Source organism: Choloepus didactylus, chromosome 11 (assembly GCF_015220235.1).
Source record: "Choloepus didactylus isolate mChoDid1 chromosome 11, mChoDid1.pri, whole genome shotgun sequence".
Lineage (NCBI taxonomy): Eukaryota > Metazoa > Chordata > Mammalia > Pilosa > Megalonychidae > Choloepus > Choloepus didactylus.
Window position 1 is genome coordinate 80537643 of NC_051317.1, and position 109127 is coordinate 80646769.

Below are 109127 nucleotides of genomic sequence, written 5' to 3' on the forward strand. Positions count from 1 at the left end.
CGGAATGCAAAACACCAGAGATGGATTGGCTTTTATAAAAAGGGGGTTTATTTGGCTATACAGTTACAGTCTTAAGGCCATAAAGTATCCAAAGTAACACATCAGTAATCGGGTACCTTCACTGGAGGATGGCAAATAGCGTCCGGAAAACCTCTGTTAGCTGGGAAGGCACATGGCTGGCGTCTGCTCCAAAGTTCTGGTTTCAAAATGGCTTCTCCCAGGACATTCCTCTCTAGCAAGCTTGCTCCTCTTCAAATAACATCACTCACAGCTGCACTGCGTCCAGTCTCTTTGAGTCAGCATGTTTTATATGGCTCCACTGATCAAGGCCCACCCTGAATGGGTGGGGTCACACCTCCATGGGAGTATCCCACCAAAGTCACCACCCACAGCTGGGTGGGGCACATCTCCATGCAAACAACCTAATTCAAATGTTCCAACTTAATCCCCACTATTCTGTCTGCCCCACAAGACTGCATCAAAGAATATGGCTTTTTCTGGGGGACATAATACATTCAAACTGGCACATTCCACCCCCTGGACCCCAGAAAAACATATTCTTTCCAAATACAAAATACATTCATCCCACAATACCACAGAAACTTAAATCATTTCAGTAACAACAGTTAAGTACAAAATCCCATCAAAATCAAATATAGGCGTGGTCAGTCCTAAGGCATACTTTTCCTTTAGCTTGGATCTGTGGACTTAGAACAAGTTATATGCTTCCAATATACAAAGGAGGGACATTCATAGGATAAACATTTCCATTCCCATAAGGAGAAAGAGTAAGGAAAACAGGGTTAACAGGACCAGAACAGTTCTTAAAACCTGCAGGACAAACTCCATTAGATTTCAAAGTCTGAGAGTCATTAACAGAAAAACGTGGCATCCTTGGGGCTTGAGAGAGTGGGAGTCTAACCCTTCCTAAGGGCTTTTGTGGCAGCCCTTTCCTCTCCAAACGCTTAGGTGAGTGCTCCAACATACCCACACACTGGGGAGACCACCTTCTCGGCCCCACCCTCCTCAAACATTGGGGCAGCACCCGGATTCCCTTCCATCTCCGGGGCACACGCTCAACCCCTTCAGAACAGTGTGGTGGCAGCCAGGCTCTCCCCAATTCCCTGGGAATGTGCTCCACCCTCTTTGGGACCTCGGGTGGCAAAACTCTTCCAGAGCATCCAGGCGGAAAGCCCGCCCTCGACCTCCAGGGCAAACTCACCCTTTCCATGCATGTGGGCTGCTCCGCTCTCCCAGCCTGAGACCTCTTGACTCCAGACCTCAACCTCCGTGGCTCTGCCTTTGAATAAATTTTTCCTTCAGTTTGTTCCTTGTCTGTCTCCTCCAGTCCAGACTGGCAATGGCTCCGTCTATAAAGATCTCGCAAAAATTCTGTTGGCTTTGCATGAAGCATGCAGAGGTCAAAGCCATCAGACAATAGGACTTTCCACAAATCCTTTCTGGATAATTCCATCTCCAATCTTGGCTTGTACTGAAATGGCGGCTGGGTTCCATGTTTGGTTACATCCTCATGTTGGGCTGTAGCTTCTGGGATTCCACCCCCTGGAAGCCTGTAATTTTCCAAGCCATCAACTTCTGGTTTCTTTGAACCCAAGAGTTCAGTTCTAAGTTTATCTCTCTCCGCTCGCATTTTACTATAAGCTGCAAGGAGAAGCCAGGGTATATCCTCCACAGGTAGTCTGGAGATCTCCTCAGCTAAGTATTTCAGTTTGTCACTTTTAAATTCTTCCTTCCATCTGACACCAGGACTCAATTTTGCCAAATTCTCTGCCACTTTAAAACAAGGTTCGCCTTTCTTCCAGTTTACAACAACATATTCATCATTTCTGCTCAAGTCCTCATCAGAAGTATCTTTACAGTCCATATTTCCACAAACAGTCTCTTTAAAGCAGTTTTGGCCTTTTCTATCAAGCTCCTCACAACTCTTCCAGAAACTCCCCATTATCCATTTAAAAAGCCGTTCCAACATGTTTGGTATTTGCAAACTCAGCAGCAAAAGCACCCCACTTCTCTGGTACCAAAATCTGTTCTAGTTTGCTAATGCTGCGGAATGCAAAACACCAGAGATGGATTGGCTTTTATAAAAAGGGGGTTTATTTGGCTATACAGTTACAGTCTTAAGGCCATAAAGTATCCAAAGTAACACATCAGTAATCGGGTACCTTCACTGGAGGATGGCAAATAGCGTCCGGAAAACCTCTGTTAGCTGGGAAGGCACATGGCTGGCGTCTGCTCCAAAGTTCTGGTTTCAAAATGGCTTCTCCCAGGACATTCCTCTCTAGCAAGCTTGCTCCTCTTCAAATAACATCACTCACAGCTGCACTGCGTCCAGTCTCTTTGAGTCAGCATGTTTTATATGGCTCCACTGATCAAGGCCCACCCTGAATGGGTGGGGTCACACCTCCATGGGAGGATCCCACCAAAGTCACCACCCACAGCTGGGTGGGGCACATCTCCATGCAAACAACCTAATTCAAATGTTCCAACTTAATCCCCACTATTCTGTCTGCCCCACAAGACTGCATCAAAGAATATGGCTTTTTCTGGGGGACATAATACATTCAAACTGGCACATTCACTTTCATCATTAAATGGGCAAAAACATTTCAAATCATTTTTCCATGTGTTAAAACATTCAATACGTCATTGAAAATTCTTTAGAAGATTTTAAAGACAAGAAAGACAACTAGGAGTAAAGAGATTAAGCCCAGAAGAGCTCTCAAGGTTCTATCTAGCTTTTGATTCCTGTATCTGCTAACTGAGCAAAAGTCTTTGAAGTCATAAAGATTCAGGGGCTACCAAGCACAGAAGGACAACTTTTCCACATAATAGGACTTCAGTTTTAAGAGGGACTAACACAAGCATCCAGACATGTAATGCAGAATTTTTACAATTTACCTAACTTTTACAAACTGTTTCTGTTAACAAAACTCTTGAAACGGTTTCCATCAATAAAGGTAAGTAAATTCAAAAGGCGCTGAGCTGCATATTAAGGTTGGTAGAGATGAATGACATAACATCTGAGAATTGCGTTAAAAATACTTCAGTGGAAAAGGAAAAGAAAAAAGAGATGAAGCAAATGTGACAAAATCCTATAATTACTGAACGTAAGCGATGCGTACATGGGGCTTCATCTATTATTCTATGTTTGCATATGCTTGAGAATTTTCACAATGACACTTTTTAAAAAGGGCTTTAAGAAATACAGTTCATCATCAAAACAGGTGTATGGGTCTATGACTGGACAGAAAGCTTTCCTGAAAGAAATTACGGCTGGTCTAGAATCTGGAGCTTTGTACTAGGTGAAAAGGTAATAACAAAAACAACATTTCACCTGTCTTTGTCAAAGGAAGGATATAAAACAAATTTACACACTACCCTGGGATGTCAGATCTATAAAGGCAACATATATTTTGACTTTAGCCCAGAGTTAGAGAAATCACAGTTTTTCAGAAAATAAACATTCACTCTGTAGTCCTGGGCTGAACACAGAGGCTGTATTACATGGAAGACATGAATTTGGATTTTGGTTTAACATTTTAGTTTGGAAGAAAAGGAGGAGAGTGTTAATTCCAAAGGTACAGATTCCCTAACCCTATTCTCAGATCCAAGAAGTTTTCCTTATGGGGATTTAAACTCTATCCTGACAGTTACAGAAGTAAGGAGGTGGTGGTCTCCTTTTAGAGGTCAGACCTCAAACAGAATAAATCCTTTACTATGATAAAGAAACTACAATTGCCCCAGAGAATACACTGGGTAGGAGGCCTCATCCATCCTGGCCCTTCAAGTATTCTCCTTTTCCCTCTAAGGCCTCAAATGTACTCTACTCCCCATTTCCCATTGGTCCTGTCATGACATCTTATGCAACGCTCAGGGATCCAAAGAGCAAAAGGGTCCCCCTGAGGCTATGGGGACAATCATTCTCGTCACTATGCAAAACCTGGCTCAGGGAACTATAATTTTGACTTAAGTCACCAGTACTGGATTAGAAACAAAAAAGGAGTTGGTCAGTAATGAACCCTTCTAGTTTGCTTCTTTTGCATAAGTCCCATAGTCATGGAGACTGTACTGATACTATTAACATTTTTTTTTAAAAAAATAGAGATTAAGGATTCAGTTAAGAATTCACCCTATTAACACTGATGCCATGGCAACTTCTTTTTTAAAATGAGGTATTTGGTTTATTGTCCCAAACTATAGAGGTTTGGGCAAATGGCAGAAAAGGTCTAGCAGGTAATACAAGGAAAGTAAATACACTAAAACATAAAACAGAAACAGGATCTGGTAATATGTTCCTGTGATAACCTGAGAATCTTTACTGCAGCCAAATAAACCCACCTATCATATATCTCCAAAACCCAGCATGATTTTTCCTAGGGCACACATTTCTACTCAGAAAAGAAAATGAGAATTAAGAGGTAAGTGAATATGAGACAGGTAAAGAGACTAAGATCATTTTGCCCCCTTTCCCACTCTAATCAAAAATATTTACTTATGGACAACTTTTCCCCTGGCTTTCAAATTATTTTAGGAAAAAACATTTAGAATTACAGCAACAATAGCATTTACAAGTGAATTTATGTGTAACTGTTCTCAAAGCTCAAAATACCATGAAAGATCTTGAGAAAAGAGTTGAATATTTCACATAAAAAACTGAACAATCAGGTTAGCCAGGCCCAAAATGATGATGAAAATGTGAAAGATTAATTTAGGCCACGTTAGACGCTCTTCTTGGTAGAGGGAAATTATATAGATGAGAGATGGATATATGAATACAAAGGCCAGTCCACACGCTGCTCCTGAATATCTGCAAAATAAAAGCTTTTTGTGTTAATATTGCTCTTGCATTTTGCTTTCTTTAAATCTAAACCCTCCTGAGTCTGTTTTTTGCAATACAATTATTTTGGCTCATTTGTTGTTGACATAAGCATTTGGGTTTAAAACTTATTTTACTTGCTATCTAAGTTACTATAAAATATTATTTCCTGTTCATCTTTACAGAGTCTGCTTGCAAAAGAGCTTTTTATTCATTCCTCAAATCTCCACAGTTTCCTCTGTGTCTCAGTGATACAGATCCTATATCCTACTTCCTCAGAAACATCTGGAGATAGGTTTCCTATCTTTGATCTTTTTTAAACTTTAAGCATTCTGGTTTCTGAGGGACTGTTAGCAGTGTTTAAAAATAAGAACAGATGCGTGCCATAGTGCCATTCAGCATAATATCAACGACAATAATAAGAATACTTAAACATGGGATGTGACAGAGAAACATGAAATTTCTTCTCCCTGTCCCTATACTCAGGAATGGCTTACTAAATCTATTGTATGCAATAAGCATCAGGGTAATGATCTCCCTTCTTGTTTCTTGCTACTTTTTAATTTTAGGGTCTTCAAAAATGTGACTCAGCCCAGCTGTCTAAAGGTTAAGGAAGAGAAATCAGATCATTCTAAACCCCAGTTTCCCATGAGAATTTGAAGTCATAATTTTTTAAGGGAAAAGATATTAAGAAGAGAGCCATCTGGATCTATCCTCTTACCTAAACTCTTACTTTCTGACTATAACTGACATTGAAATATGTTCTTGAGTAGAAATGGATTAGGGAAGTTAGGACACAGCCTTGAAATATATAAAGGTCTTTGCAGGTGTCCCCAGGAAGTTATATATTACATATTTAAAAACAACTATTTTGGATAAAGAGAAAAGGAAATACAGTGAGTAATGATTGGAAAAAGAAAAAGAAAAAGGGAAAGGTGCCCAAAGCTATGGAAGGGTCAGTTCACCAGGGATAAACAAAATGGAAAGTAATGAGCACCTTACATAAGGCAACTACATTTGAATGTTCCCAGTTTTAAATACTCACAGGAATTTCATAGAATTAAGTTAAAATAATAACATCAACAATAGGAAAGCCTAAAAATAAAGACCAATATACAAAGGGGCATACATAGTTCCTTTAGAGATGGTACCTTATGATCCCTCCTATGTTTGGGTAGAAACAGGCCATGGTCACTCCAGCTCCCACAATAATTAGATTAAGAATCAGCACATGGAAAATGCTAGAGGATGAGAAGAGAGTTTAAAGGAAAAAAAAAAAGGCAAATTATAACCCTTAATATGAGAATAAAATTCATCATTAATATCTTTAAACAGGAATGTCTTATAAGCTTGAATAAAATCACAGAAAACATAGAAGGCAATAATAGCATTCAATGCTGGCAATGAGCAGTGAAACTGGCCCTTTTGTGCAATAATATAAATAGGTTAAAGTTTGTAGGAGCAAACTGGCACTGTGTACCAAAGTTCACATTCTTTGATCCAGAATCCATTTGGAATATCTTAAGGAAATAATCAAAACCATGAAAAAAGCTATTAACAGAGATATTTACTTAGTATCCTAGATATACAGCAAAGCAATAATTTACTTGAAAGAATATGTTAAAAATTATCAAAAATAATAACTTATCATTATTACTTAGATGGTAAAAAATCATGTAGGCAATTTGAAAAAAAAGCTAGCTACATTACTATACATACAAAGAGATTTTTACTATATAAGAAAATCTGAAAACATTTGAAATATCAAATGTTAAGCCTGTTATCAGGTTAATTAATCTCAGTCAGATTAAAAATAAGGAAAATTATTTTCACAAATAGGTGGTTAGTCATACAACCTGATGAACTACAAAGATATTTAGGCTTCCAGATGTTAATGTTTATCCAGAAACTCTAAGCTTAAAATTGCTTCATAGCTTTGAGACATTGAACCTTTGTTATTTTTGTATCATACAAGGAAACAACTCTATTTTCCACAGGAGTGGTTCTCAAAGTATGACCATGAATTCCAGGGGGGTCCCCAATACCTTTCCAGGGAGTCCCTGAGACAAAAACTAATTTCATAATAATACAAGACACTATTTGTTTTGCAAAAGCAATGGTAGGTAAAACTGAAGCTGCACTTATATATAAGAGAAGATACCATATTCTTTACCACTATACACTTGCAAAAAAATTTCATTAAAAAAGTCCCTGATAAAGGAGAAGTTATTAATTTTATTAAATCTCATGGGAAGACATCTTTTTAATATTCTGTGTGAAATGGAAAGTACATAATCAAGTACTTCTGCTATATGCTGAAATACAATGGTTGGCTTGAGGATAAGTACTTTGTGACTGAGTTGGAGGGTAATCTAACTGTTTTTTCAAGGAACACTATTTTTACTTGAAAGACAAACTATGGTTATTCAGACTTGGGCATTTGACAGACATTTTCTTAAAAATGAATGATCTGAATCTGTCACTTCCAGAAAAAACTGACTGTATTTGTTGCTAATGATAACATTTTTAAGTAAATATTTGGAAAACTTGTCTTTGTCTCCCTGAACTTGACAGTTTCCCAGTATTTAAAGACTTTTATGATGAAATTGTTGGAGATATTAACGAATGTGGGTTTTGATATTGTATAATGAAGTATGTCAACATTTGGAAGATCTACAGAACTAAGTGAACCAATATTTTCCAAATGACCAAACATGATGTTACAAATTATGACTCGGTAAAAGATCCAAAGTACAAGATAGACCAATGGGTTTTAATGTAACTGAATTTCAGATTCACACTGGAACTAACCTTTAAGAAACTACTGCATGTCAAGTTTTGGCATAGATCAAAGAATAATACCAACAATTATCAGAAAATGCTACTAAAAATACCCCTTCTTTTCCAACTATATGCTTGATTTTCTTCCTATATTTCAATGAAAACAACATATCACAACAGATGAAATGCAGAAGCAGATACGAAAATCCAATTGTGCACTAGTAAATCAGACATTAAAGACGTGCAGAAATGTAATACAAATTTCCATTATTGTTTTGTTTTGCAAAGTAATTTTTCAAAAAAATATTATTTATGTTAATAAGTAATGGTTTTATTATTGATATTTCTAAAGAAACTAATAAATGTTTTTAAAATTCTGCTTTAACTTTTATTTTTTTAAATGGTATATTTTATTTTAAAATGACATGTTAATACAAACTGATCACATATCTATTCACAAAATAAACCTTAGCATATTTCCCAAAGCAGAAATTTTATAATAACACCATCTAAACATGCTGTGGTAAAACTATAAATTACTAATGACAATTTAACTAAAACAAACTTCACCTCATAAAATTCAGAAAAAGTCTCAGGTAAATAGCTTTTGTACTTAAAAGGGAAAAAACCTATAACTCCAAATTACTTTGGAATTATTGATGAGAATGCTGCAGATAAAAACCTACAGGATTTTGCCTCAGCTACCCTCAGGGGTAATTGCACGGTCCTAAAAACTTTCATTATTAACAAGGGGGATGAATATAAAATTATTAAGTATTCAACTACGATACTTGAGAAAGAACAGCAAAATAAACCTTTGGAAAGCAGAAAGAAGAAAATAATGAAGAGTAAAGCAGAAATTAATCAGTTAGGAAAGAGGAAAACATTAAAATTTATTTTATAAATCTCTGATTTAACTTTCAATTTTTCATATGTTAAGTATTAAAAGATACAACCCGCATAGACTAATGCTCTGGGGACTCTCAAACTTTAAGAGTATAAAGGGGTCCTGTGACCACAAAGTGTGCTCTAAAGTATGCAGAGTTTGTAGAGTACCTGTAACTGCAAGATGAATGATAGTGTGTTCTTGGTGACAGGGGAAGAAATGTAATGTGCACATGAAAGGGAAACCCCAGACTTTTTCCAAGAAGAAATCACATTCTAATAGTCCTCATTCTACAAAATAATGGCAGGAAACAGGAATAATGCATTTGCCTAAATTTTTTTTCATCTATTGCTTCACTGTATTTATTTTATTTTGGTCAATGTAAACACAGCATAGGGTATAAACACAAGACTTATATTTACTAAAATCCAGTCTTCCAGATGAGCAATGTTATGAATTGTAGCTGCTGCTGTTATCAATACTAGAGACCTGGTAACTCTCAACTTTTGCATTTTGCTTTGTTTTTAAACAAAAAATATGTGTAACTAAAATTATTTATTTAATGAGGAGACAGAACACATCAGTTCATTTCAAACAAAAACTGATTAAGCCCTCTTGTTCAGTTGATTACTATAAACGCAATTGTTTTCAAATTTTATTCAAAAGCTTTCTCATTTAAGATAATTTATTCCCAATAAAATAGGTTAGGACTATGTACTTTATGTACTTAACTAGGATGAAACCATAAAATTGTAAGGGCAGGAGCTAATGAGGGGTTGACAAGGAAGCTTCAGGGAGGCCCTGAAATGGTAAATTTCTCTTGCATGCGGTGAATAGCTTTGAATAAATTTTTAAAAGGGACTCAAAATCCCTCCATTCCCAAGAAGATATTAAAAATCAAAGGAGTACCTATGAGGCAGATAAGAATTTAAACTCAGTTATGTATCTCACTTTGAATTCTAAACAGTGACATTTTATGTAAAAATCCATGCATGTTAACAAATATACAAGTAAATATCAGTAACCAAAAGAGTTGCTTCTCAAAAGCCACACCTTGCCAACACAGATACTACATACTTGAAATAAACGTCTTGCAAACCTACAGATTAACAGCAACTAAATCATAAGATAAATATAACTGCTATTGAAGGTAATATAACTCCACCAGAAGGAATGTACTTTAAATATCATTCTGGACAAAGGAGTGGCTTTTCTATTTTTAAAGATCTTCAGGGAAAAGATCTATTCTTAAGTAACCATTTTCATTGAGTAAATTTTTATGGCAAAAGGATCAGTCACACTGTAAACTGACCTGTTTGCACAGTCATTTGTTGCTTGGCATATCTTGCTGGTCAAGAGAAGAGCCCTTACCTAGGATAAATGTCACCGAAGATATGGCCCAATAGCTGGACACGAGCCAAATAGCCTAGGAGTGGGTATACAGTCATCATCTGGAACAGCAGGAATATCCTTGCAATGAAGGACAGGATATCACTGCTAGGGAAGTTGTCTAAAAAATTCTAATCCAAGAAAGATAACGAGGTAGTGTTAAAAATCAAATTCAGGATACATGAATTTGTAAAACAGAATGCTTTTTGCTTATTTTCTACATAGGTGCTACTCAAATGGTGGTTTGTGGACTGGTACTAGTCCAGAACATTTATTACCATTCTGCAGTGGGATAAGCACAGAAATTGAAAGTAGCCACTTTTATAGAAATTTGACATTGCTATGTTTTTATTCTATTTTACAAAAGTATCAGTCTGCAATGGATTTGACATATAAACAGTCAACAACAAAAAGTTTGTCCTTCACCATAAACAGTTTGAGAAGGACTGTTCTATAAGGTTCAAGCATCTCACTCAAATTTAATACACTTAAATGGCTAATTTAATTCAATGCTATTTCATTCTTACTAGCTCTCTTGATTTTCCTCCTCTAAAGCATTGAGCACTTTCAAAGCAGAGATTACAGAGTAAGGTGAGAGTATATATATCCTCTAGTGTTATCAGTTTATATTCTTTTACTAAATGGGATAATATTTCTACTTTCTTTCATGATCCTTTTCTCCATTTTAATTTGGTATCTAAAAAAAGTTAATCACTCAGATTTTTTTAAAAATTTATTCCTTGCAGATACAAATACCACAGATATCCCTATTCCCAAAGGAATAGGCTTTATATGAGATTGTTAACATAAGGAAAATTTCCAGCAAACAGTTGGCTCCCTAAGAACTTCTGGCGTTAAGGAAATAAAAAATAGAAAAACATTCCAAGCTAGCATAAGAGTAGCAACTCAAACCTATTTGTCTTAAAAAGATGAGAATATTAACATTATTCTGTTGAAGTAACCTCTATAATTCATCTGTAATAAATCACATTGTATATTCCACTACACTCTAATGGAGGAATTTCTTCTGACTAGAAAGTTACCTGTGAAATGCTGTTTGCCAAGAGAAATTCTTCAGTCATATAAACTAGAGACATTTTATGACAGGGTCAAATCAAAGAAAATATTTCTTAAGATAACCTTTTAGAAGAATTTTTCTTTTATTATTTCCCTTTTTCTGTCTCTCCCTCCCTCTCTCTCTTTTTTATTTTCTAAGAGCCAAATAATCTTTCTTTGCTTTGCTGCCTGCCACTCAATCCCAAAATTACAGTCAAGGCCTTTAATTAGGTCCTGATGTACAAAGATACCAGTTTATCCAGGGCATTTCCATATCTGAGCTATTGGATAATAAGGGAATTGAATGTATTCTCTGCGGAGGTTCTGTACATTCACGAGAATACTAGCAACAGTGCTCCATACAAAGAGAAAAAATATACACATAATAGTAATCGTTTATTTGAGCCCCATGATGTGCCTAGCCTGGGGCATATTATCTGAGAGAGTCCATCCAACAATTTGATGGAGTAAGCATTACACCATTTATGGAAGAGGAAACTGAGGCTCAGAAAAAATAGAGAAAGCACCAACATTCTCAGTACTATCTGATATTATATTCTTGTTACTGTATCACTCGGCCTGCTATACATATATGAAGGTATAAACAATCACACAGAGAAGGTACATACCTGCTCAATACAATCTTTGGATAATGGTGGTGAAGGAAATGAAGCAAACACCAGGACTCCAATATAGATATAAGTTAATGTCACTAGCATATAAGCAATGGACAGATCTCTTACCTGTAAAAAGACAACAAAATTCCCATAAAATGGAATACATTTGCATAACATAAGTCTCCTGAATAGGCTAAATAAGAAGACTGACAAATAAATACAAGATTTATCTTTTTACTTTCTTTGTGTGTGTGTGTATCTTTAAGGTATCTAATCTGCTCACAGAAAGAAGTTAAAACAAAATTCACATTCTTTACAGTTAGTCTGTCAATATTTTTTTGCTAGGCTTGAATATGTAGGCTAAGCTACCTGTCAGCAGACATTGGGAGTTACCATAAAATGTAGTTTAATACAACTGAAGATCTGAGTTAATTTTAAAAGGTATTTTATTTAACAAATTATAAACTATTTAACTGTAACAAGAAAGTAAGCATAAGCCACCTTCAGTATGACCTTGAAAATTAAAAAAAATCTCTCTTGGTAAATTAACTTATTAAATCATCAAAGCATGCCTAAACCAAAAGATACTAGAACACAGTAAAATATATTTAATAAAGAGGGAAGCCAGTTAAAGAGCAGACAATAAGCTGGTATTAAAGACAAGTTTAATAAACTTAAACAGTAAAAAAAAGGAAATCCAAAAGGAGCTGTTAAAACAGCTGTACAATGTTATAACTGGAAACAATAAACAAATACAGGACATTAAATAAATGAATTGTTTCTCCCACTGCTGTTCCCACCCTCTCAGTCCCTCATCTCTATGCAAAGTAAAAAACTCCAAGATATTTAATGCAGCCAACTTTCAGATCCAAACAGAACAGATTCCACAGCTGAACAATCTGGTCTCTATCACCTTTACAGTTACAAGCAAACAACTCTGCACAACTAAATTATGGCAATAAGCCTACTCATTTTGCATTTTAAACACAAATTACTTTTAAAACTAAGAACACATTACATACATTTTATTTTGGTTTTATGTTATGTTTGATAACATAAAAAGAAAACTAGACATTTGGTATTAGGGAACATTTCTGAATTTTTCAACGTTTTCCCCTTAAATGGGCTAAATTTAGCAAAGCAAACAGTTATAAACTTGAATGCTGATAAATACACTTAAATGGCAGGTAAAAGCTATGAGAAATCCTATAATCAGGTCTAAGCTGATTATCAGCTTGAAAACAAGACAGTGATACCTAACGTTAGATGGGGGTAGGCCTATGGAATCTGGATTGTGCAGATTGGTCCCAGACACCTTAAAGAGCTTCTAAGTCTTTAAGGTTGGAGGAGAGGCTGACCAAACCACCAGGGACAATCTCAAAGTCTTCCTTCTTTCATTCATGAACCTCTAAGGCCTATCTTAGACTTCAGCCACCCCTAGGTTTGCTCCATGATCTTGTGTGGGATGAACAGAAACAAACCAGGCAACTCCTGTTTTCATATCAAAAGCTAGTATTCTCCTATTATGATGTCTGAAAGTCATTCTACTCTTAACCTATTTAATGCCACTCAAGAGCAAGGTACCCCTGGAAAAAAAAAATCTTGGGGACCCAAAAAGTTGTTAAGCGTGCCAGAGAGAACTATGGTACAAAGAGGGATGGTAGTCATTCTGTGGACACTCTTTAGCCTATAATCATCTGACTACCACATTATTATTATTATTATTTTTTACAAAAAGGAATTTAAAGTTTATTAAAGAACAAAGAAAACATATCATATGGAGAAAGAACCATAGAAATAAAACGTAAATACCATAAATTATTAGATAAAATAATATAGCTTTGAAATTAGACATTTAAAAAATGACTGGGGTAACCCATATTAAAGGAAAAACGATTTTCAATTTATCTCACACACTCAACTCTATGCTATATATAAGATGTAGAACAAAGTCATTCCAAAAAGCATTACATGTGATAAAGAGGACAATTTATATTGCTAAAAACAATTTAGAATGAAGGCATAGTAGTTACAAATATCTATGCAACTAATGACACAAGAACCAACTTTATAAACTGGACAGTTACTAGAGAATATGGGAACACCCCTATTACAATTTTAACACATCACTATCCAAACAAAATAGATCACATCAATTGTCTATTACTACATAAAAAATATGCAAAAACTTAATGACATAAAACAATAATTTATTAATTCTCATGATTTTGTACATTATTTTTAACTGACTTCCTGAAAATATGCAGATGTTAGCACATTAGGAAGAAATCTGAATGAAGATGTGAGGGCCAAGAAGACCCCCTTCCCGATAGGATAATTTTCCCTTTCTGCTTCCCTATTCTCATGGCACTGCATTATACTAGTGTAACTACCAACAATTTTATTGTAAAAATCCATGTTCATGGTATGAATGATCTCAAGTGGAAAGAAAATGTCTCTCAATACCCAAAAAGTAGCCAAGATCAGTAGCTTTTGTATTATGTTAGTATTTTACTATGTTAGTATTTTATTATGTTAGTATTTTATTGTTAGTATTTTACTATGTTAGTATTTTATTATGTTAGTAAAATACTAACATAATACAAAAGCTATTGATCTTGGCTACTCGATCCATGTCTAGACTATGAGATCCTTAAGGACAGGGACAGTCTTTTTCATATTTATATCCTCAATACCTATAATAGGACTGGCACATAATAGAACATAATAACAGGCACTTAATAGGACTTCAGTAAATAAGAGATAAATAATAATAACCACATTGGCTATGCTTTTTAAGTTTTTTAAGTGCTTATGAGATGTGAGGCTCTGTGTTAAGCACATTACATGTATTATCTCATTTACTCCTCATAATAACTTTATAATATAGGTACAATCATTTTCTCTATTTTATAGATGAGCAAACTAAGAGCAACAAGGCTAAAACTCATTCATGGCTACTAAGTAAGAAGTTGGTGAAGTCAATATTCAAAGAGTCTTTTTGGCTTCAAATTATATGCCCTTATCTATTACAGTGAAGAGCTGACAAGTTTCTAATGCACTTCTGTCATGGTTAAATAAACAATGATAATGAAAGCAATGAAGGAGAGGTAACAAGTAACAAAAGATACAACAGAGCACATATATAGATGTAAGAGAAATACTAAAATCAGAAAAGTTCTATTTTACAATACTCTTACATTCAGGAGAACTGAATAAGGAATTGCACTCTGCTTTCATCTGAAAATACTCTAATCAAAAGAAATGACACAGATGAGGTTCAGCATGATCCTGGGAAACACACCACCTATGAACAGCATGTACATATGTGGGTTATGCTACTCTCTGGCTCAAACCCAAGCCATCACTGTACCAGGCCTAGAGATGTAGCCTCTTGCAAGCTCATTTAATGGAAAAGGGCAAGGAAAAGTATCTTTTAGAAAACGGGCTTAAAGTAAACTATATATTCAAGAAGAGGCACAAGTGACAACATGAAAGGGCAATATGTCCAAAAGCCTATACAATAATAAGAAATCCTACTCTACCTCATGGTAAGCAAAGGTCTTCAGAGTTGATGGTAGGGAACTAATGACAGGAAGAACATCAATTCATAACGCAGCTTGTGTTTACAATGAGGCCAAAAATGACTCTGGCAGCACATTCTGTTTGTCAAAACATGGTTTATTGTTTCTTTCATAACATTCATAGTGAAAATACAATCCAGTGGAGGATTTACTAACAAAAATGATAGAAATTAACCATAGAGACCTACCTCAAATACAGACATAAAATCTTCTGCAGATGTATAGCTAAATAAATCACACAGATTCGTATGAAGAAGCAAAAGGTAAACAACAAATTAAGATATAAAGCATTGCAAAACTAAATAAAGACAGACAAAACAAAATAAAAAAGCACTGCATGGTTCTGATCCAAACATGATGAGGAAATACCAAGAGCTTAGTCTACATACTCATACTCAGGATGGTTGTAGGGAATCCAAATGCAGATGATAAGAAATGAGTTGGATGATTTTCAACCCTACAACTTTTTGGTAGTGTATGCCTTATTAAGGAATAGAAATGATCTCACAGTTAAACATATTAAAAATTGCCTTTAGTGAAAAAAAAATTTCCAAACTTGGAAAACCCTGAGACTTTGATTATTACACCTATTTAGGGGCCTCAGTTCTTCACAAACATTTTTAGATTCAAGTCCAACTACAGTTTATACAGAAGAGAAGGGGGCTTTTCTGTTCTTTTGTTTTCCTTCCTACTTTCAAACTTTTGTTTACCAAGCTTGGAATAACTAACTCAACATCAACCCTATGAATTTAGAGTCCCTGGAAAGTTTCACATTTTCTGACTTTATTTCAAGAAAATATTACATCATGATATTAAGAAGACTTCTATAAGTCAAATTACTTATTGAAACCTGCTGAAAGGACGAATCATTAAATAAACCAAATGACAAAGTATTTCTCAGAATATACTACCCATTTAAGCTTAATTTATGCTAATGTATAAACTAACTTAAACATAACCAAAAGTAGAATATACATTTACATGTATTTAAAAAAAGTGTTTAGAATGTGGCCAGCACATTGTAAGTGCTTCATACATGCTATCTTGATCATTAGTAATTATTAATATTTTAGGAAATTAACATGAAGTATAACTGATTTTTTGAAAACCAGACTATCATTTCATACCCTAGTTTCAGTTAAGACAATAAGAAAGCATTATTCATTTAAACCTTTGTTTAAAAATATTTTTCACAAGTGACAAAAGTTTAGTCAAATTTTATTAGCTGCCTCTACGAACATATTAGCTCTACAAAGCCTTAGTCCTAAACCTCAGTGGAAAGTACTCATTTTATGGTACTTACATATAAAATACAGATTTCAAGGCCCATTAAGTGTTCTAATAAGAAAGGCAGAGACTCTCCCTCACCCTTGAGGACCCATGAATTAAAACAACTATCTCTCTGTTTTCCTGAGCTTCTCCCATACTGAAGCATGTCCATCTCCGGGTAAACACAGTGACTTTCCAGAGAAGCATTCTACTTAAGATTTTGGAGGAGCAAAAAGTAAGTACAGAGAGCCCCCACTTTCCATGGTAGAGTGATATTGTAAAATAATTGTGCAACCTGAAACTGTGCAAAGTAATCGGAATAATCAATGGGAAAAATTATAATTGTTCTGTGACCTTTAACAATTTTTGTCAAAGTATTGAAATCTCTCTTCCTGTTGGCTACAAATGTATAGGGAAATGAAAAAATAATATAACTAATATTTATTCAGTACAAAATAACTTAAAACATCAGAAACTTTGAGAATTAAATATTTTATTTCTTTGTAAGAATTTATCAAGGGTAGTTTGAACAGCATTTGCTTTCTTCTCCGTGTATAACTTATGGAGTGAGCATCTTTTCTATGCCTTGGTGAATTGTCATACTTCTTTTTAAGTTTGCATCAGCTTCTAACATTTTATCCTAGCACTTCCAATGTCAGTATCTCTGAGAATTCTTTAAATATGAAGTTTTTTTGCCAGTGTCATTTCCACTGGGACATCTTCATTGTTTTCATCATAACCTCTGGTTGCACGTCCAGAGTCTCTCTAATGCCACAGTGTCAGCATTTCCACATCTCCATATATGTTCAACACAAACTTCATTTCCAGAGCTACTGCTTTTAATTTCTTTGTTGCATTTTCACCTTTGTTTGCCAACTCCCTCTTTCAATTATCCATATTTGTAAAATATCACATGGGTTTATTCCTGGCAAAAAAGGAGGCAATACATCTACCCATTTTGCAGTCTATTTGTGAACTAACAGATGTGCAGTGACCAATCAATGACAGACTCTGAAAGAAGCAATGTGATTGGTCATTGATCATGATGCACACTTGTTATTTATGTAACCTGTGGACTGAAGAGCTAGCTGCAAAGTTTATACTTAATTACTCACAGTTCATTTACTGTGGTAACTGAAATTTGAATCATGTTGTTTGGTGGAACTGATGTAATTTAACTGAACTATAGCAATGGAAATTTGTGCATATAGGAACTGGGCAAAGAGAACTGCCTATAATTTGATTGGTTAATAATTTTAAGACTATTTCTAGTAAAACAAATTAGTTATGAGCACAATAAAAATATGCATGGGTTTTTAAGATTAAACATGAGACTTCACTGAAATTATGTTTTTCAACCCCAGATTCCCAGGAATTTCCTCTGTCATTTAGGAGACTGTGGTGGTAAAGTTTGAGGAGCAAGGTCTTATGGAGAGAGTGGGCCAATATATGAAAATCTTTCTTCACAAAATGATTTCTGGAATACGTGGTCTAAGCTGACATATGATAACCCTTGATAGGGATAGACAGAGGACTTAGTTGGCACAAAGTATATAATATATACATGACTAATGTCATATACAACATTTTCTTTTCTTTTTTTTTTTTAATTAGTGAAGCTGTGGGTTAAAGAACAACCAAGAGCAAAACACAGGATTTCCATATATCACCCTATTATTAACACCTTATATTGGTGTGGAACACTTGTTATAAGTGATAAAAGCACATTTTTATAATCATACAATTAGAGTCCATGGTTTAATTTAGGGGTCACTGTGTTGTGCAGCTCCATGGATTTTTTTAAAGAATTTTATTCTAATACCATATATACAATCCCAAATTTCCTTTTAACCACATTCAAATACATAATTCAGTGCAGTAAAAAGAAGACAAACTACCGAATTAAAAAAGAGGCAAAAGTCTTGAATATATTTTTGTCTAAAGAAGGTATACAAATGGCCAAAAAAAAAAAAAATGCACATGAAAAGGTGCTCAACATCACTGGCCATTAGGGTAATGCAATTCAAAACCACCAAGCAATACCATTTCACACACATTGGAATGGTTATTATAAAAAAACAAAAATAGAAAGTCATTCATTGCTAGTGGGAATATAAATTGGTATAGCTGCCATGGCAGTTCCTCAGAAAGTTAAATATAAAATTACCATATATTCTAGGTATATATGCAAAAGAATTGAAAGCAAGGACTGAAAAAGATGTTTGCATACCAGTGTTCATAGTGGCATTATTCCTTTTTTGTTCCTGATCTTGGAGGGAAAGCTTTCAGTCTCTCACCATTGAGTACAATGTTAGCCGTGGATTTTTCATATATTCCCTTTAACATGTTGAAGAAGTTTTCTTCGATTCCTACCTTTCAAAGTGTTTTTATCAAGAAAGGATGCTGAATTCTGTCAAAGCCTTTTTTTGTGTGTCAATCGAGATGATCATGAGGTTTTTCCCTTTCGATTTGTTTATGTGGTGATATTACATTAATTGATTTTCTTGTCTTCAACCACCCCTGCATACCTGGAATAAAACCCACTTGGTTATAGTGTATAATTCTTTTAATGTGCTTTTGGATTCAATTTGCAAGTATTTCGTTGAGGAGTTTTGCATCTCTATTCATTAGATAGATTGGTCTGTAGTTTTCTTGTAGTGTCTTTTATCAGGCTTTGGTATTAGGGTGATGTTGACTTCACATAATGAGTTAGGTAGTGTTCCCTCTTCTTTAATTTTTTGGAAGAGTTTGAGCAGGATTGGTGTTAATTTTTCTTGGAATGCTTTGTAGGAATCACCTGTGAAGCCATCTGGTCGAAGGCTTTTATTTGTAGGGAAGCTTTTGATGACTGATTCAATCTCTTGTGATTGTTTTGTTGAGGTCTATTTCTTTTTGTGTCAGTATAGTTTGTGTTTTTAGGAAATTGTCCGTTTCATCAAAGTTGTCTAGTTTGTTGGCGTACAATTGTTGATAGCATCTTCTTTTTTATTTCTTTTGGGTCTGTGGTAATGACCCCCCTCTCATTTCTGATTTTATTTATTTGCATCTTCTCTCTTTTTGGGTTAGACAGTCTAGCTAAGGGTTTGTCAATTTTGCTAATATTCTCAAAGAACCAACTTCTGGTTGTATTGAGTCTATTGTGGGTTTTTTTTTAATTATTATTATTTTTTTATTCTCAATTTCATTTATTTTTGCTCTCATCTTTGTTATTTCTTTCCTTCTGCTTGCTTTGGGATTAGTTTGCTATTATTTCTCTAGTTTCTCCAGGTTTTCAGTTAGGGCTTCAGTTTTAGCTCTTCCTTCCTTTATAACATAGGTGTTTAAAACGGCTCTAAATTTCCCCCTCAACACTGCCTTAGCAGTGCCTTAAGTTTTGATATGTTGTGTTCTGATTTTCATTCATCTCAGGATACTTACTGATTTCTCTTGCAATTTCTTCTTTGATCCACTGATTGTTTAAGAGTGTGGTTGTTTAACCTCCATATATTTGTGAAATTTCCAGTTCTCTGGCTGTTATTGATATCCAGCTTCATTCCATTATGATCAGAGAAAGTGCTTTGTATAATTTCAATCTTTTAAAATTTATTAAGACTTGTTTTGTGCCCCTGCTGTTATGGGATGCAATGTTCTATTATGTCTGTTAGGTCTAGTTCATTTTCATATTATTTAGGTTCTCTGTTTCCTTATCGATCCTCTGTTCAGATGTTCTATCTATTGAAAAGAGTGGTGTGTTTAAGTCTCCCTCTATTATTGTAGAGATGTCTCGTACTCCCTTCAGTTTTGCCAGTGTTTGCCTCATGTATTTTGGGGCACCTTAACTGGCTGCATAAACATTTATGATTGTTATTTATTCTTGGTGGATTGCCCTTTTCAGTAGTATATAGTGTCCTTTGTTTCTTATAACATTTTTGCATTTAGAATCTTTTGTCTGGTATTAGTACAGCTACCCCAGCTTTTTTTATTTTTTATTTTTTGGTGGCTGCTTTCATGAATATTTTTTTCCATCCTTTCAGTTTAAACCTATTTGTATCTTTGGGTCTAAAATGAACTCTTGTAGAGAGCATATAGATGGATCATTTTTTTTAATTTATTTTGTCTTTTGATGAAGAGTTTAATCCATTAACATTCAGTGTATTACTGTAAAGGCAGTATTTTCTTCAACCACATTATCCTTTGGCTTTTATTTGTCAGCTCTATTTTCTCTCTCTCTCTTTTTATCCTTTTAGTTACCCTTACTAATAGTTGCCATTTCTATACTCTCCTCCAAGCCTCTCACTGTTTGTCTTTTCTTTTCAGTCTGCAGAACTTCCTTTAGTATTTCTTGTAAGGCAAATCTCTTGTTAATGAACTTTCTTAGCATGTAGGGCTACAAATTTCCCTGTCATCACTGCCTTTGCTGCAGCTCATAAATTTGGGTATGCTGTATTTTCATTTTCATTTGCCTCAAGATATTTCCTATTTCCCTAGTGGTTTCCCCTTTAATTCATTGGTTGTTTAAGAATACATTGCTTAATTTACACATACTTGTAAATTTTCCATTTCTCTCGATTATTGATTTCTAGCATCATTCCACTGTGGTCAAAGATACACTGTATTATTTAATTAGTTTTGAATTATTGAGACTTGTTTTGTGATTTAACACATGGTCTGTCCTGGAGAATGATCCATGTACACTCAAGAAGAATTTGTATTTTGTTGTTGGGTTAGAGTGTTCTACACAGGTCTGTTAGATCTAGTTGGTTTAGAGTACCAATCAAGTCTTGTATTTCTTTAATGATCTTTTGACTAGATAGTCCATCCATTACTGAAAGTGGTGTATTAAAGTCTCCTATCATTAATTTAGAACCATCAATTTCTCCTTTCAACTCTATTAGTATTTGTTTAATATATTTTGGAGCTCTGCTATTAGTGCATATATATTTATAATTGCTATGTATTCTTGTTGAGTTGAACCCTTTATCAGTATATGGAGACCGTTTTTGCCCTTCAGAACACTTTGACTTTCGGTGTATTTCATCTGATATTAGTTCACCTATCCCAGCTCTCTTTAGGTTACTTTTTCCACTCTTTCACTTTCAACCTACTTATGTCTTTGAATGTAAGGTGAGTCTCTTGTAAACAGCATATAGTTGGGTCAAGCTTTTTTATCCATTTTGTGAATCTCTGCCTTTTGACTGTACAGTTTAATCCATTTAAAATTAATGTCACTACTGATAATGCAGGACTTTCCTCTGCTATTTTGCTATTTAGTTTTTGTAAGTCTTACACTTTTTTTTTTTTGTTCCTCACTTCTTCTGTTGATGCCTAATCTCATATTTATTTTATTTTTTGCATTGAACCATATTGAGTTTCTCATTTCTATCTGGATATATTTTTCATATATTTTCATTGTGATACACCCCAGAAAAGATCATGTTCTTTTAATCCATTCCTGTGGGTGTATACCTATTATGGGTAGGACCTTTTGTTTAGGTAGTCTCAGTGGAGGCAAGTTTCAAGTGGGTTTTAAACCTCTTCCTGGAGTCCTTTATAAGAGGATAAAATAAAGAGAAGACACAGAAAAAAGATCCAGAGAAGCTGAGAGAGGAAACCACTGAAGCCAGAAGCTGGAAGCAACAAAATCCAGGAGAGAAGGGAGAGACCAGCAGACATCGCCATATGCCTGGCCATGTGACAGAGGAGCTGAGGATCACTGGTAGCCAGTTTTCGGGGAGAAAGTATCGCCTATTGATGCCTTGATTTGCATATTTTCACAGCGTAAGAATTGTAAGCTTGTAAGTTGATAAATCTCCATTGTAAAAGCCAACCCATTTCTGGTATACTATATTTCATCAGCTTCAGCAAACTAAAATAGTCACCATGGGTTTAAAACTTACCATCCTAAATATATAGCTATCATATTTGATTTGATTCCAGCTTGACTTCGATAGCATACATATACACTGTTCCTACACCCCTCTGTCCCCCTACCTTTTTTTTTTGGCCTCACAATTTATTTTATTCACCTATTTCCAACATTTATAATGACTTTTCACATCAGTACCCAATCAGCACACAGTGAACAAATATGCTAAGCTTTTTTCTAGTAAAAATTAATATCTTAGAAATCCTTGAGGTAGGAAAAAACATGAGTGAGCCAAGACTAGAAATTTCATTCTAGATACTAGTTAATAGTTATTTTAAACTTAACAGTTACAATCAAACAAGTGTCACTAACATAGTTTCAAAACATGTCTTCAAATTATGTAACACTTCTCCTATCAAGAGGTGGAATCTATCTCTACCCTTTGACTCTTGGAAGAGGGTTTATGACTGTTCAAAAAATAAAGTACAGTAGAAGTGATGCTACGTGACTTCCAAGGATAGGTCATAAAAGGCCATGCAGCTAACCCCTTGTTCACAGAGAACATTTGTTTTTGAAACCCTGAGACCATCAGGCCGGACAGGCTACATGTGGGAAGTCCACATTAACAGTCCAATTGAACCTGTCCTTCAGCCATCTCAGTTTCAACTGATCCAGCTCCAGCTGTTTGGAGTCATCTGTAAGTCTTTCGAGTTACCCTCAGCCACGTCATCCTAGTTAAGGCACCAAACATCATGGAGCAGAGCAGAATAGACCACCTGTGCACTTTATGAATTCCTAAATCACAGAATCTGTGAGTATAAATATGTTATAATTCATACCAGTGAATTGTGGGGTGGTTTGTTGTCTATCAATAGATAACTGGAACAGGTATGCATCATGCTGCAGGTGATAGCCACAGGTACACAACAGTCAAGAAGTCAATGTGTTATTAAGTCATCCAAATAGAGTTGGGAAAGTGTGAGAAAAGTTGAGAAAATGAATGAAGAATTTTAATCTGGCAATCAATTTTAGGGGGTGAAATTTTACACAAACTTTTGGATTTCTGATATTTCTCAGAACAACAACAAAAAAGGAATATTTGCATCCCTGGGCCTGAATTGCCTCATGACAAACACTGGCAAGAGGTAAGTAGGTGCCATTCCATTTTGATAGGGCATGTGTGCTCCAGTTCAACCACATTCCATCCTGTCTTCACTCACTTATGTGTTACCTGTGGCCACGTGTGTTGTAAACCCTGAACTAACAGGGCCTACCAGGTGCTAAGACCCTGCTAGGTGCTATAACTGTCAAACACTCTTGTATTCATTACAACACTCTTGTCTGCCTTTTTTTTTTTTTTTTTTTACATTTCTTTTTTTTTTTATCTTCATTTTATAGAGATATATTCACATACCACGCAGTCATACAAAACAAATCGTACTTTCGATTGTTTACAGTACTATTACATAGTTGTACATTCATCACCTAAATCAATCCCTGACACCTTCATTAGCACACACACAAAAATAACAAGAATAATAATTAGAGTGAAAAAGAGCAATTGAAGTAAAAAAAGAACACTGGGTACCTTTGTCTGTTTGTTTCCTTCCCCTATTTTTCTACTCATCCATCCATAAACTAGACACAGTGGAGTGTGGTCCTTATGGCTTTCCCAATCCCATTGTCACCCCTCATAAGCTACATTTTTATACAACTGTCTTCGAGATTCATGGGTTCTGGGTTGTAGTTTGATAGTTTCAGGTATCCACCACCAGCTACCCCAATTCTTTGGAACCTAAAAAGGGTTGTCTAAAGTGTGCGTAAGAGTGCCCTCCAGAGTGACCTCTCGGCTCCTTTTGGAATCTCTCTGCCACTGAAGCTTATTTCATTTCCTTTCACATCCCCCTTTTGGTCAAGAAGATGTTCTCCGTCCCACGATGCTGGGTCTACATTCCTCCCCGGGAGTCATATTCCACGTTGCCAGGGAGATTCACTCCCCTGGGTGTCTGATCCCACGTAGGGGGGAGGGCAGTGATTTCACCTTTCAAGTTGGCTTAGCCAGATAGAGAGGGCCACATCTGAGTAACAAAGAGGCATTCGGGAGGAGGCTCTTAGGCACAACCATAGGGAGGCCTAGCCTCTCCTTTGCAGCAACCGTCTTCCCAAGGGTAAAACTTATGGCAGAGGGCTCAACCCATCAAACCACCAGCCCCCTATGTCTGTGGTCATGTTAGCAACCATGGAGGTGGGGTAGGCCAATACCCCTGCATTCTCCACAGGCTCCTCAAGGGGGCACTACATCTTTTTATTTCCTTGTTTTTCTTTTTTTTTTTTTTAACTTTCCCTTCTTTTTTAAATCAACTGTATGAAAAAAAAGTTAAAAAGTAAACAAACATACAATAAAAGAACATTTCAAAGAGACCATACCAAGGGAGTAAGAAAAAGACAACTAACCTAAGATAACTGCTTAACTTCCAACATGTTCCTATTTACCCCAAGAAAGTTACCTAATATAGCAACATTTCTGTGAACTTGTTCCTACTCCCCTACCTTTTTTATTACTTGTTATAAATGGTATCTTTGTACACTATAGTCCAAAACCATAGATTTATCATTACTTTTTATGTATTTTTCATTTTAGCACCTATAGGAAGTAGGAAGTAGAGTTATAAACAAACAAACAAACAAAAAACAATACAATAGTGCTGGCATTTATAATTACCCAAATGGTTAACTTTACTGGAGATCTTTATTTTTTTATGCTGCTTTGAACCACTGCTTAGGACATTTTTTTTTTTTTTTTTTAAACGTTCAATCCATTATATGTTTTTTTTAAAGTACAATGTTCTAGGTAAACATTTATGAATGTGAAACACAACAGAGGACACAGTTAGGAATCTGACTAGATGATAAACTTTGACTAAGCAGAAACTATGGCACAAGGCCTGGAGGTATGCTTTGAATCTTATGCTGACTGTAGAACTAAGACTCAAATAAATGACAGTGTGATTGTAGAACAGAATGTGAATGTTATGAACTCTGACAATATATATATTTTTCGAATTTTTAGAACATTTTCATTACTCCAGAAAAGAAATAAGGACCAAAAAAAAAAAAAAAAAAGGAAACTTAAATCCTCCCATACCCCTAACTACCCCCCCTCTATTATTGACTCATAGTATTGGTATAGTACACCTGTTACTGTTGATGAAAGAATGTTAAAATACTACTAACTGTAGAATATAGTTTGCAATAGGTATACTTTTCTCCCTATAAGCCCCTCTATTATTAGCTTCTAGTTATAGTGTCATATATTTGTTCTAGTTCATGAAAGAGATTTCTAATATTTGTACAGTTAATCACGGACATTGCCTACTACGATTCACTGTTTTATACATTCCCATCTTTTAACCTTTAACTTTCCTTCTGGTGACATACATGACTCTTGAGCTCCCCCTTTTCACCACATTCACACACCATTCAGCACTGTTAGTTATTCTCACAACGTGTTACTGTCACCTCTGTCCATTTTCAAACACTTAAGTTCACCCTAGTTGAACATTCTGCTCATAATAAGCAACCACTCCCCTATCTTTAGCCTCATTCTGTATCCTGGTAACTTATATTTCATGTCTAGAGGTTTGCATATTATAATTAGTTCATATCAGTAAGACCCTGCAATACTTGTCCTTATGTGTCTGACTTATTTCACTCAATATAGTGTCCTCAAGGTTTCTTCATCAACCCATTTTTTTTAAGACGGTTTTGTTCACATACCATACATTCTGTCCTAAGTAAACAATCGATGGTTCCCTGTATAGTCACATATTTATGTATTCACCACCCTCACCACTATCTATATAAAGATATCTCCATTTCTTCCACAAAGAAGGAGGAAGAGTCAAAGAAGGTAGAGAGACAAATGAAAAAGAAAAAGAAAGAAAAAAAAAATCAGCTAAAAAGCAAAAGGAAAGAAAGAATTAAAGTACAAGAGTCAGACAACATCACCAATGCCAAGTGTCCCATATCCCTCCCTTATGTCCCCCTCTTACAGGCATTTAGCTTTGGTATACTGCCTTTGTTACACTAAAGGATGCATAATACAATGTTTCTGTTAATTCTAGTCTCTAGTTTGCATTGATTGTATTTTCCTCCCAATACCACCTTATTTTTAACACCTTGCAAGGTTGACATTCATTTGTTCTCCCTCATGTAAAAACATATTTGTACATTTTATCATAATTGTTGAGCACTCTAGGTTTCACTGAATTATACAGTCCCAGTCTTTATCTTTCCTCTCTCCTTCTGGTGTCCCACATGCTCCTAATCTTCCTCTTTCAATCATACTCACAGTCATCTTTGTTCAGTGTACTTATATTGCTGTCCTACCATCACCCAAGATTGTGTTCCAAACCTCTCACTCCTGTCTTTTCCTATCTGTCTGTAGTGTTCCCTTTTTGTATTTCCTGTAGTGCAGGTATCTTGTTCACAAACTCTCTCATTGTATGTTTGTCAGAAAATATTTTAAGCTCTCCCTCATATTTGAAGGATAGTTTTGTCGGATATAGGATTCTTGGTTGGTGGTTTTTCTCTTTCAGTATCTTAAATGTATCACACCACCTCCTTCTTGCCTCCATGGTTTCTACTGAGAAATCCGCACATAGTCTTATCAAGCTTCCTTTGCATGTGATGGATCGCTTTTCTCTTGCTGCCTTCAGGATTCTTTCTTTTCCTTTGACGTTTGATAATCTGATTATTAAGTGTCTTGGCATAGGCCTATTCAGATCTATTCTGTCTGGGGTATGCTGCACTTCTTGGATCTGTAATTTTATGTCTTTCCTAAGAGATGGGAAATTTCCATTGATTATTTCCTCTATTATTGCTTCTGCCCCTTTTCTGTTCTCTTCTCTTTCTGGGACACCCATGACACCTACATTCACGCATTTCATGTTGCCATTCAATTCCCTGAGACACTGCTCATATTTTTCCATTGTTTCCCTAACTGTTCTTTTGTGTGCAGGATTTCAGGTGCCTTGTTCTCCAGTTCCTGAGTGTGTTCTTCTGACTCTTGAGATCTGCTGTTGTATGTCTCCACTGTGTCTTTCATCTCTTGTGTTGTGCCTTTCATTTCCATAGATTCTGCCAGTTGTTTTTTCAAACTTTCAATTTCTACCTTCTATTCTCCCAGTGTTTTCATTATATACTTCATCTCTTTTGCCATATCTTCCCTAAACTTTTTGAATTGATTTAGCATTAGTTGTTTAAATTCCTGTATCTCAGTTGAAGTGTAAGTTCGTTCCTTTGACTGGGCCACAACTTCACTTTTCTTAATGTATGTTGTAGTTTTCTGTTGTCTAGGCATCTGGTTTCCTTGGTTACCTAATCAGGTATTCCCAGACCAGAACAGGCTCAGATCTCAGAAGGGGGCAATATCCAGTATCAGGTCTCCCTGAGGGTGTGTCTTAGATTGACACATCCTGTGAGGCCTCAAGCCACTCTGCTTTTCCTAACCTGCCCAGCAGGTGGCACCTGTCAGCCTGTAGCTCCTGACTGGTGTAAGTAGGTGTGGCCCCCTTAGTCCTTAGTTTCTGTTTTGACTGTTTTCCCCCAGGCTCTGGGGTCTGGTTCTGAATTGGAGGCCAGGAGTAGGGCTCGGCACCACCTCCTTCCTCTTAGGGAAGATACACCCCCTAGGGAGTTTTCATTTGCATTTAAATAGGCTCTTTGTCTTTTTGACTCTGCTATCTCCACCCTTGTCTAAGTCAAAGAGCTGCGAACTAAAAATGGTTGTGGCTTTTTCCACTGAGCCGTCCAGGTTGAGAGAGAGAAAAAGGGACAGAAAGCCCCCCTTCAGGGCTAGTCCACGGTCCCCCCAGCTTCACCTGCTGGCCAGAGATAGCACCCAGTCCTCTGGGCTTCCCCTCCCAGCACAGAGAAGTCTGCCGGCTCTTTAAGGTCAGTTGTCACTAAAAGCCTCCATCTGCTTGTTGGGGATTTGTAGGTTGTATTGAGCAGTCCACGTTTGTTAATCAAAACCCCAGTTGGAGCTGAACTGTGGTATATTCACTTGTTCAGAAAGTGCTGCTCTCTATCACAGTGCAGTTTTGCAGGTCGGGCTGCCATAGGGGAGGGGTACCGGCACAGGGCCGCAGTCTTTACTTACAGCTTTTATGCTGTGATCTCAGGCATTCCTCCCAATCCAGGTTGGTGCATGATGTGTGGACAGTCAAGTTTATCCCCCAGCAGTTATCCCACATTATTTATGAGTTGTTCCTCATTGTTTATTAGTTGTTCTGGGGGACTAACTAACTTCCACTTCTCTCTATACTGCCATCTTCTTTCTTCTCTGACAATATATTTTTAAAAACATCGTTTTCATTTATAATAAATTCAAGTAAACCTCATTAGAGTTGTTAGGCAACAATTCACAAACCTTATAAAAGTATCTCATTTAGCTCATTTAGCTTGCCAGACTGCACTTTCCCAGTCTTCCCAGAAGATGGTGTGCTTGGGCCACTCTTCCCCACAACCCCACCTCTCCCTGTCTGTGGCAGCCCCTGGGCAGGGTCTAGACCAGGTGAAAATCCAGTCAAGGCTGCAGGCCCCCAGACCTGTTGGTAGCCACTGGCTCCAGGGCTGGGGGATGGACACTGTGCACCATGGCGAAGGCTCCAGCTTGTATGTGCAATGGGTCTGATGATTCACAGACTCCTGTGCAGAAAGACTCTGGGCTGCAGTACTGAGAGGTTCAGCTTCACCAGCAGCAGCTGTCCAAGGGGTGCTCTGCTTTTTACCGGTCAGCAAGCCCTCTTTGGGGATGGGGGAAGGGTGCCTTGTGTTGCAATGCAGCTCCTTTACCCCCACCTCTCTGCTCATGTAGGCAGTGTCTTGAGTCCCTGTGTCAACAGGATCGAGGCAGCAGGATCCAGAGTGTCTCTCTTGCCAGCCAATTGTTAGATTGGCTCTGCTCTGTGACCCCCTCTCCTCCCAAGGGGAGCACTTCCCAAACTCCAAGTCCAGGCACCCACAGCGGCCTGCTTCAGGGATGGAGGTTAGACACTGGGTACCACAGCAGGGTCTCTGTATGTGGATAAAATGAGTCTACTGGCTTCTGGGCTCCCTCATTTGAATTCCAGGCTGTGGGACTGAGAGCACTGCCTCCCCCACCTCTCTGAAGCAGAGGTTTGCTGCTTTTTGGCTGCCTGATCCTGCTGATGCAGAGCAGTGGACTTCAGGGATGGTCGCAACTGAGTATACTCACCCCAATTTCTCAGTCATAGTTTCTCTGCTTTTCCATTCAGGTCTTCCTTATAAAATGCAGAGGTCTTTCTCTGGTCACCTGGAATCTGGAACTGCTGCCTTGGTCCTTTTCTGCCTGTTCTCTATTTGTTTTATGGTGGAGGAGTGAGTTCTGCCTATGTTATTCCACAATCTTCCTGGAAGTCTACACGGCCAAAGTGATTTTAACCTTAACTCATTTTTTCTTTATATCAGGCACTCTGTTGGGTGCTGGAGATACAAAGATGACTTGAAATACTTCCCTGTCTTCAAGAAATTGGGCAGACAGAAAAGTAAAAACTGGATCCTGACTACTGAGAGTGACTGGTCTACACTGTACATTTTAATATTCAAAATGTTAACTCTAGGCTTTATTCCCTGAGATGTCTGTTTCTTGAGCTTGTAACCAGCTGGTGATATGGCAGAAATTTTCTTGAATTTCAACCCCCTCCCCCCCATCTGGAAAGTCCACCCAAGACAAGCCAAAGTGCAGCCTCCCTGTCTTTTCTGGGCCTGTGTCTTGTCCTGGGCTTGTGCTTGCTAGTGGCCTTAGGACTACCCATGTTTGCAGGAGTTTGAATGCCTCCTCTACTTCCCAGGAGATAAACCTTCTTCCTCTCCTCAGTGTTCCACTGATGGACTTAAAGCAGGTAGGCCTTTGGACCAGGCTGTCTGCCTCAACTGTTTCTTACACTGCTTTCATTGTGTTAAGCTGCTTTTGCCTGGAGGGCAAATCCTGGGAGGGAAGCATGCCAGAGAAGAATTTCCCAAGTGAGACCTTCCCTACTACAAAGCCAAGGGCTCACAAAGGGAGTGTCAGCCACTTCCAAACTGCCTAGGAGAGGGGTTAAACGAGGGGCCAGGAAGGATACTAGGAGCTTCTTCCATGGCTCCCCAAAGCTGTGCTTTCTTAACCTGCCCAGGAAATACAGCCCTTCAGCTGTCTTCAGCTGTCCTCCGCAGCTCCGAGGAAACATATGTCATTAACTCTCCTCTGCTGCCTTTGTCCAGGGCAGGTTGGAACAATGGTGGCCCTTTAAGCAGAGCCCCTAGTGATCTGAAGTTGCTAATCAAAAGCTGTGATCAGTGATCAGCACGTTCTCACCTTGTATCTGAGGAAAGTGGATTTTTATATCTCTATCTGGCACCAGAAAGCTACATCATGGGCTGGACACCTTTGTGGCCTGCTGTAAGAATGAGGGATGGGTACTAGTAAACACTGCTGGAGAGAGCAATTTACTGGTATTTACCATAATTTACCAGCCTCTTCTTCCTTCTCTCTCCTAGAATGTTGTACAGTTTCTACTGGACTGGAGTTTCAAAATGGTTGATTCAGACAGTTCCTTCCTATTTAACAGTTGTTCTGGTGGAGGGACTGATTCCTGGAGCATCCTATTAAGCCATCTTCCCACAATCCCAGTATCATTCTAAACTTCCTAGAACTTAGGATGGGCAACTTAGCTCAGGTAGCAATGAGTCAGGGAATTTTTGAAGGAAGAGAGAGGGATTTAAAAGTAACAACAATAAGTATATCTTCGATTTTCTCTCTATATCCTAAAGTTGTGAATGTTCACTTAGGACAAGTAAATTTTTCTTCCTATTTCCTCAAAAGATTTATAGCTGTTTATGACAAAAATATAAGTATAATAAGACCTAAAATTTCCAAGATGAAAACCAAGTCTAAAGCGGAAGGGGAGATAAAAATTCTAAAAATAAATTTTGCCAAAGAAAAGCTATAACAAATGAATAAGAAAACGTATTCCTTAGGTTTTCTAGAAGTTAAGGCAAAAATAGACACAAGAAGAGCTATATGAGCCACACTATCTAATATTAAAAATCATACTTCATTAAAGAGAAATTTTTTCCTAGAATAGAGAAAAATTTCTCTCCAAGGTGTTTGTATAGAGGATGGTGAGCAATGTAATGAATTATATTCTATTTGTGGTTCTTCTAAAACAATGAAGCAATGTTACATACATGTCTTGCTTATATTACCATGAGCCCTTGGTAAAAGCCATTTACAGCATTAAAACCTAATATAGTAATGAGAAAAGTGACAGGGGGAATTGATGTGGTTCAGTTATGAACTTTTCTGGAGATCTAATTTAATATCATGTGAAGAAATCTTGGAGAAGAGTTATTATGTTCTTATTGTAAAGTAGTTGTCTCAGAGTAGCTTTTGGCAGCAGCAGATGAATGGCAAGTAATTCAAGATTAAAGGCACTAGAAAGAGCCCTTGAAGAGGAAGATATTCTCTTCTGTCAACTTAAAGATCCATGGGCTGTAAATATCAGGAGAGGAAAGATAAGAGGGACAGAGAAATAAAAGTATACAACTATTATATATCAGATCATGTAAAATACTTTTCCTATTTTATATTTATTTCTCATTCAACTCCAAAAGGTAGGTATCACTAATGGCATTTTTATATATGAAGAAAATGAAATTTGGTGGAGTAAGTTCACCAAGTTAGGAAGTGTGGAAAACCCAGATTTACTCAACTCAAAAGCCCATGTTCTTTTCACAGGTAAGATGCCATATGCACAATCAGTAAGACTATGGAAGACCTGCCTTACATGCTTGACCCAATTTAAAGGCTTATTTTCCTCTACTTAGAAAGCTTTTTGCCACCATAATGATTCTATTAAACCTTACCCCCTACTTGAAGCCTTCTCAGAACCCCCAGGCACAGTGAACTCTTTCTATTTATTTCAGTAATAATTTGTATAGATCTCTATTAGAGCTTAATCATGATATTTGTGGTTAGAAGCTGTAAACCTGGGCTCAAAATTGCAGACAAGGCAACAAGTAACTGGTTCACTTATGCTTGCTTTGGGTTTAGTTTATTCTTGTTTTCCTAATGTCTTATGGTAGGACATTGTTGTTGATTTGAGATTTTCTTTTTTAATGCAGGCAATTACAGCTATAAATTTCTCTCTAAGACTGCTTTAGCTAAATGCCAAATGTTCTGGTATGCTGTATCTTCATTTTAAGTAATCTCAAAGTATTTTCTACTTTCTAATTTCTTTCGTGAATTCTTCTCTGACCTACTGGTTATTTAGGAGTGTGTTGTTTAATTTCCACGAATTTGTGAATTTCCCAAATTTCTTTTTGCTACTGATTTCTAACTTCACGTCATTGTGGTAGGAGAACATACTTTGTATCAATGCAGGCCTTTTAAATTTGTTGAGACTTATTTTATGGCCCAGCATACCTCTATCTTGGTAAATGTTCCATCTGTACTTGAAAAGAATGTTTTTTCTGCTGTTGTTGATAGAAGACGTCTATAAATGTCAATTATATCAAGTAAGTTGATAGTGTTTTTCATGTTTTCTATATCCTTATGTATTTTCTGTATATTTGTTTGGTGCATTACTGAGGGTGGGTGATGAAATCTCCAATTATAATTGTGGATTTGTCCATTTCTCTTTTCATTTTGGCAGTTTTGATACATTTATTTTCAAGCTCTCTCATTGGGTATATACACATTTAGGATTATTATGTCTTCTTGATGAATTGATTTCCAAGGATCATTATGCAGTGTTCCTATGCAATGTTCCTCTTACTTCCTGGCAATACTCTTTATTCTGAAGTCAACTTTGTTACTTGCAGTTGCTGCACCATTCTTATGTTTAGTATTTGTATAGCATATCATTATATTGAAAGTAAGTTTCTTCTCGACAGCATACAGTTAGGGGTTGCTTTTTTATTTTTAACCTGATTGACATCCCTATCTTTTAACTGGAGTGTTTAGACCAGTCTCCAATATACAGGTGTTTAAATCTACTATCTTGCTATTTGTTTTCTATGTGTCCCATCTCTCTTTTTTTCCCCCTTTATTCCTGACTTCCTTTGGATCACTTGGATATTTTTTTATTATTTTACTTTACCAATACTATTGACTTATTTGCTATACCTTTATTTTTTTCATGGCTGTTCTAATGGTAGAGGTTGGCAAACTATTGGGGCCAAATATTTACCATACGAACCTTTATGAAGAAAGTTTCCTATGGTTTAAATTTAAAAGTAAGATCCAGTAACAAAACTGTATAACTGTACTCCAAATATAAAGCGCCTCAAATACTGGCTTTAAAAAGTCTGCCTTCAGGAGGTACAAAAATCAATTCCTCAGATAATTACTCACATTTTTTTCTTGGTTCTTGTTATTCTTTAAGAGTGTGATAATACAATTATGAATAAAGAAAGCAAGGGTAAGCACTCCAGTCAGTTGTGGAAACTGAAATCTTATCTCTAGGAGAAAAAGAGAAAAAACAAAACAAAACAAAAACATTAAAACTGTCAACTAGAAAATGAGTATCAGTAGTCAAAAGTTGATTACTAAAAATCAGTTGTCTGTTTTGTCCAGGGTGTAAGAATATTAAAATGTCTTTACAAAGTTCCTCAAAGCCAGCAATAAACTTGGGCAAAGAACAAGGGAAAGAAAAGGAATAAGAAAGGACTACTTTGTGCAGGTACTTTTATCAGTTATTCCTGTTTGAGGTCATACTAGTATGTGGCAGAGCAGGGATTAAGGGTCTGTGTATAAAGTCTTCCTCTTTCCAGTACCTGCATTTGCCAGAAAAACACCTCTAGAAAAGGAATCAAAGAGGCGAACGTTGGTCATTTAACATTGTTCAATGACTAATCTAAAAAGCATTGTTTCAAAATATTGGGAAAAAAGTGTCCACTAAGAGGGGACTGATTAAAATATGATACAATTGCACAGTGGCACACAGTGTTTAAAAATTATGTTGTAGAGGAAGATTTTATGCCATGGCAAAATGTTCACCATTCAGCATGTATGGTGTGATTTTATTTTCAATTTTCAAATTGTGTGTAAATGTATGCGTGTGTGTAAAGAAAAAAGACTGGACAGATACCCACAAAAATGTCAATAGTGGTTGTCTCTGGCAGATGGGATTTATTTTAAATTAACCACTCACCTATATTTTATAAACTTTCTACAATGAATGCAAAATTACTTTGAAATAAAAAAATCAGTAATTTACTACATATTTTAAAAAAGCATTGCCTATTTCTGTCTTCGAAGTCTGCTAACAGAAAAGTGAAAATGATTTTATGTAGAAGATCATGATTTACTTAAAAATAGTGCTGGAGCTAGGTAAGGGTAGAATAAACCATCTCAGGGGATTCCTTAGTGTTAAAAATAGTAATGCAGAAAAGGCCCACTGACTTTTTGCTGTATTATTTTAGGAAAGGAAGCACAAACTACTAAGAATCAAGCACTAGCTCTAAAAAAAAATCAGGAGTTTTAGTCCAAAAAACTATACACTGTTTTCCATCATATTTTTTGTCTGTTAACTTTCATCAGAATTTCTGTATGTAGAAGCAATTCAAGATACATTTTTCTTAGGCAAATTCTCTCCTTGTCTAGAATCTTTTTAATATTTTACTCTTTAGCAATGACCACAAAATTTAGGAGCAACTACCACTTCTGTTTTTTTTTTTTTTTTTTTTTTTCAGACCAACAGTCAGCATTATACTAATACAGTTATAACAGAGGCACCATTTTTGGAGGGAAGATAAAATTATTATTTGCAGATAAACATAAACTTGCAGATATTTCTGTAGAAAAACAATTGAAGAACTCTTTAGTAAGAATTCAAAGTAAGGGAGCTACATAGAAAATATATTGAAAAATCACTATCTTCTTATATACCTGAAATAACTGGTTAGAAGATACTAAAAGATCCATTCATAATCCAAAACAGAGATAAATACACCCTAGGAATTAACTTTAATATTAATATGCTGAATTTACATGAAAAAATTATAAAACTTTATTGTGGCAACCAAGGAGCTGTACCACACAAACCTACTTTCAAGTGAGAACATGCCATAAGGAGTACAATTAGCTGACAGCCTCCAGCTACAACCTCTTCAGAGCTGCCCTGTTCAAATGGAAGTCATACCCTTTCTGGGCAGCTCCTAGCCAGTGACTAAGTCTAGTAGGGTTCTAGAGTCTGGCCACTTCTTCCCAGGTGGGATTCCTCTACAGACGGTCTGCATCAGAGCTCCGCATTGAGTTGGCTGAGATTCAGTCTATTCCTATCCAGTCCTCCTTCTTCCCTTCTCCTTTCACAGGTTTCTGAGCTACACTGTGGTCTGATAAAGCTGCCTACTTCTGCTCTCTTTCCCTTTATCTTCCATAAGTGTACTCCTGTAACTCTCTTGCACTTCAAATTCCATTTTGGTGTCTGCTTACTAAAAGACCTGCACTGACACAGTTGTACTGAAATGGTCTAAGAAAGCAGGCAGTGAGATGGGATTGGTGTTGGATCACTCATCATCCAGCTTTGAATTATCATCTAAGCAGTGTTTTAAGTATATCCCAAAGCTCTGACAGTGTTTTCATTATTGCTACTTTTCTAGATATTCAGTTGGTTCAGAAAGAGTGAATAAAGAAGGCCGTAACACTGCTGATCTCAAACGTTCTTCCCCTTCCTCCCTCCCTCCCTTTTTCTTTCTGTATTTGACTGTTGCATCTCCACTATGAATCTTACTTTAGGTAGGGAATTATAGGACTATTTATCTTCTACTCCCCCAAATAAGGGGGAGACAGAGTCTCATAGCTAGCTTTCAAAGTTATTTTTCATTTAAAGTAGAAGGCTTTTGAAAATCTGTCCACTGCCTCTTTATCCCTATCTTCACCACTTCCCCAGTAAGTATTTTTCCACTCCAGTCATCCAAATTCTTTTAATTTCCTAAATGGGTCATGCTATTTAGGCCCTAGCTGTTAAACATGTTGTTCCCTTGACCTGAGATACCTCTTCCTGTAATTTTTCATCTAGGGAAATCCTCTTGGCCCTTAGAACATCCCCTTTTAAGATACTTTCTCTGATTCCTAATTTTTATTTATATGCAACTCCTCTATACTACTATATCTCTTGTATATCTTTGGATTATGATAGTTAAATCTCAAATTGGTCTTACTACACAACTAAGCTCCTGGAAGGCAGCAGGCTATAATTTATTTGAAAATATGTGGCACATAACAGGGGCATTCATTTATTTTTAGAACATTAAACTGTTCTTTAAAATGATTTTGCCTATTATTTTTCAATAAACTCTCTTAAATCTAGCTTATCTTTCCTGTCTCTCAGAGCAAGCAACTTCTGTTACCTCTAAGATGTCTTCTGAAGCTGACCCCTTTCTATCTTTTCTAATTAAGGCAGGTGATAGCACTACATTTCTAAATTTAAAATTGTCTTTTTGAGTAAATTTCTTGAAAAGCTGACATTTTTAACAGCTTTATGAAGATACAATTCACATACTATACATCTCACCCATTTCAAGTGTACAATTAAATGGTTTTTAGTATATTCAGAGTTGTGCAACCATCACAACCTAATTTTAGAACATTTTTATTGCCCCCAAAAGACCCCATACCCATTAGTAGTCATTCTTCATCCCCATGTGCCTACCTCTGCCAAATGCTCCCCCGCCCACCCCTGATTCTACTACTACTTTCTCTACAGATTTGCCTATCTTGGACATCTCATATAAATGGAATCATAAAATATGTGGCTTTTTGTAAGTAGCTTTTTTACTTAGCAGAACATTTTCAATATTCATCCAGGTTGTAGGATGTACCAGTACTTCATTACTTTTTATTGCTTAATAATATTCCATTGTGTGGATAAACCGCATTTTATCCATCCATCCATTAATGATGGGCATTTGGGTTGATTCCATTTTTCGCTTATTATGAATAATGCTGCTATGTACATTCATGTACAAGTTTTTGTGTGAAAAATATGCCTTATTAAAGAAACCAGACATTTATACCATAATCACTAAATAGTAAATTAAAGAAGGGAAATAGATACCTTCACAAAGGGTTTTAAAGACGGCCCAAACTTCAGATCATTTTCAGATTGCTTACTTTATTCCTTTGAAAAATGTATGACCTCTCTCCTCTTCAATTTTTTCGAAGGGTTTGAACAAGATTGCTGTTAATTCTTATAATGTTTGGTAAAACTCACCAGTGAAGCCACCTGGACCTGGGCTTTTTTTTGTTGGGAGGCTTTTGATTACTGATTTAACCTCTTTACTTTTTACTGGTTGGTATTTTTCTTTTTGGTCTCCTAAATAACTACTTATCATTTCCCTTTCCCTTATACATATTCTCTTATGTCATATCATTAGCAGAAATTTTTAGCATTAAGACATTTTATCTAAATCATAGTGGATCTAATTTTAGAAAATAATATCCTGGATTATTTATAGTCACTTGATGTTGCCATTTTCCTCAGTGTCCAGTTTAAAATACAATATGGGGGAAAAGAGTGCTTTTCAAGCACCAGTATTTCCCTTATCCTGAATTTACACTGACCTTTGAGTCCTGTTTGAACAATATAATAAAAAAAAAAATTTAGCATAAAAAAATACCAATACTTATTTTAGAATAGCATATAACAATGTTGACTTAATGATCACATTATTGTAATTTATTATTTGTTTATTTGGCTATTTAGCTCACCTGGGACAAAAAATTGTGTTGAGGTAAACCAATGAAATTCCAAATGAAATCCCAAGCGAAAAGCCTTCCAGGTAACAAGGAAAATTAAATAGAGAACAGCTACTGTGCCTGTGAGAAAAAATTCAGAAACCATTTATCACCTTTTTGTGTTTTATAGATTATCTTGAAATCAAGTTCTTTTTTCACATTCTCATCCACATGTGGAAAATAATCATCTTCTGAGTTCACTGATTATCCCCCATAAAACCCAGATGAGATCTAAAGAGCAACAAACTAACTAAATGATTTATGAGAAAACAAAACAACACAGAAAAACTATGTAGCAGGCCTTAAAAGAACCAGATGAAGGTTCCTCATATATGGCTAAATGCAAATCTGCTTATTTTACTTATGAGCTGAGTTTAGTGGAGGATGCAAGCAGACAGTCCATTACAAAATTATAAGGTAATATAGGAGAAAAAACAAAATGAAACTGACTTTTATTCTTTGTATTTGAAGTGTTAGAGATAGCCAACAGGCTGGAAAAAGTCTGACTCAATATTTAGTGTAAGATGATAAGAAAGTAAAATAAGAAAAATAGTGAATGTGTACAATAAACATATTTGTGAAAACCAATAAGCTGAAACATCCATAAACAATCTGATCTGGTGTCTAGATGAGGTTTTGATTGGTAGTACTATTTGCTAGATGGATAGATGCCAGGTTCCATTCCCAGGTATCATATACAGGGTAAACTGGGCATTCAGATTTTTTAGTGGTCTAAAAGTTAGAGGATTACTCTTCTTAAGGAATGATGGAGTAGAGGTGGAAAACCCAGGAAACCTGTTAGGTGCTAATTCCTCTAAAGAAACTCTAGTTTTAAAGAAAGGAAAAGTACTGAGAAAAATGCAAAAGCAGGATATCCTTAAGGAGTTAGAGAAGAATTAACTTGCTTGGAATTCTGGTGATTGTTTTGCATAATGAGAAAATCCTTCTGTAAATTTATATGCTAACTTTTAAAAGATATGTTCCATAGGAAAGTCAGCAAACCAGCAAACCACAAATGAGCTGTATAAGCACTAGTGTGGGTTTGGAGATTAGCTAATTCAAAAAAGGTAGAAACAGGAGGCCATAGCTCATATAATCACGTCTCCTCATTTTCTGTGTGTCTATGGCAGTCCTATAATGTCCCCTGTTTTGAGGCAGAATGGTATAGAGAAACATCTTTAACGTTTCCTTTGGTCTTCTGGAAACCAAAGTCATCTTCTGGTTCTCTGATGTGGTGGGTAATCTAATTATTTTAAACTGTAGGCTGCCTACTAGGAGATCAGATTACACGGAGGAACTGAAATCTTATGGTCTATTTGGGTTTATCAATTCTTGTTGACTGCTATCCTTCGTATTTAGTTAGCCAGATATGAGCTTTCATCAGAACTCTTGGGGATTCCCTCTGCCATCTTAAGACATTCCTTTAGTGATCTCTGAAAATCAGGACTTATACAAAGAGTTCTGTTCCTTTAAGGAGGCAATAGTGTTCCAAGAAAGAAAAAGCACTTAGAAAGAACAAAAGCAGAATAAATCTAAGGAACTTGAGCCAGCGAATGATCTCCCAGGTTGAAAGTTAGGCAACAATTCTGTATTAGACTCTTAAACAGAGACTGTAGGAAAAAGAATTCCATAACCTCTCTTAAGTTAAGTTTTAATATTTCCAATCCTTAGAGTTGAGAATTTCATGACAATATTCAATTTTGGGTCTCTCCTCCTGAAATTTTAGTCGATTTCCTCTGGTGTAACCCTCAGAGAAAATGAAGAAGAGTTGTTCACTAAGGATATAATGGGAAACCCAAATCACTCATATCTTAAAAAAAAAAAAAAAAAAAAGGAACTGGAAGTAGTCATCTTCATTTTTCTTTGTGCCAAATTGCAAAAAGAAAACCAAAAAGCAAGGTAACATATGAGTGAACAAATTAAACACAGATGAACAGGTCTGGAAGATAAGTCTCTCCCCAGCCAGATTATAATTCCACAGATTTCAGCATGTATTTTACTAAATAGAAGTTCTACAATTTAGTGCCTTGGCTTACCTAGGATATTAAATTTTGAAAAAAATGAAGGTGATTTAAAATTGAGCAGTGGTAGGAGGAGCCCTATGAGGTAGAAGGGCACTGTCTTGGACTTGTTCCACCACTTTTCAAACTGTTGGACTCCTGTGTCATTGGTGTAGAATATTATTACAGAGCGATTGTCAGGATGGCCACCACTCCCGGCACTTGGACAAATCACTGCAATAGGAAAGCACCATATTAGAGAAGATCATGAAGAACAGAAAATGACTGCCCCTAGAGGCTGAAGCTTGCTCAACTTTGACCATAAGCACTAAACTTCTCCTTTCTGGAGAAAAAAGAGGGTTATATTTAGGTATATTAGGAATCCTTTACCTATAAATAAAAATTAAGGGTAGGGGATCTTAGAAATTTTTGAGTTATATCCTTAATCTCCACTGGAAACTATAAAAATATCCTACCAAATATCCCTTGGTTTTATGCCACGGAGAAAATATTGGTCTGGATGGTATTTGGAATATCATTTGGAATGATATGAAATATTCATGGCAACTATAGTGATAACCTATACAAAGGCCAAAGAGCAGTTTATTTAACAATAAACAAAATCTATGGGTTTGGAATAAAAAGCAGGCATCATTGAAACAGCTGCCATTGTGCTTCCAAAACCTAAGCATTGAGTAAAGCTTAAAGACACTGAATTCCAGCAATCCACAGTAATTATCCTGGTAGTTTATTATACTTGACAGCAGTCTAAGAATCCAGTTGATATCCTGAGAAATGGAAAGTCAGTAAAATGTATTTTTCCCAACATTGATCCGTAAGTGGCAATTTCTTCTGTTATCAGAGAGGACACAAACCATTCTTACTGCATTTCTAACTTCATAATAGAACATTTGCTAATGTGTAGCTCTTTGTAAAGAATTTCTAATGCTGGTGAAAAAGACTCATGCTAGGCAGCCAAGAAAGTCATTTATACTCATCACTTGTCAAAGAAAAAGTGATATATTCATTTTTAAAGTTCTATTTTTAACTTTATTTTCTATCCATTATTTGGCACATCACAGAACCAAGTATTCAATGTGGTTTTTTTTTTTTTTCTTTCTTTCTTAGTCAGGATTTTGACATGACATGTGCTAATAATTATAGAAGAGCACAGGCTATGACAGTAAATTGACTAAAAATGAATCCCAACTTTGCTACTTAGTAACTCTGTGATTGTAGACAAGTCACTAAATTTTCTTTGCCTTAGTTTTTTCATATAGAGAGTGGAGATAGCAGTATCTACCTTAGAGGGCTGTTGTAAAACTTCTACACCAATGCTTACACACATTAAGTCTTCAATAAATATTAGCTGTAATTTTTTATTTTAACTGAAACATATTGTTCAATACTGTCACTCTTTCTCACACTGTTCAAAATAAATATTAGAGGAAAAATCAAGAAGAGCTGGTATCAACGTAAGACCACTATGCAAAGTAAATGGACTTTGCTGATTGTGTTCTCTAAACCATTAGTGTAACTGTGATCTTCATGAACTTAATGATGAACTGACTCCCTATGGAGAAGAAATCCTTTTAGGTATTAATAAACTAGCTTCATTAATTAATATCAGAATAGCAAAAGGAAAATAATTTTCTAAGTCAAGGTTATAATTTGCTTCTTCAAAAATTCTGAGGTAAGGGACACAGCACAAGAGATTTTAGTATAATTATTCAAAGGTGTGTATGTATGTGTTTATGTTCAAAGGAATAAAAGTTCATACTTCACTCATTCATTTTTTAGTTTTAACAAAAGATTAATTAGGTCTAATTAGGGGGAAAAGTAAGATACCATACAGCCAATATTGGAATGTATGCTTTATGAAGAGACTTTTGTCTGTTTGTTCATTACTATATCCCCAGAGCCTAGAACAGTTACTGATACATAGTAGGCTTAATAAATATTTGTTGAATGAATTTTCCTCTCAATAATCAATATGAATCTCCAGCAATATGACATTAATTTAATATCTCTGAAACCTAAATACATAAAAGCTTTAGGTAATTTCAAGGATAGTAGTATGCTAACAAGGTTACATTAGCTTTTATACTGATTTTGCCTTTGACTGCCATAGTGGATTAAAATCATCGGCCTCAAGGGTTTATTTTTTAAGGAAAATAACCTTCAAGGGTTATTTTTTAAAGGAAACCTTTCTAAGAAATTAATTTTTATTTGGGGTAAAGTTTCAATTTATTTGTCAAGATTTATTAACTTCTGTTCACTATTAATAGAATAATTTAATAATTTCCATTCTATAGAATGTTATGAATGACATTTTTGCATATACATTAATGACTAAAATAATAAATATTTAAAACAAAGTTAACAAATGGAGAACTATGCTTCTAGAGAGAAAATGATCATTATCCAAGGTGATCAGCAGTAATATAGATTCTTGAAAATATTTCTTGATTATTCACTGGCAAATATGGATATTACAGATGTGAGCTAAAATTGTGAGCTGCATAATGCAAATTAAATATTGGCTAGCTCACATTAGCATAATGTTTTGTCTTTATTTTTGTTTTTATTGATTTATTTTTAATACAATGACTGCCAACAATTCTGCATGGGATCAGTCAGGATGATTGTGAGGACCCAGGGCCTGGGGCCCCACCCCCCTCCTCCATTATTGAGATACACATAGCTGCCACATGACCACAGGCATCTCCACCCAGCAGGGAAAGCATTAAAACTCCCCTCCCCTAATCACTGTTAGTAACCAAATCTCAGACCTTGTAACCAAATATCGTGAGAAACTCCGTTGTCATAAACCTTCATAGGCCCCCCCCTCCCTTGACACTCCTCTGTCTCTCTGTGGAATGGTGGAAAGCTGACTTCACTCTTCTGACCCGCCACCATTAGAAAAAAATCATGTCCTGTTTTGTAAGCCCCTAATTAAACTCATGGGTAACTCCATGCCAGGTGCGTTCTTTGGTCTTGGGGCTAATCTGGGTTGAAACAATGATGATACAGATTTTTCACTATTTGACTAAAATAAAGTCATAGGTTCTACCTTAAATCCTTTTTGGAGCAAGGTAGGGAATAAAAAAATAAACTCTAAATTCCAAACTACTTACCAGGGTTGCTATCGTTGGTACTCAGTATAGTGTCTGTGTCATTAATGTGATGGATAAAATCTAAAAATTAAGGAGAAAAAAAACAGTTTAACACTGAATGAAGATGCTAAAATGTATCACACTCTAAAGATAAAATAAAGATTTTTATTTAAAAAACCTTTTAAGATTTACTGTGTGATAATACTGTCTAATACATGGAACCAAGACTACTTCATTGTCAACATAGCTTACTTGATTGAGGATTTTTTAAAAATCCACTCATAAGGCTCAATTAATACTGATTAAAAAACCCTGGAATAAAGATAATCTGCACAATTTTTTTACCTATACTCACAGTAATGTATATAAGCATAGTTAACTCTTACACAAAGTAAAGCTTTAAAATCAGTACAAAAGTAGAAAACCAATGCTTATCCATAGCCAAACTTGCTTGGACAATACTTTTTTTTTTTTTTTTCCCCCCCACAAAGTACAGTACATGGTTTATAGTCTCAAGGCTGCATAGTAATTGTTATGCTCACAAAAACTTTTGAGTTAAACTAAAGCAAAGAAAAAAAGCACATGCAAATACCTAGGAATTGATATCATTCTCTCAGTAAAACAAGCGAATGTTTAGAGACTGCATTTTCTTGCTAGCCTGAGGGTGTTTACTTTATTCTGTCTGGTGTTAATCTTTGTACAACCTTAGTAAGCATTAATATAAGTGTTTGTTGCTGTGAGGCTTAAATGACATGATAAAAGATGCTGAGTTAGGTTCTAAGTCATAGGTAAGTTAGGTATGCAAATTATTTACCACCATTATTTGCTTCCCAAGATAGAATAAAGAAGGCAGTTTAATGCTGTGGATTTTTATAATTTCTCCACGGGTAATTAGTGATTTAAGATCAAAAGTTTGGAATCTTTCTGTAATTTCTTGATGCCAAAGACTTACATAAGGCTAGTAAAACCTTGATACCAAGGCTCAACAAGATCAACGTGAAAAAGAAAAACTATCGACCAATATTTCTTTGAATAAATGCAAAAATTCTAAATAAAATATTAGCTCTCTACTCTCCAGAAAAGCAAACTGAATCCAGTAAGGAATTAAAAAATATACATCATGTCTAATTTAAGTTTACTTCATGTGATGGTTAAGTTCATTTGTCAACTTGGCCAGGTTTTAGTGTCCAGTTGTTTGGTCAAGCAAGCACTGGCCTGATGGTGAGGACATTTCATGAACTTAAATCATTAGTAGGTTGATTGCCATCTATGGCTGATTACATCTACAATCAACTAAGGAGACGGACTTCAACAATGTGAGGAGTCTCCAGACGAACATACCCCAGAATATAAGAATGGTTTAAATGTTAGAATGTTAGAAAATGTATTCATTTAATTCACCACACTAAGAATTTAAAGGGGAAAAATTTCATGATCATCTCAAGAGATGCAGATTAAATATCTGAAAATATTCAACACATATTAAAAAAATGCTTAAGAAAACACCAGTAGTTGAGAACTTATTTAACTTAAGGGTACAACCAACATCCCACAACAAATATATATAATGGTGAAATATTAGAAAGATTTCCTCAGGAAAATATATCTACTAGGCCTGCTTCTATACAATGTTATATTTTAAAAAAATACATATGTATGTATATATGTGTCTGTGTATGTGTGTATATATAAAATATGTATGTGAATATATAAAAATATGTATGTATATATATAAAACGTGTATGTATATAAATTTGCGTGCATACGTATATAAATGTGTGTGAACATATAATATAAATTAGAAAGGATGAAGCTTTCATTATTAGAGATAATGTAAATTTTCTACCTAAACAGAAAATCCAAAGTGAATCTAAAAAATTATTAGAATCAAAAAGTATTGGAATCTAGCAAGTTTCCTAGGTTCAAGGTAAATATTCAAAAATTAATTTGGTTTTTTATTATAGCAACAAATAATTTGATTATGTAATTAAAAGACAAATCATTACTTTCTGGGTAGATGGAAATGTTCTACTTCATAAAGAGGGTGAGAATTACATGGCTGTATCCATTTGTCAAAAGTTCATGGCTAAAATTTGTATATTTCAATGACTGTATATTCTATCTAAAAAAGAAGAACCATACATATAATAGTGGGTGGGGAGTAGGTACAGATGAGTCTTTCTTAATGGATGCGATGTTGTTCCCAAGGGGGAAGAAATCTGTTCTTAGGGGAGGTTAAAAAAATCTTACTCTTTTTATGTACAAAGCATAGATATACATGCAGTTCATAAACAGATATACACTATATCTGTGGTGTTAAAATTTCATGGCAAGTGCAATTAGGAAAAAAAATGTTTAAGAAAGTTCCTTGAGGAAGTGATAATGAAAAAAAGTTTGAGAAATACTGGTATAGATGATTTGAGAATGGCAGAATGTGGATAATGGTTGAAGCTAGGTGAAGGAAACATGAGTTCCTCATACTATTTTGTTTACTTTGTATATGTTTGAAATTTTTGATAATAAAAAGTACGTGTGTGTAAAATTAAAACTACATTTACAATAAAAATTTTAAGATTTTGAAAAGTCTAAAAAAGATATCAAGACTTTTATCAAAAAAAATTTAAGACATTAAAAAAGACTAATTAAAATGCCATGATCACAGAAAGCAAGATTCGGTATCTTAATGAGGAGATCAATTCTGTCCATATCTATAAATCCAGTGCAATTCCAATCGAATTCTAAACTCAGAACCCTAATGACATCAATTCTCTCCACAATGACTGATAAATTCAATGCCATTTCAATCAAATTCTAATTGACATTTTGTAGAACATGACAAATTGATTCTAAAGTAAACGTGGAAGAGCAAAGGACCATAATGGAAAAAGGCTGATTAATTTGAAGTAAAAGTAAAAACCTCTGAATAGTAGAGCCACCATATGAAAAGTGAAGACAAAACATTAACTAAAAGATATTTGCAACACAATAATGGACAAAAGATTAGTATTCAAATTTTTAAAAAGAGCTCCTAAAAACAAAAAAGAAAAAGACCAAGTCCAATAGAAAAATGGGAAAAGGATATGAACAAGCAATTTAATGGCTAAAATAATTAAGAGAAGATGTCTTACATCATTCCTCATGAGGAAGAAAGCAAATTAAAACTCTACCTTGAGTGGCAAAATTTTAGAAGTATGATAATAACAAGTGTGGGTGAAGATGAGGAACAAGGCAAACTTTATATGTTGGCAGGAATATAAGTGGTACTAGCATGCTAGAGAACAATTCGGCAATTTCTAATAAAGTTGAAAATGTAAATATTCCAAATTCCAGCAATTTGTCTTATTGGTACATAGCCTGAAGAAACTCCCCCAGGTGTACACAAGGAAACAGAAACAAGGATGTTTACTGAAGCTTTGTTTGTAATAGCAAAATAACTGAAAACAAACATCCATCAACAAAAAAAAGGATAAAGTTGTGGTTTACTACTCTAAAATGTTTAGAAATTAGACAAATATATGGACAGAGAGACAGAAAGATAGATGAAAGAAAGAAAAGATGGAAGAAAGCAAGAAAGAAGGGGTGGGGAGAGGGAGAGAGAGAGAGAGAGAGATAGACAACAAAAGTGGCAAGATGTTAAAATTTGGTAAATCTGGGTGTCTGGGTAGGGGGTATACTATAGTTTTCTGAATAGATTTTGTATTATTTTTGCAACTGTAAGATTGAAATGATTTTCAAATAAAAAGCAAAAAAAAAGTGGTATATTCATATAATAGAATACTATAAAGCAGTTAAAATGAACTAGAACAAGGTATATTAAAGATGATTGATAGACTTCTGGGAAGATGGTGGAATAGGATAAGGATAGATCACTCTTCTACCCTGGAACAACTAGAGAAAAGGCAGAAAAAGTTCAGGACGGCAGTTCCAGGGTATGGGTGATCAGAGAGGGACTTCTATATTACACAAGGAGGACCTGGATGAAAAAGTGGAGAAATTACAACAGAGACAGTGGTGAGTTTATTCAATTGCAATCACACCTGTGGCCGGCTGCTACAAGTTGGCCGCATTAGGTGCCAGAGGAGAGGTGCATTCACACTTCTGCTGACAGCTGGGGAGATCACCCCTCTTGGTCCCACAGCCAGGAGTTCCTGTGTGGGAATCCAGGAGCCAGCAGACTCATTTTATCCATACACAGAGACCCTGCTGTGATGCCCACTGACTCCACCCCATCTCGGAGGCAGGCCGCTATGGGCACCTGATTTGGGGGGAGACTGGGAGGCCCTCCCCTTGGGAGGAGGGAGGAACACAGAGCAGAGCTGATCTGACAATAAGGGGGCCAGAGAAACACTCTGGGTCCCACTGCCTCTGCCTTTTCTCCATGGAGGCCCAGAGCACTCACAGTGTGCATGGGTGGAGAGGCAGGGGCAAGCCACACTGCAGTACCAGGAGCTCTTACCCCACCCCAGAGGCACATGGGTACACATTGGCCTGGGTTGTGTGGGCTGGCGAAAAGCAGGGCACTCCTGGGTTGGTTGCAGACTGAGGAAGCTGAACCACTTAGTACCACAGCCTATGGTCATTCATATGGAAGCCTGGGAATTACCGAACCCATTATGCTCACAAGCAGATTCTCTGAGGTGCACAACGCCCATCCCACACTCCCAGGGCTGGCGGCTTCCAGCACACACGGAGACCTGTGACACTGACCAAATTGTTGCCTGGTTGGGACCCCACCCAGTGGACTGCCACAGTTGGGAACTGGAGGGCTTGTGGGTAAGAGGTGGGCAAAGAGTGCCATCTGCTGAGAAGACAGGGAGAGTGCACTCTGGCAAACTGCTTTTCTGCCCAGCCTTTAACAGACTTCCAAATAGAGTTGCACTTCCTGCATGAGGCCCTGGCCCTGGTTTGGCTGGGAATTACTGACAAGCCAAGAGCCAAAGGAGACCTTCAATGCAAACCCAAGCAACTATAAAATATTAGGCGAGTGAGGGAAATCAACTTTCAAAATAACCTTATCAAGATAATCACATGCCTAGAAACCAAAAAAAAAAAAAAAAAAAAACAAAAAACCCACAAAGTATATAAGATGGAAGATATGGCCAAGCCAAATGACCAAACCAAAAAGCTGGAGGAGACACAGAATTTGGCACAACCCCTAAATAAATTCAGTGGGTTGGCTGACCACATAAAGGATATCAAGAAGACACTAGAAGAACATGAAGAAGAATTTGAATAAAAATAGAAAAATAACAGATCTTACAGAAATGAAAGATACTGTAGATCAAATAAAAATATATTAGAGACACATAACAGCAGATTCAAAGAGGCAGAAGAAAGAATGTGCAAGCTAGAAGACAGGGCAACTGAATTCGAAGGCACAAAAGAACAAATGGTGAAAAAGATGGAAAAATTTGAATTGGGTGGCAGGGAAACAACGGATAACATTAAGTGCACAAATGTAAGAATCACTGGTGTCCGAGAAGGAGAAGAGACAAATAAAAGGCTAGGAAGAATATTAAAGGAGATAATAGCGGAAAACTTCCCAACCCTTATGAAAGACATAAATATGAAAATCAAAGAAGCCCAACAAACTCAAAATAGAATAAATCCAAAAAGACCCACCAAGCCACACAGTAATCATCTGACTAATGCTGAAGAGGAGAGAGTCCTGAAAGTAGCACAAGAAAAGCAATCCACCGCATACAAGGGAAGCCATGTAACACCAAGAGCTGACTAACCAACAGGCACCATGGAGGCAAGAAGACAGTGGTATGATATATTTAAGATTCTGAAAGAGTAAAATTGCCAGCCAAGAATTCTTCATCTAGCAAAGCTGTCCTTCAAAAGTGAGGGAGAGTTTAAAATTTTCACAGACAAACAAATATTGAGAGAATTTGTTAACAAGAGATCTGCCCTGCAAGAAATACTAAAGGGAGTACTGTTGGCTGAAAAAAAACAAAAGGAGAGAGAGGCTTGCGGGAGGGGACAAGGGCACAGAACTGAAGAGTATTAGTAAGGGTTACTTAAAGGATAAAAAGAGAGAGGAAAAACAGATCTGACAAATTAAAAACAAAGGATAAGATGGCTGAATCAAAAACTGCATTTACAGTAATAATTTTCAATGTTAATAAATTAAACTCCCCAATTAAAAGATACAGAAAGGAAGAACAGATTAAAATATATGATCCATCTATATGCTGTTACAAGACACATCTTAGATCCAAGGATACAAATAGATTGAAAGTGAAAGGATGGAAAACATATTCCACGCAAGTTGTAATCAAAAGAAAGCAGGGGTAGCCATAATAATATCAGACAAAATAGACTTTAAGTGCAAAGATATCATAAGAGACAAGGAAAGACACTATATATTAATAAAAGGGGCAATTCACCAAGAAGAAATAACGATCATAAATGTTTATGCACCCAATCAAGGAGCTCCAAAGTACATAAGGCAAACATTGGCAAAACTGAAGGGAGCAATAGACATTGCTCAATAATAGTGGGAGACTTCAAAACACCACTCTTTTCTATAGATTGAACAATCAGACAAAGGATCTATAAGGAAATAGAGGACCTAAGCAATATGATAAATGAATTAGACTTAATAGACATATATAGATTGCTGCACTCCAAAACTGAGGATATACATTCTTCTCCAGTGTTCATGGAACATTCTCCAAGGTAGATCATATGCTGGGGCAAAAAACCAGTCTTAATAATTTTAAGAAGACTAAATTTATTCAAAGCACTTTCTCTGACCATAATAGAATGAAGCTAGAAATCAATAACTACCAAAGATCCAGAACTTCACAAATATATGGAGGTTAAACAACACATTCCTAAATAATCAGTGGGTCAAAGAAGAAACTGCATAATTTCAAGAGAAATCCGTAAGTAACTGGAGATGAATGAAAATGATAATACAACATATCAAAACTTATGGGATGCAGTGAAGGTGGTACTGAGATGGAAATTTATAGCCCTAAATGTTTACATTAAAAAGGAAGAAAGAGCTAAAACCAAAGACTTAATGGAACAACTGAAGAAACTAGAGAAAGATGAGCAAACTAACCCTAAAGCTAGCAGAAGGAAAGAAATAGCAAAGATTAAAGCAGAAATAACAGAATTGGAGACCAAATATCAGTACAATCAATAAAACCAAAAGTTGGTTCTTTGAGAAGATCAGGAAGATTGACAAACCCTTAGCTAGACTGACAAGGTGAAAATGAGAAGATGCAAATAAACAAAATCAGAAACAGGAGGGGGTCATTACCATGGACCCCAAAGAAATTAAAAAAATCAAAAGAGGATATTATGAACAACCATATGCCAACAAACTAGACAACTTAGACGAAATGGACAATTTCCTAGAAACACACAAACAACCTATACTGACTCAAAAAGAAATAGAAGACCTCAACAAACCAATCACAAATAAAGAGATTCAATCAGTCATCAAAAACCTTCCTACAAAGAAAAGCCCAGCGCCAGATGATTTCACAGGGGAATTTTACCAAATATTCCAAAAAGAACTAACACCAATCCTGCTCAAACTCTTCCAAAAAAAATGAAGAAAAAGGAACACTACCTAACTCACTCTATGAAGCTAATATCACCCTAATACCAAAACCTGATAAAGATACTACAAGAAAGGAAAACTCTAGGCCAATCTCCCTAATGAATATATGTGCAAAAATTTACAACAAAATACTTGCAAATCGAATTCAACGGTACATTAAAAGAATAATACACCATAATCAAGTGGGGTTTATTCTAGGCATGCAAGGGTGGTTCAACATAAGAAAATCAATTAATGCAATACAACACATTAAGAAATCAAAAGGGAAAAATCACATGTTCATCTTGATTAATGCTGAAAAGGCATTTGACAAAATTCAGCACCCTTTCCTGATAAAAACACTTCAAAAGGTAGGAATCAAAGGAAACTTCCTCAATATGATAAGGGGAATACATGAAAAGCCTACAGTTAGCATTGTACTTAATGGTGAGAAGCTGAAAGTCTTCCCTCTGAGATCAGAAATGAGACAAGGATGCCCAGTGTCACCAATGTTATTCAATATTTTGCTAGACGTTCTAGCTAGAGCAATCAGGCAAGAAAAAGAAATAAAAGGCATCCACCTCAGAAAGGAAGAAGTAAAACTCTCATTATTTGCAGATGACATGATCCTATACTTGGAAAATCCAGAGAAATCTGCAATAAGGCTACTTGAGCTAATAAACAAATTCAGCAAAGTGGCAGGACACAAGATAAACACGCAAGAATCAGTAGTGTTTCTATACACTAAGAATGAGCTAACCAAGGAGGAAATTAAGAAAAAAATTCCACTCACAACAGCAACTAAAAGAATCAAGTATCTATGAATAAATTTAACCAAGGAAGTAAAGGACCTGTACACAGAAAAATACAAAACATTGCTAAAAGAAATCAAAGAATTAAATAGGTGGAAAGACATTCTGAGGTCATGGATAGGAAGGCTAATGTTGTTAAGATGTCAATTCACCCAAAACTGATCTACAGATTCAATGCAATACCAATCAAAATTCCAATAACCTATTTTTCAGAATTGGAAAAGTTTTCAAATTTATTTGGAAGGGAAAGAGGTCTCGAAAAGCCAAAACATCCAAGAAAAAGAAAAACGAAGTGGGCAGACTTACACTTCCTGACTTTAAAGTTTATTAGAAAGCCACAAGGGTCAAAACAGCATGGTATTGGCACAAAAACAGACATACTGATCAGTGCAATTGAACTGAGAGTTCGGAAATAGACCCTCAAATCTATGGTCAATTGATTTTTGACAAGGGGGCTAATCATCTCAACTGGGACAGAATAGTCTCTTCAATAAAAGGGATGGGAGAAATGGATATCTATATCCAAACAAATGAAAGAGGATACCCAGCTCACACTCTATACAAAAATTAACTCCAAGTGGATCAAAGACCTAAATATAAGAGCCAGTACCATAAAGCTCCTGAAAAAAAATATAGGGAAACATCTTCAAGACTTAGTTAAAGGAGGTAGCTTCTTAGATCTGATATCCAAAACACAAGCAACAAAAGAAAAAATAGACAAATAAGAACCCCTCAAGATTGAACACTTCTGTGCTTCAAAGGAGTTTGTTAAAAAGGTGAAGAGGTAGCCAAATCAATGGGAAAGAATATTTGGAAACCATATAATCTGTTAAGGGTTTGATATCCAAAATACATAAAGAAATCCTAAAACTCAACAACAAAGGGACAGTTAACCTAATTATAAAATGGGCAAAAGATATGAATAGACATTTCCAAAGAGGAAATACAAATGGCTAAGAAGTACATGAAAAGATGTTCATCTTCATTAGTTATTAGGGAGATGCAAATCAAAACCACAATGAAATATCATCTCACACCTATAAGAATGGCTGATATTAAACAAATAGGAAACTACAAGTGTTGGAGAGGATGTGAAGAAATAGGAACACTTATTCATTACTGGTAGGAATGTAAAATGGTACAGTCACTGTGGAAGACAGTTTGGCAGTTCCTCAGAAAACTAAATATTGAGTTGCCCTAAGATCTGGCAATTCTGCTACTTGGTATATACTCAGACGATCCAAAAGCAGTGACACAAACAGACATTTGTACACCAATGTTCATAGTGTCATTATTCACAACTGCCAAAAGATGGAAACAATCTAAGTGTCCATCAACAGATGAGTGGATAAACAAAATGTTATATAGACATACAATGGAATATTATGCAGCAGTTAGAAAAAATGAGGTCCTGAAGCATGCAACAACATGGATGAACCTTGAGGGAAATAAGCCCAGACACAAAAGGACAGATATGGTATGATTTCACTAATAAGAACCACCTAGAAAATGTAAACTCAGAGTTTTAAAATGTAGAATATTGGGGACCTAGAGTAGAAGCTAGAGAAGGGGAAGCAGTTACCTAATATGTACAGAATTGTTAAGCAGGTTGAACTTAAATATTTGGGAATGGATAGAGGTGATGGTAGTTTGTTATTGGGATTATAAGTAATAACGCTGTATTGTAGGTGAATTTGATTTTAAAATTTCATATATCACTACAAATATATATAAGTCCTTGCATGAACTACTACAAATATATGACACTTGTACAAAGAGTTAATAATAGAGTGGTATATGGGGGAAAATTACCTATTGCATGCTATGGAGTATACTTAACAGTAATACTTTAATATTCTTTCATCAACAGTAATGTTTAACACACCAATATTAGAAATTAAATTATTGGGGGGGGTAAGGGATATGGAGTGTTCTGGGTTTTCTTGTGTGTGTGTGTGTGTGTGTGTGTGTGTCTGTTATTTTTCTCTTTGGAACAGTGAAAACTGTCCAAAATTGAGAGTGATGATGAATACACAACTAAGTGAGGATCCTGTGAGACACAAACTGTATACTTTGGATAGAATATATGGAATGTGAACATATCTCAATAAAATCTTCAGATTCAAAAATAATAATAATAAATAAAGATAAAAAAAGCATTGATAAGCTTCTTCTCTTCCTCTAAGACTCTATTAAGAAGGTGAAAAGCTACAGACTAGGAGAAAATACTTACAAAAACATATATATGATAAAGGACTAGTGTTTATAACATAGAAAGAATTGTTATTACTGAATTACAAGAAGGCAAACAACTGAATTTTAAAATATTTCATCAAGGAAGATATATGACTAACCATACAAAAAAATGTTGAACATCTTTAGTCATTAGGGAAATTTGAATTATAACCACTGTAGGATACCAGTACACATGCATTCAATGGCTAAAATTAGAAACCCTGACAATGATGATGTGGAGTAACTGGGACTCTCATATTACTGGTGGGAGTACAAAATGGTACAATCACTGGAAGATAGTCTGAAATTTATCATAATATTAAACATATACTTGGCATGACAGCAATTCCACTCTTTGATATTTACCTAAGCTAATGGAAAACATATGTCCACACAAAAATTAGTATGTGAATAGTCATAGAAGCTTTATTCATGTTCTTAAACTGGAAGTAACCCAAATGTCCATCAGCTGGTGAATGCATAAATAAATTAAGATATATCCATTCGATGGGATACTACTCAACAATAAAAAGGGATCTGAAGAGAATTATGTTAATTGAGAGAAGCCAGACAAAACTACATGCTCTATCATTAATTTTAAGTGAATATGGGGGCACAAAACAGATCAGTGGATGCCATAGGTTGGGGTGGGAGGACAGGATATACTACAAAGAAGCATGAGGGATGTAAATGTTCTGTATCTTGATTATGATTTGCAGAAGACATTGAACTTTATACTTAAATGGGGTAATTTTTACTGTATGTACATTATATCTCAAAAAGAGAAGATACTACAGATGGAATAAATTGTTGAGAAATGTGAAAAAAGATGATTGAGACAAAAAAGCAAGTTGCAAGAGTATTTACATAGATTAAAAACATGCAAAATAATATTATATTCTGCTCATATAATGTATGTAGTAAAAGTACAAAAAGATGCATGGGAATGATAAACACCAAATTTATGGAAGAAAGAAAATGAGACTGTGAAGGTGTACACAACTCTATCTATACTATTTTATTTCTATAAGAATAGAGAATTAATATAAGTATGGCAAAATGTTAAGACATTAAAGCTTACTAGTAGGTACACTTGTATGTATATTAGCTTCTGCATTTTTTGGTGGCTTGGAAAATTATGAATTATTTCATAATTTTTAATAAAATAAAAATGCTTGGTAATAAAAATTAATTAAAATGCTAATTTTACTGTTTAAAAAAAAAAATAAAAATAGCATTTACCCACTCCCCATCAGTCTCACCAAAAAAAAAAAAAAAAAAAAAACTCCTGGGAACTGGCTGTAGTCATCGTTAGAACTTATTTTGAAATTTGGTTTCTATATAAATCTAGATTTTAAATATATAGGATTTATGGGATTTGTATTGTTTTTGCAACTGTTCCTATAACTTTGAATTTATTTCAAAATGAAATGTAAATATATATATAGGATTTATTTAAAGCCACCTATACATATACCAAATTTTCAGTCATCAGGAAAGAAATTAGCATCTTATTAAATACGAAATGAACACTTTCTGTCAAACTCAAAATTATTATAAAAAGTATTTGGTCTGAATTTCTAAGACCTTCTTCAGAATTCAAGTTACTCATTTAAGGAGACTAAAATTTTTAATATGTAAACAATTTATTTACCACATATCTTTCGTTAGTCTACTGTTTCCAAATTTTACATCCTAATGTTTTGAAAATAAGTGACTGAATTTTTTTTTCTCTAAAGTCTACTCATCAAATTTAGCAACAAAAACCAATAAACTTGTTATTGGGATTGTAAGTAATAATGTTGTTTTGTTCATAAACTTTTACACTAAAATTTCATGGTAAAGATTTAAACAATGTTTAAAATATCTGCTGGGGCTTAGAATATTTTATATTTAGAGATTTTGAAGGACTGTTATTTATTCAAAAACTAATTTTTGAAAATGAACATAAACATTACATTTGAGATTATAACTGCAGAAAACAAACTGAACAAAGTATAATTTCCAAAATTACAAAATTACTTCCTACTTTATCACAAGTTCTGACATTTAAGGCTGGAACTAAAACATTACATACATTTATAATTGTATATGAAAGTATCTTAAAATTTATGATATGGATACTTACTAAAAATAAACTTTCCTGTGTTAAAAAGAAAATTAGACATAAGCACCCAATAAACTATCATTGCTCCAATGAGAGACACCAAGGAGAAAAGGAGACTCGACCACTGCCCAAATGAACCAAAATAATATCTGCAGACATCTGGATATTCCCAGGTAGTGGTATCCAATGAAGCTAGATAAAAATAAAAGAGAAATAATAAAAGTATATATTGATCACATATTCCATACTCATGATTTGTTTTCACCAAATTAACTTAAAATATTTAGCAAAAGATTTTAGCTATTCCCACCAACAGATATTCGAACATATTACCAAGTAACAGCAATTAAAACACTAGAGTAGCTTTATTGCATATTATAGTATCTGGAAAAACTGATTCTCCCTAATCTTTTTTTTTTTCTCTTAAATTTTTGGCTCTTCATGGGTATTTATTATTCCATGTTAACTTTAGGGTTATTTTTATCTAAGTCCAAATTAAACTTTTATCAAAATGTCACTGAATTTATATATTTGACATTTTTATACTAAATCTTCCTATCTAAGAACATAGTACACTTTTCCTACTTGTTCAGCTCTTATTCTTTGTCTTTAGATATTTTATATTTTTCTTCATATAGATGTGTTCCTGTTTTGCTAAATTTATTTCTAAGTCCTTTTCAGTTTACTGCTATTGTGAAATAGAATGATTTTTTCTGCTTTCTAGCTCTAGTTATTGATTACTGATCTTATATACACCAATTTTTCAAATTCTCTTATTAATTCTAAAAGTACTAGCAACTCTTAGGATTTCTGATATTAGAATTAGATCAACAGCAAAACGATAATTCTAAGTCTTCCAGTTTATTATTTAGTTTTCTTTTCTTGCTGCATTTGATAATACACCCCCCCCCCAAAAAAAAAAAAACCTCTGAATAATTATGAGGATTACAACCATTCCTGTGTTGTTCTTGACTTTAATGGAAATGGCTTTAGCATTTCACCACTTTAGAATGACGCTGGCACTGGTTTGGGGACAAATAGGCTTTACTGTTTTTAAGTGGCATCTTTCAGTACCACACTTACTTAGTTTTCATCAAGAAATGACTGAATAGTAACAAATGCCCTTTTGGTATCTATTCTATCACTATGGTTTTTCTCCTTTAATTTGATGATGTAATGAATTATGTTGGATTTCTTAATAATGAAACATCATGGTATCCCTAAAATAAACTCTATTTACACATAGACAAAAAAATGTATTCTTTTGATACATTGGTGGATTGTGATAATGTTTTACATAGAAGTTTTACATCTATAGCTTTTTTCTCCCCCCCCTTTTTTTGGTACTATCAGGTTTGCACTAGGATTGTGTTGACTTTGTAAAATGCACTGATGAAAGTTCATCTTTTAAATGGCATAGAATAGTTGAATTAGCATTGGAACTACCTGTTCTTTAACAATGATAAAGAGAACTCAGCAAATGCATTTTAAAAGAGATCCCAAATTAGAGATGCACAAATCAAACAGAAAACCTTGCACTTACTGCATATGTTTAAAGAGGTCTTCCAAGTTCAGTCAAAATATTCTTTAGAAATGAAGAGCCAAAAATAGTTTCTCTACCCATTTAGCAACTAGAACAAATCTCCTCTCAAGACTTTTAAACAATACTCTAGAACAGTGATTCTAAGACTAGATTTGGTTTACGTAAAGAAGGAAGCTGCTTAGTAGAGATAGACAAACTGGAGGCAAAGCCTGGTCTGCTGATTCATACTTGCTAAGCTTCAAAGAGATAATGCATGCCTATTTGTAAAAATATATATTTACACAGCTTGTATACATATAAAAATATAGAGTAACATATAAACTATTTAAAAGCAACCTAAAAAAGATATTTTACTGATACAGATAAGTTGAGGTAATGTGCTGGTGCAACTTTAAGAATTTACACAAAAGACATTATTGCTTACATTTTCATCTTTTTCTATTTAAAATGTTTACTTTTAGGAGATTCCAACATTTAGGTATTTTGGTTATGTATAGGTTAAAACAAGTCACTGTTAAGTATTAAGAACCAGAATTCTTAATTTAATTCTGGCAAAGACCTTATTTTTAAAAATAGAATTTTAAATTATTCTCTTGAGGAAACTAGCACCAAAGTGAATGCAAAGAATTCCCAGTCTGTCTGAATTTCAAAGGCAGCCATTAATGTATTACACCATAACAGCTCAGGCAAATGCTATGAATTAGAGAAGTAAATCTCTAGGCATAAAGTAGACAGTTAACATACACTTGTGGAATATACATTATTAATGATCTATTACAAAAGGAATATTTATTAATACCCACATTACTAATCTATTTTTATGTGTCAAATTCTTACATATCTTAGTCCGTGATTTCACTACTCTGTAGCAGCAATAAAGTGTTAAAAGGCCCATCAACATGATGACACACATTCCAGTAGTAAATCCAGCCTGTATAAACATAAAAATATAGAGTAACATATATCATCACATAAGAATAAATTCATTTGTGACTGTATTATCCTACCCTAGACACTCATGATAAAAAGGTAGGAACCAATGGAAAATTAAATGTAACCATCTATTTTCCTTAATTTTATATAGGTTTATTAGAACTTCCATTGACAAAAGGTGTGTTGTAAAATTATATTACCTGTTTTATGCCCCATGGAATACTTAGTATAGATGTTCCCATCATGGTATTCCAAATCATAAAACTGAAAACAGAGTAATAACAGTAAAAATATGGAATTTAACTCTTCAAACACTGCAATTAGGCCTAAAATAAAAATAACCAGTAATTTTCATTCATAAATAATTTAAATTATGATTCAAAAAAGTAGTTGTACTCACATGGTTACTAAACTAGTGTTTTTACCGTATCCTTCACTGTAACTTTCAAGTTTATAAGCAGAACCCAATGGACTATATACATAGCATTCTCCTGGAGCTGGAACTACATGATCTGGAGCAATCTGGTAAAAAGAAAAATAGAGGAATGTGCTGCAATGTCAGAACCAGTAAATGTGAAAAAGAGAATATTTTCTATGTACAGAGTACCTGATTCTAGACAGATTATTAAATATCACAATCAAATAAATAATATGTACCCCTGTTAATTTACAAAAATTCTTTTTCAAATGTAGAGGAAGACCTGAAGGAGCAAAAGTTTAGAAACTACAAACACAATAAATTCTCCATCTGAAATGGGATGAATTCCTAGAATATGCAGCTGTCAAAATATTTTTTCTCTTCATTTTCAGGACAAAGGAGGAAGAAGAGCCAGCAAGACTGAGATAAAAGGAATCCTGGATGGAGGAGACTTGGGACTTAAGTGAGGGGAGTTATAAGAACTAAGTGGTCACTGAACACCTATGGGAGAGTGGTTTTAGCAAAGTGGGGAACTCAGACTATAAGAAATCAAGAAGTCAACAGAAGACAAAGAAAGGAATAGTAAATATAGACTATTCTTTTAAATGCTTTGATAGAATAAAAAAGTGAGCTAAGTCAATGGGCTTAAGAAAAAGGTAAGAGATTTAAGCATGTAAGCAAAAGAGAAGGTGTCATCAGAGAGAGGCTGAAGACATAATAGAGATTGATTGAACAGATCTATGTTTCTTACACACATAGCTCCCACCCTACGCCTTTACATTTCTTCCTAGTCCTGCTCCTGTATTTTGAAAGGGAAAAAAAATACTGTTTCCTGATGAAATTCTGCCCACCTCCCTGAGAACAGTCAGTTCCTTGAGAATACATAGTCTTTATTACATATAGTAGCTAAAGGCATAGGAGATGACTGGTACAAATCAGCAATCTTTAATTTAACATCTACTATGTAAATCTACAACTTTGGGCTAGATACAGCATTCAAGAGAAAAATAATATACAGCTCTAACCTCAAGAAGTTTAAATTCCAGTTGGAATCTCCAATTGAAGACACATAAAGCTATAAGACAAGGACATAAGACAGAATAAAAATTAAGTGTCATATTCTGTGAAACCTATCACAAGAATGACAAAAAAATTAATGGAGGCTAGAAATACTTGGGGAAGACTTTGATAAAGAGAACAGTAGGCTTTAGTAGGTAGAGAGGATACAGATTGGTACAAAAAGAAAAGGTGTCAAGTCCATTTCCCTTCATGTATATGACTGGTAGCATGTTGTGGGCAAAGAATGTCTTGGATGCTGTTTGGTGTGGCTTTGTAAACTACTTTCTAGAGATACAAAGGCATATATAGATATGGGTCTGCTTCTATCTCTTTACCCACGATCCTCTTAAGTCTGGGTTTTGTTGTCTTCTGTCATGGGGAGGAAATTAAAAAGGGGCAGGACCATGTCTGCGGCAGACAGAAGATAAGCGATCAGAGCAGGCAAAGCAAGTTCAGAAAACATATGTAGGGCATATATTTTGGAAATATATGTAGGGCAGGATTAGAAGCTAAAGGATAAGAAGTCGCAAATTCTCAGGAGATACAGGAAAATTGAAAGGTTGGATTCCACACTCTGGCAGGAGTCTAATATGAATCACAAGGGATCATCTTAAATTGCAGATTTTAATTTAGTAGGTCTGGAATGAGGCCTGAGATTCTGCATTTTAACAAGCGCCAAGCAAATAATGTACATTCAGGCCTAAAATGGCCCAGTCAGTATCTCTGAAGTTTGCTCCCATGAATAGAGCTGCTAGGAGCTCTGCATTAGACCCGGAGATACTGGATTACTTCTACTCTCCAGAGAGCTCAGATTACTTTATTATGAAACCAAGACTTTACCACAATTACTGATGGAAATAAGCCAAAAACAGGGGAACAAATTACCCTACCCAGAACAATCTGGAAGTCCCTACTTTGGCTATGCAAAAGGGGATCTTAATACTTTCCATGGCTATTGTGAGGATTAACTGAAAGATCTATGTTCAAATGACTAGCACAATCATTGCCTTACAGTAAACTCTAATGAATGTTGGTTTCCTTCTCCCTTTTTCTTACTAGTACCTATTAAAAGAAATCAGATTTTTCCTCCCAAAACATGTCTATCTTTCTTTAAGCTTTCAAGTTTCTAAGTATCTCATATATGATATTTTTATTATCAACTAATTTACTTATAATACATATTTTTGATCCCAAAATAATAATATAAATTTTAGAAGATCAGAGGTCAACAGTGGGCCAAATCTGGTCTTCAACCTATTATATTACAGCCCCTGAGCTAAGAATGGTTTTATTTATTTAAATGATTGTAAAATAAAAGCAAAGAAGAGTATGTGAAGTATGTGGCCTGCAAGGCCTAAAATATTTAGCATATTCCCGTTGACCTCTGTGCTTTATCTATAAAAGGATACTGGTAAATAGAAAAAATATTACATATACATAATATTTCCCACTTCTGTACAATATATCTAAAACATTTTTACCGTGTACCTTCAAACTTAAAAACTGAACAGGAGAGAGGATTGTGGGAAGATGGAGGAATAGGAGGCTCCAGAAATGAGCCCCTTCACCAAAACAACTATTGAACTGGCAGGAACAGTTTGAATCAACTATTTTGAGTCTCTGGAGTATAGTGGAACACTGCACAGCATACAGGGAGGAAGAGGCTAGCAACTTGCAGCAAATAACGGTGAGTTCCACCCTCCCTGCAGCAGTTAAGATCTCTACTCATCCAGCCTATGGTGTGTAGCAGTTGGGACTGAAGCTTGGGCTCCTGGTGCAGCTTGCTGGTGCTAGAATGGGATATAAAGACTTAGTCATCCAAATTCTGAGGTGTGTGGTCTGATCACTGACCACTGCTTTTTATTAGCTACATGAGATCCCTTGGGGCTAGGATCCAAACTCCCTCATGCAAAGGTGCCAGAGAATTCTTAAAGACAGTAAGTAACCTTCCTGAAAACTCTGGGAAACAGTTGAAAGGATGCATTAACTGGGCAAATGCTGAAACAAGAAAATGCAGCTTCAAAAGCCATGGAAAAAACTTCTAGTGTCTTTTCTGGTCCCTCCCGCACCCCCTGCATAATGTCAGATGGAGCCAGCTTGCACTCCCATTGTGGGTCCCTGGCCCTGTTCCACAGGGAGCAGAGTGGCCCTTGTGTGAATACTGGTGTGCAGGTATATCAGTGCCAAAATATCCAGTGGAAGTCTGGGGGATTGGGTTGGAGAACTTGTCTCAGACTCCCCCTCCCAGAGTTTGTCCTGAGGATGGAGAAGCAGCTTGCAAACAGTTGGGACAGCTTAAGAAACAATTAAACTGAAGTGGCCTGGGGCAGAGGCAAACAAAGGAGCATCCAGGAGGGAGTGAGAGTCTATTTCAAAGGAAATAGAGGGGGCATTCATTCAGCTCCTGTAAACTGTAATTCCTAAGGCCAGGAGGAAGCACAAGTCCAGGAAAAGAAATAGGCTCTTCAGCTCCTTACAGGCTCAGATAAGACAGAGGTCTCTGCACTTTGCATTTGCCTCAGGCTTATGTATTTAACTCAGGCTCCCAATGTTAATACTTTAAAATATTTAAGTGCACAGTGTGCAAAAACAAACAAAAAAAAGATTATAAGACAAATGAAGAAATAGGAAATGATGGTCCACCCAAAGGAACAAGATAAAAAAATCCAGAAACCATTAATGAAGAGGACCATAGTTTGGACATAATGGGCAGAGACTTTAAAAAAATCATCTTCAATATGCTTGAAAATATAAATGAAAACACAGAGGAAGAACTAAAGGAGATGAAGAAAACAATGAATGGACATTGAGATTCCCAAAAAGAAATACTGGAGTTGAAGAACACAATAATTGAAATGAAAAATTCCCTAGAGGGTTCTAACAGCAGATTGGAGGTGGCAGAAGAAAGAATCAGTAACCCTGGAGACAAGACAATTGAAATGATTCAGGCTGAAAAGCAGAAAGGAAAAAGAATAAAAAAGAGTCTCCTAAGAGACCTGTGGGACATCATCAAGTATACCAATGTATACATTATGGGAGTTCCAGAAGGAGATGAAAGAAAGGGCAGAAGGAATAGCCAAAGCAATACTGGCAGAAAACTCCTCAATTTTAACAAAAGACATGGATATGTACCTTCAAGAAGTCCAACTAACCCCATATAGGATAAATTCAAAGAGAATCACACCCACACATATAGTAATCAAACTGCCTAATGCCAAGGACAAGGAGAGAGCTCTGAGAGCAGCAAGAGAAAAGCAACATGCTATGTACAAGGGAATCCCAATAAGATAAAGTGCCAATTTCTCATCAGAAACTATGAAGGCAAGAAGGCAGTAATAGGAAATATTTAAAGTGCTGAAAGAAAACAATTGCCAACCAGGAATTTTCTATTTGGCAAGAATTTCTTTCAAAAATGAGAGAAAGATTGGACATTCCCAGGTAAACAAAAGCTGAGGGAGTTCAGCTTTGAATTCAGCAAAGTGGTGGGGTACAAGATAAACACACAAAAATCAGCAGTGTTTTTGTATGCCAGTAATGAACCAATCTGAAGAAAAAAAGGCAAGAAAAAATTCTGTTTACAGGAGGCGGGGCAAGATAGCGGCACTGGAAGGTGTGGTATTAAGTTAGACCCCTAGAGCAACTAGTAAATAGACAGGAATAGCAAATAACTAGAAAATAGTCTGGAACAACTGATAGGGAAAACATCTGTGACTGAACATACACCAGTCTGGAATGGGTGGAATGGCTGAGATCGCAGTATAGAACTGTAAGTAAAGCTCCCCAAACTGTGGCGCTGGCACCTCTCCCTCAACTGGCCCTGCAGGCTGAGTTGGAAAACTTCACTGTGGGAAAAAGAAGCAGTCCCTGCCAGGAGCAAGGGAATGTAGCTCAACCAAGCTCCAAATGAGGTTTTAATGGACAAATCTGGACTACTGAATACCAGCTACAAGCACAGATAAACCTGGAGCAAGCAGGAAAGGAACCAAGAGCTTTCTCCTGGCAGAGAGCAGGCAGGGCTGATGGGGGGAAAAAAGCATAAATACATAAAAACAGAGGCTTTTGGAGTCCACTGAGCTCAGAATACTGGAAAAAGGCTGTGTCCCAAGAAAAGGGGCACACAGAACTGGGTACCAACTCTGATTCTTGCCTGGTGAACTGGAGGGCTGGAGACTGGCTCTGAAAAGGGGACTTCTTTTTTCCTTTTTCCTTCTCTTATTCTAAGTAGGTCGTTAGAGAAAGTCTCAGGCATTTTCAATGGTCAGCACCGACCCAAGCAAGGGTGGAGTTAAGATAGTCAGAGAGTCAAAAGGAAAACTCAAGTGTAGAAGATAATTCCCTAAAAGGCTTATCTTCCCTAAGAAAAGGGGGTGGGGTGGGGCCCAGCTCAAGTGGCAGCTCTCCCTCAGAGATCTCAGACCTCAGGGCCTGGGATTAAAAACAAACAAACAAACAAACAAAAAACAGAAACAGCTTAAGCTTGGCTTCTGATACCTTCAGTCAATGGCCAGGACAGGGTCCACTGAGAATTAAATACACTGCACCTCTTTATGCCAGTGGGGAGCTGAGGACTGACAAGTGCCAACTGCTGGGCAGGATACGAAAAGCACAGTCTAGAGGCCTCACAGGAAAGTCTCACAATCTGCTGGGTCTCACCCTCAGGGAAACCTGATACTGAATACAGCCTCCTCCTGAGACCTGGGTCTGTCCGGTCTGGGAAAATCTGATTGGGGTAATCAAGGAAACTAGATGCCTAGACAACATAAAATTATGAATTACACCAGAAAATGAAGATATGGCCCAGTCAAAGGAACAAACTTACACATCAAATGAGATACAGAAGTTGAAACAACTAATTAAAGATCTTCAAACAAATATGCTAAATCAATTCAAAAATCAAATCAACTGGTTGAGGAAAGATATGGCAAAAGAGATGAAGGATATAAAGAAGACATTGGGCAAACATAAGGGAAGAACGTGAAAGTTTGAAAAAACAGTTGGCAGAACTCAAGGGATGAAAGGCACAATAGAAGAGATGGAAAACACAATGGAGACATACAACAGCAGATTTGAAGAGGCAGAAGAAAGGATTCAGGAACTAGAGGAGAGGACATCTGAAATCCTACACACAAAAGAACAGATAGGGAAAAGAATGGAAAAATATGAGCAGAGTCTCAGGGAATTGAATAACAACATGAAGTGCACAAATATATGTGTCACGGGTGTCCCAGAAGGAGATGAGAAGGGAAAAGGGGCAGAAAGAATGGAGAAATAATCACTGAAAATTTCCTATCTCTTATGAAAGCTATAACATTACAGATCCAAGAAGCGCAACTTACCCCAAACAGAATAGATCTGAGTAGACCAACTCCAAGACACTTAATAATCATATTATCAAATGTCAAAGACAGGGAGAATTGTGAAATCAGCATGAGAAAAGCAATCCATTAGATACAAAGGAAGCTCAATAAGACTATGTGCGGATTTCTCAGTAGAAATCACGGAGGCGAGAAGGAAGTGGTATATTTAAGATACTGAAAGAGAAAAACTGCCAACCAAGAATTCTATATCCAGCAAAACTGTCCTTCAAAAAATGAGAGAGAGTTTAAAATATTTTCAAACAGACACTGAGAGTTTGTGAACAAAATAACTGCTCTACAAGAAATACTAAAGGGAGCACTATAGGCAGATAGGAAAAGACAGGAGAGAGTAGTTTGGAGAAGAGTATAGAAATGAAGACTATCAGTAAGGATACTGTATGGTCTCACTAATATGGACTAACATTGATGAGCATAATTTGAGAGATGAGAACACAGGTTATCAAGAGATAGAAAGAGGTTAGAGATCGGGCATTTGATGCTGAAGGAGTACAGAAGGTTCAACAGAATTGATTGTACAGATCCAGAAATGGAATGGATAGCATAATAGTAGTGATGGTAACACAGTAGTGTAAATTCTCTGAACAAAGAGGAGTGTGAGTATGGCTGCAAGATGAAGGCTAAGAGCATGTATGACACCAGAAGGAAAGATAGAAGATAAAGACTGGGATTGTATAACTTAGTGAAACCTGGAGTGGTCAGTGATGGTGATTACATGTACAAATATAAGAATGTTTTTAAATGAGGGAGAACAAATAAATATCAACATTGCAAGGTGTTGAAAATTGGATGGTATAGGGAAAAAAATACAATCAATCCAAACTAGAGTCTCTAGTTAACGGTAACACTGTAATACACTTTCACTAATTGTAACAAAGGCAATATACCAAAGCTAAATGTCTGTAAGAGGGGGATATAAAGGAGTGACATGGGATTCTTGGTGGTGGTATTGTTGTCTGACCTTTTCACTGTATTTTATTTTTATTTTCTTCTATCTTTTGTATTTTTATTCTTCATTTTTTTTTCTCCTTTTTCTCTTTCTTTGGAGAAGAAATGGAAATGTCCTCACATAGACTGTGGTGGTAAATGCATAATTATGTGATTATACTGGGAATAATCAATTGTTTACTTAGGGGGGGATTGTATGGTGTGTGAATAAAACTGTTTAAAACATAAACAGAGGGATACAAGTGCTGGAGAAAATGTGAAGAGAGGGATGTACCTATTCCCTGTTGATAGGGAGGTAGAATGGCACAGCCCAGCTGGAGGACAGTGTGGTGGTTCCACAGGAAGCTAAATATGGGGTTGCCATATGGGCTTGCAACCCCATTATTGGGTATATACTTGGAAGAACTGAGAGCAGGCACATGAGTGGACAATGCACACTAGTGTTTATGGCAGCAGAATTCATAATGAGTGGAGGTGGCCTAAGGGAACATCAACTGATGAAAAGAATGGTGACCTGTGGTGTATACATACAATGGTATACTGAGCAGTGGCAAGAAGAAACGAAGTTGTGAGCTATGCAACTAGATGAATGGACCTCAAGGACAGTATGTTGAGTGAAATAAGCCAGAAATGAAAAGACAAACATTGTAACACCTCACTAATATGGACTAACTATAATGTGCAAACTCTGAGAATTGAATCTGAGAGCATCAATTATCAGGGGAAGGCTTATGGTAAAGGTTCCTAGATTGTAAGCTGTTACAGCAGTAATATCTTTTCATGAGTTGTAATGGTTGTCTCTAAATTCTGAGATGCTGAGCTGTTTGTGTATAACCTGGTTGGGCCCTGGAACTTCGGGTATCTGTGTGACACCTGAGACTCAGAGCCAGAGTTCAGCAGCTATGAATGTCAGCATTACCCCATAGAGCAAATGTTAAAGAGGCTGAAAAAGAGATCAGACTTCAATCAGAGATATGAATGAAATGGACTTGATTAGAACTAAGGTAAACCAGACTAAAAGGAAAAGGATGATATTGACTATGTTTTAATACCTCCATTTCTGTGTGGGACCAAAGGAAGAGATGTTTATTCGATGCAAAATCTATATTTTCTGTAGCACACTATATAAGTTAACTTGTATGATCAGTTCATTCAAACACCATAATTACATAGAAACCTGAATGGAGGTGAGACCTGGTTTGTTTGTACAGGTTAGCATGAAATCCTGATACATCCCAGAGTAATTTGGACAGAGAATAAAAAGTCCCCTTGACAGCCTGGTAGAAAATGTGGAAACACTGAACTTCCCTACCTAGGGAATTTCTGATATTCTTGCAAGCATTGGGGACTACCACTATTGTAGGCCAAGTCCTTGATCTTGGGACTTGTCCTTATGAAGCTGATTACTGCAAAGGAGAGTCTAAGCCTACTTATAATTGTGCCTAACAGTCACCCCCCAGATAACCTCTTTTGTTGCTCAGATGTGGCCTGTCTCTTTCTAAACCAACTCAGCAGGTAAACTCACTGTCCTCCCCTCTACATGGGTCATGACTCCCAGGGATATAAATCTCCCTGGCAACGTGGGACATGACTCCCAGGGATGAGCCTGGACCTGGCATAGTGGGATTGACCAAAAGGGGGAAGAGAAATTATACAAAATAAAGTTTCATTGGCTGAGAGATCTCAAATGGAGTCAAGAGGTCATTCTGGAGGTTATTCTTATGCATTATATAGATATCCCTTTTTAGCTTTTAGTGTATTAGAATAGCTAGAAGGAAATACCTGAAACCATTGAACTGCAATCTGGTATCCTGGATTCTTGAAGATGATCGTATAACTACATAGCTTATATGGTGTTACTGTGTGATTGTGAAAACCTTGTGGCTCACACTCCCTTTATCCAGTGTATGACAGATAAGTAGAAAAAAGAGAGATAAAAAGTAAATGAATAATAGGGAGGAAAAAGGAGTATGAGATGGTTTGGGTGTTCTTTTTTACTTTTATTTTTAGTTTTAGTCTTATTTTTAGTTTAATTTTTTGGAGTAATGAAAATGTCCAAAAAATTGTGGTAATGAATACACAACTATATGATGATACTGTGAACAACTGATTGGATGACTGTATGGTATGTGAATATATCTGAATAAAATTGCACTAAAAAAGAGTTAAAAATTATATTTACAATAGGAACAAAAGAATCAAATACTAGGAATAAATCAAACCAAGAATATAAAGGACTTGTACAGAGAAAACTACAAAACACTGCTAAAAGAAATCAAAGAAGACCTAAATAAATGGAAGAATAGTCATTTGTGTTCATGGACTGAAAGACTAAAAATTGATAAGATATCAATTAACCTGAAGCTATTTACAGATTCAATGCAGTCTCAAGCAAAATTTCAACAGCCCTGTTTGCAGATATGGAAAAGTCAATCATCAAAATTATATGAAAGTGTAAAAAGTCCTGAATAGCCAAAGCCATCTTGAAAAAAAAAGAACATAGTTGGAGGACTCACACTACCTGATCTTAAAAGTTATTAGAAAGCAACAGCAATCAAAGCAGCATGGTACTGGCATAAGGACATACATATAGATCAACAGAATCGAATTTCAAGTTCAGAAATCAACCCTCACATTTATGGCCAAATGATTTTTGACAGGGGTCCCAAGACCACTCAGTTGCAAAGAATAATCTTCTAAAAAAAATGGTGCTGGAAAAACTGGATGTCCATACGCAAAAGAATGAAGATGGACCTCTACTTCACATCATATACAAAATCAACTCAAAATGGAACAAAGACCTAAACAGAAGAACTAGAACTATTAAACTCCCCTTAGAAGAAGACATAGGGACTTATCTTCAGGATCTTGTGTTAAGCAATGGTTTCTCAGACTTTACAACCAAAGCATAAGCAACAAAAGAAAAAAAATAGATAAATGGGACCTTATAAAAATCACAAACTTTCATGCATCAAAGGACTTTACCATCAAAGTACAATGACAACCTACACAATGGGAGAAAAAATTTGAAAACCACATATCCAATAAGGGTTTAATATCCAGAATATACAAAGAAATCCTACAACTCAAAAACAAAAAAGAGAAGAAAAAAAAAAACTATTTAAAATTGGGCAGAAGACTTGAACAGACATTTCTCTAAAGAAGACATAGAACTTACCAAAAGCACATGAAACGATGCTCAACATCATTAGCCATCAGGGAAATGCAAATCAAAACCACAATGATATACCATTTCATACTCAATGGAGTGGCTACTATTTAGAAAATGGAAAATTAGAAGTGTTGGAGAGGATGTAAAGAAATAGGAACACTTATTCATTGTTGATGGGAATCTAAAATGATACAGTCACTGTGGAAGACATTTTGGAAGCTTCTCAGAAAGTTAAGCATAGAAATACCATATTACATGTCAATCCCACTTCTAGGTATATGTGTATAAGAATTGTAAGCAGGGAGTCGAACAAATATTTGCAAGCTGATGTTAATGGCAGCATTATTCACAATTGCCAAAAGATGAAAGCAACCCAAGTGTCTACAAAATATGGTATCTACATAGAATGGAATATTATGCAGTCATATACAGGAAGTTCTGATATATGTGACAACATGAATAAATCTTTAGACACCATGTTGAGTGAAATAGCCCAGACACAAAAGGACAAATACTGTATGATATCAATGACATGAAATAATTAGAATAAGCAATAACTACAATACCAGGGGTTGGGCTGAGGGTATGGAATGTGGCGTTATAGCTTAAATTGTATAGAATTTTTATTTTGAATGATGGAAAAGTTTTGGTAATGGATGGTGGTGATGGTAGCACAACATTGTTAACATAGTTAACAGCACTGAATTCTATATCTGTATTTGGTATTAAGGGGAAAATTTTAGGCTGTATATGTTAATAGAAAAAAAATTAGAACCAAACCAAACCAAACCACAGGGTTGTACAACACAGTGAACTCTAATGTAAACCATGGACTACAGTTAATAATACAATTATAAAAACATTCTTTCATCAACTGTAACAAATACACCACACCAATACAAGGTGTTAATAGAGCGGTATATGGAAACTCCGCATTTTATGCATGGTTTTTCTATAAACCTAACACTTCTGTAATAAAAAACAAAAAATTTGAACAGACTTACCAGAACCTATTACTGTCTATGTTATTAATTAAGACCTAAACTGCCATTTCAAAAGTTATATATTCTCCTCAGAGAGGGATTGTGGATTTTACCAGAATTTAATCTAAAATATCTTTGGGCCAACAAAGAGATTATTTCAAATATCTCTCTGCCAAACCAGGTTAAGAATGAACTGACCTGCAATGGCCTTGGAATATGGCCAGCAAAAAGCTCAACCATTGGGAGTTGCCCTGGCTTATATTGTTCGCTGATCATGTCAATTTACTATTAGACTATTAGTAATGCTTTGCCCCTTACCAGTGCCTTGTCTGCTGGAGCGGTAAGCCGGCTGTAGTAATGAATCCTCTTGTTCATGGCAGAGGCATGGTCACTAACCCTCTGAATGACATCATTCACATTGACGATGTTTGTGGGCTCTATATAGAAAGGCCTAGAGAAGGGAATATATGCTTGACAAAGCGCATTCAGCCAGAATTCTGGAAGGCAGCCATTGAAGAAAATAACATCTTGTCCTCCATTAGAAATGGGATGTACCAAGGCAAGGCATTCACGTCTCACTTTTGATGAGGAAAAAAAAATTCCACAAAAGAAGTATTATCCAATCCACAGAATAAAGCTTTTGTGTAATAATACTTTTACTTTATACCATGTTTATTATTTTTTTTAATCTGTAGGAATTTCACAATAGGAAAGACATAACAGAAAGAGCTTAAACGAGTTATTAAAAAGAAATATAGCAGCTGTCAGTTGTCAACAATGAAACTTAGACACAGCTTTGAATATTCTCTGAAAAAGCTTTTGGCAATAAATCAAAGAAATTACAGACAAAACTGTCCTTCTACTGAAAAGCCTCGGCTCCTTCCCTATGGGCCAAAATTATTTCCTATGATAAACAGGATTCCTATTTCCTGGTTCAAGTACTAAGGATTAGTGATCTCACCCATTTCCCTTGGGAGACTTTTTCAAAGTAGTATCAAATGGGACATCAGGACACTAAAGATATTTGGTTCTTCTTTTTCTTACTAGTTTCAGCAACATTCTATTAGACTTTTCTTTGTATGTATGCTTCCTTCCTATAACTGTGTCCCAGACAGCTGAAGATTCTGGTTTTCAATCATCATTTTTAGTGATAAAGCCCTTCAGTTGTTTACTAAAATTCCCTCCATTTGATTTCTAAGCTTCCAGTAATATTCTGTTCAAAAAGGAAAGACCAGTCAGAGTTGCCATGAAAGGACTGCATTCCTCTGCTGACTCCCAGATCCCTGCAAGTTACAAATGACACTGTGTTTCAATCTCTATTTAATTTGCCATTTAAGATTAAACACAGATTCAAATAATGATGAAAAACCAGAGATTTATCATTGATTCCATTTAACCTGTCTAACTTATGGTTATAAAAGAGCTTAAAATATATTAACATAACTGTTAAAAGGATTTAGTGGTATCAATCAGTCTCATGGGGATATAATGAAAAAGAATGGGTCAGATCAAAGAAGCTAAATAAGCAATCCCTAATTATAAGTTGGGTAGCCTGAGATAACTCAATCCTCCCAAGGCATTTGTGTATATCATATAATTTACATCTGTACAATGACAACTCACTAGTACTAAAATGTATTTATAACCAGAGATAGTTTAATCATATCTGGAGTTACAAGACAGGGTATTCCTTTCTTGTTTTGAAAGGACAATGCCTCATAAAATTCAGGAAAAAGAACTACACCTTTAATGCCAACATAAGGTAGAGATTCAAACTAATCATGGATTATAAAAGAGACTGATGAATATGATACTGATACTATTGAAAGAGATATAGATGTTCTCTTTGTAGCTTTTTACTCTGAAAATTCAATGGTATTAATATTGACCACTAAGTTGCTCTGAAGCCATGCTGAAAAGCAGCTCAGAGAGTGTTATATTTCTTGGCTCCTGGCCTCTTGGAGAAGTGTTAACTATACCCATTTAGTTGGCTTGGGTAACCCTGTGAACAGAATGACTCTGATAGCTTTTCTTCAACAGTTTTCATCAAGATGGTGAGTGCCCGTTTAAACAAATACTTTGGAATCTTTTCAAAACAAAACCTCTTTAAAAATATACAACTCAGCATATTTTAACTGAATTATTAAAAACATATGCTTAAAACTTCATCTGAGAAAGCAAAAACATAAATTATATTTCTCAAATGAGCTTTAGTTGGATCTGAAAACACTTAAAATTAAACAATACTATACAGAGAACAATATTCAGAATAAAAGACCTTTGAAACTTGGGCTTTTTTGTTTTGAACAGTCTTACACGATTGCTTCCTATCAATGTTTGCCTCCCATTTGCAATATAGCTCAACTCTGCCATACTGAAAATAAATTATGATATTTCGTGTAGAAGAAGTTATATTTGTTTTATAAATATTTATGGTCATGCCACAAAGAGAATGCTTTTAATATTCAGCAAATTTTAAAAATATTTTAAAAAGTAAATCAAACCCCCATGTTTTCATTTAATATACTTATAAACACAGAAACTTTATTTCTAGCTAATTTATTTTCTAGGTTCCACTCCTTAAATTCCTTAAAAATTTTTGGCTTTTTAATCTGTCTCCACCCTCCTACTGACCAATTATGCTTCTTTAAAGTTTAATATCAATTTCATGACACTTCAGAAGGTTCATACCCAATAGGGAGACCTTTGGCTTAAAACTGTTCATTTATTAACATCCCTTTGAAAGTTGAGGCACTGAAACACCTGCCAGATTAGGGTAGTTTGTTAAAAAAAAAATGAAATGGGAATCAGGTATTCACAGAAACTCATACAAATAAACATTTAAAATAAAGAACAGCTCTAATATACTTACCTACTTTGTGAAACACTGTATGCTTGCTAGGCAGCTTTTCAACAAAGAAGACTGTAAAGAAGTTAACGAAGTCATTTTGCCTAAAAATTCCTTGCTGCTACTTGAAAAATACTGGTAAGCGCTGACTTGCTGACATGTTTCTCACTTCCTTTGATGCCTATAACACATCCTCTATCACAAAAACCTGATCTACATTCCGACTTTATTCAATGTCTTCAAAGATGGAGCCTATATAAGGCTCTTCTCTTTCTATTTCAGCCAATTAATTTGTACTGGTTCTCAAATTTATTAAATAAATATTATTTAAGTGCCAACAAAGTACTAAGCATGATGCTAAACATTAAACCATAAAATAAGACACAGAACCTCAAGGATCTTAATTGACTGGAGGAGATATATAAGTAAGTAATTCTAATCCAGAGAGAAAGAGAAAGAGAGTGCTTGTAAACCACAATGGGAGCAAGAGAAAGTGGAGAGGGTTATGTGATGCTGGGTGTGTGTAGGGTACTCTGGGATTACAAAGAAGGAGAAATGAAACATAGTCTAGCCAACAACCGAGAAAGTTATAGCTGAGCTGAGTCTTAAAAGATATAAATGAGTTAGTCAGGTATGGGGAAGAGGAAGGGAACAGTGTTTCAAAAAAGAGCCAAAAGAAGAGAGAGCATGATATATATTTTTAAAAAAACTGTCAGTAATGGGAAGAGAAGTGACAGGAAACAAGGTAAACCTGAGCCAGTATATGGAAGACTCCACATACCAACAGAGGACTTAATCCTAAAAGGAAGAACCCTCAGTCTTAGCCTCCTTTGCTTATTTTTTCAAATCCCCAATCTTCACAGAACCCTAGAGTATAATCCATACACATTTTCTTTTCTCTATCTACAATGACTCTGGGTTTATCTGGTCATGTAACTTTAAACATCACGTGCATGCTGATGATACTCAATGGTTCTCTCCAGCGTGAACTCTTGATTCAAATTGCTCCCTGTCATACCTTCCCCAAACCCCATCTTTTGCGCACATTGTCTACTACACTAATCACACTGGCCTTCTCACCACTCCAGGAACACTACAAGTTGCCAACATTGCAAGCTATCAACACTAAGAACACTAAAAGCCTAAGTCAGAAGCTTACTTCAGGGCCTTTGTCATTAATTTCAGGTAAAAACAAAGGCCCTGAAGACCTTTCCCCTAGATATTTGCATGGCTTGCTTCCTTACTTCTTTCAGGTCTTTCCTTAAAAGCCCCCTTCTCTATGAGGCACTTGACTAACCTGGTCACCATATTTAAAATTTCTACTTCTCTCCTCTGCTTTACAGTTTCTCTTTAGCATTTTTACTATCTTCTTGCTTATTTTGTTTACACCACAGCATTTATACTATACTTATTAATTTTATTGCTGGACACCTTCAGTAAAATGTAAGCTCCATAAAGGCAGGAATTTCTGTCAATTTTTTCACTATTTATTCCCAGGGCCTAGAACAGTTCTGTTCTAGGAATTCAACAAAATCTGGTGAATGAATAAAGATAGAAACTTGCATTACTTAAAAAGAAATTTACTTAGAAATAATTTTAGACTCACTTAGAATTTGGAAAAATAGTACAGAGAGTTCTCACATAGCCTTCACTCAGCTTCCCCCAGTGATGACATCTTATATAGCCTTAATATAATGATCATAGATTTTTAAAATTCAGTTTTGAGATATATTCACATACTATACAATCATCCAGTGTACAATCAATTCTTCACAGTACGATCATATAGTTGTGCATTCATCACCACAATCAAGTTTTGAACATTTTCATTACTCCAAAATAAAAATAAAAATAAAAGAACACCTTACTTTTCATTTAATTTTTGTCCTCATTTTTCTACTCATCTGCTGGACTACTTTTATAATCAGAAAAAAAAATGAGAAATTATGGAAGCTTAAAATTTTCAAAATGAAAATGTTAGGGAAAATGATGGAGGCAATACTCAAAAAATATCAAATGTTGTACAAAATGAGAAGAAGCAACCAGGAAGAAAATTGGTCTAGTGTGATATCCTTAGCCAATTAAAGGCAATGCTTTCAGAAGTGGAGAATGATCAACTGCATGAAATGCTATTGCCAGGTCAAATGAGATGAGGATTGACAAAGGAAGTGACCACTGGATTTAGCAAAATGGAAGTCAATGGTGACCTTGATGTGAGCAGTTTTAGTGGAGTGTTAAGTGAATTGGCTTTAAGAGAAAAAATGAGAAGAGCAAAATTAAATATGGTGAATATAGATAATCCTTGAAAGGAGTTTTCTATAAAAGAGAATGAGAGAAACAGTGTAGTAAATGGATGGTAAGTGCAAATACTCCAGAAACGTGAAAAAGTATACAAAAAATAAACAAATAAATAAAGTCACCTTTAATACCAGAACAAATAGTCGCTAATAACATTTACCAACCCCATTTTCTTGCAAAAACATGAGATGCACCAGAATGGCTAAAATTTTAAACTCTAACAAACCAAAAACTAGTAGGAGGTAGAGCAATAGAAACTCTAACATACTCTAGTGGGAATGTAAATTGGAATAACCCCTATGGAAAACACTGGTATAATCTAATCAAGTTGATTCTACACATACATTACTAACAAGCAAGTCCACTCCTAAGTATATATCTTAGAAAAGTCCTCATACATGTATGCAAGAAGACAAACAATAATGTTTATAGGAGAACTATTTGTAAGAGCCCCACACTAGAAACATTCCAAATGTCCATCAACAGTAGAATGGATAAAGAAATTGCAGATATTCATAGAATAAAATATTAGAAACCAGTGGAAATGGAAGAACTACAAATACACACAACTTGGATGAAAATTACAATGCTGAAAAGAAACCACAGAAGAATATACATAGTATGATCCCATTTATATGAAGTTCAAAAACAGATAAGACTGAATTCAGTATTTAGGGATACACAAACAGTAAATCTATAAAGGAAAATGGGTGATAATCATACAAAAGGAGTAAGGGGGATGTGTTTCTGGAAGGACACACGGGGGACTTCTGGGTTGTTATTCCTTGATCTAGGTGTTGGCTGGATAAGTGTTGGCTTTGTAATTGCTTTTTAAATTATCTGTGAGCTTTATGCAGTCTTTTGTATATATTATATATCACGATTAAAAAATATTACAATAAAATAGATTGCAAAAATAACACATTCTTTCAAAATTTAGTAATGAGATCAGGAGGGACAAAAAAAAAATCTTTCATACCATAACAAAATTAGCTGGTTATCTTGTGGCAAAGTACTTTAAAAGAATTGTCAAAATTAAATGAGTTATCTATTTTTCTTCTACAAAAAAGACAACTGTTCCTAATTTGCTGCCCTATTCTATGACAACACGTTAACGATCATTAGTATGCTACGTAGGTACACAGCAGATGTTAAAAACCAAAAAAACCTCACGTAATCTATCTCCCATCAGGTAAAGGTAATATTTTAACAGTGACTGAGAAAGTAGTTGCTTTTTAAAAAACTCATGTTTTACAAAGAACATTCTGATAATGAATGTTAAGAAATGTTTCCATTGTTATGTGATTTTATTGCTAAAAAGGAAGTCACCAATCAAAACTCATATCTGCAATCTATATATAAGGATTTAAAATTTTCTAACACTTAAAAATTTCCAAATGAAGAATTTAAATGGGCTCTGAACCTATTATTAAAAATTAAAAAAATCAAAGTAATAATTGTAACACTGAAGCAAAATGACAACACTAACATCTTGCTATTTATTTCATGTAATACAAGTCTTAATACCAATATTTTCAACAAAAGTGTTCAGAAGTATAAAACGTTTAAAAATATGTGAAAGTAAATATTCAATATACTTTAAATATAAAAATTTATAAACATCATAAAACATCAATAAAACATTAAATTATAAAAACAAACATTAAACAGTTATAATTCCAGTATTCTGGTATTCCATGCTGTTTTAAAGTTCAAAATACTAATGTTGTTGTTGATTTAATATCGTTAATTTGAAAACAGCCAGTAGTTTTGTTCACCTTTTTTGGTTCTCTCTCCAGTCAATCCCCCAATTTCTCCTTTCCCCTTTCCCCCTCTTCCACTTCCCTGTCTTCACCATTCCTGACACCCTTCTAGCTCTACCATTCACTTCCAACAACTACCCTCCTCTCCCCAACTCATCCCCCCCACACAACAGAAGAATAAAAAAGTTAAGTATTGACTTGGTAGAAGGAACCCCCAGGAGGTGAAAAATCTCTCTGCTGGGGAAAGGTGAGGAGTTACTAAATGGAACCATCCTTCCCAGGTTAATTGGGAGAGAAATAAAGTTAACTTTATTAAGGTTGTTTATTACATCTTCTTATAATTTTAAATTTCTATTTTTATTTATGCTTAATGGACAAATATATAAGTACTGAAGTACATGTATTTAATTTGCAACTCAATATGCATAGACACACATATATATATATGCAGTCCCAATTTTTATTAGATTTTACTGATAAGGGTGGTATGATTTTAAATTTGGATACTACTGCTCTATAAAGGGAAAAAGCAAATGGTAACAAAATTTGGTTGAAAGTTACCCATTCCCAATTTTAGTGTTACTTACTTTTTTTTTGTTTATCAAGATTGTTCACATACCATACAATTATCCAAAGATCCAAGGTGTACAATCATTTGCTCATGGTACCATCATACAGCTGGGTATCCATTAGCACTATTAAATTTTTTTTCAATTTTTAGAACATTTTCATTGCTCCAGAAAAGACATAAAGACAAAAAAAGGAAACTCAAATCCTCCCATACCCCTATCCACTTCCCCTCCATTATTGATTCATAGTTTTGGTATAGTACATTTGTTACTGTTGATGAAAGAATGTTAAAATACTACTAACTGCAGTATATATTTTGCAATAGGTATATATTTTTTCCTATATGCCCCTCTCTTATTAACTTCTAGTTATAGCATCATACATTTGTTCTAGTTCATGAAAGAGATTTCTAATATTTGTACAGTTAATCATGGACATTGTCCACCACAAGATTCACTGTTTTATACATTCCCATCTTTTAACCTCCAACTTTCCTTCTGGTGACATATGTGACTCTGAGCTTACCCTTTCTACCACTTTCACACTCCATTCAGCACTGTTAGTTATTCTCACAACGTGCTACCATTACCTCTGTCCATTTCAAAACGTTTAAGTTCACCCTAGTTGAACATTCTGCTCATAATAAGCAACCGCTCCCCATTCTTTAGCCTTGTTCTATATCCTGGTAACTTATATTTCATGTCTATGAGTTTACATATTATAATTAGTTTATATCAGTGAGACCCTGCAATATTTGTCCTTATGTGTCTGTCTTATTTCACTCAATATAGTGCCCTCAAGTTTTCTTCATCAACCCATTTTTTTTAAGACGGTTTTGTTCACAAACCACACATTCTGTCCTAAGTAAACAATCGTTGGTTCCCTCATTGTCAGTTTGTCAGAGAATAGTATAGTCATGTATTTATGTATTCAGCACCATCACCACTATCTATATAAGGACATCTCCATTTCTTCCACAAAGAAGGAGGAAGAGTCAAAGAAGGTAGAGAGATAAAAGAAAAAGAAAAAAGAAAGAGAAAAAAACATGACAGCTAGAAAGCAACAAAGGAAAGACAGAACTAAACTAAAGTAGAATAAAGAGTCAGACAACATCACCAATGCCAGGAGTCCCATACCCTTCCCCTACGTCCTCTCCACCCTCAAATGCATTTAACTTTGGTATATTGCCTTTGTTATATTAAAGGTAGCATAACACAATGCTTCTGTTAATTAGTCTCTGGTTTGCATTGATTGTATTTTCCCCCCAATCCCACCCTACTTTTAACACCTTGCAATGTTGACATTCATTTGTTCTATCTCATGTAAAAACGTTTTTGTACCTTTTATTACAATCATTGAGCATCCTAGGTTTCACTGAGTTATACAGTCCCAGTCTTTATCTTTCATCTTTCATTCTGGTGTCCCACATGCTCCTAACCTTCCTCTTTCAACCATACTCACAGTCATCTTTGTTCAGTATACTTACATTGCTGTGCTACTATCTCCCAAAATTGTTTCCAAAGCTCTCACTCCTGTCTTTTCCTTTCTGTCTGCAGTGCTTCCTTTAGTGTTTCCTGTAGAGCTGCTGTCTTGTTCACAAACTCTCTCATTGTCTGTCAGAGAATATTTTAAGCTCTCCCTCATATTTGAAGGACAGTTTTGCCAGATATAGGTTTCTTGGTTGGTGATTTTTCTCTTTCAGTATCTTAAATAAATCACTCCACTTCCTTCCTGCTTCCATGGTTTCAATTGAGAAATCAGCACATAGTCTTATCCAGCTTCCTTTGTATGTGATGGAACGCTTTTCTCTTGTTGCTTTCAAGATTCTCTCTTTATCATTGACATTTGACAATCTGATTATTAAGTGTCTTGGCATAGGCCTATTCAGATCTATTCTGTTTGGGGTACACTGTGCTTTTCGGATCTGTAATTTTATGACTTTCATAAGAGATAGGAAATTTTCATTGATTATTTCCTCTATTACTGCTTCTGCCCCCTTTCCCTTCTCTTCTCCTTCTGGGACACCAATGACATGTACATTCCTGCATTTCATTTTACCCTTAAGTTCCCGGAGACGTTGCTTGTATTTTTCTGTTCTTTTCTTTATCTGTTCTTTCATGTATAGGCTTTTAGTTGCCCTGTTCTCCAGTTCCTGAGTGTTTTCTTCTGCCTCTTGAGATCTGCTGTTGTATGTTTCTATTGTCTTTCATCCCTTGTGTTGTAACTTTCATTTCCATAGATTCTGCCAGTTGTTTTTTCAAACTTTCAATTTCTACCTTATATACGCCCAGTGTTTTCACCATATGCTTCATCTCTTTTGCCATATCTTCCCTAAACTTTTTGAATTGATTTAGCATTAGTTGTTTAAATTTCTGTATCTCAATTGAAGTGTAAGTTTGTTCCTTTGACTGGGACATAACTTCATTTTTCTTAGAGTAGGTTGTAGTTTTCTGTTGTCTAGGCATCTGCTTTCCTTGGTTACCCCAATCAGGTTTTCCCAGACCAAAATGGGCTCAGGTCTTGGAAGGAGGCAATAAGGTCTGGTTTCCCTGAGGGTGTCTTACAAGACTGATACACCTTGTGAGGCCTCAAGTCACTGCTTTTCTACCCAGCAGGTGGTGCCTGTCAGCCTGTAGCTCTGGACTGGTAAGGAGGTGTGGCCCGTGGCTATTTTCCCCCAGGCTATGGAGTCTGGTTCTGAATGGAAGGCACCACCTTCTTCCTCTTAGGGAAGATACACCCCCTAGGGAGAGGTCATTTACATTTGAATAGTCTCTCTGCCTGTGCTATCTCCATCCTTGTCTGGGTCAGAGCACTGGGAACTGAAAATGGCTGAGGCTTTCTCCACCGAGTCGAAAAAGGGACAGAAAGTCCCCTTCAGGGTCAGTCCGCGGCCACCCTCTGGCTCTCCAAGGTCAGTCGTCACCAAAAGCCTCTGTCTGCTTGTTGGGGATTCATAGCTTGTATTGAGCAGTCCACATTTGTTAATTAAAACCCCAGTTGGAGCTCAGCTGAACTATATTCACTTGCTTGGAGAGTGCTGCTCTCTAGCACCGTGAGGCTTTGCAGTTCGGGCCATGGGGGGAGGAGGCTCCCGGCTTGGATCCACAGTTTTTACTTACAGAGTTTATGCCGCGATCTCGGGCATACCTCCCAATTCACGTTGGTGTATGATGAGCAGACAGTCACATTTGTCCCCTGCAGTTATTCCAGATTATTTACTAGTTGTTCCTGGGGAACAAAGTAGCTCCCACTCCTCTCTATCCCGCCATCTTCTTCTGCCTCTGTTCCTTTCTTTCAAGTAAACATTTTCATCATTAGACTATGACAAAGAACCTGACCTGAATATTAATTCTCAGGCCCATATATGTTAATTAAATTCAGATTCTGTTGGAATTCTTTTCAATGCAATTGGTGCTTTTAAATTTAGGTTTTTAAAAAATCTATAAGGTACTGTTTTAATTCCACTGTCCTGAAGGCAACTCATCTCTTATTTTATGACTACAAAATGATCAGCAACAGAAAAGCAAGCTTTTAAAAGAAATATCTAAATTGGAATGAGGCTTAAGGAATTAATACAAACACCAAGAATGTTTTAACCAAGTTAAGACACCAGAAGTACCTGTAAATAAATATCAACAGTTTTCTGCAGGTTGATATAAAACAGTAACACCACACCACCATCCTGTCCCATTTTCCATCTAGAAAGACCAATTCCAAGTGGGAAATGGTGAGTGGCATTCCACAAAGGAAGATTAGGAATATGGGTAAAATGTCCAAGAGGGCAAAGTTCTCTAAGCAGCAACTCCTTTAATCTACTTTATGAGGATGCCAAGATAAATGACAAATAGTCTCAATTTACTCAAATATAATAAATTAGAAGAGTATTAACTTGATATATTGAAATAAAGACCTTGTCTTAATTATAAATAAAAGGTAAGCTTCAACTTGTAATGTCATATCAATTATTATTCTCCTTTTTACATACATCTACCAAAAGAATTTCTGAAAAAGAAGTAAAGTTCCTAGTTTTGTAACCTAACTCTCCCCTTCTCTGCCCCCGACACGTGCACACATGTGCAAAGTGGAGAAGGAGAAAAATGCAAGGTCAACATTTCAATTAGAATTTCCCTTCTTTAAAAACTGAAAAGACAATGAAAGAATTTAAAGAATTCAATAAATACATTGAAATCTATCTTATTTTTAATGCATACATGTAGTTCTCCAAATGAATACTAAAATTGCTTTCCTCATTACCTTAATTTAAATATTAAAAAGTGAAAACACATAAAACCAAACTCATATTCAACTGAAAACACAAAAGACCAACCCCATCTATTCTCTAAACAGATCACCAAAGAAAAACAGCCTCTTTATTGCTTTCCTGTGGCTTAAGAAAGGGATTTGTACACATCAAGCCTTAGAATTATTTACTGTGGCTCCAAAGAAAGGCAACCAGGCTAGAGAATGTCTACTTTACCACTGGGAAGACATAACCAACAAATGGTCTACACAAACTGGTCACTTGGGTGACAATGGCTATATTTTCAACCCAAATGGCAAATATTATAGCAGCCTGACCAGAATCCATTGCCAGTTGCATGGCATGTTACTCAACAGACCAATTCCAGAATAACAGAACAGACTGATAAAGGCAAGAGTCCAGTGTGAGACCTTCCCTGCCAACTGATTCCTATCAACTAACTTTTACATAAAGGAAAGGTTCATAAACTATAAGAAGAAATATTTTAGGAAAAAAGAAAATAACCAGGGGTAGGAAGGGTATGTTCAAACAGGAACTTTCATACACTGCTGGTAGGAGTATACGTTGGCACAGTCTTTTTAGAAAGCAATTTGACTATATGTATCAATAGCCGTAATTGTACTTATGTTCTTTAACCTAAAAATTATACTTCTGAAGTTCTCTTAGAAGAAAATCAAAATATGGTATAAGAATTATGTAGGAAGGGGCTAATCTATCAGCATTATTTAAAATAATTAAAATTGTATCCAGCTTGATATTCAAACATATTAAATATGGTACATGTAAATAATAAACATATTTTAGAAAAGATTTTACAAAGAATTCTTTTTTTTTTTTAACGAAGAATTCTTAATATAGGAAGATGCTTATAACTTTTTTTTTTCTTTCACATTTCAGTGAGCCTTAAGGATAATTTTTATTGTGAAACTTTTTGTTGCTCCTTAAAACCTGGCACTTTTCCTTTATCTGGCATTCTTAGCCTTAGTCTCTATCCCTGGAGTTTATGGTCTTGGATAATCTTGCTAAAGGACTGTAGGTTTGCTCCAGGTGCATGAGGGTTAGGGAGAGGCTAGGAGATTGTTTTGTTGTCCAAAGGGCTATTTTGATCAAAACATGATTATTAGAAGTAATTATGAGGTGGAATGAAATTAAGAATTGTGGGCCTTACTTTTTAAATTTCTGCAGAAACAACACAAGAGGTATCCCCAGGGGTCACAGCAGTAGGAAGTAACCAGTCCCTATGGTTGCTTATTGTTTACACCTGACAGCCTGGAGCCTCTCCTAACAGACCAGGGAATCAGCAAACATTGGCAGATGGGACAAATCTGGTGTGTGGCCTGTTTCTGTAAATAAAGTTTTATTGGAACACAGTAAGGACAAATCAATTATCTACTGTCTATTGTCTGCTTTCACCCTAAAATGTCAGAGTTCAGTCCACAAGGTCCACAAAACATAAAATATTTACTATCTGGCCCTTTACAGAAAAAGTTTGCTGAATTCCTCCCCCAGACCACTGAAGGCCACTTTAGGGACTTGGACCTGGAACAAGGGGCTCCACTTCTGGTGGCCAGAGAGGATTAGTCCTTACAGATTTATGTCAGGTTGCATTAAATGGTTTTTTCCTTTAGAAATATTTATAACTGGATGTCACTAGGCTTAATCTAGCTTAGCCCCTTGCAAAATCTACCTCCTACATATTAAAAACAAAACAAAATAAAAGCCAAACAAAGCAACTTCAACCTCAGCCAAACAACCAACAGAACAAATGTTCTTAACACAGAGCAATGCCTGCACAGAAATTCCCCAAAGCACCTACCCATCAGTACTGCAAATGGTCTTCTTCTATACCTTGCCGGACTCAGTGAGACTCTACAGCGTAGTCACAGGAATATGATTCTACAGTGTTCTTGGTAATGCTAGCTCAAAGGATGGGACAAATCAGTATTTTTCCTAATAAAAACATAAGTTCTCAGTTTAAATATATATAATCAGATATTTATAACCACTCATGATAGTTCTCTCATTTTTTGCTGGGTGTCCATCTCTGTCTCTGGAGGTAGGGACACTATTTGAGCAAGGTGTCTGGCATACAATAGGAGCTTAGTAAATGTTTGCTGACAAAAGGAAGAAATAGAAGAAGGGAGGAAGGAAGAAGAGAAAAGAAGAAGAGAAAGTGGGAGGCAGAGAAGAAGGAAGGGAAGGAGGAGGAAGGCAGGCAGGCAGACAACTTGAGAATAACTTACAGAAGTAACAACAGTATGTGAAAAAAATTTAAATTAAAAAAAATGAAATCATATATACTAAGTGACTGCATCTAAAAAATAATAGTAATAGAAAAGAAGCCCAGGAGGAAATGTACAAAAATGTTTTAACAATACTTCGTTGTTTTTTCAAGAACCTGTTTTATAACAAAATAAAATTGCTCCTCCCACTAGAGGAAAACAAAAAAGATAATTTGTATTATTTAATAGATGCACAGGTGATTTAAATAAGCCTGTAAGAAAATAGGTTTGATGTCCATTTTGCATAAACTATTTTTATCCTAAATGATAGGAATGCTCTATTTTCTAAATTACTTCGTTCTTATTATAAAAGTAGTACATACATTGTCTATATTGAAGATAATATAGAAGATATAGAGGAAAATAAAAATCATTCATTAGAAATAACTATTGTTAATATTTTGATGAATTTACGAGACACAAACACACTAAATTAGTTTTACCTACTTGTGAACTTTACATAAGTGGAATCATTTAATGTATATTTTTCCTTCTTTTGCCAACCTTATCCTTCTGAGATTTATTCATATTCGTGCATACAGCTATTTGTTCATTTTCATAGTTGTGTAATATTCCATGACATGAAAATAATTCGCTTATTTTTTCCTGTTGATGGGTATCTGGGATGCTTCCAACTTGGGGCTCTTATGGCTAAGTTACTATCTCTATTCTTATACATATCTCTTGGTGCCATGTGCACACATTTCTGCTGATGAAAATCTTAGTGTATATTCAATGTTAGTAGGCAACTACAAACTTTTCCAAAGTGTTGGTACCAATTTACACTCACTTTAGCACTGTATGAGCATTCTCACTGTTTCCCATCCTTGCCAACATTCATTACTGTCATTGATTCTTAATCCAGGTTACTGTAATTTTTATTTCCAGAATACCTACTTGGTTCTTTTTTTCCCCAACATTGTCCATGAATTTAGTTCTTTTTTATAGTTTCTGGTCAGTGCCAAAATTATCAATCTTATTTTAATTTCCTTGAACGTGTTAAACATAGTTATTATAAGTGTTCCTGATAAATCAATCATCTGGATCACCTGAGAGTCTGTTTCTGTTGTCAATCACATTCTCTTGTCTCAACAGAACTTTAACAGGTAAAGAGACTGAATCTGTAATCAAAAACCTCCCAAAAAAGAAAAGTCCAGAACCAGATGGTTCACTGCTGAATTCTACCAAACTTTAAAAGAAAATTTAACACCAATCCTTCTCAAACTCTTCCAAAAAATAGGATTACTTCCTAACTCATTCTATGAGGCAAGCATTACCCTGATACCAAAGCTAGATAAAGACAGCATGAGAAAAGAAAATTTCAGACCAATATCCCTTAGAAATATAATACAAAAATCCTCAACAAAATAATAGAAAACATGCTCCAACAATATATTAAAAGGATTATATACCATGACCAAGTGGGATTTATTCTAGGAATGCAAGGAGGGTTCAACAGAAGAAAATCAACAAATGTAATATAACACATTAATAGAATGAGGGGAAAAAAATCACATGGTTATCTCAATGCAGAAAAGGCATTTGACAAAACCCAACATCCTTTCATGATAAAACCACTCAGAAAATTAGGAATAGAAGGGAACTTTCTCAACATGATAAAGGACTTTTATGAGAAACCCTCACAGTAAACCTCATAGTCTATGGTGAAAGACTGAAAGCTCTCCCCCTAAGATTGGGAACAATATAAGGATGCCTTCTGTCACCACTGTTATTCAACAATGGTGAAAAACAGGCAAGAGAAAGAAATAAAAGTTGGAGAGGAAGAAGTCAAATCATCCCTAGTCACAGATGATACACTCCTATATATAAAAAGTCCCAAAGAATCTAGAAGAGAATTATCAGAACTGATAAACGAATTTAGCAAGTTACAGGATACAAGTAAACACACAGAAGTCAGTTGGGTTTCTGTACTCTAGTAATGAACAATCCGAATTGGAAATCAAGAAAACAATTCCATTTACAATACCACCTAAAGGAATAGAATACCTAGGAATAAATGTAACCAAAGAGGTGAAAGACTTGTGTACTGAAAACTACAAAACATAGCTGAAAGAAATTAAAGACCTAAATAATGGAAAGACATCCTGTGTTCATGGACTAGAAGACTTAACACTGTTAACATGTCAATACTGCCTGAAGCAATGTACAAATTCAATTCAATCCCTATCAAAATTCCAGGAGACTTTTTTTTTTTTTTTTTTCAGAAATGGAAAACTTGATCATCAAATTCATGTAGAATTGCAAGGGGGCCCAAATAGCCAAAACAATCTTGGTGGAGAAGAACAAAGTTGGAGGACTCACACTTCCTGATTTCAGAACTGACTACACAAAGCTACCATAATTAAAACAGTGTGCTACTGGCAAAAGTATAGACATATAGACCAAAAGAACAAAACTGAAAGTGCTGAGGTAAATCCACACATCTATGGCCAGCTGATGTTCGATGATGGTGCCAAGTCCATTCAGTGGAGGAATAATAGTCTCTTCAACAAATGGTGCTGGAACAACTGGAAATCCACATGGAAAGAATGAATATGGACCCCCACCTCTCACCTTACACAAAATTAACTGAAAAAGGATTGATGACCTAAATATATGAGCTTTTACTATAAAACTCTTATAAGAAAACACAGGGAAATACCTCAGAACCTTATAGCAGGCAATGAATTTTAGACTTTAATCAAAAGCACAAGCAACAACAACAAAAGTAGACAAAATAGACTTCATCCAACTTATAAACTTTTGTGGAAAGGACATTATCAAGAAAGTGAAACAACAACGTACAGAATGGGAGAAAATATGTGGAAACCATATATCTGACAAGGATTTAATATCCAGAATATATAGAATAGGTAATAACAGGTAAGAATTATATAAATATGATAAAAGAAAGCAAGAAATAACCTTAATTGAAACAGATAACTTGCCAATATAAACTGCAAACCATTGAAGTAGAAAAAATGAGGAAGTAAGGTGTTCTTGCAGATGAGCCAGGTTTTATTACAACAACATGAAAATAATTCCCTACATTATTATTACAGAAAATGTATTTCCTAACTTGAGATGTTGAAACATTCATTCTTATTCTAGTACTTTAAAACAACTTGGAAACCATATCTATGATAAAAAGAATTGAGGATGGATTGGAATAAGAAATTTTAATACAAAAGACTATAGAAAAGTTATGTAATTTGGGGGGATAATTTCAGAATAAGACTGAAAAATAACAGGTAAGTCAAAGGTAACTAATCTCAGTATATGATTTTTAACAACATAAATTTATCATCATTGGACTAGAGTCACCCTTTCGGCTTTAACAAGATCCCTGTATTTCATGCACCTCCATTAATATAATAATATTTGATTTTAAGTTTGTTAAAAGGAGTTTCAAATCTCTTGTTATACACTTGCAATTGGTTTTACCACTTTTGCACTATTTTGTGCTATTGCACTAAAACCGTTTGACTAAGTACAAACTTGGATATGCTATAATACTGAATAGACAGAGACAAATGCTAGCCCAACCCTTCATACTCTTTTCACTCACAAAACACACTTTTGACTTGGCTCTCTTTCTTCAAGCTTCACCAAATAACATTAATAAGAGAGAATGGGAGGGAAGAAGATCCAGCACAACCAGGTTCCAGGCAATGAAACAAATATCACAATCAGATAGAACTAACAGATAGATCAAGGAAAAGGAATGGAAGGCAAGCAGATATGGATACAAGAAAGCAGTTAAGAAAATAAAAATATCTGGAAAAAGAGAAGAGGAAAAAATAAATAAGAACAAAAAGTTTGAGAGAATAAACAATTCTGACAGAACTAGCAATAGGATCACAGTCTGACAAAGTCCATATTTAGGTTTAAGGCATCTCTGACTATTTACCTCAAGGACAAAATTGTTCTCTTTCAGCATTTGGCAAAACAAGACAGTTCTATTGGGAAAAATAACAGTGAAAAGAAGGAAGAAAAGAGGAAACAGAAGTGGGTAAAGGAGGAAGAGAAGGGAAGGGGAGAGGAAAGGTGGTGGAAAAAGGAGAGGGGAGAGAGGGAAGGATATAGAAGTAGTAATTCAATCAGCAGGTTGGCCATCAGCATCACACCACTGATAAATAGTCAAGGCCCTAGTTCCCCTTACTTAACACAGCAACTCCTCAAAATATAATTTATGCAAATATGGAAAGCAACTCTCCTGGGAAAACTACTTTTCTATCTTTTGTTGTACCTCTGTACAATCCCCAACTATGAAATAACCAAGCTTGGTAAACACTTCCAATCACCAGGCCAATAACAGATAAACTCCTCACCTTGTCTTAGCAAACCTTCTTTATGTTTCTCTCTCTCTTCTTCTAGGACCACAAGTACCAAAAGGAGTTAATTCAGGCTGCTACACAGTGACAGTGTTAGTGACAGGTGAAACAGAGAGAGGCCAATTTACCCATACATAGGCTAGTAGACGTTATAAAAGAGGTACCATAGCATGTGCAGTGTGTTTAAGGGCACTAGGAATGCCATCTATTTTAAATATCTACCTCCACTTTACTGGCTTACCAGTGCACTTGAAATGTTATCCATTAGAAAAATCTAACCTTTAGGTTAGGATTTTCTATTACCAGGATTCTCCATGTTAAAATACAATCAGCCAAGGAAAGATAATAGATTAGGTCTCTGACGCGTCCGATTGTTTTCCATTATAACACCAAGCTGAAACCAGAGCCGTGTAAGAATACTGGTGAATAAGGTAATACTGGGCATACAGAGAGGGTCATGAAAGCCCTAGGCACTGGGAAAAATGGAAAAAGAGGAAACAGAAGCAGAGGAAGACTGAAAAAGAAGGTAAGCTCAGAAACAAATTAACCAATTCACAATTTGGTTTCAGACTGACTGGAATAGTCAATCCCCAAGAGGGATATTCCCAGGGCTGCAGTGGAATATGAAGCAATACCAGCTCTATCTTTGTTACCAGAAAGCCTGGGAAAAGCTGGAAAACACTCCCCTAGACCAGTGATTGCCAAAGGAACGTATCAAACATACCACAGAAGACTTCTAAACCTTTCTGTTCCTCCACTCACATTCCTGACTCCAGCCCAAACCAACCGAAAAACTGATGGGGGATGGAGATGGACTTGTGAAGTTTGAAAAAGCTCCGCAAATGATTCAAATAATTATGACATGCATCCTTCCCTTATAATGACAAGTTCCTTCTTCCATCTAAGTCTAGCCAAACCCCTTTTCTACCAAAACACAATGCAGATTCAGCACAGTATCTTTCAGTCCAATGGCGTTATTAAAAATTCTTACATTTAAACAGATACATGATTTTATTGCCACCTAGTGGAGAAAACAGAAAACTACAAGCTAAATAGAAAATAAGGAATCTAAACGTATCCAATATTGTGTTTATACTCTGACAGCCTAACACAGTTTGCCGAAGTGTGATATGCAAGATGATTTTAGGTAGCATAATGATGAATGATATTTTTACTTGCATTTATTTCAATGTATATTAGAACAATCTATAAAAAAACACTTCATAATTTCACAACTATTTACTGTATAAGATAAGGCTAAATTAATGGTAATTTTAAAAAGTAAACAGATGTTTTAAAACATATTAAATTATAATATTACACAGTGGCACTGGGATATGGCAAAGTTATAAAGTGACCCACAAATGACTGAAGTTTTGGAAAAAGTAGTCTAAGCTGCTCCTTCTAATGAAAGACAGTTTTCCTCGCAGTGTCTTTGAGTTTCATTTATGTATATAAAGTGAAGTAATCAATATTTTAGTGGAAAAAACAATATTTTAAGGTACTCACACTTTTTTCTCATCAAATTATAATTCCTGTCTTCTTAAACATAGAAATTATTTCACAAGTAAACTAGCTTTATTCAATACTAAGTCCCTGTAAGTATTTGCCTTCCTTTAAAAATGCTTACCTAGATAGTTATGACATTATTGTAAATAGTTGATTCCCTCTGATTTTGATAAGTTTCATTATAGAAAATATGTTTCCATTTAATCTACACAGTTAAAATTTTAGAAACTGTGTGAACTTCTGCCAACTTACTGTACTGGAATGCGCCTTAATGACCTATGTTCTATTGTCATAGTGGTCAATTATTTATCATAGAATTTAAAGGTTTCATGAAAACTCTGAGTATTCAATCAGCATTCATTATAGTTCTTGTATTCAATGAAGTTGGAATGTACAGGTGAAAACTGCAAGATTCATTTCATTATCGTCTCTGATAGCCACTAAAAATGACAATGATAAATTTCTCATGTGGTAAATTTCACATTGCCATCACTAACTGCAAAAGACACTAAAATGTTAAGTCTCTGGAAAATGGAAACAGGATTATGAATCCTCCCTCATCATCTGGATTGGGACCCACTGTGACCTTAACAGAATTAGGACTCTGTAGGCATGGAATAGGTTGTTGAATATTTAGTGAGTATTTACCTAACAGTGTCTGCCACACTCTCTCACCTCAAGCACCCAGTTTCTCTAAGGATAAAATCCCTGTTATGGGTTCCTATTTATTCCTTCAGAGATAGTTTACACATACTGTATCATATACAATCTACTGATTCACCTTTACTCAAATGGTGGCACACTATACACATTGCTTTGTACTTCACTATTTCACTTATCAAAATAAGTTGAAGGAGAACCTAAGATGGCGGCTAGGTGAGACAGGGCAAAAAAACACATCCATGAAAAATACTAGATAAAAACCAGAAAGTGACCCAGAACATCACTTCCAGCGATGCACCAGCCGGACAAGGTCTGCTAAATCCACAGGGAATGTGCATTTGGTGAAAGCAGGAGCCTGCATTCTGAAATGAGTGAGTCAGCCAGCTGAAAGTCCAGCAGCTGCGCTGCGGTGTGGGGAAACGGTGGGCTGGAGTTTGAAGATGGACTAGTTCTTTAAAAAAAAAAAAAAAAAAGCCCGGGAGCAGCTGCAGATACGACAGGGAGAGCCGTGCAGTGAAGCACGGTGGGAGTGGGCTGGGCTAACGCCTCGGTGTCTGGCGTGGAGGATACCTCTTCCCACACCCACTGCTGATTGTCTCGAGACCAGCGGAGCAGACGGGAGCCAAAAGGAGAAAAAAAACACATTCCTTGCAGCCATCTCCCCAGTGGGTGTGGGAAGCTCCTGCCTGGGGCCGGACCCACAGCCCAGGGCCGTGCCAAGAAACCCAGTGTGACGGGGAGTCTTTCCCACAGCACTGCACACACGCCACAGTATTGGCCGTGGACAGTGGCCTTTAGTGGACCCACGACTGACTGTCCCGGAGCTGGGGGAGCGGAGCTGTGTGAAAAGGGGGAAGTTAACGCATCCCAATCAACCATCTTTGAAGTGGGCTGGGAATGCCCCTGCACGGTCCGGCGACCCAGGGCTTCCCTGGAGGCCAGTGCACACTTGTGATGTGGCACAGCCCTCCCTCAACAGAGGTCCTGGAAGAGCACATCTGGGAAGAGGAACCCACCCGGAAACCCCAGGGACCCTACACGAATACCAAGGACTTGTATGTCAGTGGCAGGGACAATCTGTGAAAAGACTGAAATGAAGGCTTAGGCTCCTGCAACAGCCTTAAATCTCCGGGAACACCTGGGAGGTTGATTATTAAAGCAGCCCTGTCTTCCTAACCACCCAGACACACACCCCACATTCAGGGCAGACAGCACCAAAGACACACCCAAACTTGGTGCACCAATTGGACCCCATAAGAATCAGATCCCCACACACCATAAAGACAAAGTTGGGATGAAGTGACTTGAGGGGAATAGGTGACTCATGGACGCCATCTGCTGGTTAGTTAGAGAAAGTGTATGCCACCAAGCTGCAGTTATGACAAATTAGGGATCAAGTAAAGCAAATGCCAAGAGGCCAAAAACAACAGAAAATCTTAAAGCATATGATAAAACCAGATGATATGGAGAACCTAAACCCAAACACCCAAATCAAAAGATCAGAAGACATACAGTATTTGGCACAATTCATCAAAGAACTACAGACAGGCAACAAGAGCATGGTACAGGATATAAAGGACATAAAGAAGACCCTAGAAGAGCACAAAGAAGAAATTGCACGAGTAAATAAAAAAATAGAAGATCTTATGGAAATAAAAGAAACTTTAGGCCAAATTAAAAAGACTGGATACTCATAATACAAGATTAGAGGAAGTTGAGCAACAATTCAGCCTCCTCGAGGAACAAAGAACAGAAAATGAAAAAACGAAAGAATGGGGAAAAAATCGAAAAAATTGAAATGGATCTCAGGGATATGATAGATAAAATAAAACGTCCAAATTTAAGACTCATTGGTGTCCCAGAAGGGGAAGAAAACGGTGAAGGTCTAGAAAGAGTTTTCAAAGAAGTTGTTGGGGAAAATTTCGCACCCTTCTACACAACATAAATACATAAACCATAAATGCCCAGTGAACTCCAAATAGAATAAATCCAAATAAACCCACTCCAAGACATATTCTAATCAGACTGTCAAATACTGAAGAGAAGGAGTGAGTTCTGAAAGCAGCAAGAGAAAAGCAATTCACCACATACAAAGGAAAAAACTTAAGACTAAGTAGTGACTACTACGCAGCCACCATGGAAGCGAGAAGGCAGTGGTACGACATATTTAAAATTCTGAGAGAGAAAAATTGCCAACCAAGAATTCTTTATCCAGCAAAGCTCTCCTTCAAATTTGAGGGAGAGCTTAAATTTTTCACAGACAAACAAATGCTGAGAGATTCTGCTAATAAAAGACCTGCCCTACTTCAGATACTAAAGGGAGCCCTACCAACAGAGAAACAAAGAAAGGAGAAAGAGATATAGAGAAAGGTTCCATAATATTAGATGAGATGCATTTTTTAAGCCATATAGTAACCACTGAATATAAGTTTGGCTTTGTTATCATCATACTCATCATAAGACACAGCCCTATATTAAATTATTTTTAATTCCATATTTCAGAGAGGAATAAACAGACATTGCAGAATGGTGACATTATGAAGAAGAAAACATACTTGGTATCACATCCTATTCCATGTTACCATTTCTTTCACTCTATTTCAAATGGATAACTCAGGTTTATGATATGGCATTCTTTCTGAAACACTAGCAGTCAGAAGATAAAGACACTTGCCCCACTTTTCTGACTTGCTGATTGTAAATGTGGTCATCTCACTTAACTTGTAAGATGACTCTTAGTTTCCTAATTGATAAAACAGGAATTAGACTAAGAATAATTAAAAACTATTAAATTTAAGTCTGAAAATATAGACTTCTTTTGAAAATCCAAAGGAATACTCTTACACTTTTTGAGACCATTGAAAAATGTATATTCTCAATTATGTTTTATTGGTTGGTGTAGATAAGATGCCATTGTCTGGAGACAGGCATGGGATATATAGAACAAAGGCATATAGAGAGTAGTGTTGGTGAAAATGTCTATTTATATATGGAGAGACATCTGTTACTGTAATCATTGAACCACTAAATTTAAGTGGCAATTATTAACTTCTATTTCATACACTGAAACAAAAGAACATTAATTGTGGACCCAAGATTTGCTATTTATTGCATAGTTAATGGAAAATACTGAACCATTTTAGCTTCTGAGTTCAGATAGAGGGTTTGACAAAAAAAAACTATTTACTCTCTGATCCCTAAGCTTGTATAGTTTACAGTGAGATTTCCTATAAACAAAACAAAATTATTTTCAATGCATTTAGTTCCTTGTTCAGATAAAAATAATTTGAATAGCAAGGGTTATGTGTAGGCATGTTTGTAAATATACAAAGGAGGAAGAAGGGGAAGTATTGATCTGCATTCAGATTTATTCTGCAACCTATGTATGGTGAAAATAGTGCAACAATATCCTCATCTGTAAAATTTATAACATGGCCACTATTTTGTGATATCAAATAAGATGATTATAAATATCTGAAAATTAAATACTATTCTGAGACTTTAAAAAAAATGGAGGCGCATATAGGGAAAAAATATACCTATTGCAAACTAATTACAGTTAGTAGTATTTTAATGTGTTTCTATCAACAGTAACAAATGTACTATACCAATACTATGAGTCAACAATGGAGGACAGGTAGTTAGGGGTATGGGAGGATTTGAGTTTCCTTTTTTTGGTCTGTATTTCTTTTCTGGAGTAATAAAAATGTTCTAAAAACTGAAAAAAAAAATTAATTGTGATAGATGCACAGCTGTATGATGGTACCGGGGGCAACTGATTGTTTGATTGTACACTTTGGATCTTTGGATAATTGTATGGCATGTGAACAATCTCAATGAATAAAAAAATTAAAAAAAAAAAAAAGCTTCTCAACTCTTATGAAAGACATAAACAAACATGTCCCAAGAAGTGCAATGTACTCCAAGCAGAATAAATCCTAAAAGACCCAATCCAAGACACATACTAATCAGAATGTCAAATGTCAAAGATGAGAGAATTCTGAAAGCAGCAAGAGAAATGCAATTCATCACATATAAGTGATCCTCAATAAGACTAAGTGCTGATTTCTGTGAAACCATCAGAAACCATGGAGGCAAGAAGGCAGTGATATAATACATTTAAGATACTGAAAAAGAAAACTTGCCAGCCAAAAATTCTTTATCTGGCAAAACTGTTCCTCAAAAATGAGTAAGAGTTTAAAATATTTACAGATAAACAGACACTGAGAAAGAAATACTAAAGGGAATGCTACAGACAGATAGGAAAAGACAGGAGAGAGAGGTTTGGGGAAGAGTGTAGAAATGAAGATTAGCATTAATGGTAACTAAAAGGGTACACAGGTTATCAGGAGATAGAAAGGGGATAGAGATAGGGCATTTGATGCCAAAGGAGTACAGAATGTTCAACAGGATTGACTGTATAGATCCAGAAATGGATAGCAAAATATTGTGTGATGGTAGCACAATATTGTAAGCACAATGAACAAAGATGACTGTGAGTACAGTTGAAAGAGGAAGAAGTGAAGGTTATCTTTCTTGCTTAAAAGTCTCCAACTGATTGGATTAAATCCAGCTGACTGAATTCTCTCATTGCAGAAGACACACCCTTTGTTGATGTAATCAGTCACAGCTGCAGCCAACAGACTGATGATTTAATGAACCAGCCTACATGTTTAGTAATCAGCCACAAATGTCCTTGCAGTAGCAGTTAGGCCAGTGCTTGCTTGACCAGACACCTGGACACCATCACCTGGCCAAGTTGACACATGAACCTAACCATCACAGTCCACCTCTTGTCAACTTGGCAGTTATACATATCACCTTAAACCATACTTTATCTCTAAGTAGAGAACAATAACAGGCATATATTTCACCTAACAATACTCCTGTGTACAATGGGAAATGCACTAAACCTCTCGAGAATAGGGTACAAGTCCTTGGATGACATTAACTCTTAAACTTAATTTCCTTTAATTTAAATTAGTTCCTTTAATATAAAAAATGCAAAATGAACAATACAGCTTATGTCATATGATAAGGGGATAAGATAGAGAAGAAAACTAAGATATTTGCTTTATAGATAAACACAAACATACTCATAGCAAAACAAGGAGGAAATATTCACGCCGTCATAGTCCTCATTCCTGTAACTGGTCATGTGGTCATAGTTCATATTTATGAGTACCTTCTTCCACTACCCATTCCATGTTCCCTTTACCCTCAGCAAGCACTTAGGGCTGTAGTTCTTTCCCTGGTGGGGTAACCCAAACCTTCATTCCTAAAGTTTCTTGGCCATTGGTAGTCCTGCCTGGATTGGGTTGTTGCAGTTTTCCATTGACTTTAATCACAGGGCACAGTAGTACTAAGAGATATCCTAGGGGATCTCCTGTATTCTTCTTTACCTCCATTGTGTAGTTGCAGTGCTATTTCCCCTTGATAGTCAGAATCAATCACCCCAGCCAGTACAGTAATCCCCTTCCTTACCTGTTGATTTAGAGGCATAAGAAGCCCAAAGTGGCCAGGTGGCAGTCTTAACTTCCAGTTCAATGGAATTATTGTGTTTCCTGGTGGAAGCACTCCTACTTGTGGAACCAAGACTTGTAGACCAGCTGAGTTTAAGCTTGCAGGGACTGGAAGCAAAAATTTTCCTAGGGGATCACTAGGAATGATAGTGAGTGGTGCCACTCCTGTTTCCACCCTTTGATTCCTGGACCCATGAATCCTGGCTATGGGAGAAACAGCACCATAGAGTGGACGCTGATTCAGAGCATACACAGCCTCCTGGAGAACAATGCCCCAGCCCTGCAAGGTACTGCCACCTAGTTGGTTCAGTAATTGAGTCTTCAACAGGCCATTCCACCATTCTATCAACCCAGCTGCCTCTGGATGATGGGGAACATGGTAAGACCAGAGAATTTCATGAGTATGTACCCATTCCCTCATTTCATTTGCTGTGAAGTGGGTTCCTTGATCAGAAGCAATGCTGTGTGGAATACAATGATGATGGATAAGGCATTCCGTAAGTCCACAGATGGTAGTTTTGGGAGAAGCAATGCATGCAGGGAAGGCAAACCCATATCCAGAGCATGTGTCTATTTCAGTAAGAATAAACTGCTGCCCCTTCCATGATGGAAGTGGTCCAGTGTAATCAACCTGCCACCAGGTAGCAGGCTGATCACCTTGGGGAATGGTGTCATATTAGGGACTGAGTATGGGTCTCTGCTGTGGCAGATTGGGCACTGAGCTGTGGTTATGGCCAGGTCAGCCTTGGTGAGCAGAAGTCCTTGTTGCTGAGCCCAGGCATAACCTCCATCCCTATCACCATGACCACATTATTCATGAGCCCATCAGGCAATGACAAGAGTATCTGGGGAAAGACGCTGACTGGTATTTACAGAATGGGTCATGTTATCTACTTGATTATTAAAATCTTCCTCTGCTGAAGTCACCCTCTGGTGAGCATTCACATGGGACACAAATATCTTCATGCTGTTTGCCCACTCAGAAAGATCTATCCACATACCTCTTCCCCAGACTTCTTTGTCACCAATTTTCCAATCATGTTCCTTCCAAGTCCCTGACCATCCAGAGAAACCATTAGCAACAGTCCATGAATCAGCATACAAACGCACCTCTGGTCAATTCTCCTTCTAAGCAAAATGAACAACCAGGTGTACTGCTAAGAGTTCCATTCACTGGGAGGATTTCCCCTCACCACTGTCCTTCAGGGATACGCCAGAAAGGGGCTGCAGTGCTGCAGCTGTCCACTTTCAGATGGTGCCTGCATATCCACACCCGAGTTTTCTCTTTCTCAGTCAACTGATTGTAAGGCACTCCCTAAGATGCGATAGCTGTAGGCAGGGAAAGAGAAGGTAAGGTGGAAGGAATGGGGGCCATGGGCATTTGGGCCACTTCCTCGTGTAACTAGCTTGTGCTTCAGGACCCACCCAAGCTCTATCTCGTATATATCATTTCCATTTTATGATGGAGCGCTGCTGTGCATACTCAAATTTATGGCTTGGCAGGTCAGACAACACTCAGCTCATGACAGGTAACTCAGGTCTCATAGTAACTTGGTGGCCCATGGTTAAGCATTCTGTCTCTACTAGGGCCCAACAGCAGGCCAAAAGCTGTTTCTCAAATGGAGAGCAGTTATCTGCAGAGGATGGTAAGGCTTTGCTCCAAAATCCTAAGGGCTTGCACTGTGATTCTCCTATGGGAGCCTACCAAAGACTCCAAACAGCATCTCTGTTTGCCACTGACACTTCCAGCACCATTGGATCAGCTGGATCACATGGTCCAAGTGGCAGAGCAGCTTGCACAGCAGCCTGGACATATCACAGAGCCTCATCTTGTTCTGGTCCCCAATCAAAACTAGAAGCTTTTCTGGTCACTCAGTAAATGGGCTGGAGTAGCACATCCAAATGAGGAATATGTTGTCTCCAAAATCCAAAGAGGCCAACTAGGTGTTGTGCCTCTTTTTTGGTCACAGGAGCGGCCAGATGCCAAAACTTATCATTCACCCTAGAAGGGCTATCTCGACATGGCCCACACCACTGGACACCTAAAAATTGTACTGAGGTTGAAGGCCCCTGTATTTTTGTTGGATTTATCTCCCATCCTCTGCCATGCAAATACCTTACCAACAAATCTAGAGTAGTTGCTACTTCTTGCTCACTAGGTCCAACCAACATGATATCATCAATATAATAGACTAGTGTGATGTCTTGTGGGAGGGAGAAACGATCAAGGTCCCTGTGGGCAATATTATGACATAGGGCTGGAGAGCTGATATACCCCTAAGGTAGCACAGTGAATGTAAATTGCTGGCCTTGCCAGCTGAATGCAAACTGTTTCTGGAGGTCCTTACTAACAGCTATTGAGAAAAAAGCATTTGCCAGATCAATAGCTGCATACCAGGTACCAGGGGATGTGTTGATTTGCTCCAGCAATGATACCACATCTGGAATGGAACATCAGCTGCAATTGGAGTCACCACCCAGTTGAGCTTCCGATAATCCACTGTCACCCTCAAAGACCCATCTGTTTTCTGCACAGGCCAAATAGGAGAGTTGAAAGGGGATGTGGTGGGAATCACCACTGCTGCATCCTTTAAGTCCTTAAGAGTGGCACTAACTTCTGCAATCCATCCAGGAATCTGGTATTGCTTCTGGTTTACTATTTTGCTAGGCAGGGGCAGTTCTAGCATCTTCCATTTGGCCTTTCCTACCATAATAGTCCTCACTCCATGAGTCAGGGAACCAATGTGAGGATTCTGCCAATTGCTGAGTATGTCTATTCCAAGTATGCATTCTGGAACTGGGAAAATAACCACAGAATGGGTAAAGGACTCACTGGACCCACTGTGAGACCAAGCTGAGCTAAAACTCCATCAATCACCTGACCTCCATAAGCCCCAACTCCGACTCGTGGACCAGAATGATGTTTTGGGTCTCCTGGAATTAACATCACTTCTGAACCAGTGTCTAATAATCCCTGAAAGATCTGATCATTTCCTTTTCCCCAAAGCACAGTTACCCTGGTTAAAGGCTGTAGGTCCCCCTGGGAAAGGCTGGGAGAAAGATTAACAGCATAAATTTTTGGCAGTGCAACAGGGTCCTTCCCTAAGTGTACCCAGCCTTCCCCTCATTCAAGGGGTTCTGGGTCTGTAAACTGTCTCAAGTCTGGGAACTGATTAAAGGGCTGTGACTCCCTGTTTTTGTAATCCAAGGCAGACTTTTGTTCACTTGACCTAGAATTCTTCTGCTTATACAGATCAAACAAGAATTTAGTAGACTGCCCATCTATTTTACTTCTAGGTACTCCATGATCTACTTGCCAATGCCATAAGTCTCTGCAAGTCAGATTATTTTGACTGCTGCCTTGAGCCTGTTTTCCATTATGGTAGCCATGCCCACCTTGCCTTTGGCCATTAACTGCTGCTATTTGGCTTCTGCCCACTCAGGATCCTATTATCCCCACTGTGTTTAAGGATTCCAGCTCAGTGACAGCAGTTCCCACAGTAATATCTGATCTACACAGAAGGGCAACTACAGAGCTCTTCAGGGATGATGGAGCTAGTCTCAGAAATTTATTCCTCACAGTTCTGGTAAAAGGTGTGTCCTCTGGACATTCCAGGGGTGTGTGAGCAGGTCTTCCATGATAAATCCACTCTAACATTTCAATCTTCTAAGCCTTTGAATCCCCTTCTCTACATTATACCAGGGCAGTTCTGGCATTTCAACCTCTGGTAACGTGGACCACCTTTTGATTCACATTTTAGCCAACCACCCAAACAGTTAACGCCCTTTCTAACCCCTCAAGCTACAACAATGAATGCAGATTCTCTGCTTAATGGGTTCATATCAATAAATTCAGCCTGATCCAACTTTATATTCCTTCCACCATTATACCACACCTTTAATATCCATTCTCACACATATTCCCCTGATTTCTGTCTGTATAAACTGGAAAACTCATACAGTTCTTTTGCAGTATAGTGTACTTCCTCATGGGTCACACTTTGTACCTCACCCTTCGGTGCTTGTTGGGACTTTAGTCTAGCTATAGGTCTTGAAGCAAAGACTGGTGGTAGGGGTGGGTCATGAAAAGAATTAGAAGTATCTCTCAAGCCATTTACCTCAGGACATTCCATTGCAGTTTCATCTTGTGAAACAGGATTAATCTCTCCAGACAGAGGAGTGAGGACTGCTTCCTCAGGGGAGGTGATTATAGATTTAGTAGGCACTGAAGGGTTAATCTCTTAAGGTGGAGTTTGGATGGCAGGTTCCTCAGACTGGAGTTCAGGAAGCTGTTTCCTCAGGGCAGACTGGAGGTGGGGGGGCTGTTTCCTTAAGACAGCCCACTACAGGTAAATCTAACAATGACTCAGCAGAATCTGGGGTTCCAATGTCCTCACTGCCATTATTATCAATCCATACATTCTCATCCCAAGTTTCAGGATCCCATTCTTTTCCAATCAATGCCTTTATTTTAATAGCAAACACCCTGCAAGGTTGAGATTTTAGTTTACATTGTAAATCTGCTACTTGCACAATGAGACTCTGGGTCTGGCTTTCAGAAATCTCAAGTCTGTGTCTACAGGAAATAAGATTTTCTTTCAAGGCACACATAGAAACCCTTACATCTGTCATATGGTGCTTAAGTTTCAAACTGGAAGCCTTTAGCTTATCCCTTTCTCTTATGACTTTATCCAGTGTATCCAAGAGCAACAAGCCAACAACATTATACCTCTTAACTCTGGAAAACTCTGTTAAGGTGTCAAAAACACTGTCACCCAGAGCCTTACTTCATACAAGAGTGTGATTAGGAGAATCAAATGGTGATATTTTGCTTATCTCCATTGCCAACTCACTCCATGGACTGTCAGTGCCATCTTGATTATTGAGTCATTAGCGCCTTTGAATCTAATCAGAGTAGAAAACCAATTGTAAAAGCCCATTATAAGATTTTATTTCTCAAGAACCCTCATGGTACCAAGCTGTATTAGTTAGGGTTCTCTAGGGAAACAATCAACAAGAGATACCTGTAAGTATAAGATTTTATAAAAGTATCTCACGCAACTGCAGGGATGCACGAGTCCAAATTAAATTTTAAACACTTACCTTTTAGATCTTAGATCTGATGAATCAAACTGAATATTCATAGGTCCAGGATTTACTTCATGATCTACTTCAGAGATGAGACGATGCCTGGAATCGTTATCCATATTTGCCATTTTTCTCTAAGTACTGAAGAAGTTAATCCTATATAAATCACAAAAGATAAATAACTTTAAGTTTAATTAAAATTATTTTATTATTCATAATTAATACATTTACAGTATAAAAAACTGTAAAACTATTGGAATTTGCTGAAGATATCTTAATGAGACATGTACATGCCTGAAATATTTATTTGCATCAGAAACTTGCTAAGTTGGAGTGGAGTTACTTCTTACTTCTCAGCTTAATAAAAAATAAGTGGGTAATCTATTTCCAGTAATAAATCAGATTAGGTTCTTTGGACCCATCTTCCTGTAGAAAACAACTAAAAATACTGGATCAAATATTTAAAAGAACATCTTTTGGAAAGTACAGACGACATGAGGAAAATCAGGCCAATTTTTAGGTGAAGTTAAACCTAGAGGGGTAAATGGTTCAAGGAAGCTGCTTCTGCCCTGAGGACATTTGCTTCAGACCAGGAAAAACTGGGCTGAAGTTTCCAAGGCCTTGTGAAGCAGTGAAGCATTAGAGAAACAACACAAAGCCTAGGGCTCACCCAGGGTAATGAATTGGTATGAGAAGAAATCATCTTTCATCCCCACTTGTCCCCATACAATACAACTGGGACTACAAAGAGCTATACCAACAGTGTAGGGGCTAACAAGAAGTAAACTCACCTCACTCACTCACAAGGGAACTACAAAGCAAGTTTTCTTGATCCTGACCACAGTGTGGTACCTGCATCTGTGTGTTTGTTTTTCCAGGGTTGGGGAGGGAGGGAGGTTGTTACAATGCTTTGTTGCCAGAAGCTAATAATTTTTTACCATAAACTGCACCTCATGTGGATTTGCAAGGTGGTCAAAGAAAATTGAAAGCTGTGAATTTAATTTAAAGTTTACTTGTTTGGTAGCACTTCTAGGTAGCTGGCAGAAGCAAATGTAAATCCTTCTTGTGAGGATACACCATCATCCTAGGCCTCAAAGAAGTCATGCTAACAACCTTACAAGGACAATGAACAGTAAAGTACACAATCAAAAATAACCTACCAGGCAAGGAAATAAAGTACCTTGAGTCGTGAGAACCAGAAGAAACAATACCAGAAACAGATTCACTAGGAATTTAAATACAAATATTTTCAGAGTAAGATTATAAAACAATTATGCTTCCTAGGCTTAAAGAAATAAAAGGTAGAGATCTTCAAAATGTGACTTAGTGTATTTCAAAAAGAGCCAGAGTGAATTTAGGGGGGTTGAGGGGGGAAGAAAATACAACCGGCAAAATTTAAATCTCAATGGATGGTTTTAAAATTGAAAAGGGAACTAAGGAACTAGAAAAATAAGTCAGAAAAAATCATCCAGAATGCAGCAAAAAGAGAAAATGTGGAAGAAAACAGGAGACATAATGAGAAGGTCTAACATGCATTTAGTTGGAGAACCAGAAAGAGAGAAGAATATGGCTGAGATAATATTTAAAGAGATAATGATCAACAGTATTCCAGAATTCATAAAAGATACAAACCCACAGATTCAAGAAGTCTAAAGAATTACAGGCAGAATTAATAAATAATCTTACAGGGTTAGGGAAAAAAAAGAATTAAAATCCCAGACATCCACTGACCCCTTCTTCCCCTAACACACAAAAAAAGGTCAGATGAAGGTCTTGGAATTAATGTGTTCTAAGGTCTTTGTATCGTCTAGGAGGAAAGTAAAGATATTTATCAACATATCAACATGTTGCAATTTTTAAGGTAATTACTACTAAAATAATAGAAAACAGTGCATAATCTAAAATCTAGTAGAGGGGGAAAATAAAATAATTTTAAAATTAACTGATATAAAAGAAGGCAAGGAGAGAAAAGGAAAACATAAAATAGGTAGTACAAATAGAATAAGTACAAAATAAATAAGGTCCTCCAATTCTTTCTTAAAAAGACTCTAATCCAGCTATCTATCCAGTTATTCCACAAAACTGCTATTGCTAGATTACCAATAATCACTTGGTAAACCAAGTTTTCATCTCTCAGTCCTTAACCTACTTGGTCTTTCAGAAACATTTGCCACCAGAGGTCATTCTCCTCCCTGATACACTATATCACTAGGCTTTCAGGTTTTCTCCCTACTTCAGAGGTCTCTCCTTCTATATTTCCTTAGTTGTTTGCTCCTGTTCTCCAAGACCTCTTAAAATTGTCTTGGTCCTCTTCTCTATCTACCTTCAATTTCTTGGAAAATCATGGTTTTAATACCATCACTTGTGTTGTCTAATACAATACTCAAAAGTCACATGTGGCTACTTAAATTTAAATTAGTTAAAATTAAAAATTCAGTTCCTTAGTCACACTAGCTGTATTTGGCATGGTGGAACTGTAACCCATAACAGGCTTTGAAATTTGCTAACTATTTGTTGAATAGTACTTTGAAAGTTATCAAAGTACAATTCATATATATATGTTATATTTCACATTAAAAAAATGTAAAAAACAAAACAAACAAACAAACAAAAACAAAAGAGCAAGTAAATCCAGCATGCCTGATTTGGCCATATTTTACACACTTCTGTAACAGTATGCCAATATAAAAGCAAATCGAACCATACCATTAAAAAAGGCATCCTGGTGAAAGCAGTTACAGTATGCATACATTTTCTTCTATACAAGGCTATAACTGCTATTAAGTCTAGTAACAAACTTATCTAAACCTCTTCCTTATGAATTGCTTGATGGTCAGCCAGTAGGAGCTATAATGCTCCATTGATGTGACAGTTGGAACAGGCTTCCAATCTGATCAATAAATGCTTCAAACTGTTAATTTTGATAGTGCAGGAGGACAATGTGTTCTAATAGAGAATTTACTAGCTAAAGCAATGCTATGGCACCAAATAGCCTCTCCTTCCACACATGGAACACTTAATGCTCTTGAGTTATATTTAGATAGTAAGAAAGAAAGAATACTAGCAAAGGACTGAAATGCATGTGTATTATAAAATCCAGGCCTGATGGAAATTTATAACCTCAATTTTTTTTTTTAGTTTCATGCCTATATATCCTTTCCAAAAATGCTTTTATATTACTTTAATTTGTAATTCAAATTGGTATTACTATCTTCCTAAGCTAAGTATTTCCTTTACAGTAAATACTTAAAGTATTATAAAATCAGAGTTAACAGCATATTTTTAGAAATATGTATAACTAAGATATGGAGTATTTAAGATTGTGAGAAGAAATCTTAGGCTAACTGTTCTCAGAGCTACAGTGGGCATAAAATGGGGAAGGGCAGGTAATCTTTATTTTCTGATAGTCAAAGAAACTATAGGTGACATATTTTTGTCTTAATACAACATTTGTACTTGTAAGGCAAGGAAATTTGTCTTCGAGTAAGACAAGGTGAGTTTGTTTGACCTGTTGAAGAGTTACAAAACTTTTCCTCTGGTGGTTGCCTGTTACCTGCAAATGTTAGATCTCTGTCATATCTTTAGACATTAAAAAGAAAAAAAGAAGGGAGAAAAGTCTAGGGTTACTGATTTACAGAGTTCAACAATGGATAAGGCATTGCCTGGGAGTCATGAGGTTTTAGGTTTCAGTCAAGCCTACCACCAACCGGTTGTCTGATGGTGAGCGAGCCAGTTTCTTCAACTCGATGGACCTCAGTTTTCTCACCTGTTAAAGTGAAGAGAATGTGTTTGACTAGCTACTCTCTCCTTTCAGCTCTACCATTCTATGACCAAGATGTCAAGCCACTTACTCTCTGTAAGACACCCACTCACTGCCCCACAATTCGGTCGTGTGAAATGATTGGTGAGGGGGTTAACAGTCATATCCCTCCCCACATCTGTGATCTTAGCTCACTTAAAGCACAAAGGGATTTCCTCCCTCATCTCCCCTCTCCGTCTCTTCTCTATTTGGGATAGAGAATTGTGACCCTTCCCGCAATTTCCCCATCTCTCCAGCCACCCTAGTGTTCATTTACCGTAGCCCTGCCCCTTCCCTACGGTTCCAGCAGACATCGACCCCCCACACCGTCCTCGAATTCCCTCAGCCCCCAAGGGAATCCTTGACTTTCTAGCCCAGGAACCTGTGAACAGCGCGCGCCTTCCCTGGAGAGCGGTCTTCGCTGCTCCCGACTTGGGCCTCACTGCTCCCCCAACGAAGCGACGGTTCCAACGCACTTCACCATAGAACTTCCCCGGGTGACAGCCGGCTCTGCCGCGAGCTCAGCCCTTCCGGCCGCCTCCCTCAGTTCCCTTTTCTCCCTCCCGAGGAGTGTTTGCAAGATGAGGGAAAGTGCTCTACCTGAGCAGGCCGAGCCCTTAATTTCGGAGGAGAACTGGGAGGCACGGCGAAGACCCTTTCCCAAATCTTCTCCAACTTGCGTAGTGGGGATTTGCGTTCCCCAAACCGGAAGAAGCAAAGACCCAGGTCACGGGGGCCGGCGGTGGATGGAGTTCTTAGCGTGCCAAGCCGGCCGCAGCCGCCAAATCTCCCGCCGCTGGGGACTACAACTCCCAGAGAGCTCTGCTACAGTCAGCACCCTGCTAGCCGCAGAACCCGGCCCTCGATCTGGAAAGGAAGGGCAGCCGCGCGTCCCTCCCGGTGAGTGTCGCTGCGGGGAACCGCTTCCTAAAGTTGGCGGAAGTCTCAGGTCCCCGCAGGAGGCCTTAAGGCATCTAGGGATCTCTTGCTGCTGTGACTTCCCTGACCTCCCCAGCCGCCACTTGAAATAGGACTGATGTGGTACCTCCTCCTAGGATTGATCTCCCATACTTCTTTCTTTTCCCAAGCCTTCCAAGTTGGAGAGCTGTTTTCTCGTCGCCGACTTAGTACTTACGGACACCAAAGGCAGCTGATTTGGAAAAGAACAAAGTGTTGGGCTGGCATTCTCCTTCCCAGTCTAGACAGTTGGGTTTGTTTTTGTTTTATTACGTGTTGACAAATATAAATAATCTTTAAGCTAATGACAATGCCAAGAGGGGCTTTGGAGGACTTCGGCGCCTCTTCCACCGCCAGCAATTTCTTCCAAAGCCACCCTAAATAAACATACACTCTAAAATTCCTGTGCTTGTTATGAAAAGTCAGTCCACGCAAGCCCCCCTGGCCACTCCTCAAAATATATGGCTAGCTCTAAGCCCTTCTTACATAGGAAGCCAGTCTTTTTTTTTTTTTTTTCTTTTTATCTTTTTTAACAAAGCAATGTAACAAAACAACTGGGGTGGGGGTGGGGTGTCATTTTTAAAAAAAGAACCCAAATTTTGAAATCCAAATTTGATTGTTTTCCGCTTGTTAGCTGAAAACAATCAAGGGGGGGGGGGGGTGTGATGTCATCAACATGGTGCCATAACAGCTACTGAAAACTTCTCTCCAGAGAGACTCAACAACAAAAAACACTGGATTGTTTGAAACTCTAGAGGAAGCTATAGACTGGAGAAAGACCCTGAAAATGCCAAATTGAAGAAAGAAAAGAAATATCAGGTAGGAATTTTCTGTCCCAGACCAGCCGCTCATCTCCTCTTCCCCCACTTGGTCTCTGTGTGGGAAAGGCACAGAAACAGCAGATGGGACCCCTTCCTCCAAGGACACAGATTTTAAAATCCCACAGCAGTTAAAAACACCTTCACTGTTTGAAGACCTGGTGGACAGGGGAGGACATTTCAAGGCCCAGATCAGAGCGGGACAAAGAGACTGAGAAAACATCTCCAGAGACGTGGTTCCAGCCCAGAGTCTGAAAGCCCTTCCACCACTCTTGAGGGACCCTGCAGCAGGCTCTGAGGACAATTAAGTTACTGAACACCGCCATCTGCTGGACAGTCCGGAAAGTGCAAGGACCCTTTCTTAACACAGGAGATGGTCTACACGCTCTGAATGGAAGCCTGGCCCTGTTTGGCTGAGAAATAGGGAAGACCCAACTGTTAAAGCAGGTCCTTAAAACAAACCCAGGTCAGGCTAGCAGGTGGAAAATAGAGCACCACCAGAAGCCAGTAGATTTGTATTATCACACATAGTGAACTTGCTGGGGTGCCCAGTGCCTACCTCCCATCCCAGTGGCAGGCCACGGTGGGTACCTGATTTTGCACAACCAATCTGAAAACTAGCCAGGGAGAGAAAAAAGAAAAGATAAAGATCAAAGTCAACCACTGTTCCGGTTTGCTAATGCTGCCGGAATGCAAAACACCAGAAATGGATTGGCTTTTATAAAAGAGGGTAATTTGGTTACACAGTTACAGTCTTAAGGCCATAAAGTGTCCAAGGTAACGCATCGACAATCAAGTATCTTCACTGGAGGATGGCCAATGGAGTCTGGAAAACCTCTGTTATCTGGGAAGGCACGTGACTGGCATCTGCTTGCTCCCAGGTTGTGTTTCAAAATGACGTTCTCCAAAATGTCTGCATCGGCTTCTAACGGCTGTCTTTAAAATGTCTGTCTCAGCTACAGCAGTGACTTCCTTATGTCTGAGCTTATATAAGGCTCTAGTAAACTAACCAAGGCCCATGCTGACTGGGCATGGCCACACCTCTATGGAAATACTGAACCAATAGGTTCAACCTAATCCACACTAATATGTCTGCCCCCACAAGATTGCATTTAAGAATATGGCTTTTTCTGGGGGACACAATATATACAAACCAGCACATTCTACCCCCTGGACCCCAGAAAAACATACTCTTTCCAAATACAAAATAGATTAATCCCATCACAATATCATAAAAACTTAAATCATTTCAGTAACAATAAAGTAAGTACAAGATCTCATCAAAATCAGTTACAGGCATGGTCTGTCCAAAAGCAAAATTCCCCTTTGGCTGTGGACATGTGAAACTTAGAACAAGTTATCTGCTTCCAATATACAAAGGAGGGACAGTCATAGGATAAACATTCCCATTGCCATAAGGAGAAACTGAATGGAAAACAGGGTTTTGGGGACCAAAACTGTTCCTAAAACCCACAGGGTGAACTCCATTAGATTTCAAAGTCTGAACGTCATTCACAGAATGACATTGTATCCTTGGGGCTTGAGAGAGCAGGAGTCCAACCCTTTCCAAAGCTTTCGTGGCAGCCCTTTTCTCTCCAAATGCTGGGGTGAGTGCTCCAACATATCCACACATTGGGGAGATCACCTTCTTCTCAGCCCCACCCTCCTCAAACATCGGGGTGCCTTCTGAACTCTGCCTTTCCAGGGCAAAGGCTCTACCCTGTCTGAACAGTGGGGTGGCATTCAGGCTCTCCCCAGTCCCTGGGGAATGTGCTCCACCCTCTCTGAGGCCTGGGGTGGCAACACTCTTCCTGAGCATTGTGGTGGAATGCCTGCGCTCGAACTCTGGGGCAAACCCTCCCTTTCCACATGTCTGGGCTGTTCCATTCCCCCTGCCCAAGACTTCTTGACTCCACACCTGAATTTCCGTGGCTGTCTTTGAAGACTTTTTTCCTTCAATTTGTCCCTTTTGTGTCCTGTCCAGTCCAGACCATCAGTGGTTCCGCTTATATAGATTTCGCAAAAATCTCATTGGCTTGGCATGAAGCACACAGGGATAAAAACCTTCAGACAATGGG

General features: G+C 36.6%; 1 protein-coding gene across 8 annotated transcripts; it reads right to left on the reverse strand.

The window, feature by feature from the left end:
• Positions 1-2480: 2480 nt before the first annotated feature.
• Positions 2481-106069, reverse strand: SLC38A9 (solute carrier family 38 member 9). Of its 8 annotated transcripts, none has more exons than XM_037799224.1 (16): positions 105875-106069; positions 105183-105241; positions 101491-101631; positions 70653-70785; positions 58780-58901; positions 58580-58643; positions 58284-58377; positions 55925-56095; positions 43210-43269; positions 40109-40306; positions 38046-38153; positions 33687-33793; positions 11579-11692; positions 9876-10024; positions 5989-6078; positions 2481-4828 (listed from the first exon to the last, which is right to left on the reverse strand). In XM_037799224.1, the coding sequence occupies exons 3-16, from the start codon at positions 101601-101603 to the stop codon at positions 4663-4665; spliced, it is 1689 nt and encodes a 562-aa protein (XP_037655152.1). In that variant the 5' UTR covers positions 101604-101631; positions 105183-105241; positions 105875-106069; the 3' UTR covers positions 2481-4662. The 8 variants fall into 8 exon arrangements, 5 of the variants coding, with proteins under 5 accessions (XP_037655152.1, XP_037655151.1, XP_037655154.1 ...); XM_037799223.1 differs by having other exon boundaries at positions 105176-105241; XR_005210953.1 differs by having other exon boundaries at positions 4793-4828; positions 9876-9974; positions 105176-105241.
• Between the last annotated feature and the right edge of the window lie 3058 nt (positions 106070-109127).

Coding starts and splice junctions, on each gene's coding strand:
- SLC38A9 (XM_037799226.1), bottom strand. CDS start 101,603: ATGGCAAATATGGATAACGATTCCAGGCATCGTCTCATCTCTGAAGTA. Junction 38,154..40,108: donor TTCAAAATTTAATATCCTAG/GTAAGCCAAGGC, acceptor TTTTTCTCACAG/GCACAGTAGCTGTTCTCTAT. Junction 10,025..11,578: donor CCAAAGATTGTATTGAGCAG/GTATGTACCTTC, acceptor TTCTTGGATTAG/AATTTTTTAGACAACTTCCC.